Genomic DNA, 144179 nt, shown 5'->3' with positions numbered 1-144179 from the left:
AAGACCCTCTTGTCAAGTCCAAAACCATTATTTCCTTATTGATCTTCTGCTTAGATGATCTGTCTATTACTGTGAGTGGGGTATTAAAGTCTCCTACTATTATTGTATTATTATCAATGAGTTTCTTTATGTTTGTTATTAATTGATTTATGTATTTGGGTGTTCCCAAGTTAAGGGCATAAATATTTATAATTGTTAGATCTTCTTGTTGGATAGACCATTTTATTATGATACAGTGCCCGTCTTCATTTCTAATTACAGTCTTTAGTTTAAAATCTAGCTTGTCTGATACAAGTACGACTACTCCAGCTTCCTTTTGATGTCCATTAGCATGATATATGGTTCTCCACCTCATCAATTCCAATCTTCAGATGTCTTTAGGTCTAAAATGAGTCTCTTGTATGCAGCATATTGATGGGTGTTTTTTTTTTTTTTTGATCCATTCTGATATCCTATGTCTTTTGATTGGAACATTTAACCCATTTACATTCAGAGTAATTATTGATAGATATAAATTTAGTGCCCTTGTATTACCTCTAAAGTCACTGTTCTTATATATTGTCTCTGTTCCTTTCTAGCTTTTTCTTTTTCAGTCTCTGTTTCCTGCTCAAAGGACCCCCTTTAATATTTCTTGTAGAGCTGGGTTAGTGTTCACAAACTCCTTTAGTTTTTCCTTGTGTTGGAAACTCTTTATCTCTTCTTCTATTCTGAATGACAGCCCTGCCGGATATAGTATTCTTGGTTACATATCTTTCTCATTCAATGTGTTGAATATCAATATGTCACTCCCTTCTGGCCTGCCAGGTTTCCATGGACAGGTCTGCTGCTAACCTTATGTTTCTCTTTGTAAGTTAACAACCTTTTGTCCTTAGCTGCTTTTAGAATTATCTCTTTATCTTTATATTTTGCAAATTTCACTATGATATGTCCTGATGGTGACCTGTTTTTATTGATTTTCATGGGAATTCTCTGTGCCTCTTGGATTTGAATGCCTGTTTCTTTCCCCAGATTAGGGAAATTCTCAACTATAATTGTTCAAATAAACCTTCTACCCCTTTTTCTCACTCTTTTTTTTTTCTGGGACTCCTAAGATATGGATATTATTTTGCCTTGTAGAATCACTGGGTCTCTTAAGCCTATATTCATGATCTAATAGTTTTCTTTCCCTCTTCTTTTCACATTCATTATTTTCCATAATTTTATCTTCTATAACACCTATTTGTTCCTCTGCTTCTCCCATCCTCATTGTGATTACATCGAGTCAATTTTACATCTCAGTTATAACATTTTTTATTTTGGCCCAACTAGATTTAGGTCGTTCATCTCTTCAGCCAGGGTTTCTCTGGTGTCTCCTATACTTCTTTAAAGCCTAGTATTCTTGTGACTGTTGTTCTAAATTTTTGTTCAGATATATTGCTTACAACTGTTGAACAAATGCCTTGCTGTGATTTCTTGAGCTTTCCTTAGGGAAGAATTCCTTCATCTTGTCATTATGTTTAAGTTTCTGTCTTTTATATGTTATGAAAGCTTGTTATGTTTCCTGCTCTTGAGAATAATACTATATTAAGAAGGGATCATTCACTGTCCAGAGCATGGTCCTTCAGGAAGTGTTTCTGATGTATGCTGTGTGCACTCTGCTGGTGTGTATTGGTTGTTCTTTCCCACAGGTCAGTCCTCTGCAGAGTTCCTGCTTGCTTGTGGTGGGGAGTGTTTGGACCTCTAACTAGGTGTGCTTTGATTTGCTTGTTAAGACAAGCCTGATTTTTAAAAAAATCCTGATCCAAGAAAAGAGAAAGGGAAAAGGAACAAACAAACAACCAAAGAAAAAACTATAAGCCTTAGTGAAATAAGTTAATCAGAGAAAGACAATTATTATATGATCTCCCTGATATGAGGAAGTTGAGAGGCAACGTGGGGGGGGTTGGGGGGTAGGAAAGGAATAAATGAAACAAGATGGGATCAGGAGGGAGACAAACCATAAGAGACTCTTAATCTCACAAAACAAACTGAAGGTTGCCAGGGGGAGGGGGATAGGGAGAGGGTGGTTGGGTTATGGATACTGGGGAGGGTATGTGCTATGGTGAGTGCTGTAAAGTGTAAACCTGGCGATTCACAGACCTGTACCCCTGGGGCTAATAATACATTATATGTTAATTTAAAAAAACTATAAACCTGATTCCAAAGGAAAAGAAAGAATGAGAAAAGAAAAGGAAAAAATAAAAAAGAAAGAAACTGACAAATGAACAAAAAACTGCAAGCCTGATTCCAAAGAAAAAAGAAAAAAATAAATATACATATAACATTGATTGATTGATTGATTGATTAAATAAATAAATAAATAGAAGGTTTGGTCCTTATTCCACTAGAGCTGAAGCTGATGCTTTGGAGCACTCTGTGATCAGTAGACTTGGTACATGTGGGGGCTTGTGTTAGTCTTCTGAGGGAGAGGCCTGCTGTGCCAGCTCACAGTCAGACTCGCCCTGGTGAAGATGCCCCTGCTGGGCACAGAGGGTTGGGGTTTGGTTTAAGTGACTCTAGCTTCCACTCGAGGTTCTGTATTTCTCCTTGATGTCCCACCATGCTGGAGGGAATGGTAGTAAAGGATGGCATCACCCCACCCTCTTGTCCCCAAGGAAAGGAACCCATGGCTGCTGCTGTTCAGGAGGCCCTCACAGAAAAGCAATCTCCTCTCCTGTATCCCAGGGTTTTGCCAGATCTCTGCCCTCAATCTGTCTGTGTCCAGCTGTGGCCATGTCCTGTGCCACAGTTCCCCTGTGTTTTATCTCTGGCCGATGGCTGGGATTCAATACTCCAAATCTTAAAGGACCCAGCAAGGCACAGAACCCCATGCCCCCACTCCTTCCTTGGAGGAGAGCACTGCAGGGTTGTGTCCAGCATCATTCTATCCCAGAAAAGTAGTTGCACATCTGCATAGGTGCCTGGAATCTCTGCTGAAGCACAGCAAAAAGCTTCGACCAGGTTACGAGCCCTCTGTGCACACCTCTGTCCCTTGCTATTGAATGGCTGGTTTTTTTTTTAGATTTTTATTTATTTATTTGACAGAGAGAGATCACAAGTAGACAGAGAGGCAGGTAGAGAGAGAGAGAGGAAGCAGGCTCGCTGCTGAGCAGAGAGCCTGATGCGGGACTCGATCCCAGGACCCCGAGATCATGACCTGAGCCGAAGGCAGCGGCTTAACCCACTGAGCCACCCAGGCGCCCCTTGAATGGCTGTTTAATGGTGCCTTGTGGGTCCTTTATTCTTGAACAGACAAAATACCCTCTTCCAAATGTACTCCAGGAAGGGGAACAATCCAGGGGATCCCCACACCATGGCATCTTGCTTGAACCGTTTTTGCTGCTCTCTCTCTGGCTTTCTTTCTCTCTCCCTGACTTTGCTCCACAAAAAGTGATCCCTCCCCTTTGCAGCATGGCAGCTTTTCTCTCCCCAAATTCATGGCTCCAAACCTCCCATCTGCCACATTCTCTCCCTCCAACTGTGCAGATTGTTTTCTTAAACCTCAGATCAATTTCCTAGTTGTTCAAAATGATTTGATGTTGATCTGGTTACATTTGAGGGACAAGACAATTTCATGGTCCTCCTACAACTCCACCATCTTAACTCTTCCCCAAAAGTTAACAACTTTCAAGTATACAATACAGTTTTGTTAACTGTAGTCACCATGCTTGCAGTACATTGCCAGAACTTACCCCTCTTATAACTAGAAGTTTGTACCCTTTGATCAACATCTCTTCATTTCCCCCATTCTGTCTCCTCACAGTTCCTGGCAAACACTCTTTGACTCTCTGGTTCTCTGAGTTTGGCTTTGTTAGATTCCACATGTAAGTGAGATCTTACAGTATTTGTCCTCTGTCTGACTTACTTCACTTACCATAATGCCCTCACAGTTCACTCATGCTGTTGAAAATGATGGGATTTTTTATGGCATAATAATATTCCATTAAATATATATTTTTGTATGTGTAATATGCTTACTTTTTATCCATTCATCCATCAATGGACACTTAGGTTATTTTCATATCTTGGCTATTGTGAATAATGCTGCAATGAACATAGGAGTGCAGATACTTCTCTGAGATACTGATTTAATTTTCTTTGGATATATACTCAGAAAGGGAATTTCTGTGTTATTTGGTAGTTCTATGATTATTATTTTTTTTAGGAAACTCCATACTGTTTTACTCAATGGCTGTACAGATTTACATTTCCACAAACAGTGTAGAAGGCTTCCCTGTTTTCCACACCCTTGTCAATGTTCATTATATCATGTTGTTTTTATATAGTCATCCTAACAGGTATAAAGTGATATCTCATTGTGACTTTGATTTGCATTTCCCTGTTGATTAGTAATGTTGAACAACCTTTCATATATCTTTTGGGTATTTGTATGACTACTTTGGAAAAATGTCTACTTAGGTCCTTTGTCCACTTTTAAATTGAATTATCTGTTATTGTTTGTTTTTATTCTTGACTTTTATGAATTCCTTATACATTTTGGATATGAGCTCCTTTCAGGTATATAGTTTCCAAATATTTTCTCCTATTCTGTTGGCCGCCTTTTCACTGTTGATTATTTCTTTTTGTGTGCAGAAGTTTTTTAGTTTGGTATCTTCCCACTGGTTTGTTTTTGTTTTTGTTGCTTGTGCTTTTGATGTAATGCCTGAAGATCTTTGTCAAAACCAATGTCAAGGGGCCTTTTCCATATGTTTTCTGACTGAGTTTTATAGTTTCAGGTCTTATGTTTAAAGCTTCAATCCATTTCAGGTGGATTTTATGTTTGGTGTAAAATAAAGATACAATCTCATTCTTTTGTGTGTAGATATCTTGTTTTCCCAACACCATTTATTGAATAGACTGTTCCTTCCTCATCGTGTAGTTAGTACCCTTGTCAAAGATTCATTGACTGTATATGTACTGGTTTATTTCTGGGCTCTTTCCATTCTATTGGTCTATGTGCCTGTTTTTATACCAGCATACTGTTTTGATTACTCTAGCTTTGTAATATAGTTTGAAATAAGAAAGTGTGATGCCTCTAGCTTGGTTCTTTTATCTCAAGACTGATTTGGCTATTTGAGGTCTTTTGTGATTCCATATGAATTTTAAGATAATTTTTCTATTTCTGTGGAAAATGCCACTGGAATTTTGATAGAGATTGCATTGAATCTGTAGATCAGTTTGGGTATTATGGATATTTTAACAATATTAATTTTTCCAATCATTGTTCATGAGACATTTTTCCATTTGTGTCTTCTATTTCTTTCATTGAAGTCTTATAGATTTCAGTACAAAGATCTTTCACTTCTTTGATTAAATTTATTTCTAAGTATTTTATTCTTTTCAATGCAATTTTAAATGGGATTGCTTTTTTAATCTCTTTTCAAATAACTTATTGTTAGTGTATAGAAACACAACTGATTTTTGTATGTAATTTTGTATCTTGCAACTTTACTAAACTCTTTTATTAGTTCTAACATTTTTTGGTATGGTTTTTAGTGTTTTCTATATATAAGATCATGTCATCTACTAACAGAGACAGTTTAACTTCTTCATTTCAGGTTTTGATGCCTTTTATTTCTTTTTCTTGCATAATTGCTCTGGCTAAGACTTCTGGTACTATGTTGAATAGACGTGGTGAAAGTGAGAAACCTTGTCTTATTTCTGATTTTAGAGGGAAAGCTTTCAGTTTTTTATTATTGAGTATAATGGTAACTGTGGGCTTGTCATACATGGCCTTTATTTGGTTGAAGCTACTTGCTCTGGTAATGAGGATTAATTCAAATTTAGAGGTCCAGGGGCACCTGGGTGGCTCAGTGGGTTAAAGCTTCTGCCTTTAGCTCAGGTCATGATCCCAGGGTCCTGGGATGGAGCCCCACATCAGGCTCTCTGCTCATCAGGGAGCCTGCTACCTCCTTTCTCTCTCTCTGCCTGCCTCTCTGCCTACTTGTGATCTCTATCTGTCAAATAAATAAATAAAATCTTTAAAAAAATTTAGAGGTCCAGTGTCCCCAGTTTCATCAGGTCTTCCCATACATACCCATTCCAATTTTCAGGATCTCATTCCCTTTCAATCAATGTCCTCATTTTAATGGTAGACACCCTGGGAGGTTGTGAATTCATGTTGTAATTTTGCAACTCACAGAGAAAGCTAGCAGGCTGGAGACCCAGGGAGGTTGCAGTTGGAGTTCAAAGGCAGTCTGATGGTAGAATTCCTTGTTGCTCAGGAGAGTCTTGGTTCTTATGGTTTTTTTTAAAAGAATTTATTTATTTATATGTCAGAGAGAGAGAGAGAGAGAGAGTGAGCACAGGCAGACAGAGTGGCAGGCAGAGACAGAGAGAGAAGCAGGCTCCCCGCCGAGCACGGAGCCCGATGCGGGACTCGATCCCAGGACGCTGGGATCATGACCTGAGCCGAAGGCAGCCGTTTAACCAACTGAGCCACCCAGGTGTCCCAGGAGAGTCTTTGTTCTAATAAGGTCTTCAAATGATTGGATGAGGTCCACCCACCTATGGAGAGTAATCTGTTACTCAAAGTCCATCAATTTAAATGTTAAGATCATTCAAAAAACACTTTTTTTTAATTTTTTTTATTTTTTTTTATTTTTATTTATTTATTTATTTTTTTTCAGCGTAACAGTATTCATTCTTTTTGCACAACACCCAGTGCTCCATGCAAAACGTGCCCTCCCCATCACCCACCACCTGTTCCCCCAACCTCCCACCCCTGACCCTTCAAAACCCTCAGGTTGTTTTTCAGAGTCCATAGTCTCTTATGGTTCGCCTCCCCTCCCCAATGTCCATAGCCCCCTCCCCCTCTCCCAATCCCACCTCCCCCCAGCAACCCCCAGTTTGTTTTGTGAGATTAAGAGTCATTTATGGTTTGTCTCCCTCCCAATCCCATCTTGTTTCATTTATTCTTCTCCTATCCCCCTACCCCCCCATGTTGCTTCTCCATGTCCTCATATCAGGGAGATCATATGATAGTTGTCTTTCTCCGATTGACTTATTTCACTAAGCATGATACGCTCTAGTTCCATCCACGTCGTCGCAAATGGCAAGATTTCATTTCTTTTGATGGCTGCATAGTATTCCATTGTGTATATATACCACATCTTCTTGATCCATTCATCTGTTGATGGACATCTAGGTTCTTTCCATAGTCTGGCTATTGTAGACATTGCTGCTATAAACATTCGGGTACACGTGCCCCTTCGGATCACTATGTTTGTATCTTTAGGGTAAATACCCAGTAGTGCAGTTGCTGAGTCATAGGGTAGTTCTATTTTCAACATTTTGAGGAACCTCCATGCTGTTTTCCAGAGTGGTTGCACCAGCTTGCATTCCCACCAACAGTGGAGGAGGGTTCCCCTTTCTCCACATCCTCGCCAGCATCTGTCATTTCCTGACTTGTTAATTTTAGCCATTCTGACTGGTGTGAGGTGATATCTCATTGTGGTTTTGATTTGTATTTCCCTGATGCCGAGTGATACTATATGTGGAAAACCCAAAAGACTCCACTCCAAAACTGCTAGAACTTGTACAGGAATTCAGTAAAGTGTCAGGATATAAAATCAATGCACAGAAATCAGTTGCATTTCTGTACACCAACAACAAGACTGAAGAAAGAGAAATTAAGGAGTCAATCCCATTTACAATTGTACCCAAAACTATAAGATACCTAGGAATAAACCTAACCAAAGAGACGAAGAATCTATACACAGAAAATTATAAAGTACTCATGAAAGAAATTGAGGAAGACACAAAAAAATGGAAAAATGTTCCATGCTCCTGTATTGGAAGAATAAATATTGTGAAAATGTCTATGCTACCTAAAGCAATCTACACATTTAATGCAATCCCTATCAAAATACCATCCATTTTTTTCAAAGAAATGGAACAAATAATCCTAAAATTTATATGGAACCAGAAAAGACCTCGAATAGCCAAAGGAATATTGAAGAACAAAGTCAAAGTTGGTGGCATCACAATTCCGGACTTCAAGCTCTATTACAAAGCTGTCATCATCAAGACAGCATGGTACTGGCACAAAAACAGACACATAGACCAGTGGAACAGAATAGAGAGCCCAGAAATCGACCCTCAACTCTATGGTCAACTCATCTTTGACAAAGCAGGAAAGAATGTCCAATGGAAAAAAGACAGCCTCTTCAATAAATGGTGCTGGGAAAATTGGACAGCCACATGCAGAAAAATGAAATTGGACCACTTCCTTACACCACACACGAAAATAGACTCCAAATGGATGAAGGACCTCAATGTGAGAAAGGAATCCATCAAAATCCTTGAGGAAAATGCAGGCAGCAACCTCTTCGACCTCAGCCGCAGCAACATCTTCCTAGGAACAACGGCAAAGGCAAGGGAAGCAAGGGCGAAAATGAACTATTGGGATTTCATCAAGATCAAAAGCTTTTGCACAGCAAAGGAAACAGTTAACAAAACCAAAAGACAGCTGACAGAATGGGAGAAGATATTTGCAAACGACATATCAGATAAAGGGCTAGTATCCAAAATCTATAAGGAACTTAGCAAACTCAACACCCAAAGAACAAACAATCCAATCAAGAAATGGGCAGAGGACATGAACAGACATTTCTGCAAAGAAGACATCCAGATGGCCAACAGACACATGAAAAAGTGCTCCACGTCACTCAAAAAACACTTTTACAGAAACATGCAGATTAACATTTGACTAAATATCTGGGGATGATGGCTCAGCCATTAGTTATATGGCTGAACAATTAGCTAATCATATAGTTAGCCATATAACTAACCATCACATTGCCTTTTTTAGTTTGCAATAGACTTGAGTTATTTTTTATTTATCTGTGTTCTCTTTTAGTTCTCTGAGCATCTTTAGATCAATTATTTTGAATTCTTTATGGGGCAATTCCTGGATCTCCATTTCTTTGTGATCAGTTACTGGAAGTTTACTATGATCCTATGGTGGTGTCATGTTTTCCTAATTCTTCGTGATCCTTATAGTTTTACACAGATATTTACACATTTGGAGAAGCAGTCACGTTCTCCAGATTTTATGGATTGACTTCATTAAGGGGAGACTTTAACATGTGGGTGAAGCATGCAGAAGTATTCTGTGACTCTGGCTCTGATGGTATAGGGCACCAAGTGTAGGATCATGTGGCAGCATCAGATCTGGGGGAATGTGGTAGCTTATCAGCTCAGACCACTGACAACAACATGGTCCTTGGCAAACCCTGCAGGGAATCCACAGAGGTTTCAAGAGTTGTTGGGGTCTTCAGCAACAGCTCCAGGTCCAGTAGCTAGGGACTGGGGCAAGCAGTGGTAGTAGAGTTGGTGGTATGCACATATTTGGCTGCAGGTGCCTGTAAGTGTCAGGGTCCAGTGGCAAACACATGTGTTGTGAGGGGTGCCAGGGGAGGCAGCAAGGCATAGGGCCAACTAGAGATACACTGATCCTGCAAAGGCATTGGTTGTTCTCCCATTGCTGCAGATCTCCCTCTGAGTGTGCTCACAGCAGTGGAGGCTGGTCATGATGTCAGCCCAGCAGCATGGAGATATACCACTGAAGGGTCTAGACTTGAGCACACATATAGCAATGTGGGTCAGCCACAAGAGTCTAGGCTGGTGCCTTGCTCTTAAGCAGCTGCAGAAATTTGAACTGCCTACTAGTGTAGTTCCTGCACTCTGGCAGGTTCAGGAGATGGGTGGGATGGAGTGAGGTGGGACTCAGGAAGCTGGCAGCAGGGAATGCAAATACTAGTGAGGCAAAAGCCAGTGTAATCTGCAGGGTGTTCTGTGGCAGCAGAATTGTGTCTTCTATTTTCTGGAAAAGATTGTGTATAATTGGTGTTAACTCTTTGAAGTTTTTATTCAAATTCCAGTTGGTTAACATACAGTGTAATATTTCCTTCAGGTGTACAATATAGTGATTCAACACTTCCATACAACACCCAGTGCTCATCACAAGTGCACTCCTTAATCCCCATTCCCCCGTGCACCTTCTCCCTGGTATTAATTCTTTAAATGTTTGGTAGAATTCTTCAGTGAGAACATTTGAGCCAAGATACTTCTCTGGGGCGGAGGGGTTAAAATTAAAAATTCAATTTTTTAGAATTATTACAGGACCGTTCAGATGATCTATTTTGTATTGGTTGAGTTTAGATAATTTGTGGCTTTTGAGAAATTGGTCCATTTCATCTAAATTTTTGAATTTATGTGCATAAAGTTGTAATACAGGCATACCTTGTTTTATCGTGTTTCAAATTTTATTGTGCTTCACAGATACTGTGTTCTTACAAATTGAAGGCTTGTGGCAATCCTGTGTTGAGCAAGTTTATTGGCAGCATTTGCTCAGTTCATGTTTCTGTGTCACATTTTGATAATTCTTACAATATTTCAAACTTTTTCATTATTATTATACTTGCTATGGTGATCTATGATCAATGATCTGTGATGTTACTGTTGTAATTGTTCTGGGATGCCATGAATCACACACGTATAATATGACAAATTTAATAAATAAATGTGTGTGTTCTGACTGCTCCACCAACCAGCCATTCCCCATATCTTTCTCTCTCCTCAGGCATCCCTATTCTTTGAAACACAATGATAATGAAATCAAGCCAGTTAATAACACTATAATGGCTTCTAGATGTTCAAGTGAAAGGGTGAGTTACATGTCTCCTTCAAATGGAAAGTTAGAAATAATTCAGCTTAGTGAGGAAGGCATGTTGAAACCTGAGGTAAACCAAAAGCTGATCTCTTGTGCCAAATAGCCAAGTTGTGAATGCAAAGGAAATGTTCTTGAAGGAAATTAAAAGTGCTCCTCCAGTGAACACACAAATGATAAGAAAGTGAAACAGGCTTCCTGCTGATCTGGAGAAAGTATTAGTGATTTGGATAGAAGATCAAATTAGCCATGACATTCTGTCAAGCCAACACCTAATTCAGAGCAAGGCCTTAGCTCTCTTCAATTCCATGAAAGCTAAGAGAGGTGAGGAAGCTGCAGAAGAAGAGTTTGAAGCTAGCAGAGGTTGGTTCATGAGATTTAAGGAAAGAAGCCATCTCCATAATATAAAATACAAGGTGAAGCAGCAGGTGCTGATGTAGAAGCTACAGTAAGGAGTACAGAATATCTATCTAAGATAGTGAAAGTGGCTACACTAAACAACAGGTTTTCAATGTCAATGAAATAGCCTTACATTGGAAGAAGGTGTCATCTAGGACTATCAAAGTTACAGAAGAGGAATCAATGCTTGGCTTCAGAGCTTCAAAGGGCAGGCTGACTCTCTTATTAGGAGCTAATGGCAGTTGGTGACTTTAAGTTGAAGCCAGTGTTCATTAATCATTCCAAAAATCTTATGGCCCTTAAGAATGATGCTAAATCTACTGTGCATGTGTTCTATAAATGGAACAACAAAGCCTGGATGACAGCACATCTGTTTACAGCATGGTTTCCTGAATATTTTAAGCTCACTTTAGGGACCTACTCAGAAAAAAAGATTCCTTTTTTTTTCTTTTTTTTGTTTTAAGTTTTTTTTTTTTTCCCTTTACAGGCCGGGGGAAGTTCTACGCCTTGTTTTTCTTCCCCCCCCCTTCACACATCATGGAATAGTTAGTTCATCATCAATATTTACCTCTTCTCGAGGGGGGGAGTCACCATTTCAACCTGTACCCTAAAGTGAGCTGATTACCTACCAAAGAACTCCGACCACCCATGAAATCAGCCTGAGATCAGAATTATACAAGTCTGGATCTCTACAGGAGCAGAAGACGCCAGTGGCAGGTAAAGCAGACTGGGAGCATCGGACTGATATCGGAAGATAAACAAAAGGGGGAGGGAGCCACCAGAGGTGACTGGTTGGAAAGTAATATCCCAACACGAGAGTGCTCTGCGTCTGGGGACCAGCATTAACTTGGAGTCTGGTTGAAAGCACTCAAAAAACAAAGCAAAGGATCGCGGGGGGGTAATAGTGGGAACCTGGGCTGTTAGGGTCAGGGACCTAAGTCCCTGGACCCAGGACAGCCTCCCCTGGCGCTGAGCCAGAGAGAGTGCGGTGGAGAAATCGGCTCTCCGTCCCTGAGCCGCCAGTGTGCATGAACGCCAGCGCGCCCGGGAATGAGTGGGGTCTGTCTCCCGTGAGGGGCTGGGAGCCTGGCCAAACGGCAATCCTGAAACGCGCGCGTTCCACACCCTCCCTTGAGATAGGTGCTCATAGGCGCTAGCCTGGAGCTCTGGCATCCGGAAAAACCAGACATTCCCAGCCTGGGACAGCGGGAAAATCTCAGTGTGCGATCTCTGCTCAGAACCTCTCTGGCGGTCTGGAGCTGCCTAGACAGCCGCCGCTGCCCTGGTTTTGGGTACAACGAGGAGCTCCTGCATCCCCAGGGACAGTGACTCAGAACCGACTCTGCCAGCAGCTTTTGCAAAACATTCTGAGGCTTCTCTCTGAGAGGGAGGTCGGGGTGCAGTTTGCTCTCCTCTAAACCTCCAAAAACCATCAAAAGCTGTCAAGGCGAGAGAAAGCAGATGAAAGAACATAAAAACTCCCGGAGAACAAAAGGCTGAAAAAAACAGTTTCCTCAGAGCTCACCCCCTTGAGGGGAGTGGGAGGACCTAACTCAGGGAACATCATTGTCTGAAAACCCATGTGGCAGGCCCCTCCCCCAGAAAACCAACCAGGAAGGAAGAAAAAAAAAAAAAAAGACTACAAGAGAACAACCACCACTACTTCATAAATACAACTTTTATTTTTAACTCTTTACCAATATTCTGGTTCTTTTTTTTATACATACAGATAATTTTTTAACCTATTTACCACCACACTGAGATGTCCAGTACATCAAATTCTTTAATAACCTTCTAACCTGAAATTTTGATACATACACCCGTGTTTTTCTTTTGCTTTTCTATTTTTTAATTCTTTTTTAATTTTAACTTAGTTTAGTCTAGTTTATTCTTTTTTAATTTTTATTTTCTACTATACATATAGAGTTAAACTTCAAGGTAATCCCCTTTCCCCAATCAATGCTTCCCCTATAGGCAAACCAGTTTCTAATCCCCCTGTAACTTAGGAAAGTTGAGTCCCTTAACAAAAACATCAAGATATCTTCAGGAAGAATCAAAATAAACTTCCTCACCCACACTGAGAATTTATAACCACTCTCCCAATTTTTCCTTCTGTTTGTCCTGATAATATATAAATCTTATACTTGGGGTTCTTTCTGATGAGGTTCTTCCCTTTTTTTTGCTTATATATACATATTTTTTTCTCTTGTCATATACTTTTATCACTCTTTTTGTTTGTCTGTTTTTGTTTGTATACTTCACAAATCTTACCTTGTGGCCCATTTGGGCTGAGCCTTCTCTTTTATCTTCCCTTTTTTTCCTATCTCTCTCTCTCTCCCTTTTTTTCCCCTTTTTTCTTTCCCCTTTTTTTCTTTCTTCTTCTCTATTTCTTTTTCTTTTCTTTTTTCTCTCATTTGGGTGGTGAATCCTGATTGCACAGAAGCGTTCCAGGGTGCACATTGACAGCACCACAATTGATAAGTCCAGCTGCATCTGTTCAGTCATCTCTTACCAAAATGACTAGGAGGAGGAATACCCAACAGAAGAAAAATACAGAGGATGGGCCTTCTGCAACAGAGCTAATGGCTATCGACATAGACAATATGTCAGAAAAGGAATTCAGACTAACAATTATCCAGGCAATACCTAGGTTGGAGAAAGCCATGGATGACCAAACAGAATTGATTAGGGCAGAACTGAAAGCCACCAGGGATGATGTTCACAATGTTAGGGCAGAACTGAAAGCCACCAGGGATGATGTTCAAAATGCTCTCAATGAGTTCCAATCTAATCTAAATTCTCTAAAAGCTAGGGTAACTGAGACAGAAAATAGAATTAGTGATCTGGAGGACAAACAGATAGAGAGAAAGGATCAGGAGGAAGCCTGGAACAAACAGCTCAGAAGCCATGAAAACAGAATCAGGGAAATAAACGATGCCATGAAACGTTCCAACGTCAGAATTATTGGAATCTCTGGAGGGGAGGAAAAAGAAAGAAGTCTAGAAGATATAGTGGAAGAAGTTGTCTATGAAAATTTTCCCAATCTCACGAATGGAAACAACGTTCATGCACTAGAGGCAGAAAGATCTCCTCCCAAGATTTTAGATTCTCGAAAGTCCTCATGACACCTTATAGTTAGAATGAGGAATTATGTTTCAAGAAAGACCCTCTTAAAAGTAGCGAGGACAAAGAAGCTCCTTACATACAGAGGAAAACCCATTAGAGTAACATCAGACCTTTCCACAGAGACCTGGCAAGCCAGGAAGGGCTGGCAAAATATATTCAGAGTACTAAATGAGAAGAACATGCAACCAAGAATACTCTATCCAGCAAGACTGACATTTAAAATGGATGGAGAGATAGTTTCCAAGACCGTCAAGGCTTAAAAGACTATGCAACCACCAAGCTGACACTGCAGGAAATATTAAGGGGGGGGGTCCTATAAAAGAGAAAAAATCCTAAGAATATCATTGAACAGAAATATAGAAACAATCTACAGACAGAAAGACTTCAAAGGCAACACGATGTCAATAAAAACCTATCTCTCAATAATCACTCTCAATGTGAATGGCCTAAATGCGCCCATAAAACGACACAGGGTTGCAGATTGGATAAAACGACAGGACCCATCCATATGTTGTCTACAAGAGACCCATTTTGAACCTAAGGATACACCCAGACTGAAAGTGAAGGGATGGAGAAACACCTTTCATGCCAATGGGCCTCAAAAGAAGGTCAGGGTAGCGATTCTCATATCAGATAAATTAGATTTTAAACTAAAGACTGTAGTCAGAGATACAGAAGGACACTACATAATTCTTAAAGGGACTATCCGCCAAGATGATCTAACAATTGTGAATATCTATGCCCCCAATATGGGAGCACCCAATTACATAAGAAAACTATTAATCAAGATAAAGAGTCATATTGATATGAATACAATAATAGTAGGAGATCTTAATATGCCTCTCTCAGAAATAGACAGATCATCGAAGCAGAAAATTAATAAAGAAATAAGAGCATTGAATGAAACATTGGGCCAGATGGACCTCATAGACATATACAGAACATTCCACCCTAAAACAAAAGAATACTCATTCTTCTCAAGTGCACATGGAACCTTCTCCAGAATAGACCACATCTTGGGTCACAAAGCAGGACTCAACCAATACCAAAAGACTGACATTATTCCCTGCATATTCTCCGATCACAATGCTTTGAAACTGGAACTCAATCACAAGGAAAAGTTCAGAAGGAACTCAAACACCTGGAAGCTAAAGACCACCTTGCTTAAGAATGCTTGGATCAACCAGGAGATCAAAGATGAACTTAAGCAATTCATGGAAACCAATGAGAATGAAGACACTTCGGTCCAAAACCTATGGGATACAGCAAAGGCGGTTCTAAGGGGAAATACATAGCCATCCAAGCCTCCCTCAAAAACATTGAAAAATCCAGAATACACCAGCTGTCTCTACACCTTAAAGAACTGGAGAATCAACAACAAATCAAACCAACTCCACATGCAAGAAGGGAAATAATCAAGATTAGAGCAGAGATCAATGAGGTAGAAACAAGAGATACAATAGAACGTATCAATGAAACTAGAAGCTGGTTTTTTGAAAGAATCAATAAGATCGATAAACCATTGGCCACACTAATCCAAAAGAAAAGAGAGAAAGCCCAAATTAATAAAAGTATGTATGAAAAGGGAGAGATCACAACTAACACCAAGGAAATAGAAACAATCATCAGAAATTATTACCAACAGTTATATGCCAATAAGCTAAGCAACCTAGATGAAATGGATGCATTCCTGGAAAGCTACAAACTCCCAAAATTGAACCAGGAAGAAATTGACAACCTGAATAGACCGATATCTAGTAACGAGATTGAAGCAGTGATCAAAAACCTCCCAAAAAACAAGAGCCCAAGACCTGACGGATTCCCTGGGGAATTCTACCAAACTTTCAAAGAAGAAATAACACCAATTCTCCTGAAGCTGTTCCAAAAAATTGAAGCAGAAGGAAAACTTCCAGACTCTTTTTATGAAGCCAGCATTACCCTGATCCCCAAACCAGGCAAAGACCCTACCAAAAAGGAGAATTTCAGACCAATATCACTGATGAATATGGATGCAAAGATTCTCAACAAGATACTAGCAAACAGGATCCAGCAGCACATTAAAAAGATTATCCACCATGACCAGGTGGGATTCATCCCTGGGTTGCAAGGTTGGTTCAACATTCGCAAATCAATCAGTGTGATAGAACACATCAATAAGAGAAGAGAGAAGAACCACATGGTCCTCTCAATTGATGCAGAAAAAGCATTTGACAAAATCCAGCATCTGTTCCTGATGAAAACGCTTCAAAGTATAGGGATAGAGGGAACATTCCTGAACTTCATAAAATCTATCTATGAAAGACCCACAGCAAATATCATCCTCAATGGGAAAAAGCTTGCAGCCTTTCTGTTGAGATCAGGAACACGACAAGGATGCCCACTCTCACCACTCTTGTTCAACATAGTATTAGAAGTTCTAGCAACAGCAATCAGACAACAAAGAGAAATAAAATGTATCCAAATTGGCAAGGAAGAAGTCAAACTCTCTCTCTTCGCAGATGACATGATTCTTTATATGGAAAACCCCAAAGACTCCACCCCCAAACTACTAGAACTCATACAGCAATTCAGTAACGTGGCAGGATACAAAGTCGATGTACAGAAATCAGTGGCTTTCTTATACACTAACAATGAAAATACAGAAATGGAAATTAGAGAATCGATTCCATTTACTATAGCACCAAGAACCATAAGATACCTGGGAATAAACCTAACCAAAGAGGTAAAGGACCTATACTCGATGAACTACAGAACACTCATGAAAGAAATTGAAGAAGACACAAAAAGATGGAAGACTGTTCCATGCTCTTGGATTGGAAGAATAAACATTGTTAAAATGTCTCTACTGCCTAGAGCAATCTATACTTTTAATGCCATCCCGATCAAAATTCCACCAGTATTTTTCAAAGAGCTGGAGCAAATAATCCTAAAATTTGTATGGAGCCAGAAGAGACCCCGAATTGCTAAGGAAATGTTGAAAAACAAAAACAAAACTGGCAGCATCACGTTACCCGATTTCAAGCTTTTCTACAAAGCTGTGATCACCAAGACAGCATGGTACTGGCATAAAAACAGACACATAGACCAGTGGAACAGAGTGGAGAGCCCAGATATGGACCCTCAACTCTATGGTCAAATAATCTTCGACAAAACAGGAAAAAATATCCAATGGAAAAAAGACAGTCTCTTCAATAAATGGTGCTGGGAAAACTGGACAGCGATATGTAGAAGAATGAAACTCGACCATTCTCTTACACCGTTCACAAAGATAAACTCGAAATGGATAAAAGACCTCAACGTGAGACAGGAATCTATCAGAATCCTAGAGGAGAACATAGGCAGTAACCTCTTCGATATCAGCCACAGCAACTTCTTTCAAGATATGTCTCCAAAGGCCAAGGAAACAAAAGCAAAAATGAACTTTTGGGACTTTATCAAGATCAAAAGCTTCTGCACAGCAAAGGAAACAGTCAACAAAACAAAAAGGCAACCCACGGAATGGGAGAAGATATTTGCAAATGACAGTACAGACAAAAGGTTGATATCCAGGATCTATAAAGAACTTCTCAAACTCAACACACACAAAACAGATAATCATATCAAAAAATGGGCAGAAGATATGAACAGCCACTTCTCCAACGAAGACATATAAATGGCTATCAGACACATGAAAAAATGTTCATCATCACTAGCCATCAGGGAGATTCAAATTAAAACCACATTGAGATACCACCTGACACCAGTTAGAATGGCCAAAATTAGCAAGACAGGAAACAACGCGTGTTGGAGAGGATGTGGAGAAAGGGGAACCCTCTTACACTGTTGGTGGGAATGCAAGTTAGTGCAGCCACTTTGGAGAACAGTGTGGAGATTCCTCAAGAAATTAAGAATAGAGCTTCCCTATGACCCTGCAATTGCACTGCTGGGTATTTACCCCAAAGATACAGATGTAGTGAAAAGAAGGGCCATCTGTACCCCAATGTTTATTGCAGCAATGTCTACGGTCGCCAAACTGTGGAAAGAACCAAGATGCCCTTCAACGGACACATGGATAAGGAAGATGTGGTCCATATACACAATGGAGTATTATGCCTTCATCAGAAAGGATGAATACCCAACTTTTGTAGCAACATGGACAGGACTGGAAGAAATTATGCTGAGCGAAATAAGTCAAGCAGAGAGAGTCAAGTATCATATGGTCTCACTTATTTGTGGAGCATAACACATAATATGGAGGACATGGGGAGATGGAGAGGAGAGGGAGTTGAGGGAAACTGGAAGGGGAGATGAACCATGAGAGACTATAGACTCTGAAAAAAGATTCCTTTAAAAATATTATTGTTTATTGACAATGCACCTGGTTACCCAAGAGCTCTGATGGAGATATACAATAAGATTAATGTTGCTTTCATGAATGCTAACACAAAATCCATTCTGCAGGCCATGAATCAAAGAGTAATTTTGACTTTCAAACCTTATTATTTAAGAAATACATTGCATAAGGCTATAGCTGCCATGAATAGTGATTCCTCTGGGCAAAGTATATTGAAAAACTTCTGGAAAGGATTCACCATTCTAGATGTCATTAAGATCATTTGTGATTCATGGGGAGTGGTCAAAATATCAACAAGAACACGAGTTTGGAAGATGTTGATTCCAGACCTCATGGATGAGTTGAAGGGGCTCAAGACCTCAGCAGAGCAAGTAACTGCAGATGTGGTGAAAACAGCAAGAGAACCAGAATTAAAAGTGGAGCCTAAAGATGTGACTGAAATGTTGCAATGCCATGGATGACATTTAATGGATGAGGAATTGCTTCTGATGGATGAACAAAGGAAGTGGTTTCTTGAGATAGAAACTACTCCTAGTGAAGATGCTGTGACACTTGTTAAACTGATAACAAAGGATTTAGAATACCATGTAAACTTAGTGTCAGGGTTTGAGAAGATTGACTCCAATTTTGAAAGGAGTTCTACTAATGGGTGAAATACTATCAAACACCATTGCACACCTCAGAGAAATAATTTGTGAAAGGAAGAGTCAATTGATGTGGCAATCTTTATTATTGTCTTATTTTAAGAAATTGCCACAGCCATCTCAACCTTCAGCAACCACCACTCTGATGAGTCAGCAACCATCAACATTGAGGCAAGACCCTCCACCAAGCAAAAAAGATCATGACTCACTGAAAACTCAGGTGTTGGCATTTTTAGCAGTAAAGTATTTCTAAGTTAAGGTATGTACATTTTTTTAAAGACATAATGCTATTTTTAAAAGATCTTATTTATTTATTTGTCAGAGAGAGAGAGCGAGCAAGCACAAGCAGAGGGAGGTGCAGGCAGAAGGAGGAGTAGGCTCCCTGCTGAGCAAGGAGCCTGATGCTGGACTCTATCCCAGGACCGTGGGATCATGACCAGAGCTGAAGGCAGATGCTTAACTGACTGAGCCACCCAGGAGTCTCCAGACATAATGCTATTACCCACTTAGTAGACTATAGCATAGTGTAAACATGACTTTTATATACACTGGAAAACCAAAAATTTATTTGATTTGCTTTATTGTCATATTTGCCTTAATGTGGTAGTCTGGAATCCACAGTATCTCTGAGGTGTGCCTGTATTACCTTATTATCCTTATTAATGGCTGCTAGTGATATCCAGTTTTATTCCTGTTTTTGGTAATTGGGTCTTCTCTCTTTATATTTGTAACTCCTGCTAGAGATTTGCCAACCTTATTGATCTTTCAAATAAACAGCTTTTTGTTCATTGATTTTTTGCTCTTTTGTTTTGTTTTCAATTTCATTGAGTTCTGCTATCTGCATTACTATTTTCTTCCTTCTACTTATTTTGCTTTACTTTGCTCTTCTTTTTTCTAGTTTTTTGAGGTAGGAACTTTCATTATCAATTTGAGACCTTACCTCCTTTCTAAGGTAAGCACCTATAAGTTTCCCTTTCAACACTGCTTTAGTTGCATTGTACATATTTTGATATGTTGTATTTTCATTTAATTCTATGTATTTTTAAATTTCCCTTGAGATTTCCTTGTTTACCCATGGAGTATTAGAAAGTGTTCTGTTTAATATTCAAGTGTTTAGAGATCTTCTTGTTATCTTTTGGTTATGGCTTTTTAGTGTGATTCCATTAAGGTCAAAGAACATACACTACATGATTACAATTTTAAAAAATTTAAGGTTTGTTTGGTGTCTCAGAATGTGGTTTATCTTAATAAGTATTTTATAGGCACTTGAAATGAATGTGTGTTCAACTGTTGTGGGGTGGAATATTCTATGAATTGGATCCTATTGGTTGGTCATAGTACTGAATTCTATATTGTTTATTTTCATTTAGCTGTTTTATCAGTTGTTAAGAAACAGGTTTTGATGTCTCTAGCTACAATTGCAGATTTTTGTACTTACCCATTCAGTGCTACCAATGTTTATCTTATATGTTGTAGTGAATAGTCATTGTTTATTTCTAGTATTGATTATTTTTTTCTTTAATTTCTGCACAGTCTCATCAGAAGTCTATAAATTTTGTCTTTTTAAAGGACCATCTTTTGGTTTTCTTGATCTCTGTATTTTTTCTATTTCATTATTTTTCTTTTCTCCTTTTGTAAAATTTATTTTTTTCATCTTACTTAGATCAAGTTTCAGGCTTCTATTTTAATATATGAGTTTACAAGTCTACATTTTACTCCACATGTTGTTTCACTTTGTTTATTGTTTGTTTTTGTGTTGTTCAGGGTTTTGGGTAACAGCTTTGTTGAGATCTAAGTCATATAACATATTATACACATATTCTAAAGTGTACAAGTCAATGATTTTTATTATAGTCACAGACATGTGTAACCATCACTACAGTCAACTTTAGAACATGTTTATGATCTCAAAAAGAAATTCTATACTCTTTAACTATCTCCTCTATCTCTATAGCCTCCAGCCCTAGGCAACCACTAATCTGCTTTCTGTCTCATTAGATATGCCTGTTTGGGAGGTTTCATATAAATGAAGTATATATGGTCATTTATGACTGCTTTCTTTTATTTAGCATGTTTTCAAGGTTCATCGATGGTGTAGCATGTATCAGTACATTTTTATGGTCTAATAATATTCTATTGTATAGGTATACTACATTATGTTTATCTATTATTCATCTATGTGTGTTGTTTCTATTTTTTGACTCTTACAAACAATGCTACTATGAATATTCATATATGTTTTGTGAGGAAATATATTTTCATTTCTCTTGAGTACATACCTAGGAATAAAATTGCCAAGTAAAATAGCAACTTTGTGTTAACTTTTTTTTTAATTTATTTATTTTTTCAGCCTAACAGTATTCATTGTTTTTGCACAACACCCAGTGCTCCATGCAAAACGTGCCCTCCCTATTACCCACCACCTGTTCCCCCAACCTCCCACCCCTGCCCCTTCAAAACCCTCATGTTGTTTTTCAGAGTCCATAGTCTCTTATGGTTCGCCTCCCCTTCCAATTTTTTTTTTGTGTTTAACTTTTTGAGGAACTGCCAGGCTGTTTTCCAAAGTCGCTGTACCATTTTACATTCTCACCAGCAGTGTATGAGAGGTCCAATTTTTCCACCTCCTCACTAATAATTGTTATTTTCCATATAAAAAAATTATACTTTTCCTAATGAGTGTGAAGTTGTACCTCATTGTGGTTTAGATTTGGATTACCCTGAGGACTAGTGATGTTGAGCATGTGTTTGTCAGTCATTCGTGTATCTTCTTTGGAGGATTATCTACTCAGATCTTTTGCCCATTTTTAAATTCAATTGTTTTGCTTTTCATTGTTCAATTGTAAATCTTCCATGTATTCTAGATACAATTTCCGTATGAGATATATTATTAGCAAATATTTTGTGGTTTGTCTTTTCACTTGCTTGATGGTGTTCTTTGAAGCAAAAAAGAAGCCTTTTTTAAATTTTGATGAAGTCCATTTATCTATTTTTTCCTTTGGTTTCTGGTGCTTTTGATGTCAGATCTAAGAAGGATTTGTAAATCCAAGTCATGAAGATTTACCCCCACCTTTTTTTCTAGGAAGTTTATGGCTTTAGGTCTCAAATTTACAACATGATCCATTTTGAGTTAATATTTAAATATGGTATAAAAAGAGATCTAAATTCACTCTTTTGCATGTGGATATTCATTTGTCCCAACACTGTCTATTAAAAAGATTATTCTTTCCTGAATAGTCTTGGCACCCTTGTCAAAATAAGTTGATTATAGATATGGATATAGATAAGTCCAGATTATTTCTGGACTTTAAATTCGATTCCATTGTTCTTTATGTCTATCCTTATGTCAACACCACTGTCTTGATTACTGTAGCTTTCTGGTAGCTTTTGAAATTAGGAAATGTGATTTTTGTTCTTCTTTGTTCCAATTTTGTTCTTTGTCAAGAGTGCTTTGGCAATTTTTGGTCCCTTGATTTTCCATATGAATTTTCAGATGAGTTTCTCAATTTGCACGAAGAAGCCTGTTGACATTCAACAGAAATTGAATTTAATTTGTATATCAGTTTGTAGAGGATTGACATCTTGAAAATAATAGGCATTTTAATCCATGAAGATAGAATGTCTTTCTATTATTTAGAACTTTAAAAAATTTCTTTCAATCGTATTTTATAGTTTTGGGGTATAACTTTTTAAAAAAAATTTATTATGTTCAATTAGCTCAATCAAATTTTATATTTCTTTTGTTAAAGTAATTTTTGATGCTACTATAAAGGACATTGTATTTTAATTTTATTTTTGGATTTACCACTACAAATATATAGAAACACAATTAATTTTTTATATTGATCTTGTATCCTGCAACATGTTGAACTTGTTATTCGCTTTAATAATTTTTTAGTGAATTAATTTTCCATTTATAAAATCATGTCATCTGTGAATAAAGAGAGTTTTACTTCCTCCTTTCCAATCTGGATGTCTATTGTCATTTTACTGATGAAATGTCCTGACTAGAATCTTCAGTACAATGTTTGTTTGTAGATGCCCTTTATCACATTAAGGAAGCTCCCTTCTATTCCTGGGTTGCTGAGTGTTTTTATCATGAAAGATTATTGTAATTTATTAATTTCTTCTTTCTCAGTCTATTCAGTTAATCATATGATTTTGGCTTTTATTCTATTGATATGGTATTATATTAATTGATTTTAAGATAGTAAACCAACTATGTATTCCTGGGATAAGTCCCAGTTGGTCATGGTGTATAGTTCTTTCATATATTGATAGATTCTGTCAGTTAATATTGCCGAGGATTTTTACATTCATATTCATAATAAGCATTGGTCTATGGTTTTCTATTTTTTAAATATTATCTCAGTCTAGTTTTGGTATTAGGGTAAATACTGGCCTAATACAATGATTTAGGAAGAGTTTATAAAAAATTGTCATTAACTGATTTAAGTTACTATGCATTAGGGTTTTCTGTCACTCAGCTAAACTGAATCCTAATGTGTGTTTATTTACCTTCTTGAGTATCTGTAACTTCATTCTAAAATGGCCAATGTTAGAAACAAGACCCAGGAAACTTTTTTAGGTCTTCATCCTCCTTCAATAGAACCCTTGGTGGCAAGACTTTGGAGCACTCTCATTCATGATTTTCATTGAATTGTGGATTGGTTAAGAGCAGAAAATATGTATAACCAAAAATCTGAAATAATGTCTCCAAAGACATATGAACAATGCTAGGTTATCTTGCTATCCTCCCTTTCCCCTGAGTTTTCACTTCTTTTTTCTTGACTAGATCCTGGTTTAACTCAGGCCAGTCCTGGGGTATATCCAGAATGCTGACAATTTAGGACCAAGGTTTTATCAAGCCCATTTGAAGCATAAAGTGATGCGTTCAGGATTTAAGGTTCCACATCTGGCTCTGTCACTTATAAGCCAGATAATCCTGAGCAAGTTCCCTAAACTCCCTAAACCTGTTTTCTCATTTGTTAAGAGAATAATGCCTAAGTCATACAGTTGTTGTGAGAATTAAATTGTAAGTAAACATAAGTTAGATGTCTGTCACATAGTAGGTGCTCAATAAATTATAGTCAATAATAGTAATTGAAATAATAGCACTTGGATCTGCCCCAGTTTTGACTAATTTCCAGCTAGATACATGTCACAGCATTCATCAGAGGGCAGTCTTCTTTCTTCCAAATGTAGTCTCTTTGACAATAATGACAATAAAGACAATAATTCTACCTCCAGGGATACTGAGTCATGTTATTTTTTTTAAAGATTTTTTAATTTTTTATTCATTTATTTGACAGAGAGAGAGAGATCACAAGTAGATAGAGAGGCAGGCAGAGAGAGAGAGAGGGAAGCAGGCTCCATGCTGAGCAGAGAGCCCGATGCGGGACTCGATCCCAGGACCCTGAGATCATGACCTGAGCCGAAGGCAGAGGTTTAACCCACTGAGCCACCCAGGCGCCCCCTGAGTCATGTTATTTACCTGGCTTTGCAGCACTTAGTATTTGAAGTAAAGCAGACTTATTTTAGGTGAACATTAATTGCCATATCAGTCAACTTCCAAAACTGAGCTTGCAAAAGGAAAAGGTAACTTATAAAGCAAGTGGGAGGTAAAGAACTGCTTGAACATCAAATACTTTTTACAACACCATATTTTTATTAATTAAGTGCAAATGGATCAAAAAATAGCACATGGATTGATTTCCTTTTAATACACAGAGGTTTAATAATTAAAGGAGAGTCTTTGTAAAATCTGTTTGTTGTTCTGCCAAAACCAAAACATTTGCAAAGTGGCATGCAGTATCTAGATTCTCTAAAACACATAATTTTCATCCAATATTAACCTAGCCCTTTAGAAAATGCTATAACTTTGTGACTGTTCTCTCAAATGTGTAAAGAAAAGGTTTCCAAAACACAAATGGAAATAAGTCTATTTGATAGTGCTTTGAAATTCCAATTCAAAAAATAAATTTCTTAATAATATCTCACGCTAGGACTATTAAGACTTTCCAAGTGGCAGCTCTCATGTTAAGCAATTTAAATGCGTATTTCAATTAATCCTCACAACATCCTTGAGAAACAAGTACTATCATTATCTCTACTTTCAAGATGTGGAAATGGAGGCTTAGAGAGATTAGGTAAATTGTAAGAGCCAGGTCTTGAATGGAGGTCAGCAAAGCCTCAGCTCTTAATCACTAGAGCCTCTACTAAATGTGATTGTTTCATTTTGATGGAAAAGTTATTTTGCACAGCTTTCATGTAGAAAGGCCAAATGAGACTAGTCCTGTCTATATTATCTGTCTATGAAAATTCCCTTGACTGCAAGCTGGTGTTCTCCATTAAGCCATGCAGTTGGGGAGGTCTGCCTTGTGTCTTCCACGTGTCCCCAAGTTCTCTAACCCCTTTATCTTATCCCCTTCCCCATTATTTAGGTCAAGTCAATGAATGAGAGATTTGCCAAATTTACCAAATTATCTGAAAACCTGATTGACTTAACCATTTACATTTATAAGAATTCAAATTGGCTGGGTCATTGTAGAAGTTTTTGGAGATTTTTGTGCAGTTTAGATTACTGGCACAAACATTTAATTGAGTCTAGTTTTAGTTTTTCTGCGGCTATTTTACCATTGCCTATTTCATGGATAAAGTTTAATGTATTCTAGAATTTACAATACTATGGATATATATGACCTTTCAAATTGAGGATTATTTGTATATTTCAAATTACAAGTGTTGTATATATCTCAAATATCAAGCATTTCAGAAGCAAAGTAGAGGGATTTGCTTATCTGACATATTTAAAATTCATCTCCTACTATTTTCTGATTACTCTAATTTATAGATTTTTAAAAACTGACTCCATAAAGTGAATATTTTCTTGAGAAATGGAGTTTCTCAGTTCATATTAAGAACTGAGAAGTGTCTGGGATTTCACTTTCCTTGTAATCTAACAATTTAGCCTGCTACAGTTTCATGGATGCCAGTAGAAGACACAAGACTCTTAGGTCAGAAGTGAAGGACAATTTATTACTCAAAGAAACAGCAGTAGCTAGGATATCAGCATTTTTATGCAGGTTTCCCACAAGGTGATGGGTAGAGGGTCAGGTGATACCCCCATACACAGTGGGTTGCTTTACAGAAGAATTCTGAGCTTAGAGAACCCGAATCTTCTTAAATGTAAAATAAACATTCCTGCCCTTTGTTAGGAGACACTGTCCACTATGCAAATAACCTTGAAAAGATAGTCCAGAACAAAAGACAGTCTCATCTTGCTTACAACATGCTTATCTTGCTTACAGGATGTGCAGAGACATGAGAGACCCATGGAAAATTGTCTCCTAAAAGGCAGTTGAAAAGTGCTCATTTTCTGAATTGTGAATCGCATAAGAAAATGAGGTTCAGGGATGCCTGGGTAGCTCAGTTGGTTAAGCGACTGCCTTCAGCTCAGGTCATGATCCTGGGGTCCTGGGATGGAGTTCCGCATCAGGTTCCTTGCTCAGCAGGGAGCCTGTTTCTCCCTCTCCTTCTTGCTCCCCCTGTTTGGGCTCTCTCTCTCATTCTCTCTCTGACAAATTTTAAAAATCTTAAAAAAAAAAGAAAATGAGGTTCAACTGAGTCAGACTGGCAAGTCTACTACAAAATTGCTGTGGTAAAATGGCTATAGCAAATTCAAAGTGAAACCTAAGCTAAACTATATTAACCAAAATAAAACTTTAAAAAAATCTTCAGTGGCTGGTGAACTGTCTTATTCAACATAGATTTCTGCAAATTTTGTACTAGTAGAAAGAAACAATTTTTTGGTGAATCAATAATGCTGCAATTGGCAATTTGTCATGTTGGCCACTGTGTAAATTGCATTCATTTTTGGCAAATAAATACTAGTTTGAATTGGCCTGATTCCTAGGTCCACATTCAAAGTCCTATTCCCTATTAGATCTAATCACAACTAGTTATAAGCTAAGGTGCTAACAAAAAAGAACATAGTTTATTCCTTTTCCAACAATGTCTGCATTTTAACAGAAAACTTGACAAATTGGCAAGTTTGACAATTTGACAAAATGACTCTTGCAATTTCTGGGAGTAACTAACCTATATTTTTAAATATTCTAGCTTTTGATGTATGCAGAATCATAATACATGGGATACAGTTTTTCAACCCGATTGGAGTCTCTAGTCTATTGACTTTTCCATCTCAGACCAAAGGCCCCATTCTGCTACTTTGTCACTCCTTGTCTGGTTTAGCTCCTTCCATTCATTATTATATACATTCTCATGTACTTTGCCTCTCTACTTGTTACTCCAAATGGTGAGCATTAAAAATCCCAAAGATTTGCCTGCTTTGTGCTGTGTTCATGCAGCTGAGCTTTGCTAGAGAATTACACCACCAGACAAATTGGTATGCCTATAAATTGATGAATACCAACCCCAAATGGGCACTTAATATCATTTGGCATTCTTACCAAAAATCATACATTTCTTTCCTAAAATGGCTTTTCCACTGCCCACGAGGATATTTCACATTTTATTCACTCTTCAAATTTCCTCTGCCTCCTGTTCCTTAAAAGGACTGTATTATGATTTTTGTGGACCCTAGACACTTTTGTTTTCATGGCTTTCACTTCTGCTTTTTTGTAAAAAAAAAAAAAAAAACCTAAAATAATGTTTTACCACTCAGCTGGTATAAAGACAAATATAATCCAAGCTTGATTCATTATAATATATTCATTATTATTATATTCATGTTTTCTTCCAATTTCAAGAGAAATTAAAATTAAAAATTTTAATGGGCCCTTAAAGGTATGGTGGGTCCTAGGGAGGCACTGTGACTAATTACCATGTCTAATGGATATGTCAACTTCGTTCCCCAGTATTTCTTCTTCTGATGACCTTGCTTTTTACTTTATTTAGAAAATAGGTCAAAGGTTCCTCATCTTGCCATCCAAACCTTTGAAAGAAACCTGGGCAGGAGATGTGTAATGGGAGCTGTCTCTGAGTAGCAGAGTTTCTCAAACTTGGCACTAGTGAGAATTTGGGGCAGATGATTCTTTGTGGTGGGGGACTGTCCGGTACATTGTAGGATGTAAAATAGCATCACTGGTCTCTGTCCTCCACATACCAGTAGCATCTCCTCAGTCATGTCAAGCAAAAATGTCTTCTGATATTGCCAAATGTCCCCTGAGAAGCAAAATCGCCCCTGGTTGAGACGCACTGCTGTATAGGTTTAGGTTAAAACCATGGCAGCAGATGAATTATCCTTGGGAATGTGTTTAGAATAATAAAAGAAAATAATAGTGAATTCCAACATGGAAGAGACTAGCAAAAGAAAAGAAACCACTGGAGAGTACTATCCTGGTTATAAACTGGGATGGACCTAGAGGGTTTAGTTAGAAAGATTCAAATGCTACAACCTCTTAGTGACATAGCTGAGCAAGGGATTCATAGAACCACCTACTGGGGCTATCTCAAAGATGGCAAACTCCTCACCAACAGGATGATTTGATGCATCCCTTTCTAAAAACGAAGAGTTGATGTGGACAGCCTCAGAATTTGCATAAGTCTCTGAGGTTTTGAGATAGTTCTCATCATTATAAACAGGGATACTACAAAGATAGTACAAAGCCTTAGGACTGGTTCAGTTTTTTTAAACTGAAGATCAGATCTATGACCTCGTGGGCCACATGGAGTTCTGTCAGACTCAACCTTCCTTGACAATTCTGTTTCCTCACAGGTGTTACTCCACAGTAATGCTCCGACACACACACACACACACACACACACACACACAACTTCATTTCGGCATCTGCTTAGAGAATCCAACTAATACAAGAGTATAGCTTAATTCTTCCTTCCACAATGTGGAAAATATATAAAATTTATATTATCCTCAGTTCCCACATCAGTTTGTGTCTATAATCTCATTTACATACATGAACACATGCTAAAGAGAATGTATACAGAATACAGAATTTTTTTTTGATTTTTTTTCCATTTTATTTATTTTTTCAGCGTAACAGTATTCATTGTTTTTGCACAACACCCAGTGCTCCATGCAATACGTGCCCTCCCTATTACCCACCACCTGTTCCCCCAACCTCCCACCCCTGACCCTTCAAAACCCTCAGGTTGTTTTTCAGAGTCCATAGACTTTTATGGTTTGCCTCCCCTTCCAAATTTTTTTTTTAATAAACATATAATGTATTTTTATCCCCAGGGGTACAGGTCTGTGAATCGCCAGGTTTACACACTTCACAGCACTCACGATAGCACATACCCTCCCCAATGTCCATAGCCCCCTCCCCCTCTCCCAATCCCACCTCCCCCCAGCAACCCCCGGTTTGTTTTGTGAGATTAAGAGTCATTTATGGTTTGTCTCCCTCCCAATCCCATCTTGTTTCATTTATTCTTCTCCTATCCCCCTACCCCCCCATGTTGCTTCTCCATGTCCTCATATCAGGGAGATCATATGATAGTTGTCTTTCTCCGATTGACTTATTTCACTAAGCATGATACGCTCTAGTTCCATCCACGTCGTCGCAAATGGCAAGATTTCATTTCTTTTGATGGCTGCATAGTATTCCATTGTGTATATATCTTCTTTATCCAGTCATCTGTTGATGGACATCTAGGTTCTTTCCATAGTTTGGCTATTGTCGACATTGCTGCTATAAACATTTGGGTACCCGTGCCCCTTCGGATCACTATGTTTGTATCTTTAGGGTAAATACCCAGTAGTGCAGTTGCTGAGTCATAGGGTAGTTCTATTTTCAACATTTTGAGGAACCTCCATGCTGTTTTCCAGAGTGGTTGCACCAGCTTGCATTCCCACCAACAGTGGAGGAGGGTTCCCCTTTCTCCACATCCTTGCCAGCATCTGTCATTTCCTGACTTGTTAATTTTAGCCATTCTGACTGGTGTGAGGTGATATCTCATTATGGTTTTGATTTGTATTTCCCTGATGCCGAGTGACGTGGAGCACTTTTTCATGTGTCTGTTGGCCATCTGGATGTCTTCTTTGCAGAAATGTCTGTTCATGTCCTCTGCCCATTTCTTGATTGGATTGTTTGTTCTTTGGGTGTTGAGTTTGCTAAGTTCCTTATAGATTTTGGATACTAGCCCTTTATCTGATATGTCGTTTGCAAATATCTTCTCCCATTCTGTCAGTTGTCTTTTGGTTTTGTTAACTGTTTCCTTTGCTGTGCAAAAGCTTTTGATCTTGATGAAATCCCAATAGTTTATTTTTGCCCTTGCTTCCCTTGCCTTTGCCGTTGTTCCTAGGAAGATGTTGCTACGGCTGAGGTCGAAGAGGTTGCTGCCTGCATTCTCCTCAAGGATTTTGGTGGATTCCTTTCTCACATTGAGGTCCTTCATCCATTTGGAGTCTATTTTCATGTGTGGTGTAAGGAAGTGGTCCAATTTCATTTTTCTGCATGTGGCTGTCCAATTTTCCCAGCACCATTTATTGAAGAGGCTGTCTTTTTTCCATTGGACATTCTTTCCTGCTTTGTCGAAGATTAGTTGACCATAGAGTTGAGGGTCGATTTCTGGGCTCTCTATTCTGTTCCACTGATCTATGTGTCTGTTTTTGTGCCAGTACCATGCTGTCTTGAAGATGACAGCTTTGTAATAGAGCTTGAAGTCCGGAATTGTGATGCCACCAACTTTGGCTTTCTTTTTCAATATTCCTTTGGCTATTCGAGGTCTTTTCTGGTTCCATATAAATTTTAGGATTATTTGTTCCATTTATTTGAAAAAAATGGATGGTATTTTGATAGGGATTGCATTAAATATGTAGATTGCTTTAGGTAGCATGGACATTTTCACAATATTTATTCTTCCAATCCAGGAGCATGGAACATTTTTCCATTTTTTTGTGTCTTCCTCAATTTCTTTCATGAGTACTTTATAATTTTCTGTGTATAGATTCTTAGTCTCTTTGGTTAGGTTTATTCCTAGGTATCTTATAGTTTTGGGTACAATTGTAAATGGGATTGACTCCTTAATTTCTCTTTCTTCTGTCTTGTTGTTGGTGTACAGAAATGCAACTGATTTCTGTGCATTGATTTTATATCCTGACACTTTACTGAATTCCTGTACAAGTTCTAGCAGTTTTGGAGTGGAGTCTTTTGGGTTTTCCACATATAGTATCATATCATCTGCGAAGAGTGATAGTTTGACTTCTTCTTTACCAATTTGGATGCCTTTAATTTCTTTTTGTTGTCTGATTGCTGAGGCTAGGACTTCTAGTACTATGTTGAATAGCAGTGGTGATAATGGACATCCCTGCCGTGTTCCTGACCTTAGCGGAAAAGCTTTCAGTTTTTCTCCATTGAGAATGATATTTGCGGTGGGTTTTTCATAGATGGCTTTGATAATATTGAGGTATGTGCCCTCTATCCCCACACTTTGAAGAGTTTTGATCAGGAAGGGATGCTGTACTTTGTCAGATGCTTTTTCAGCATCTATTGAGAGTATCATATGGTTCTTGTTCTTTCTTTTATTAATGTGTTCTATCACATTGATTGATTTGCAGATGTTGAACCAACCCTGCATCCCTGGAATAAATCCCACTTGATCGTGGTGAATAATCCTTTTAATGTACTGTTGAATCCTATTGGCTAGTATTTTGGTGAGAATTTTTGCGTCTGTGTTCATCAAAGATATTGGTCTGTAGTTCTCTTTTTTGGTGGGATCCTTGTCTGGTTTTGGGATCAAGGTGATGCTGGCCTCATAAAATGAGTTTGGAAGTTTTCTTTCCATTTCTATTTTTTGGAACAGTTTCAGGAGAACAGAATACAGAATTTTTAAGACCTATAGCACAAGTATGTATTCAAAAGGAGGAACTGTAGCCTTTCATTTCCATATTTTACTTTTTACCATGTTATTCTTTTCCCACATGAAGAATGTTTATTTAACCTCACTTTTGTTTAATTCTCCTATTGAGATAACTAAACCCACGGCTGATATTCAAAGAAGACTGTGCTTGCAGTGGCTGAACCAGATTCTATGGTCCTTCTAGGGTCATAATGCCCTTTCCCTTGAGAAGGGGTAATTTATCAGTGGTACCACAAACAGGATGATCTGTGCTTGTGGTCCTCAGGTATACCCCTATACATTGTGGAAAGGGTGGATTCATGAAGCCCATCTATGGCCAGAACTGAAAACTGGCCAGGGCCACAGCAGTACAATGTACTCTGCTATGTTTTGCATAGCCAAGAGAATCTTTCAACACGTTCCCTGTAAATCCTTGAAATACTTGGGAATCCTGTGGTTATTAATCTTATAGCTGTAAATACCAACAAGCATGTTACTCAAAGGGTGCTCTGTCTGCCTTGAATTTCATTGACAATTGTGAAAATGCTGTTTCAGTTGTGCAGTAGACAGAATTCTAAGATGGTCTCCATGTTCGCCCTGTATAATCCCCTCCTTTTGAGTGCAAGTAGAACTGGTGACTTGCTTCTAACCAACAAAATATGGCAAAAATGATGAGATCTCTCTTCTGTAATTACCTTGCAATTTATATATAAGCCTCTGAGCAGACTTGCTTTCCATTTCCCTGATGACCTTGAGGAAGAAAGCTGCCATGAGTCCTATAGCCACAAGGAAATGAACCCTTCCAACAACTGAAGGGAACTTGGAAGCATAACCTTCCCCAGTCAAGTCTTTGATGAGAACACAGTTGGGCTGACACCTTGATTGTAGCCTTGTTAGATCCTGAACAGAAGACCCAGTGACCAGATTCCTGACTTATGGGAGCTGTAAGATAATAAATGCATATTGTTTTAAGCTTCTAAATTTGTGGTCATTTGTTCCACAACAATTGAAAACTAGTACAAACTGTTTATTTTAAATTTGTCTATCTTTTTTCTTTCTTACCTCTATCAGTGTTTATTGGAGATTGAAAACCTTGTTTTTTGTCTGTTTCAGAATAAACCTTTAATATTTTTGTGGAAAGGCATACAATTTTAATACATCTTTTCTTTAAGCTGCAACAAAGACTGCAAAATATTCAAGCCCTTAACTATTATGAAACTGTTTTTAGTCAAGTCCAGAAGCTGATTAATCAGAATAAATTTGGCTTTATTCATATTTCACACTGATATTCAGTTTGGCCTTCACCTCCTAAATGTTTCATTTGCATTCAATGATGAAAAACAAAATGAAAAAGAACAAAAAAAATCTAAGCAATATAAAGTAGACTTTGGCAAGTGGCTGATTTTCATCCAAACCATCAAACATTTGAGTAGTGTATTTTCACTGAATTGACTATTAAATGATACTTCTTTTTTTTTAAAGTCTAAATTAGCAATTCCATATTTAATGAGTAGTGATTTTTTTTCATAATTTTTTTTATTCGTTTATAAATGATACTTCTTAAAGGAAGAAAGGACAATTGAAATGTTTCAAACATTTAAAATGATTGTACCAGTGATTATTTTGTAAGTAACTGAATTTGGTATTTCAGTACTACAGAGAAGAAAATCAATTGCAAGGGAAATGTGTTTGTGCTGGTTTCATTGTTTGTATCCCTCAAGGGAAGGTTAGCATAACTTATTTTAAACACAGAAATATTTTCTAGAGTGACCTTTTGACACGTTTATTTTATTATTCTAGATAATGTGTAATGAACACATTTTACTATTTCTTTACATAATATAAAGCACTCTTTTTTTCTATTGTTTGAAAGGAAAATTATCCAAATTTCATTTGAAAGAGTAAGTATGATCTTTCAGTAAACAGGAGAAAGGAACATGATAGAATGTGTAGGTCACACTAAAGAGGTTTAATATGAATTATGAATGTCCTGCAACATCTTTATAAGTCTACATGAGTGAATGACTTATCTCCTTAGTCTGCCTTTTTTCTTTCCTTTTTTTCTTTAATAGAAAGTAGATGGCTCACTATATTCACTTATAAAAAGCATCTCAACATGTCTATAATTGTAAGATTCTTGGGAAGTGAGTGTGTATCAGTTTACATCATCTTTTTATAGTACTTGAGATGTATCCTTCCTTATCAAGAAAAGCACATATGCTTTAGAAAACTTTCTCAAAGTAAAAGAAAACTGCAGAGCAAGGAAACTATTGCACCCAAGAATGGCTAAAAATACAAACTATTTTAGAAATACTCTAAGGTGGTAGGGTTGGGAAACCAAGAAAAGGAGGAAATGCTGTTACATAGTGAAGACCTCTAAAATGATAGAGAAGTTTGAAGATTCTGAAGATAATCCAGAAGAGAGAAGATGGTAAAGCAGAAGAAAGTAATATAAATGATTTTTTTAAAAACTAAAAGAAGTTGTGTTTTTGTTTTAAACTGGAGAAGAAATTAACAAATTATTTATATCAGCTATATCCTCCTTCAAAGACCAATTTAGATTTAGAGATACTTTAATTAACACGTGCCCCAATTTGTGGCCATCCAGAACTTTTGAACAACTAAATTTGGGGAATGGCCCCCTTCCGAGTCCAGTTTTTCCAAATTAGAAGGAAGAAATTCACCCTCCTAGCCTTTCCTGAAGCTAAGCTGTAAACACCTGTCTTGGACAGCCAATGAAGTGCACCATATGAAATTTCAGTTTAAAGGAGACAAACATGAGGGCAGAAATGGTGGAAACAATTCTCTGAAAAAGATAATGGCAGAGTGCTCGCTTCGGCAGCACATATACTAAAAAAAAAGATAATGGCAGAGGTAATGGCTCTCAGGGACAATGACGGCAACAGTTCATCTTTCTTTGCAAAGGGACAATCTGTGGTATCTATGCCCAGTGGTAACAACAGTGGGGGCCTTTCTGGAGCCATCTTGAAGGGCCATTTTACTATTTTTCCTGCCCATATATCAAGCCTATGTCTCTGGTCCTCTCCGAGGGATATTGAAACATCTCATATTTGTTAAATATAAGTTTGCTGCTTAACAAGCTATGTTGAATTCTCATGTTTGGAACCAAGAAATCTGACTGGTCTGGATCCCTTTCCAAATAGAACAGCTATGAAACCCTTGGTACAGGTGACTGCATCCACAGAGAACATTTCTAAAATTTTTGTTCCAATTTTACCACATCCAGAATCAGAAGAAATAGTGCCCTGGAGAATTTCTTTGCAATTAAATAATTAACTAAAAAAATTGGAAATTAAAACACCTGCCCATGCGTATACTAGGACAAGATAAAAGGAACACTAAGTTTTGTTTTATTAGATGTAAGAAAATCTATTTTTTAAAATAATCATATATAATCTAGTAGAAATAAGAAATGCCAGAGGTATAAATGAAACCAGAACTGTAGAATGTTGATAATTGCTGATACTTTATGTATTTGAAATTTTTCTTGGGGCATCTGGGTGTCTCAGTCGGTTAAGCATCCAACTCTTGATTTCAGCTCAGGACATGATCTTAGGTTCGTAAGATTGAGCCCTGTTTCAGGCTCTGTGCTGGGCATGGAGCCTGCTTAAGATCCTCTCTTTCCTTCTCTATTTCCCCTCCCTCTCTAAAAAAAATTTTTTTTAAAAAGATTTTATTTATTTATTTGACAGAGAGAGATCACAAGTAGGCAGAGAGGCAAGCAGAGAGAGTGAGAGGGAAGCAGGCTCCCTGCCGAGCAGAGAGCCCGATGCGGGACTCGAGATGATAAATTTGTGAGTTAACATCAGTTGGGAAAATATATGCTTCCTTTTTATCTTTAAAATGAAGAAGAGAGGCAAGACTACCCACTGTTTAGAGATTTGGATATCAGTGCTTGCCCAGCAATAGAAATTAGAAATTTTTGTAAAAGTAAGGGTTAAGGATAGACTTATATTTGATGCATCTACTTTTTAGGCCATTCTGACCTAGGTTTTTCAGGAATAACACATTCAGTCAGCCCACAAATGTTTTTTTCTGTTTCATTTGGAAATAATTGACACACATCATTGTATAAATTTAAGGGATACAGCATGATATATGATATATGATATATAGCATGATGGTTTGATGTATATATATTGTGAAATGATCACCACAATAGGTTCAGCTAACATACAGATTCTCATATAGATACTATAAAAGGAAAAGAAAGAAAAAATTGTCTTTGTGATAAGAACACTTAGGATTCACTCTTGTAACAACTGTCACATATATCACACATCAATGTTAGTTATAGTTACCATGTTGTACATTACATCCTCAGTACTTATCTTATAATTGGAAGTTTGTACCTTTTGACCCCCTTCCCCCAATTTCCCCACTCCCCACCTCCCACTTCTGATAACCACAACCACAAGTCTGATCTCTTTTTCTATGACTTTTCTTTTTAGATTCCACATTTTTTTTAATATTTGTCTTTGTCTCATACAGTATTTGTCTTTGTCTCTCTGACTTATTTCACTTAGCATAGTGCTTTTAAGTTCCATCCATGTTCTTGTGTAGGATTTCCTCATTTTTTTATGGCTGGATAATATTCTACTGTATATCACAAATGTTTCTATTAGTGCCTGCCGCATGTTGGCATTGTTCTAGATACATAGGGATACATCAAGAAATAAAACAAAAGAACCTTGCCCTTAACTGAAGTTTTCTATATTTTATTACACAAAATCTATGTCAAAGCTTTTTATACATATCTTCAGGCCATAAGCCTAATTACCTAATTTACACATTTTAAGATTGTCTCCTATTTCTATGGTTTAGAACTGTAAGATTTCATTGTTGAAAAGAAGCTTAGATTTCATAAAATACTACTCTTCATTTTATTATAACTGATCTAATATTTTAGCTTTGTAGAAACTTTTATAAGTTACAACATACCTTCCTGAGAACCAGAGAGGTTAAATGACTTGTCGAATTTATATTGCCTATTAGTAGCTGAACAAAGACCTCTACAGTTTGCATGTTGGTACTCTTTCTGCTATACCAAAATTTGCTTGCTTAAATGCAGCAGTTGTGTTTGACTGGAAGGACTTTAACCTAAAGATTCTATTATTTATACATCCTGAATCTCCTTTTCTTGAGTCCACTGCTCTCTGCCTCTTTTCTTCTCCCTCTATCATTGGCTCTAACCCTATCCTACAAATGACTAAGATATGCCTTTCTCTTTATCACTGACATCTTCATACGCTGCCATTCCTTAACTATTGTTTAGTTAGGCTCTCCTAATTCAGGGCCTTTAATCTTCTCTGATAAAATCCTCTCTTCATTATTGTAAATAATCTGTCAAGGCACTTCAGTCCATCTTTTCACTTACCTACACATTTCAGATGTCTAGGTACCCAATAACAAAGAATGGGGACCCCAGGGCTAACGTTTCTACTGTTGTACTGTTGTACTCCTACTTCTTAGCTCCATAGAATATGCCCCCATCTCATTCAGCCCTAAATGGCATTCTATTTCTGTCTTCACTGTGTTGTACATACTCGTGAGGATATGTTCATCTCATCACTTGGTGTCTTAGCTCCCTTAGAAAACATTGGAGTTTCAGACTATATCACAAGTGCTTCTAAGTGTTGGTTTTTAACAATCTACCTATTCAGCTACTGTTAATCCCCTGATATCTCTCTCTTTCTCTCTCCCCTCCCCTTTCTTCTCTCTCTTTCTTTTTCTCTCTCTCTTTCTCTCTCTCACACACACACTCTCTCAATATGAATTATTCAGGTTATCTATTGCTGTGCAAAAAAACCACACAAAAACATAGTAGCTTAAAGCAATTTCTTGTTCTCTCTCATTGTCCTGTGGGTTGACTGAGCTCAGCTAGGTAGTTTTGAATTCTCTCAGATTGTTGAAGTCAGATGGTGCCTGGAGTCATCAGAAAGCACACCTGGGCTGGATGTCCAAGATGGCTTCTTTAATCACATGTCTAGTTCATCAGCTGGGATGCCTGAAATAGCTAGGGGCTTGCCAGTCATTTCTCCTTCCAGACAGCCTCTTCATGTGGACACCTGAGCTACCTCAAAGCATTGTGATATTGAGGTAAGAAGACTTCTTACATCACAGCTGGTATCTTTCACAGTGAGTGCTCCAAGGGACCCAAGTGGAAGCTGTGAGGCTTGCTTTGAATTCAAAAGGAAGGGACGATGCAAAGGTATCAATACCACGAGGTGCGTTTCATTGCAGTGGGGCATCTTTGCTGACTAGCTACCACAGGAAGGGAAGTGGAACCTACAGCTAAAAGGCAAGTTAACTGTTAGTCCACCTGGCTGGCAGGACTTTATTTTTTAAACAAATATAATTGCCTAAAATATAGCCCTCCTTTTTTGGGTAAGCATAGTAGACCCAAAGTTCCTTTTAATTAAACAAAAGAGAAAAAAAGGAAAACTTTGAACTTAGATGACTTGCATCTCTTTAAACTCTATTTAGTCTTCTATTTCTTGGGGCATGTGATAATAACGCCGACTTTGTTCTGTCAGTGGCTGGAGGCAGACTTGCCACCATTCTAGGACTGACAAGTCAAAACAGGTGAGCCCATCTTTCATGATTCACTTTGGTAGAAGTGATGACTGCAGAGCTCTGGGCTTGTGAACTCCCTGTTCCCTTCCACAGACACAGGCTCACTGGCAGCCTGAAGCATACCCCGCATCCTTTCAGAAATGGCGTATTGAACACGTGCAAAGAGACATCCAAACGCTTTGCTTTCCAATTGAGAGACATTTGGTGAAGTCTTTGGCAGCTTGCTGGCTGGCAAAGTCATCTGGCTGGCACGCTCCTGCATCGAGTCATGGCACTGCCACCTCTACTCTGTAGAGTTTCGAAATTTCAATTTGCACACCCTGTGAGATGTGAGTCATTCGGCTCGCAAAGGAGGAGGAGGAGGAGGTGGCCATCTGCTAGTCATGAGCAGATGACAAATACCCTGCACTGCGAATTTCCATCCTCATTTCACAATATTTAAGTAAACACATTTTGTAACCATTTTTTTCAGAGTTCCTTAGTGCTTAAAATGGAATTTTTTTTGGTAAACAATATATAAAAGCCACCTTCTCTCCTCTAAACAATTATATTACTAAAGTGACACTGAAGGCAACCACAGCAAAGTGCTGTCTGTCGAATGACCAGAGGAAAAAGAATACACATCTGAATTGAATGGTTAAGCCCCATGCTATTTCAGACATACTGGCTAAGTTTCCAGGGCTGTGAGCAGCCATTCCATTATGCACAGCTCCACGCTGACCTCTACTGTCTGCCTGCAAGAATCCTCAAAATATCTCCCATGAAAGACAAAGAGTTTCCAGATAGCATCTAAATAACCTTTCTGTATGCTGTTATGGAAAGGAAGGAAATTGAAGAAGAAGAGATAGATGTTTTACCCTTAAATGATGAGAGATGGATTACATCTATAAAATAACTGGGGACTAAGGCAAGATCTAGTTTGGTGTTAGTTTCAAGCTGTGCAATGCAGCTCAAAGTGGAATTTATTAATTTCTTCCCCAACTTTCTCTAAAGAAGCTAACCATATCAACAACAACAAGAGTAGTAAAATAGAAATTGACAATGAATCTTGGAACATTGAAAAAAAAAGAAAAAGAAAACTGAGATTAAGGAGAAAATGCATGCCAATGTGCTAAACCTAAAGGTCAGTGTTTAAAGGTATTTCAGATTTGGCCCTGGGCATCCTAAAAGCAAGAAGAAGAAGAAAAAGGAAGTAGGACAGATTGCCTAGACCTTGCTGTTTTGAAGAAGAGAGACTATCATTCCTCCAGTGGAATCATTACTCTTGGTGTTAAATTCTGAATGAAATTCCGATGGGGCTTTTGTGGCATATCCCGGGTGCAGGAAGGGCTAGCATGCTCCTTAGGATTTGTGTTGGTGCTGCAGGAGCAGAGGTAGTAGGGCTGCTTCAACTTTTATGAGAAAGAAAAGGGTATGCCATTGAGAAGATGAAAGACATCCTGCTGATAAGCAGAGAAAGTGAGAAACGGACCTCCTGGCAGCCAGACCATGATGTTCTCAACTAACATAAACAATGCTGGGACAAGTCCACTCCATGATCATATTTGTAACAAGATTAAGATAAAGTCACTCAGCAATCACAGAAATGACTAAACATCCTCCTTCTCTGACTAACACGAGTGACTGCTGTCTGTTCCTTTACCAATGACAACTGCCTTCTTTGCTTTGTATGAAAACTATCAACGTACCAAAACCCTCTGTTTCTTGAAAGCATCCGATCCAGAATGGACCCTGCTGCCCTAATCCCTCCCGAGAATTACTCAAAGTAAACCCAATCCAAATAAGACGCCCCTGCCCTGTCCCCCCTTCCAAGATGCTCCAGGATTCATCTGGTACGTGTTCTCTCTTGTTGCAATTAGCTCAAGTGAGTAGTATATTCCTGGAGGTTTGGTTGGTGGGCCTTAAGAGCACTGAGCACTACACAGTTAAGGTGAATTTAGGAAAGCCTAAACTTAGTATTTTTGTTAGGATTTTTTTTCTTTCTCCTGTTCAAGGACAGAATACACAGTGTCTAATGGAGGAGAAGAAGGCCTTTTCCTTTAGACAACCTCCTCTAAATGTTCCTCTCCTGGTCTAGGCTTTCAATGTGAGGTCACTTGCAGATAGTTGAAGATTATACTCTCTTTGAAAGACTGGGAGAATGAGCTGGCATTGGGTTCCTGGTTGAGAGCAAATAAATGTGCTTTGGATAATCCCTGATGAATCGCTGACCTCTGTGACTATTTTTTTGATCATAGCAGACATTGTCATTTTTCTGCCCAAGAACATCTCTTTTTTTCTACTTTTTCTATGAATTCTTCTCCTAGCTTCAGTGTCCTTTGGCTCCTAAAAGCCCATACCAAACCTGGACACAGAGAAGTGGAAATGCCTGGGAGTTTATGTTAGCCACCACCCTTTACCCCAAGGCCCTTAGCCAATGGCTAGAATGGGAAAGCTCAGCTTTCTTCAAGTTATGTCACCTCTCAGGTTTAATTTACTCTCCAGATTTCCTTGAAGGATCAACTTGAGGCTGGGACCTTGGCTTGCTTAGCTTCTTTCCTATCCCTGACTTGTTTCTCCACTGTCTCCCCTGGGGACTCTTCCTTAATAAATTAGTTGCACAGAATCTTCATCGCAAGCTTTGCTTCTGCAGAACTCAACCTATGACATTCATCTAGTCCTCACTATATCCCTACCAAGTAGGAATTATATTCTGATTTTTCAGATGAAGAAAGAAATGCTCAGAGATGTTATAAGACCAGCTCAAGGTCACACAGCTAGTTAGCTGTGGTCTAGACCTAAAATCTTCATCTCTATCATCTACAAAGTTAAGGTGTCCCCTTTTTACCATGCCTCATTGCCTCTCCTTTGAGGCCCCTATTGGACCTTACCTCCCATCTGTGGGCATACAGAGAGAAGGTTTTAATGCATTGGCAGAAAGCAAAGACCCCAACGTCCTCTGCCAAGTATCTGATGTTTATTAGAATGTTAATACTGCCATCTGGGGCATTGTTTGTTTGTTTGTTTGTTTGTTTGTTTGTTTTGGTCCAAAGTATGTGGACATTCCTCCTCTGACCTCTAGACAGATCATCCCATGCAGTTTATGGTAGATAATCATTCCTCCCCCATATCCCCCATAATCTATCAACCCTCCTAGCCTTCAAAGTCACAGCCCCAGGAGAATGCATGGCTACCATTCTCTTCATCATACAGAAGGGTCACTACTGATTCCTGGGCGGCCTTTCCTACCTGTCATGTCAGAAAAACAGCAGTCACCCTTAAGAACATCCCTTATACCAGTGACTTCCATTGTAAGGATGCCTTTTCAAATTAGGGTTTACTTGTGGAAGGAATACTACTCACTACATCAAAACCTCTCACTGCTGAAGTTGCTCTTGGTCTTGGACTTGCTCTCACCTCTCACAGACACTACTGAAGGAAAAGGGTGAGGGATGGCAGCATCTGCCTCCCACATTCCATTGCCAGCATCACCCAGGAGGGGTAGATGTTGGCAAAAGCTAGGAGGTGGGAAAGTTCACAGAATCTCAGAGCTAGAGGGAGTTTTAATTCCGACTAATTCAGGAGCAGGCACTCCCTCAACAGTAGACTAGCCATGGGGCTGTGTGGCTATAACCAAATATGTTCACTGGCAATGAAGCCTGCCAGTGGGCTTCACAGAGAGATTTTCCTCTCCCTATGCCAAGAAGTGCCCCTCACTGACCGCTAGGTAAAGTCTAAATAAACAGGAAAGTTACAGAACACAACAAATGTGTGGGTATGCACACACATACACACTCACACACACTAAGATAGAATGGGTTGGAAAACATAAATAAGGGTGTGATGCATTTCCACTTCCCTGAGCCTTACTCTTAACCACCACACTATTTTAATACCTCTCTAGGATTTTCATCAAAAGAGCCCATTTCTCTTGAAAAGATTCAAGGTCGGTCCTACTGAGGAGCAGAAGACTGAGCATAGTGTAACTTGAGAGGCATCAGGGTCTGCACCAGTGCCTGAAACTTCATCCTTAGCTCCGATCTTTCAGGTAAAAGTTCTGCTTCCAGAAAGCTCTGATTAACATGAGGAGGGCAATATACAAACCCATAGTCATCGACACTCAGAGCCCTATGAGAATTCATTTATCAGGTTAGCAAACATAAAGCCAGATCCAGAGAAACAATAGTGATTCATGGCTGGGGACAGAAGAAGGTTTATATTTTGGGGAGGACCCTGGTCAGAAAGTGGGGGAGGGCAACATGAGAGTTCAAGGACTAGATGGAGGGCAGATGGCACCACCATCGGACTTCTTACATGGTAGGGCCCTTACAGTACCTCCTCTCCAGTCAGCATTTGTAGAGCCATGAAAAGTTTAAGAGAATGTCCTGTGGCCAAAACTGTGCAACTTGACCTGGAATCATATGTGAAGGAACACAAACTGTTCCCCCCCCCCCCCGCCCCGGAAGCAGCAGAAACATCTCTCCTCTCAGACCTCTCAAGTTTCTCTTCACTCTGGGAGTCCTTGGTTGGATCTCAAGGCCAAACCACAGGTAGCCCTTTCTGTGCAGCACAAGGCTGCTAGTCACTCTTCAACAGCCTTCTCCAAATTCCTTAGCCCTCATGCCTCTGTTTAGCTCCAAAAGCAAAAGACCAGCCCAAATTATTTTTTTAGCCCAAATTTATTGCACAGAAAATTTTATGTGAAGTCTATGGTTTAGGCTTAGCCTTGGCAAACAAAGATTCATGGATAACACTGTCTCTAGTCCTATTTGTTACATTTATCACTCTCTGAAAATACAAAATAGATGATCTGGCTCTCACCCCTGGGAAGCAAGACTAGTGAGTCCCCAAAGCATTAAACCATGAAATCTGGGTGGGGCAGGGGAGAAGGAGAGAGCAGTCTGCAGAAACTTACTTCTTCATCTTCCTAAGAAACATGTACAGAAGATGAGTCTTTACGAATGTAGACAGCAAAGGACTTAAGAATTTGGGTTAAGTGGCACAGAATTAAGGAGCCCAAAAGAAAGTGTGTGTGTGTGTGTGTGTGTGTGTGTGTGTGTGTGTGAACGCGCGCACGCATGTGTGCGTGAACGCGCGCACGCATGTGTGCGTGCACTACACTCTTAGAGCAATGAAATCAATATTAGTCAGAAAATCTACCACAGCTGTGCCTGTAGACTTGATTTGCTCATTTCTTCTCTCTGGCCTCAGTTTCCACATTCTTAACAAGGAGATAATACCTGCCCCATCAACCTCAAAATTAAATGGAATAACCCCCCTAACCCTTGAAACATACCAGTGCTTCTGTAAATAAATGTAAGGCAACATTACTAGGAAATTTCCGGGAATAAGTGATTAATTGGCTGAAGGAAAAGAAACTCCAAAGAATTAAAAGCAATTTCAGGGGGCGCCTGGGTGGCTCAGTGGGTTAAAGCCTCTGCCTTCGGCTCAGGTCATGATCCCAGGGTTCTGGGATCAAGCCCCGCATCGGGCTGTCTGCTCAGCGGGGAGCCTGCTTCCACCTCTCTCTCTGCCTGCCTCTCTGCTCACTTGTGATCTCTGTCTGTCAAATAGATAAATAAAATCTTTAAAAAAAAAGCAATTTCAGTTCCATTGCAACAGGTACTAATGTGAACAACAAATATTTATTGAGTACTTACTTTGTACCAGGCATTTCACTGAGTGCTCTATAAACATTACCTTACTTAATATTCATGAATCACTGAGGTAAAAACTATTACCATCTCCAGTTTACATATTTAGAAACTGAAGCAGAGAGAGATTAAGTGACATGTCCAATATCGCATAGCTAAAGAGTGTTAGAACCAGGATTTGAACTGATGCTTCCAGATCACAAACTGTTTCTTCCCAGATCCTTAAGTCATCTACAAGTATCTATAGGAGTAAGAAAGCTAGTTAATAAGAATAATAAAAACAATTATTATCCTTATATGATATTATATAGTGCTACATGCTTCATTGATTATCTCATTAACATGCTAAGCATAAACTATAAGCACAGCGAGGTACATAATTCTAGGGGAGGGTTGTATCTGGCTCTGCCACTTACTAAGAATGTGGCCTTGGGCAAGCGAATTAACCTGTGCCTCTGTTTCCTATTCTGCAAAATGAAGAAAAAAATGGTACCTACTTTCTATGGTTATAATGAATTAAATGAGTTAATATTTGCAAAGCCCTTAGAAGAGTGCCTGGAATGTAGTCAATGCTATGTGTGTTTGTTAAATAACTAAACTAATAAATAAATAAATAAATAAATAAATAAATAAATGATAAATAAATAAATAATACTCAATTCCTATATAAGAATTATATGGGTGGTTAGTTTATATCATGTGTCACTTGTAGAAAGGATGTAGAATTCTCTAGGAAGAAAGAGTATGTGTGGAGCTGATTACAGATAGCTCGGTATGTCATGTGTTGAAGTCCAGCCTCATAGTCTCCTCCTCTTCCTTTCCTGCAGACCCAGCAATGGCCTCTGCTCATCGGTTCCCTCCAGGGCCATGTACCAGAGAAGGCTGCTCTCCTCTCTCCTGTTCTCCAAACTATACAACACCAGCCACTGTTGGGTCAACCTTCATTACAGTTGCTGTCTATTCCCTGCCAAAGTCCACCTCTGTTCTGAATAGAGAGCTAGAACAAGCCCTGTGTATAGGGCCCCTCAGAGAAGAGCCTGAGCAGGCTGAAGAGACAGCAAAGTGGGTATGTTGGAAATGACTGAGGAGGTATCTTCAATCAGTTAGGGTTCAGGAAAAAGCAAAAGAAAATAAACCACAAAGGTTGCTACCACTAGACAGGGACAACTGAGGGACAATCAGGGAAATGAGAAACCAATGGAGACAAGGAGGTACCACCAAAGGGATAATGGACCAAGAAAACCACAGAAAAACCACTCACAATTGTTTCTCAAATCCCTTTCTGCATGTACATACACAACCCTCTTTCTTATAGGGGTCCCTGTTAAGTCACCAAATCCCCCCAAAGAGGGGGAACATCCAGATTACCTGGAGACTCATTAGTTGAAGGCCATGTCCACACTCAGAAGTTGCCAAGAACATTCCTGCAAAGTGCACCTCTCAAAATTTTCTTCCAGTACAAGTTCCCCAACATACCTACTGTAATGGAAGGGAAAGTAAACACTCTGACAAAATATTATTTAAAAGAAAATTTTACCTACACACACACACACACACACACACACTCTATCACCACCAAAAGTCAACAAAAGCCAGATGGGAGCCTTTAAAAAGGAGCTTCCCCAACTTCTCAGACTCTCTGCTGCCCCCCTTAAGATGAGTTCTGGTGAATTTCACTTCCATCTCCCTATCCAGAGCTCTCTCCTTGAGCTTCATGCCCCAGCACTCAGAAGGAGCCTGCTTGCTGCCCAGGGATTGACCTCCACCTTGGAACTACTTTCTCTGAACTGTTCCTACCCCAGAACTTTCCATCATATTCAGCCTTGGTGAGGAGCCCCGGCCTATCACACAGTCCGCCATTCTTTCTCCGCCAGGCTCTTCCTGCTCCAAAAGATGATGGCTATTTACTAAATGAAACAAGTTAGGGAAAATTTGACATGACCTGTGGGATTTCCCTTACAGAGGCCTTGCATTGAAAGCTGGGACCACTGGAAATGCCATCAACTTTATCTTAAGGGATATGTCAAGGGATAACTGGGATTGATTGCTGCTATCCTTCCTTAGCTTGTAGCTACTGTCCAAGCTTCAGACCCTGTTTATTCTCTGAGGACAGGGAGGAGGTCTCGCTTTGGTTTCTTTTGTGATTTGATTTGTTTTCTTTTCGTTTCGCCTGGGGCTAGGCTCACAGAAAGCATCTTCTTCCCTGATAATCTAAGACATAACAAATAGCATAAATTGGATTGTTTGATGTTTGTCTTTCATGTAAAGATAGAAGCTATATTACATATAGCAGGAGAATGAACTGCATACTCTTGACATTCCAGCTATTTAGCTGATGCTAATAGAAAGGGTTCTTTCCATCCTTCTCAGCTTTGAATTTTGTCTTGAACACTTGAATACCTAAGTGGCTTCACATCCATAAACTTCAGTTTCCTCATCTATTAAATGGGAGTTTAAAATATCCACATTATTGGATAAGTGAAGATTAAATAAGTACTTGCTACATAGTAGGTGTTCAATAAATAATTGTCATATCCTCAGCCTTTAATGTCATGCCTGGACTCTTGTTGGCATTCCGTAATGCTTGACACAGAAGGAACCTAGAGATGCCTATGAAGGTTTGTCAGACCCTTACCAGAGTCATGCCACATGGGCAGTATGCCAGCCTGTTTCTAATAGAGAATGTGTCTACATTGCCCTCAATGACGTGACTACTTTTCTGTTCCCCACGGAAGCCACTGTCCAGAGCCAGAGGCAGGAGCTAGAGTATTTCTCCATTCTGATTTCCAGGAAAGGTGAACAACATCAGGAGTAATTAGCAGAAGCCAGGGAAGAGGTCTTTGGGATCCACTTGCAGAAGATTCATCTTGAAAAAGAACGACCTCTTTCCATAATAGCTTCTGCCTTATAAGTGCCTTTTCAAATGACTTCCATTTGACTGAGGAAAACGTTACAGCTTTCAGTTTTTTTCTTCAGGCTTCTGACCTCTCACCTACTTTGAATGATTCACTCAGGCTATTCATTGCCCCGGAATGTTGGCTTTGGCAAAGGACCGCAAGTCTCTTAAAATAAACACAACTGGGCTTTCATCTCACAGTGATCGCTGCTGGCTGCATATTTCACACACTGTATGGCAGGATATGTTAAATTAAAATCATAGTCTCCCAAGTGAAATCCAGGGCCTGGTTAAGCCACACGAGAATTACTCATGCATTTACTTCCAATGAAGTGTATGAGTAAGATCTTCAGCCATTAAGTCTTCCAGATAATAGTCTCATCTCCTCCCAATTATCCTAATCCACAGTAAATTAAACCCATCCAGAAGAATGTCATTTGGAAAGGAAGGCGTCAAGGCCATCACCCTGTCAAATATGTAGGTCCTGAAGAGGTGAGTTTGTATTACTCACTCAGTTCTTTCAAATTTTATCTTAAATCTTGCTAAGTCAGTATACCCAACCCATATGGATTAACAATATATTTAGCATATGTTAAATGTTCTAAGTAGTTCAAAGAAATATATGACACCAAGCCTTCAGGAGCTTAAAGTCTTGTGGGTGAGATTAACATGCAAAAAAATAGTAACAAAGGCCAGGTGCAAGGCAGTAGTGAAGTGGAAGAAGTGAAGGCCTTTCTCCAAGTGGACTCTGGGGCCTGACTTCCCCCAGGTGTGTGATTGCAGAATAAACCTTTGATTTATAGTATCTTGGTTTCCTCACCTACACAATGAAGGGTATTACACTAACTTCACAGAGTGGTGATCATGAGTAAATAAGATAAAGAAGATAAAATGTATAACATCACCTATTATGGCCTCTGAGAAAACAAGCAGAACAACTTAAGAACTAAGTCCGGGGGTCCCTGGGTGTCTCAGTTGGTTAAGTGGTGGACTCTTGATTTCAGCTCAGGTAATGATCTCAGGGTCATGAGATGAAGGCCTGCGATGGCTCCATGCTAGGCATAAAGCCTGCTTCTATCTCTCTTCCTTTCCCTTGGTGCCTCCCCCTCACTCTCTCTCTCTCTCTTTCTCTCTCTCTCTAAAAAGAAAGAAAGAAGTCCAATGAAGGTTACTTGTTGGGGCTCCTGGGTGGCTCATTCAGTTAAGCATCTGTCTTTGGTTCAGGTGTTGATCCCAGGGTCCTGAAATTGAGCCCCACGTCAGGCTCATTCCTCAGTGAGGAGTATGCTTCTCCCTCTCCCTCTGACCCTCTACCCGCTTGTGCCCTCAATCTCTCTCTCTGTCTCGGATAAATAGATAAAATCTTTTTATAAAAAAAGTTTGTTATCTGGGGTTGCCTTTATTTTTATTTATTAATTTATTACCTAGGGTTGACTTTATTTTTTATTTTATTTTATTTTTTTGGAGAGAGACCTCACATGAGTGGGGCGGGGGGAGTGTCAGGGGAGAGGGAGAGAGAGAATCTTAAGCAGGCTCCATACCCAGTGCAGAGCCCAGTGCAGGGCTCTATCTCATGACTGTAAGATCTGAGCCAGAATAAGGAGTTGGTTGCTTAACCAACTGAGCCACCTAGGCACCCTATCTGGGGTTGCCTTTAAATGGTAGTGAACAGATAAACTCTCAGGCTCTAAACTTCTTGAGGACCAAGACCATTCCTTTTTTACTTGAAATATAGTTCAGACCTTGCTTAGTGTCTGGTACATAGTAAGTGCTTCATATACTATTTTAAGTCAATGAATTAATTCTGAAGTATAGTTAGATTACATTTGTTTCAATATAGTAGCAAGAGAGGCCCTACCTTTCAGGCCTCCCACAGTTTCCTTCTCATTTATATTCTTTAGAGAACTTAAAAGGTAAAACTCTGATGCCTTTAAGAGCTTTTGCCCTGTCCGCTCCCTGGAGTTATTGCTAATAGCATATCCCTGGGCACCATTAAAAGGTTTTCTCTGGGCCTAGCCAGAACAAAGTCACAGAAAAGAGTTTCCCTTAACCTGAAAAACCCCATATAGAAGAGATTATGAAAGGCCCTTTGTGCTTCAGTTTAGCATAGTGGCTGAAACAAGACTGAAAATGCATCTGGCTTCACATGGCTGAAGATATTCATCTCACAGTATACAGACTAGATGAATAGGAGTCCCAGTCTACAAGGGTGCTCATTGCACTCAGCTCATGGGCACATGCCCAGGCAAGCTATAGAGAAAGGGACATTTGCCCATCATGCATGAGAGTCACTATCTTGCTTAAGAAAACAACAACATCAAAATATTTATAGGGTTAAAACTGCTATTTTTCCTTCTCCTAAATGGAATGTGCTTCTATTTCCTCTGGGCCATTATAAAGGGAAACAGATACACACTGTTTAGGAAATGACAGGCTTTAGAGAAACAGGAAAACATAAAATCCCTTAGAACAGAATGATTTTCCCATAAGGAAGCATTACCTTCACCAAGCGAAACACAAAGCAGCGAGATCTTTCCCCAGAGACTGGCAAGCAAAAATGAAGGTCCCTCTGGGGTGACATCATGTTATGACCATCTTGGAGATGAGAGAGCTCACAGTACAAACAGACATTTGTGAGGCACACTATGGAAGGAACAGAGATTTAGAGAAGCATGTTTATCTCCCCCACTTTCCTACTTATGTGCATCTTACACCTGTCTCTGTACATATGGGGTTGATATTGCTCTTGTTTATTGGGTTTGGGGACTTATGTCCCTGTGTGTGTATTTGTTTGTCCCATTTCTACAATGAGGCTGTAAGATCATACATTTTTTCTTCTTCCTTTAAATTTCCACAGTATTTTCCTATGCCTAGTACTGTTCACAAAAGTACTGTAAGAATGACCTAGGGGAACCATCATAGCAGTCAGGATCCCAACAGGAAACAGAATCCAACTCATAATATTCAAATAAAGAAACTTTAATGAAGGAACCACCTACTGCCCTATGAGAAAAAATAAGGGATATCGAGGCACCCAGAGATTAGCACAGCAGGAAGTCCTTACCATCTGTAGGCCTGAAGGGAATATGGGAAAGAAATAGAAACCTGTTGGGGCTGACACATGGAGAAGGGAGGGGCCATTTAGTGGGAGCTGTGGTCATAGAGGACCTCAGCTCCTGTCACATACCTCTGTGTGTTCTCATTCTGTCCTCCTATCTCAAACTGTGCCTCCCATTCACCAAACCGAACCAGAGCTTAGGGTTAGAGAGTTTAGTGATGCAGTGCACGGGGATCCTCCTCTCAGATCAAAGAGCATTACAGAGAAGGGTGAGAATAGAATGGGTGCTGGAACAGAGGAGTGATAACAGAGAATAACTCCACACCAGAGACTTCGGGGTTTCCTCTGTCCAGACACACTCACCGTAGTGTTCTGTCGTAGGGCTCAAAACCTATTCTAGAGCAGTCATCAAAGATAAGCAAGAGACGAGAGAAAGAGTCCACAGAATACTGGTGTCTGTGTAGCTGTTTGTTGTTTCTTTTAATCTTCTCTGCCAGCCTTTGTTTTTCTAACTCTTCCTTCCTCGACTAGAACTGTTTTTGGATATTTGTACTGATCCTCAGCCCTCACCCACTCTGAGAATGACCCCAGACTATGGACAGATTGGTCAAACTTCTGGACTTCACCTTTGTCTCTAACAATATGAAACATGGACCGGATGTCCTCAGATTTTTTCCAAGTGTAAAATAAAGCAAAAAATAAAGATCTATCAGTCCTTGCTTACTAAGACTGTTAAAGGAAGGAAAAGGGGAAAACAGGGAGGGAGAGATAAAAATAAATGATGTTGAAAGGGATGAAAGAATAAACAGGGATAGCTGAAGTAATTGTTTGGAAATTGTGTATTTTTATGGTGCTTTTAAATCTCTGGTAACAGTGAAACTCTTCAGGGCGTGTATGTGGGAGTGGGGAGGGGGAGGGAGTACTCATTAAGCAAATTGAAGCCATTACATTTCAAGTCTACTTTTCCCAGCAATCCAGAATTACTTTTAAAGCAGTTAAACCTTCAAAATTGCATGAGATCAGTTATGGTTTAGTGAAGATTTTGTATTCATTACTGATCATACCATCCACTGGCCAAAGAAGTAAGGCAGCCTTTACATTTCTGAGAGCCTGGATTTCTATTTATTTTACAAGCAATAAAATGAAAGGGAGTCAGTCAAGCAATTACTCTCTAGTAGTCAAAAATAGAGTAATTGGGCAAGGGGGGATTTAAGCATAATTATCTAAAGTTCCTTTAAATCACTTCACTATTTGCAGAACAGCTTGAAGACATATCCGAGCTCGTTTGTATGATGCTGCTAGACTATTACTGTTCTCTCCTATGAATCCCTGAATTCCTTCAACATCCCATTGCCAGGGAAACTCTGGGCATTTATAAGGAGTCATCTTGTATAATTACCATACTCATCTTCCTTCACTGCTGCTAGATTACGTTAGAAGACACTTGTTAAGAGCCTCCAGAGTATCTGATACATTCACAGTAACATTCCTCTCACTGTACGACAATTACTTGCTCAACCTGCTGACATCTCCATCACACTGTGGGCCCCCTAAGGGCAGGGCTATATCAGTCGTGCTCACCATTGTACCATAATGTCTGGTACATAGCACAATAAGTGCTCAAAATATTTTGTGAATAAATGGAATGAATGAATATTTTTGCCTTCTCTCCTAGGGCTTAAGTCTCTTGAGGTCAAGAATCCAGGTACTCTAACCAAGTTTCCTTTATTCATTGCCGGTCACTAGCTCAAGTCTGTCAATAAAGAAACAAGTATTTTTGTATAGCTAATACAGAGGTGCTCCCATATCCATCTATTTGTTTCACAAATATTTATGGAACAACTACTATGAGTCAGTTTGTGCTCAATGCTAGAGTAGAATAGTGAGCAAAACTAGAGAAGGTCACTGTCTTCATGCAGTATGCATAGAGTTTTATGTGACAGATATTAAGAAGATAATCATACAAATAAAAAATGATAAATGCGAAGTAAACTATTAAACTGGCAAGATTTGGAAAGTTATGTAATGCCAAGTGATATGTGGATATAAAGATCTAGGAATCCTTATGTTCTAATGGTGGAACAGCAGACTGGTATGTTCTGGAGAGACCTAGAAGTATATGATCAGAGTAACTGTACTTATGCCAGGTGGGCCAGCAATTCCCAAATAAATTGTTGTATGGGGACAAAGGATATGGGTAAATAGACATACATATATTCATTCCAATATTACTTGTGGTAGTGAAGAGTTAGTTGCAAACTAGCCTCTAACTAGAAGGAAGGATAGGAAAAATGTAATAGATATAGTCCATAGAGATGCCAAGTAGTTGGAAACAAACGACTAGATCAGGGGTCAACAAACTATGGCTCATGTTCTCACCTCCTGTTTGTTTGGGGGTTTTTTGTAAATAAAATTTTATCTGAACATGTGCATTTGTTTATGCATTGTCCATGGTTGTTTTCACACTGGAGCAGCAAAGTTGGGGTGCAACGGAGAATATATGGCCTGCAAAGTTGAAAATATGTAATATCTGACCCTTTACAGAAAATGTTTCCTGATCTCTGGACTGGATACACATGTAGCATTATAGACAGATCTTAAAAATATACTGCTGAGTTTAAAACCAAAAAGCAGAATGATATACGTCACTGGTTTTCAAACTTGACTATATACTGGGATCATCTGGGGTAATTTTTTTAAGTAGGCTCCATCTCCAGTGTAGAGCCCAACATGGGGCTTGAATTCACAACTCTGAGATCAAGATCTGAGCTACTATCAAGAGTCAGACACTCAACTAAGTTAGCCACTCAGGTATCCCTCATCTGGGGTAATTTAAAACTTACAATACCTGGTTCTTACCCCCAACAAATTCTGATTTTTCTATATGGGATACAAATTGGGTGTCGGATTAAAGTAACACTGGTGATTGCAAAATACAGCCAAGTTTGAGAACCTATCAAGGGTGTGTATGTGTGTGTGTGTATGTGTGTGTATGACACAATATTTTTTGATTGTGCACAAAACATGAACACAAAAAAATAATACACATGGGGAGAACACTTGAGTAACTAAAAGTACATATTAAACACATCAAAATATTTCCCTATGGAGGGAGAGGAAGAATGGAAATTACATATATATAGGTACACATATGTAGACATATACATACATGCATACGTACATACAGAGATGGACTTGGCATGAACCAGTGATGTTGACATGCAATGGACAAAGAAATAAAAGTCAACCCCCTTCAAGAGAAGTCCAAAAATAAGTGCTAACAATTGCATTTGTTAAATAGTGCATATATTTAACTATTTACTGAATATCTCCTCAAAGGCAAATTTGATTCAATTAGCCCAAAGTTGACCTCATTGCCTGTCCCTTCAAATCTGTGCCTAAAGAAGCTCTTCTGAAATGATGGAATAAAGACCTTCAGAAATCTATTCCTCCATAAAAGCAATGACAATATTGGAAACAATGCCAAAATTAATTCCTTCAGAACTCTGGAAATTAATTCAAAACTTGCAACAATTCAAAGACAATTTATTTCAGAGAAAATGGCTGAATATCAGAAAGAACAATGAGTTTTACGGCATTTTAATTTGACTTATACCCATCCTTATTTCCCCAGCTTTTCAGAAGTCTTTGAAAACTAACAGCCTCAAAATCACAGTAGCTGTGAAAACCGTCAACCTAGCAGCAACTGGAAGGGGCAGAACAGATTTGGAGCTCCCTTAAAAGATCCACCCCCAGGGAGTTATCACTATTTGACTTGGCTGGCAACTCTCTAAAAAAACTTACATCCACTGAGTTTGTTTTCATTTAACCTGACTCAACTCTGTCAGCAAGGAAAACTGTAACCCCAGAAAGTTTGTCAAAAACAATCAGTGGCAACTATTTAACAGCATGGTTGCTGAAGGCTGTGTTACCAATTAGGGCTATCATCAAGGGGATAGCCAAAAAGTTAAAAGGAAGATCTGGCAAATGAGATGTCTACAGGGGGCCTTGAAAACCTCTGACATATTTCCAGGGATCCAGAAACCTCATGCATATGCAGGGTTGCACACATGCTCAGGAAAGCCTTGAAAAGACCCTAATCTCTTATCTCTTTGTCTGAACTTGAAGCTGTATAAATGCAGGAAGTAAAGGCTCGGGCAGAGTTTTAAATTGATAGAACATTGAAGTTGTGCCTCAACACCCAAACACAGCACTTTGGCAAAGGGTGGAAGACTTACTGATTCAATTATTTACGGAAATCTCTGTCCAAACATGGGCTGACTACTAAGCTAACTGAACAAAGATTTCAGTCATAGTACACAACAAATAATACAGACTTTTACAATTGATTCAGGAGTCATTAAACAAAAAAACAACAAAAATAATAATACACTTTGGGGAAGGAAGGATCTGATTTCCAGAGTTTCCATTATAGTTATTTAAAATATCTAATTTTGGCAAAAAATTTATGACACACAAATAAACAGGAAAGCAAAGTTCATGTACAGAGGAAGAAAGCAATCAATAAAAACTGTCATTGAGGAAATCCATATATTGGACCTATGCATGAAGAATTTAAATCTGTTTATATATCTACATAAGCATATATATATACACACACACACACACATATATACATATATGTATATACACACAGAAGCTTATATATACATATATACATGTATATATGTATATGTATAATGTATATGTGTATGTATATTTTATATATATGTGTATATATATATATATATATATTCAGAGGCTAAAGGAAGCCATATCTAAACAGCAAAATGAAAGTATGAGAATAATGTCTTACCAAATAGAGAATATGAATATGAATAATAGGGACAGAGAGAATATGAATAATAGTGACAGAGGTTACAACAAAAAAAATGTATGCTGTATTTTTGTTTTCCATTCATTTCAAAGTATTGTCTAATTTCCCTCATGATTTCTTCTTTGACCTGTTGGTTATTTAGGCATGTGGTGTTTAAATTTCACATATTTTTGCATTTCCCAAATTTCCTTCTGTTATTCATCTCTAATTTCATTCCATTGTGGTTGAAGAACACACTTTGCATTATTTTAATCATATTACATTTATTTAAAATAAAGACCTTATTTTGTGGTCTAACAGGGGTCTATCCTAGAGATTAGTCCATGAAAATTTGAAAAGAATATGTATTTTGCTATTGTTGGTCAGGATGTTCAATAGGTATCTGTTAGGTCTAGCTGGTTTTTAGAGCATAGTTCAAGTCTTTGATCTTCTTATTGATCTTCTATCTAGTTATTCTGTTATTAAAATGGAGTATTGGAGTCTCCAACTATTACTGTTGAATCATCTATTTCTCTCTCTGCTCCTCCCCCTCTGCTCCCACTCTCACACACGCTCTCTCTCTCCCAAATAAATATTTTTTTAGAAAAAGAATTTAGAGTGAATACTATGAGCAACTGTATGCCAACAAATTAAATAGGAAAGATGAAATGAACACATTCCTAGAAAGATACAAACTACTGATACTGAGTCAAGAAATATAAAATATGAATAGACCTATAATAAGGAAAAGATTAAATTAGTAACTTTAAAACTTCCCACAAAGAAAAGCCCAAGCCCAGATGGCTTCACTGCTGAATTCTACCAAACGTTTAAAGAATACAAACCATATACAAAGTCTACCAAAAAGTAGAAGAGGAAGGAATGCTTTCTAATTCATTTAATGAGGCCAGTATTACTCTGAAAACAAAGTGAAACAAAGACAGCACAAGAATAGAAAGCTACAGACCAATATATCTAATGATCATGGATGGAAATATCTTCAAAAAAGTACTAGCAAATTGAAACCAACAATATATAAAAAACTTTTACATACAATGACCCAGTGTCATTTATCATAGCAATGCAAGATTGGTTCTGGGACAACTGGATATCTACATGCAAAAGAATAAATTTGGACTTCTTCCTCATACTGTAAACAAAAATTAACCCAAAATGAATCATAGGCCTAAATGAAGATTTAATGCTATAAAATGCTTAGTTAAAAATATAGGAGCCTTCTTACAGAGGACACCAAAAACACAAGCAGCCAAATTAAAAATAGGTAAATTGAACTTCATCAAAATTAAAAGCTTCTGTGCTTCAAAGGACATTACCAGCAAAGTAAAAAGATATACAAGTCTGATTAGGGACTTATATTCTGGATAAATAAAGAACTCTTACAACTCAGCAATAAAAAGACAACCCAACCCAACTTCAAATAATAAGCAAAGAATTTGGATAGACATTTCTCCAAAGAATATGTACAAATGGCCAATAAACACATGATAAGATCCTTGATATTTTTCGTCACTAGGAAAATGCAAATCAAAACTACAATGAGATACCACTTCATACCCACTATGATGGTTACAATATTTTATGTTTTTAGACAGACCATGCAAGTGTTGACAAGGATGTGGAGAAACTGGAATCCTCAGTTGCTGCTTGTGGAACTATACAATGGTGCAGCACCTTTGGAAACAGTTGTATAGTTCTTCAAAATATTAAACATAGAATTACCATTTGACCCAGCAGTTCCATTCCTAGGTTTATACCCTAAGGAATGAAAACATATTTCCACACAAATGTTGTACACTAACATCTGTAGCATCATCATCCGTAGTAGCCAAAAGTTGAAGATAACTCAAACGTCCATCAACTGTTGGGTAAATAAATTATAGTATATCTAGTTCATGGAATGTTACTCAGCCACAAAACGAATAGGATATTGACACATAGTATAACATGGATGAATGTTGAAAACATTAGGCTAAGTCACAAAAATATCACATATTGTATGATTCCATTTATATGATGTGTCACGAAAAGGCAAATACATAGAAACAGAAAGTAGATTAGTGGATGCCAGGACTGGAGGATGGAACAATGAAGAGTGATATAGAGTCTCTTTTTCAGATGATGGAAAGGTTCTCAAATTTGATAGTGGCAATGGTTGAACATGTCTATAGATATACTACAAATAACTGAAAGGGTGAATTCTTTTTAAAAGATTTTATTTATTTATTTGACAGACAGAGATCACAGGTAGGCAGAGAGGCAGGCAGAGAGAGGGGAAGGGAATCAGGCTCCCTGCTGAGCAGAGAGCCCGATGCGGGGATCCCAGGACCTTGAGATCATGACCTGAGCCGAAGGCAGAGGCTTTAACCCACTGAGCCACCCAGGCGCCCCTGAAAGGGTGAATTTTATGGTATGAAGATTATAATCCTCCATTATCTCTTGCCTGAAATATTTACTAGCCAATTAATTGGCCATCATGCATCCATTCTTATCTGTTCCCTAATCTACTCATCACCAAACAGCTGGAGTAATCCTTCCAAAAGGAAAACAATTTTAATTTAATAAACTGTTTTATTAAAACAAAACTTACATAAAACTTACAAATTCTAAGTGCCTGGGTTTGTGAATAATCCCAAAGTGAATACATCCATGGAAACCACCAGATCAGAAAATAAAATATTACCAGCAACCCAAAAGTTCCTCCATCACATATCCCCTTTCATTCATCATTACTCATCCTCTTACTCATCCTAACTTCTACTACTATATATTGGTTTTACCTGTTTTTGAAATATATGTAAAAGAAACCAGCTTCATCATTCTTATAGTAGAAAAGAACAGTCAGAAGATAGCCAAATAAATTGCCTACTTCCACAATTATCAGGAAATATCAATACTGACAGTTTCAAGAAGAGTCAGAAAACAAATTTAAGCATAAACATTGATAGGATTTTATGCATTGGACTGGGTAAAAACAAAAATAATCAAGTTTGCTTATGACAAATAGATGCAAATGTTGATTCTTGACAATTTTATTTTCAGAACTTCTGAAAGAAGAAAAATTGATTGAATTTCTTTGAATTGTAGTGACTTTACACAATGTCCTATGTTATTATCAAGTAAATTTTGTCACTTGTTAAAAAAAGATTCCTTTTTTGTGTTTTTGAAAATGGTTCCTCAATTTCCTAGACTTATTGGGTAAAATGCTATATGCAGTTACTCTGTCACAGCAAGTGTTTTTTTTTTTCACATTGTTGTTTGATGAATGTCTTCCCCAGCAGACAGAGAGTCATGAGGATAAGGATTATCCGTGTTGCATATCATCCTGTCTCTGTGTTTCAAGTATAGTAGGGAGAGACTTAATAAATACTTATTACATGGAGTTTACTAAGAAAATTATAATCAGTTTTATTGCATTGACTCATTGCTTATCTTTTAAAATATAAATAAAGGGTATATACATTAAAAAAAGAAATCATACAAAATACTCTTATGCATCTGAATTCTTTCGCGTGATATTATCTTTGAAAGATTCACCCAATTATTGTGTGTAGCAGTAGTGTATCCATTTTCATTGCTTCATAATATTCCATCTTAATCCATTGTAATTAATTTATCCATTTTGCAATTGATAGACTGCTAGTATAATAGTCTGTTTCTAGGTTATTAAAAATAAAGCTGCTATTAAAATGTATGCATCTCTGTTAAGTATATACATTGGATCAGAATTGCTGGGCCATATGATATATGGCTATTGAGCCTTAGTAGATACTTCCAAATAGCTTTCCAAAGTGGTTTTACAATCCCACCATCAGTGTATGAGAATTCCAATTGCTCCACATTCTCACCAATGCTGTTTATTGTCAGTTTTTAAAAATCTGGTCATTCTAGTGGGTATGTGATGATATGTTATTATGATATTAATTAGCATTTCCCCAAATACGAATGAGTTTAATATCATTTCATATGCTAATGACCATTTCATTATCCACTTTTGTGAAATTCCTAGTCAAATATTTTGCTTATTTTTCCATTGCTATATCTGTCCTTTCCTTAAACTTTGTATCTGTATTCCTGTGGCTTGCCATTCACTCTTATTGATGTCTTTTCATGAAAAGAAGTTATTAAAATAATCTAACTCATTGATCAATATGGTCCAGTTTATCAGTCTTCTCTTTTACTGGTACTACTAAAATTGGTACTTTCTGTGTCCTATTTCAAAATCTTTTCCCAGAAAATGAAGCTCTTCTATGCTATCTTCTAGAAGCTTTACTATTCTGTCTTTCATATTGAGGTCCACAACTTATCTGAAATTAATTCTTGGTCATTGTATAACGTAGAGGTTAAGATGTAGCTTTTTTCCATAGGTTTTTTTTCCCAATTGACCTCACACAATATATTGATATGAATACCCCCCCCTTTTTAAAAATCAAAATGAAAATTGAATGTTGCTGGAATGGAGGGGAGGATAAAATCTCAGCTTGGGATTCAAAATTATTTCTGATGGGAAGATTTTAACCTGAAACTAAAGGGTTATAGCTTAAGGCCAGCAGGAAAGCCCTTGTTACCTAGGACTGGTAATGAGCCCTCCTATCTGGAAGGAGAATGGAGAAGCAACTGTAAAAATGTAACCTTACCAAGATGAATCCCATAAACTACCTGAATGGTTATGAATAAACTTCTGGTGATTATTACACCCCCAGTCCGCCCCAAGCTGAAGAAAATTATGTCTACCCTTAGACAACTGAGTATTTGCTATGCAGATGACCCTTAGGAGAAGGGTGCTGGCAAACATTTGGGAAGAGAGTGATCTAATTTCCTTGAGTTATAGGGATGTGTGCAACTGAATTATTTTTTTCTCATTTCAGGATTGCAAAGCCAAATTGAATTGGCTTTTGTTTTATCTATGGCTTTGGATTTCTGCAGTGCCAATCAGAATTTTGGCCAGGGGTTCCTTAATGTATGATCTGAAAATTGTATGAATCACATGGGTCAGTTGTTCCTGATGTCTTATCCCTATTTCTTTTGGGAGTCTAGAAGACCAAAGCATCACATAGCTGGCCTTCTACTCACTCTCCCTACACTACTGCCCTCCAGTGTTTTCCCCTCCCAGACTTAATCCCTTCTATATTTGCTTAAAGCTAAGTTGGACAACTTCAGATACTGTCCAAACATTTTTAAAAAATTTTTATATTTTTATTATATTCAGTTAGCGACTGTATAGTACATAATTAGTCCTTGATGCAGTGTTCAGTGATTCATTAGTTAGGTATAACACCCAGTGCTCACCACAGCACATGCCCTCCTCAATACCTATCACCCTGCCACCCTCTCACCCCATCCTCCTCCCCTCCTAAACCCCCCAGATTGTTTCTCGGGGTCCATAGCTGCTCATAGTTCATCTCCCTCTCTGATTTATCCCCCTCTTGATTTCCCTCCCCTTTCCTATGGTCCTCTGTGCTATTGCTTATGTTCCACATATGAGTGTGGACTGTCCAAACTCTTGAGCAAGTTTACCCCACCTCAACATCAGCTTTCCTGCAGACTTCCTTCAAGCCCAATTCCTTACCACTCCTTTTTTTGCTATTTATGCTTGGTATAGTTTCCAGCACTCACCATGCTGACTCATGCCTGTACCTTTAGTCGCGATGTCCTCCCAGCCTGGACCACTCTTTCTATTTTCATCTCCCCACTGGATGTGAGATCCAGAAACCTGAAAAAATCTATTAGTCACCAGAAAGCTCTTCTATGACTCAGGTGAACTGAATACCTCATTTCTATGTCTATAACCATACATACTACATGATATTGGAAGAGTCTGCTTATGTGCCCATTTTTCTCATGTTGCTTCCACATCTTATTTATCTTTGATCCTCCAGTATCATGCTCAGTGCCTGGCACATTGTGGTGGTTCAATCCATCCATGTTGAGCACACACAACTGCAGTAGTACAAGAAATAACTTGCTTAGAAGGTCTTGCAGCTGGGACTAAGAACCAAGTGGTTTGAAGTATTGTACTTAAGGCTGAGGCTGCCAGCCTTGGTTGAGGAATCCATGTCAGCCCAAACAACTACCCACTCCAGAGTCATGGAGAAGACTTGAAGCTCAAAAGTGTGGGACTTGAGCACAGGCTCTCAGCTTATGAAATCAAAGCTCCCTTTGTCAAGGACTTATTTCTAAAATTGAATACGGAAGTTTGAAAAGGCAACTGAATGTCCTCCATCTCATGTTTTCTTAAGCTAGCAGCAGACGTATGACACATCCTTCAAATACTGTGGTATTCTGAGGAAGTGTTTTTAAAAACACAGCCCTGCCAACAAGAGCACTCAGGGATCTTGTTTGTTTCTGAACATTAAAAGTAGTTAAAATTGGAGTGGTCAGTGAGTGTAGGTTCATACCACACCAGTTCGATGGCCCTTTTAAAATAGAGATCTGCATCTTACAGACTACATTCGAAAATGTTTTATCTTAGAAGTGATTACAACTTTCAAAAATCCAATATAATTTTAAAAACATCATTCTAAATAATTTAGTTGGTGTCTAAACTTTTATAAAAGTGCTGTGGATAATAACAAAAAGCAGCAAATGACAGCTTAGCTCAATTATTAGTCTTACTATAGTTGTAACCTACAATAGTTAAAGAACTACCTAATATAGCAGCTTGGATCCAGAAAGGGCAAAGGTTTTTGGCTGGGTTTTCTTTATTTACACCCGCGTCATGTATATTCTATGCCCCTTTCTGCTCTGCTATGTGTCCCAGGGGATCACGTAGACTGTATTACCCAAGCCTCCTTGCCAACTGACTTCTGTTAAGGCTATTTCTATGGAAGCATTCACAGGGGATTGAAAAGTTCCATGAAAGAGAAGTTGGGGTATTTCTTCCCCTGATTTCTGAATTCATCAGTGCCACGTTTCTGGCCTGGCCGTGTCCCTCTGAGACTATATTGTTCCTGCTAGGAATCTTCCGCTTCTGCCTTGTTCCATGGCTCCAGTAACATAGTTTTTTGTTGTCATTGCCCCTTCAGGCCTAGGGGTGACAGTGGTTTTCCAATGACACTAGTCTCTGAATGCCTTCACATCCTTTGTTGAATTTCTTAACGAAGTTCATACCTCCGTAATTAGTCCCTTCATTAGTGTCAGTTATGTGATCCATCTTATTGAATACAATTACCTTTCAGGATCCTAGATGACATAGGCTAAATTTAGTGTATATGTAGAGTCCAATACATATCACAATTGAGGTAAGTCCCCCCATTCCCCATGGCAAGCACTGACCTAAAGGAGAAATCAACAAAACCATTGTGATTCATTAACAGAGACTTATAATTCATCAAGTAGGTATCAATGAAGCTCAAGGATAGAAAATACCTTTTTAAAGGAATTTTAAGACCTCATCTGCTATAAGAGATCCATGGATATAAAGAGGTGAAATAGTGTGGAAGTTTTTTTTTTTTTTAAGATTTATTTTTTTGACAGATAGAGATTACAAGTAGGCAGAGAGGCAGGCAGAGAGAGAGAGAGAGGAGGAAGCAGGCTCCCAGCCAAGCAGAGAGCCCGATGCGGGGCTTGATCCCAGGACCCTGGGATCATGACCTGAGCCGAATGCAGAGGCTTTAACCCGCTGAGCCACCCAGGCGCCCCAAGTGTGGAAGTTTTAAGTCAAGGGATACACTCACAAGAAGAAAATTCTCACATTAGCAAAAGCCAAATAAATGACATCCGTTGTTTACATAAAATATGGAGACCTGATGCTATCACTTGGTTAGGCTTCAATAACTATTCATCCCCTTCAACTCTTATTATTGATCCAACAAAATTCAAATTATGGTTCCTTTGAAGAGCCATAAACATGCTACAAGACTGAGCATGGGAATTAGGCTTATTCTATTAGTGCCTACAGTGAGTGGATGTAAACAAGAGTCAGGAAGTGAACTTAGGAGAGCTGAAAAAAGATTGGAAACTGAAAATGAAGAACATTTATATTCTTGGTAGAGTCAAGTAAATATAAAGCTAGGTAGAAATGTACTAGAAAGTTCCTTATAGATTTTGGATACTAGCCCTTTATCTGATATGTCGTTTGCAAATATCTTCTCCCATTCTCTGAGTTGTCTTTTGGTTTTGTTAACTGTTTCCTTTGCTGTGCAAAAGCTTTTGATCTTGATGAAGTCCCAATAGTTCATTTTTGCCCTTGCTTCCCTTGCCTTTGCCGTTGTTCCTAGGAAGATGTTGCTGCGGCTGAGGTCGAAGAGGTTGCTGCCTGAATTCTCCTCAAGGATTTTGATGGATTCCTTTCTCACATTGAGGTCCTTCATCCATTTGGAGTCTATTTTCGTGTGTGCTGTAAGGAAGTGGTCCAATTTCATTTTTCTGCATGTGGCTGTCCAATTTTCCCAGCACCATTTATTGAAGAGGCTGTCTTTTTTCCATTGGACATTCTTTCCTGCTTTGTCGAAGATTAGTTGACCATAGAGTTGAGGGTCGATTTCTGGGCTCTCTATTCTGTTCCACTGATCTATGTGTCTGTTTTAATGGTAAGCGTTTAGAATAAGTCCAGACTGGAAAGAGGGTCTGAGTAATGGGTACCACTATCCAAGCAAGATATCCAGAAGGTAACTTTAAGAAGGACTGGAAAATGAAACAAGATGGGATTGGGAGGGAGACAAACCATAAGTGACTCTTAATCTCACAAAACAAACTGAGGGTTGCTGGGGGGAGGGGGGTTGGGAGAGGGGGAGTGGGGTTATGAACGTTGGGGAGGGTATGTGATATGGTGAGTGCTGTGAAGTGTGTAAACCTGGCGATTCACAGACCTGTACCCCTGGCGATAAAAATAAATTACATGTTTATAAAAAAATAAATAAATAAATAAAAAATTAAAAAAAAGAAGGGACTGGATACCAAACCCTTGCGTCATTCCACCAGGTTTTATATGCTTCCCTCGTAATGATTAAAAACAAACCCCACTGAAACTGATCCAAAGACCCTAGCTGTGGTAGGATTAAAAAATGTTAAGAGAAAGGCAGTTTCTGTTAAGGGAAGAAGAGATCATTTGCAACCCAAAAAGAGTATTGTTGATTGACTCATTTAAAGAACAACTGAGTTATGTTTTTAAATTTTTAAAATTTATTTTTCAACACAATGCTGTATTGGATCAAGATTTAGAGCTTCTGGGATAGACATAAACTCAATGTGTTTCTTTTAAAAAGGTACATAAAAAATTCTTTGGAATTACAGGAAAAAATATTTTAATAAAACCACTTCTCTACTCTTCTGCTTCCAACTAAAATTAAGTAAAAGGGCTAGAGTAATTTCTCACAAAATAACCAGGTAGTGGACAAAATATATGAATCAATAATTTTTATGACAATGATATCAGGCAACATGAGACAGTGAGGTTTGAAAGAAGGGAAACAAATGAGGTAAGCACTGTGATGGCCCCTACTTAGTGCCTTAAGAGATTTCAGGACCCAGGGACAGGGAGCTTAGGTAGAGCCTAGCAAACTATCTGAGTTCAGGAGACAGAGCTGAGAGTTTAGGGAGACCAAAACAGTTATAGTTAACAGAATCAAGTACCAGAAACAAGAGGACTGCGCACAGAACAAAACCTGGAGATTTGCCTACAAGGACCCTTTCAAGTATTCAGCTAGGTATTGATCAGTGGAAGCATGTAAAGAAACTGCCTGCAGCTGGCAAGCAATCATCTAAAAGGAACAATACCTGGTGTTCATGCTGGGCTAGGAATTTTTCCTGTTGCTACCAGCCAGACTGGAAAACCTCATGATTTACAAGGCATTGGGTAATGTACACGGAAGTGTCTTGCATCAGTAGTGGGGAATAATTAGCCTTAAACTGAATACAGATTTGCTCTGTCTAAAATGTCTTAAAAGCAAGACCTAAAAAAAACCATACTATTTTCAATTAATTTTACTGAATCTTAGGGGGAAAATCAATCATATTTATAGGAATAAAAAAAATACAATACCCAGAAAGATAAAAATTTACCATGTCTGACATTTAAATAAAAAATTATCAATTTAAAATCATTGTTGATGTATATCCTTTAAATGGATGAATTGACTAGTATGTTAATTATATCTCAATCAAGCTGTGAAAGTATTACAAAGCAGTAAAATAAGACCAATGATGAAGAGAGAAATCAATCATTAAAACCAAGCCAGAACTGACACAGACGTTAGAATTACGAGACAAGGACATTTAAAAATTATAACAATATTTCATATGTTCAAGAAGTTAAGTGAAAACATGGAATATGCAAGCTTTTACATATGACAACTATAATGTCTGAGATGAAAAATATACTGAATAAGAATAATAGCAAATTAGATCTCACAGGAAAAGATTGGTGAAATGAATTTGACATAGCAATGGAAAGTAATCCAAAGTGAGACAATCAAAGAAGGGGAGAAAAATGAACTCAGAATCAATCATATGTGGAACAATGTAAAGTAAATAAATATATGTTCAATTAGAGTCTTTTAAAGAGAGAAGAGTGCAGGAAAATAATGTTTGAAGAAATAATAGCCAAAATTTTTACAAATTTGATAAAAATCATAAACTCATATCCAAGAATTGTAATAATTTCAACACCATCAGTGTGAAGAAAACAATACCAAGGCACGTTAGAAAAGACTTTCTCAAAACTAGCAATAAAGAGAAAATTTGAAAAGCTGCAAGAGAAAAAAGACCCACTACATACAAAGGAACAAAAGTAAAGATGACAACAGATAAGCAGATTTCTTGTAAACAATGTAAACAAGGACAATGGAGCAACATTTTTAAAGTACTAAAAGAAAAAAATGAAACTATGAGCCTATAATTCTATAACTATTAAAAATATCTTTGAAAAACTTTTTGAAATAAAGACAGTTTTAGAGATACAAATGCTGAAAGAATTCATTACCAGGAGACCTACTCTACAAGAAATGCTACAGGAAGTCCTTAAGGCAAAATACATACATACAGACATACATGCATACATATATACATACACCCATACTAGGTGAAAATATGGATCTGCACAGTGGAACAAAGAACACAGAAAATGACAACAGAGAAAATACTTGAAATTTTTAAAAATTTCCTTAGAAGATAATTGAGTATTTAAGCTAAAATAATAAAAGGGTGTAGAGCTTATATGTATAAGTATGAAGACAATATCACAAAGACCAGGAAGGGAGAAATGAAAATATATTATTGTAAGGTTTTTGTAATATGTTTGAAGTGGATAATATTATTTGAAAGCAGAATATAATAAGTTAAACAATTCCTAAAGAAACTATTAAAATAAGTAATAATTTGACAATGGAAATAAAATGGAATCATTAAAAAAGTCAAAGAACGTAATAATCCAAAAGAACATAAAGAAAAGGGAAGAAAAGAACAGAGCTCAGATGGGACATTAGAAAACAAATATCAAGATAGCAGATTCAAAGAGAGTCAAGTATCATACGGTTTCACTTATTTGTGGAGCATAACAAATAACATGGAGGACATTGGGAGATGGAGAGGAGAAGGAAGTTGAGGGAAATTGGAAGGGGAGGTGAACCACGAGAGACTATGGACTCTGAAAAAGAACCTGAGGGTTTTGAAGGGGCAGGGGATGGGAGGTTGGGGGAACCAGGTGGTGGGTAATAGGGAGGGCATGTATTGCATGGAGCACTGGGTGTCGTGCAAAAACAATAAATAAAAAAATTATGAAAAAAAATTTTAAAAAAAGATAGTAGATTCAAATCTAACCATATTAAAGATTTTATTTATTTATTTGTCAGAGAGAGACCGAAGAGAGAGCACAAGCAGGGGGAAGCAGCAGGCAGAAGGAGAAGCAGGCTCTCTGCTGAGTAGGGATACCAATGTGGGACTCCATCCCAGGACTTTGGGATCATGATCTGAGCCAAATGTGGATGCTTAACGGACTGAGCCACCCAGGTGTCCAGTAAATATAACCATATTAATTATTAGACGAACCATAAAAGATACTAATTCCTCAATAGAAAGACAGAGGTTGTCAGACTGAATAAAACAGTAATATCCAACTATATTCTTCCTATAAAGATGAAGTAAGTTACAGGTAAAAGACAGAAAAAGATATACTATGCTGACACTAATCACAAGAAAGCTGGAGTGGCTATATTGGTCTAGATAAAGTAGATTTCCAAACAGAGCATATTACCAGCGATAAAGAAGGCCATTTCATCATGATTAAGAAATCAATTCATCAGGAGGACTTTACCATCTTAAAAATTTATGCATCTAATGACAAGCTTCAAAATACATGAAGTAAGACTAATAGAATTGCAAAAAGGAAAAGGTAAATCCACAATCATAGTTAGAGATTTAAATCTTCCCTCTCCAAATAACTGATGGAATAAGCAGCTAGAAAATCATCAAGGATATAGATTTAAACAACATTTTCAGTCATCTTGACCTACTTGACATTTATAGAGTACTCCACCCAACAATAGCAAAATACACATTGCTTTCAAGTGCACACAGAATATTTACCAAGATAGACCATATTCTGGGCCATAAAACAAGCTTTAACAAATTTTAAAGGATCTAAGTCATAAAAAATATGTCCTCTGACCACAGTGGAATTTCCTTTAGAATCAATAATGAAAAGATCTCTGGAAAATCCCTAAAATTTTAGAAACTGAATAACACACATCTGGATAACCCATGGGTCAAAGAAGAAATTAAAAGAGAAAGTAGAAAGTATTTTGTACTGAATAAAAATAAAAGCACAACATAATAAAATTTGTGAGATGTCAATTCAGTAGTAATTAGGGGGAAAGTTTATAGTGCTAAACACCAACATTAGGAAAGAAGAAAGGCCTAAAATCAATGACCTTATCTTCCACTTTAAACAACTAGAAAAAAGAGCAAATTACACCAAAATTAAGCAGGAGAAAGTAAATAATAGATATCAAAGAGGAAATCAATGAGACAGAAAAAAGGAATTAATAAAAAAAATCAATGAAACCAAAAGTTAATTCTTTGAATAGATCAATAAAATTGATTAAACTCTAGCCATACTGATCAGGAAAAAAAGAAAAGACACAATTACCAATATTCCATCACCAGAATGGAATAGTAGACATCACTAGAAATTCTACAGATTCTAAAAGGATAATAAGGGAATTTATAAACAATTTTATTTCATGATATTCAACAACTTAGATATGACTGAAAATTGCTTGAAAGCTCATTCAAGAAGAAATAGATAACATGGATTTCCTTGTATCTCTTAAGGAAATTGAATTTATAGTTAAAAACATTCTCACACAAGAAACTTTGGGCCAGGATAGCTTCACTGGTGAATTCTACCAAATATTTAATGAAGAAATAATTCTGATTCCACACCACTTTCCTAAAATTGAAAACAGTGAAATATGTCTCAGCTCATTCTGTGAGGCCACAATTGCCCTTATACCAAAACCAGACAGACATTACAATAAAAGAGAAAACCACAAAACAATATTCTTCATGCACACAGATGCAAAAACTCAAAACAAAATTAAAAAAATATCAAATCTAACAAAATGTACTATATATAACGACCAAATGGGACTTGTCAAAGTCATGCAAAATTGGCTTAACATTTTAAAAAGCATGAACTCAGCTCATCAAATTACCAAACTTAAAAAGAAAAAATATATGATCAACTGAATTGTCTTAGAAAAACATTTGACAAAATCCAACACACGTTCTTAACTTTAAAATAGTCCAACAAAATCAGGAATATAAGAATAGAAGGAAACTTATTCAACCTGAGGAGAAGAATCTACAAAAACCCTACAGCTGAAATCAGTAGTAAATAGTAAAAAATTGTATTTTAAGATTAGGAACAAGACAGGGATGTTCATTTATGCCACATATATTCCCTTGTGTAATAGAAGTTCTAGCCACAGCAATAAAGCAAGATAAATAAAAGCATCCAGATCAGAAAGGAAGAGGTAAAACTGTTTTTATCTGAAACATGATCATATATGTAGGAAACCTGATGGGATCTACAAAATAAACCTATTAGAACTAATAGGTGAATTTTACAAGGTTGTATATTAAAAGGTCAACCTACAAAAGTCAAAGTATTTTTGGTATACAGTACTAGAAACAATCAAAAATTGAAATTAAAAAATGATGCCACTTATAATAGCCTGAAAAATATTAAATACTTACGGAAAAATCTAACCAAAAAAAGATGTGAAAAGTCTACATATAAAAAACTACAAAATATTGTTTTTTTTTTCATTTTATTTATTTTTTCAGTGTAACAGTATTCATTCTTTTTGCACAACACCCAGTGCTCCATGCAAAACGTGCCCTCCCCATTACCCACCACCTGTTCCCCCAACCTCCCACCCCTGACCCTTCAAAACCCTCAGGTTGCCCCAACCTCCCACCCCTGACCCTTCAAAACCCTCAGGTTGTTTTTCAGAGTACATAGTCTCTTATGGTTCGCCTCCCCTCCCCAATGTCCATAGCCCGCTCCCCCTCTCCCAATCCCACCTCCCCCCAGCAACCCCCAGTTTGTTTTGTGAGATTAAGAGTCATTTATGGTTTGTCTCCCTCCCAATCTCATCTTGTTTCATTTACTCTTCTCCTATCCCCCTACCCCCCCATGTAAGAGAAATTGATGAAGCGCTAAATAAATGGAACAATCTACTGTGTTTATGGATTGGAAGACTAAATATCATTAAGATATCAATTCTCTCCTAATTGGACCATAGATTTAATAAAATCCCATTGCAAATTTCTGCAGGCTTTTTGTAAAAATTGACAATTTGATTCTGAAATTCATATGTATATGCAAAGAACTTCAAATAGCCAAAACAAGTTTAAAAGTGAACAAAAAGCATGGGAGATTTACACTATTTTACTTCAAGAGTTATTATAAAGCTAGAGTAATCAGTACAGTATGGCATTTGTGTAAAGACATACAAATAGGAACAGAATAGAGAGACTAAAATATCACACATAGGAGAAAGGGGAACCCTCCTACACTGTTGGTGGGAATGCAAGCTGGTGCAACCACTCTGGAAAACAGCATGGAGGTTCCTCAAAAAGTTGAAAATAGAGCTACCTTATGACACAGCAATTGCACTACTGGGTATTTACCCTAAAGATACAAATGTAGTGATCCGAAGGGGCATGTGCACCCGAATGTTTATAGCAGCAATGTCCACAATAGCCAAACTATAGAAAGAACGTAGATGTCCATCAACAGATGAATGGATAAAGAAGAGGTGGTATATATTTACAATGGAATGCTATGCAGCCATCAAAAGAAATGAAATCCTGCCATTTGTGATGACGTGGATGGAACTAGAGGGTATTATGCTTAGCAAAATAAATCAATCATAGAAAGACAACTATCATATGATCTCCCTGATATGAGAAAGTGCAGATGCAACGTGGGGGGGTTTTGGGGGTAGGAAGGGAGGGAGACAAACCATAAGAGACTCTTAATCTCACAAAACAAATTGAGGGTTGCCAGGAGGAGGGGGGTAGGGAGAGGGTGGTGGGAATATGGACATTGGGGAGGGTATGGGCTATGGTGAGTGCTGTGAAGTGTGTAAACTTGGCGATTCACAGACCTGTACCCCTGGGCCTAATAATACACTATATGTTTATAAAAAAAATTAAAAAATTAAAAAAAATAAAATATCACACATGTAAGGTCAATTTTTTTAAGTGCTAAAGCAATTCAGCGGAGAAAGGATCATCTTTTCAACAAATAACAGCGGAATAATTGGATATCAATTTTGGTTATTTATATGCAAAAAAACCTTCAACCCAGATCTCATATCACATACAAAAATTAATTCAAAATAAATCATAGACTTAAATGTAAAACTTAAAACTATAAGATTTTTAGAAAACAAATTTAGGAGACAGACTCCATGACCTTGAATTGGGCAAAGATGTCTTAGATGTGACTTAAATTAATGATCCATAAAAGAAAAAAATCGATATCTGGAACATCATCAATGTTAAAATTTCTGCTCTTATGAAGGCACTGTTAAAGAGCATGAAAAGACAAGAGGCATACTGAGAAAAAAATCATATGTGATGTCATATGTATGTTATGTATGTACACACACACACACACACACACACACGTGTGCATTTGTATCCAGAATGTGTAAAGAGCTCTCAATGCTCTTTATATGTTTTGGATACTAACCTTTTATCAGATATGTCATTCGCAAATATCTTCTCCCCTTGAATAGGTTGCCTTCTAGTTTTAGTGATTGTTTCCTTCACTGTGCAGAAGCTTTTTATTTTGGTGCAGTCCCAATAGTTTATGTTTGCTTTTGTTTCCCTTGCCTCATGAGACATATCAAGAAATGTTACAGCCAATGTCAGAAAAATTACTGCTTGTGCTCTCTTATGGGATTTTTATGGTTTCAGGCCTCACATTTAAGTTCTTAATCCATTTTGAGTTTGTTTTTCTGTATGATGTAAGAAAGTGATCCAGTCTCATTCCTTTTTTTAATTGTCTTTAATTTGTGTGTGTGTGTGTGATGTCAACTTTATTAACATCAAAATCAGAAGTGGGTATTATGTGTATTGAAAGCAATTCTAACTTTATCTATATCAGCCATATTGTTCATATTTTTCTAATAGTGTCTCTAGACAATTTACTTACTACTTTTCTCATTTTATTTTATTTTATTTTATTTCTTTTCAGTGTTCTAAAATTCATTGTTTATGCACCATACCCAGTGCTCCATGCAATACATGCCCTCCATAATACCCACCATCAGGCTCATTCTTTGCATTGTAGCTGTTGAGTTTTCCCAACACCATTTGTTGAAGTAGTCACTGTGCAAGACAGTGTGGAGGCTCTTCAAAAAGTTAAAAATAGAACTACCTGTGATCACACTATTGGGTATTTACCCAAAGAATATGAAAACAATAATTTAAAAAGATATATGTACTCATATGCTTATTGCAGCATTATTGACAATAGCCAAACTATGGAAACAGCCCAAGCGTCCATCAATAGATGAATGGATAAAGAAGATGTGGTATATAGAGACAATGGAACATTATTTTGCCACAAAAAAGAATGAAATTTTGCTATTTGCAACAACATGGATGGATGTAGAGAGTATTATGCTAAGTGAAATAAGCCAGAAAGAAATATACTATATGATTTCACTAATATATAGAATTTAAGAAACAAAACAAATAAACAAAGGGAAAAAAAGACAAACCAAAAAACAGACTCTTAACTATAGCAAACAAACAGGTGGCTACCAGAGGGGATGTGGGTGGGGGAATGGGTGAAATAGGTGATGGGGATTGAGTACACTTATCTTAGTGAGCACTGGGTAATACACGGAACTGTTAAATCACTATATTGTACACCTGAAATTAATATAACTACACTGGAATTCGAATTTTAAAAATAAAATAACTTAAAAAAGAAATTAAAAAAAAAGAACTCTAAATGCTCAATCACTTTTTAGAAAGGCCCAGTTAAAAAATTAGGCAAAAGATTGAACACACACTTCAGGAAGATATACAGATAGCAAATAAGCTCATAAAAAGATGCTCAACATTTTTCACAATTAGGGAAATACAAATGAGAAACACAATGAGATACCACTGTACATCTTTTCAAATGAATAGTATTAAAAAGACACACCATAGCATGTTTACAGCAGCTTTATTTTTAAGGGTCAAGAACTGGAAACAGCTCTAATGTCTATCAACAGGTAAATGAATAAACTGTAATATATCCATAAAATGGAATATTAATCAGAAATAAAGAAGAATGAACTATTGATACACACTACAACATGAATTTCAAAATCATCATGCTAAGTGAAAAAAGCCAGATAAAGAATGAGTACATGCTTATTTATGATTATATATATATATATATATAAAATCCTAGAAAAGGAAAACTAACCTATATTAACAAAATACAGATCCATGGTAGCATGAGGATAAGTTTTTGTGAGCGGAGGGTTTGGCAGGAAGGAAAGATTACAAAGTGATGGGGAAAAATTGTTGGCGGTGATAGATATGTTTGTTATCTTGATGTGGTTAGATGTTAATGGTGTCATGGGTATATACATATGTCAGAACTTATCAAATTATGTACTTTAAATATGTACACTCCATTTGCATATCAATAATACCCCAATAAAGCTGTTTAAAAATAAAAAAGAAAAGGAGAAATAAAACTCACCGCTCTATAGCATCTCTCTTCTGACACAGTGGATGCCATGTGTGCTAATATGTATTTATCCTATGGTAACTTTACAGCATGAGGTTGTAAGCTCCCTAAAGGTAGGGATAGTGTTTTATACACTATTATTATTATTATTATTTTAATTTCCAGAGTATATTGGTTTGAGACCTGGCAAAAATTGGTGAAATACTCAGATTGGGTAATTTAAAGAGATTTTAATAAAGGGACTTTTTACCAAGATGAGGTCAAGATTTAGGGATCTCACACATGACCTCATGAGGGGCAGGTGAGAGTGAAGTGTTGTTACCACCCTTAGTCCTGAGAGGGTGAGCAGAAGATGTGATTACCAGAACCTGGACTCAGAGAGAGCTATGTGGAAAGGACTGTGACCTTCAGTAGGGGGATAGAGTCAGTCTCAACAAACCTACAGTAGAAAAGCTGGGGGAGTAGCTAACTGAAGTCTTCAATCTCCAGCCGATGCTTTCCGTTGAACAAACCCAGCTGGAAATAGAGCACAAGGAAGACCATATCGTCTATACAGGTCAGTTTCCTGAGACAGCAGGGCACAGAAGAGTGGAGGTGCAAATGGAGATATGTAGCACACAGGGTATCCAGAACCATGTTGAATATGTGCTCACTTTGCAAATTCTTCTTATCTGATTGATGAACTGTTGATTTAAAAAGAACTTGACAAAACCATCATATTCTTCTTTAGAAAAATGACTATGCCTTGGCATTTGAAAGCACTTCTTTTTTCGGACCGTCTGCAAATTCAGTTGGCAGTTCTTTTCTCACTCTTGCCTCCTCTGCCCTTCGAATTTCATTAAAATTATGCCAAATAAAAATTTTCCAAAATTATTCCTTCATTTTTCTTCTACACTCTTCTTTCAGAACAGAGATGTTTAGGTAAAATGTAATCTTTGGTTAGAACTCTAATTTTTTAGAGTGTTCTTCTAAAGATGTTTTCATATGCAAAAAAATTGGGAGGCTCTTAATTAAACAAAACTAAGTCAAATTATGCTGAAATTTCTTTGTGTTCTTTTTTTAAAAATTATGTTTATTAACATATAATGTATTATTTGCCCTGGGGTACAGGCCTGTGAATCATCAGACTTACACATTTCACAGCACTCACCATAGCACATACCCTCCCCAAATGTCCATAACCCAAACACCCTATCCCTACACCCCACCCCCCAGCAACCCTGTTTAAAATTTCTTAGTGTTCTTAAGACAAAACTGCTTGATGACTCTCCTAGAATAGGCAAAAGACATAGAATTAACCAAGCTTATTGGAACAGAATTTTCTTTTTAATTTTGAGAAATTAATGTTCCATGGAGCTCACGGTGGGAAACACAAGAAACACATGAACAAAAAGGTCAACAGTGATCCCAGGACTGGTCCATTCCTGGATAAACAAAAGAGGGTAGCAATTGCCAGGGTTCTTGTAATGTCAAATATGGATGAAGACGTAGGGCAGGGTCGTGAGTGGGTAAAGGCAGGTCCCTGGATAGGTACTAGGTCAGCAGTCAGTAAAATAAATTCACAACTGCAACATGGCACTTCATATTCCAGGCTTAATCAAGAGTGAAGCGAGTTTTATTTCTTTGGTTCATCCTTGGAAAAAGACACAAGAGGGAGATGCACATTTGACAATAGTGGTAAGAAGACAGCAAAAGTATGGAGATAATTATTTTATTTCCTATGAAAGGTGGGTCCCAAATTACCAAAATCTAGGATATTTCCTTGGCAGTCCCTCTATCCATTCTACCAGACAATCATAAATACATGAAATAATTGTTAGACAACATTTAGTATTCCATTAGTTGATAAGAATGAACTGAAGTGTTTTTAAGCAGTCTATTCTATAGCAACTATGGAGACAAAGAAAACACCATCCCATGCCCCACCCCCCCCAACAAAATCTCTACCAGTAGGATACTCCAGGTATATATATAGATATATATATTTTTAAAGATTTTATTTATTTATTTGACAGAGAGAGAGAGAAAGAGATCACAAGCGGGCAGAGAGGCAGGCAGAGAGAGAAGGTGAAGCAGGCTCCCTGCTGGGCAGAGAGCCCGATGCAGGGCTTGATCCCTGGACCCTGAGATCATGACCTGAGCCGAAGGCAGAGGCTTTAACCCACTGAGCCACCCAGGTGCCCCTACTCTAGGTATATTTTGAAAGATAAGATTTAGTTAAATGGGACTGCATGTGAAAGAAGACAGTTTTAAATCAAATATTTTTATTGAGGTATAATTGACAAATAACATTATATTAGTTTCAGGTATACAACATAATGTTTTGATATTTGTACATATTGCAAAATGATCACTACAATAAGTATGGTTACATCTATCATTGTATGTGGTTACACATTCTTTTTCTTGTGATGAGAACTTTTCAGATTTACTCTCTCAGCAACTTTCAAATATGCAGTACAATATTATTAACTATAATTGCCATGATGTATGTTACATCTTCATGACTTATTTATTTTATAACTGGAAGTTTGTATCTTTTGACCCCCCAAATATATTAAATCAAATATACTAATGTTCTACACCAATACAATAAATTATGAATTACACATTATAGGCAATTGGTATGAAAGATATTTTGGAAAAGAGAAAACAACATGAACTACTGTCATCAAGGAAAGCTTCCTGCAGGAGATGTGTAAAAAGGAGGTTAACCACCTGACCACCCCCAGTACACACAAAGCTGTCTTCCGGTTGCCTGGCAATGAGGAGAATGGGCATGGTGCCTCCCCCTCCCATCATCTGATGGAGCTGCTTAAGGTCTCAGTTTACCAAAAAGTATCCAACTGGTATCAGTGAGGATATGCAACCCCCTGAAAAGCTGATGCCCAAGCTCATACTCTCTATAATCTCCCAAATTCTGAACGTTCGCTCTCATACTTGATCTACAGAGAGGTGAAGTGGGAGGAGCACATGAGTACTTTTCCTAAACCATAAATCCTAATGTGTCTCATTATGCCAGGTGCAAGTGCTCCTCTCTGTGGGATGTTGAGAGGGTTTGGGGACTGTTGTAATGGCCTGTGAGATCCAGCTTGCACCATGCTGATTCCTGCCTGTTTTCCTGAGACCTTCACTCAAGAAATTCTCTCGTTCATCTTTGTTCCCCATGTAAAAAAAAATGTATTTTTTATTTATCTACATAGTACAGACCATATTTTCTTTAAAAGGGCAGCAGTAATGGAATTTTAAGGGGAAAGAACTACTGTACTTCCCAGGACCTAAGTTAACATAACCCGGTGGTGTTAAAGACCAGTAAGTGTGGATTGGATGCCACTGGGTTACAATCATGTCCTGTGAGCATGATTTCTAAGTGGCACAGACTTTTAGTGACATACTGCTCCCTAGCCCAATTCCTTCTTAGTTCTGGCTCCTTTAGACTAACATTTTCTCCTCACAGTCATGAAATCATGGACCATTAGAGCTAGAAGAAATGTTAGAAAATATCCAGTCTAAGAACCCCATTTGGGAGACAGGAAACTCCAGTTTAGAGAAATTAAGCCACCTAAATAAGGCAAAATGGGTTCTCCTGACTCCTAGTCCAGTGTTCTCTCCAACTGGGCACCACAGTGACTTGAACTCAAAGAGAAACAGATGTAAGCAGAGAAGAACTCAATGCATGATCGTGAAATGGTAACTTGAAAATCACAGATGAAATCTAAAAAATAAAACAAATGAACAAGCAAAGAGAAAGAGACTCATAACAGAGAATAAATTGGTGGTTGCCAGACGGAAGGAAGGTGGGGGGTAGGCAAAATAGTGAAGCAGATTAAGAGGTACAAACTTCCAGTTATAAAATAAGTAAGTCACAGGGGTGAAAAGTACAACATAAGGAATAATACTGTAATAACAATGTATGGTGACAGATGGTGACCACGCTTACTGCGGTGAACACTGAGTAAAGTATATAATTATCAAATCACTATGTCGTACATTTGAAACTAATATAACATTGTATATCAACTATACTTGAATAAAAAAGTAAAATTATCCTACTCAGGATCACAAAATTAAAAAAAAAGAAAAAAGGAAAAGAAAATCATCTAGTTGGGGCGCCTGGGTGGCTCAGTGGGTTAGGGCCCCTGCCTTCGGCTCAGGTCATGATCCCAGGGTCCTGGGATCGAGCCCCACATCGGGCTCTCTGCTCCGCAGGGAGCCTGCTTCCTCCTCTCTCTCTGCCTGCCTCTCTGCCTAGTTGTGATTTCTCTCTGTCAAATAAATAAAATATTAAAAAAAAAAAAGAAAATCATCTAGTTGTATGTAGAGGTACACACTAGAGGTACATACAAGAGTTTTGCCAACTCTTTTATATTCCTCAGGGTTGCCCTTAAGAACATACTAATGAAGATATCTTAGAAACAGAAATGTTAAAAAAAAAAAAGGTGAAGGAAAAGTAAAAAAAAATTTACGGTTTTCTTGATTTAACGAATATGTGGATTTTCGGGATAGTAATTCCTATCTTCCAGACAATGCATTGTGCCATAATCCTAGAAAGACTTCCTATCAACCTCACCTTTAAGGGGAAAATATGGACAGATAACTGAATAAAGTACTGCCTTGTCCATTATATCAGGACACATTTGTCCAATCTGTGTATGTAATAGAGGGGACAGCAGTAGCCTTGGACCCTGTTGCTCTACTAAGAGGGAACAAAAATTTAGTTGCATATAGAAAGGAAAGAACTATAAGATGGACAGTAAATGGCTTTTTTCTCTGATCGTATATCCTATATCCTACTCCTCTGGAGTCAGTCTCCCTTTCTCAACCCCAATCTCTCTCTCTCTCCCTCCTTTCTCCCTCTCTCTCTCCCTCTCCTTTTCCGTCTCCCTCTCTCTACGTCCCTTTTCCGTCTCTCCATCTCTCTGTATTCACATGTGCATATACTGTATTCCTCTGTCCTCAACATAACCTTGGCTGTCTATAACCAATCACATCAGTCTAAAGAGGACACAGTGTCAAAGCCCCTAGTTTTTACATAGAGTGTTGTTGACAATAGTACTCTATCCTTTAGGATCTCCTAAGCACTCTCAGCTTGAACAGTGATCAGAGCAGTAAAACTATCCATAGTCTTTGCAGAAGTCTGAAAAGGCATGTAAATGGAGTTACTTTCTACCTCATCCATGTCTCTTAGCACCTATGCCTTTGGTTAACAAGGGCCTAAAAAGAAAGTACAGATTTCACAGGGTTACAGCACATTTATTCTGTCATGTGATTCTCCCAAGCACTGTGTAAGATAAGATTTGGGCAGGCAATAGCCCCATCTCACAACAGGGATAGCTAAAGCCTAGGGAGGAGAAAGTGACTAAACTAAGGTCATCTAGCTGGTTAGCAGCTAGTTAACTGAGCTGAATACAAGATCCCATAGTTCCTCGAGGTGCCTAATTGCAGGGTCTTCAAAATAAGGTATTGACCAAAGTCAAGACCTCAGAGTCTGTGAATTTGCTCCAAAGCCAGGCATGACTTATATGGCTGTTGGGATGGAAGTGAAGGAAGACCCCATGATCATTTTACCAATGCTATCCCTACCATTTCTACAACTGCAGAAGAACATCCTGGGAAACTCATTTTAAAACTACTCTACAAACTTGCTCTGGGCATTTCTAGAAAGAATTGTTCACCAAAGAAAACTTTTGCTATTCTCATTTATTTATAACTGAGGAAGACATAGAGAAACTGATCACCATCATGTGATCTGTTTACAGATTGTGGCGGGAGCTTAGGGAAAAACATACTTTTAAGCCTTGACAGAGGAATAAACAGAAAGCTCAAACTGTGTTCCACAAACTCTCTGTGGGATATGACCTGTAATCTTCATTAAAGAAAGAGCAAATGTTGGTTTTTTGCTGCCTTTCAATAGGTAATTTGCTCTGAGTCAAAGCGATTGTGGATAAAAATGTCCTATGCTTTTGAAATTCACAATCTGCCAGACAATAGTCTCATAGTCTCATAGTGCTATGAACGCCAGAGTGAGAACAAGAAGTCCTTGGACCTCCCTACCCTGTGCTCTCCTCCTTTTTCCTCCTCTCCCCAACACCCCCCTACTTCTTCCACCTGCCTTCCCTACTGCCTCCCAGCCCCAGAGGCTGCTTTTGCATTAACTCTCATTGCCTTCACAAAGTGTCCCACTGTCATTCCAACAATGACCATTGTCACATGTGAAATCTCAGCCACCTTGATCTGCTGAACTCCAACTTCAAAAACATAGCCATTAAAAGAATTCTCTTGTCTGCTAACTTTCTGTCAAGAGAATAAGATGTAAAATCATGTTCTTTTTCATGAAAATGTTACTAGGCTGTGGGTGTCAACAGAGGAAGTCTGCTGCATCCCACAGTGACTGGAAAGAAAACCTCCCTCTTCATCAGCAAAGAAAGCTGCCGGGAAACTCCTCACCCACCAGAACAGCAGTCACCTCCCATGTTCATTTGGTAGGCTTTTAAAATTAGGAGCATTTGTTCCAGAGTTGTGGATAAAAGGGAACGAGTTGGGTTTACTACCCTCTTTCACAACAAAGTAAACTTGACTCAAAGAAATTACAATGGCTAAAGTGATCTCAACCCTTCTAATACAAATGCCAGCCTTCCTTAGCATTCAGTATTTGGTACCAATAAACAGACCACTCCTTCCTCCTTCCTCTTGGAGAATAAACAGCACATGCTGCCAGACACTGGCTGTTCCCACCTCAACAAGGAACACCAAATGTCCCAGTGCTTCAGTTCTCTCAGGTTGGTTCAACAGTCATTGGAGGCACCTAACAAAGAGGGCATCTCAAAGAAAGAATTTCATTTGACTCTTGAAGAAATCAAGTATCTTCAAACCCAAACTCAAACTCTGTGATTGAGGAATTGTGGTTGTTCTCTTACTAAATTAGGTAGTGGTGGGCAAGACAAAAATCCATGAGACAAACTGCATCTCCCCCAGGCACCTAGGTAATCCCACCAGGTAAGGGCTGTGTTTGTACAAGGCACCACTTCTCAAAAGGTCTTCCGCCTGCTCAGAAACACCTGGAGCAACTATTGAAGTATGTAAAACATGGACCTTCCAAATGGTAACATCTGCATCTAAACAAGTATTCCAGGTAATCCTCATGCCCACTCAAGTTTGAGAACCACTGGTCTAGATTAGGGAGAGATAGGCACAGATCCAGGGATTCCATCTATGTCTGACTGAGTTATTTTTAGGCATGAATCACAGAGGAAAGAAGAATTTTGAAAGCATGCCAACTCTATGCTTTCTACATATTTTTTTTTAATTTAAAACATCGCATATTAAATCAACATTGCTAAAAATAAAAATTCAACTGGGTAAAATTTAAAGATCTTATTGGCTTTATTCAATGATTTATGAATTGGGCCCCATCCAATCTAGCAGATAAAAAGGAGCTCCAAGGAGCTGTACAAAATGACTTTTATAGGCAGAGGGGAATGGGAACAAGGAAGTTATACTAGACAAAAAAGCATGGTTTTTATTACAAGGTCACTTTCTTTTAGGGGTGGCAGGGGGTCTGTCAGGCAGATTACCTAACTAGTGCTGGTCAGGTGATTCCTGATTGACTGGCTTAAGATTCCATTTCTGGGAGACCTGAGACTATTAAATTAAGTCTCATGGGGGCGCCTGGGTGGCTCAGTGGGTTAACGCCTCTGCCTTTGGCTCCGGTCATGATCCCAGGGTTCTGGGATCAAGCCCCGTGTCGGGCTCTCTGCTCAGCAGGGAGCCTGCTTCCACCCCTCTCTGCCTGCCTCTCGGCCTACTTGTGATCTCTGTCTGTCAAATAAATAAATAAAAGCTTTAAAAAATTAAGTCTCAGTTTGGTGATATGGGGTTTAGCATAAATGACCCCATTTGGGGCCGGTTGTCTTTTTTTTTTTTTTTAATGAATGGCTACTTAAATGCAAAAGATATGTTAGACAAAGACAAATGCTCAAGTGTTACTTAGACATATTTGCTGTTAAACAGAATTACTTTAAACAGAATTACTTCTGCCTACATACGTGTACAATCTTATCTCACCCATAGGCAGTCTTTAGGCTTGTTCCCAGATCTGATTTCTGTGCTTTGGCTTTGACCTTATCCCAGCTGCCTGCTTTGGGGACTCAGATCCACTCTCTTCACTTCCCACCCTTCTTCCAAGAATTACTTCTCCCATCAGTGTTTATCTTATAGAGCAGCATTTCTCAAAGCGTTATCTGTGGAAACTTCAGGGTCCCTGAAACCTTTTCATGGGATCCATGAGGTCAAAATCATTTTGATAACAAAACTAATGTTATTTGCCTTTTTCTCTCTTACTCTCTCTTGAGTGTACAGTGGCATTTTCTGGAGGCTACATGACGAGTGATGATGGCATCACTCTGATGACTAATGGAATGTATTTAGGGTATTCTTCTGTTTTAAATTTTTCTTTTTAAATTTGTAGTGTGGTAAATGTCAGTAGATATAACACACATAAACAAAGGCTCCTTGGAGTTCCATTTTTATCAATGCAAATGAGTCCTACAACCAAATAATTTGAGAACTACTGCTATAGAAATTGGAGTCACATTTCCATCAAGATATGCCACACTTTGTATATTCAGAATTCTTGGTCTCTCCACTCAGCTGCCATCTTCCCAATGATCAGTCGGTAAGTAATTAGTTTCTGAGTGCCTACCATGTGCCAGGCACTATACATGCAGCAGTTTAAAGAAAGAGGGAAGGAAGGAAGAATGGAAAGAAAGGAAAAAAGACAAAGAAACAAAGATCAAAGAATCAGTTCCTTAATGAAATTTCTAGCCTTGGGTTGTTCTGTCTACAGGAAGTATCACAACCATCCATAAATAATTTAAAATTAAATATGGGTTGTGGCCAGTTATTTGTATTTCCAAAATCTCCCCAGGTGATTCTAATGTATAACTTTAGTTAAGAAAAACATCTAAAATAATTGCTTCCAAAAATTGCCTCTTCCTCATATAACTACACTTATGGGAGTTTATAGTCCCTATAAATACCCAGCAGGAGGCCATAGGAAGAAGCTTGGCCAAGTGAATAAAGTGAGCATTGGGATTCAGTCAGTAAATGGGAGAACAAGGCAGGCAAGAAACATTGGGTATTCAAAATCTTCCAATAAGATAAGATTGAGGGACCAGGATTCAAGGGAACCATGGAAAGCAAGGAAGGGCTTGAGTTCCCAAGGACCAAGAGAATCGAATAAGGCTTCAGTGCAAGAACCAAGACAGGGGCCTCAGCTCTGGAACTTGAGCAAAAAGAGATGTCAATTAGGCAGAAGGCCAGGTATTAAAGCCAGGCACACAAAGAAGGCAGAGTTCCACACTGAGCCTTTTAAATTTTCTCTAGATGCAAATTTGGTTCTAGAAGATGGGAAATGGAGTTGAGAGTGGGATAACTGTCATGAAGGTTTTCAGGGACCCTACAGATGAGTGTGGAAGACATAAAAAGAGGAAGCAGGCAAATCACCAAGAAGTAAGTGTTGATCATTCAAAAACACTTGAAAAAAGAAAAGAAGCATGTGGTAAGAAACCAAAGGAGTATACCTTCAGTTCAGGGAGAATGAGTAAGAATCCTGATTACCTAGGACTCACATCTTTTATACCTTTGTCGCCTTGATTCTAAATACTACAAAGCATTTTCTGATCTAATCTGGGCTTTATATACAAAATCAGTTTTTTCATAAAAGTTATTTATTTTCTTAAGTTGATCCCCTGGTCCTAGCTTTTTTTATTTGACTTTTTGACCTAAGTTTAATTTGTTGTTATAATCAGGATCCATCTCCCCTTCCAATTTCCCCCAACTCCCATGAGAGACTTGGAAATTGGAAGGGGAGATGAACCATGAGAGACTATGGACTCTGAAAAACAATCTGAGGGTTTTGAAGGGGCAGGGGTTGGGAGGTTGGGGGAGCCAGGTGGTGGGTATTATGGAGGGTACGTATTGCATGGAGCACTGGGTGTTGTGCAAAAACAATAAATACTGTTATGCTGAAAAAAAATAAATTAATAAAAAGAAAAATAATAATCAGGATCCATTTTATTAATATTTTATTATGTTTACATTTATTCTCAGTTGAATTTCATATACCAGGCTCTTAAAGTTTCATTCAAGGGGCACCCCAGGTGGCTCAGTTGGTTAGGTGTCCGACTCTTGATTTTGGCTCAGGTCATGATCTCAAGATCCTGAGACTGAGCTCAGTATTTGGCTACATGTGGGCTAGCTGTGGAGCCTGATTAAGATTATCTATCTCTCTCTCTTGGGGCGCCTGGGTGGCTTAGTGGGTTAAAGCCTCTGCCTTCGGCTCAGGTCATGATCCCAGGGTCTTGGGATCGAGCCCCGCGTCGGGCTCCCTGCTCAGCGGGGAGCCTGTTTCCTCCTCCCTCTCTGCCTGCCTCTCTGCCTACTTGTGATCTCTGTCTGTCAAATAAATAAATAAAATCTTTAAAAAAAAAAGATTATCTATCTCTCCCTTTGCCCCTCCTCCCAGCTCACATGCATACACACTCTCTTTCTCTCTCTCTTTCTCTCAAAAGAGAAAAAAAAAGGTTATATTCAGAATGCTGCAAAATGGGGCACCTTGGTGGTTGGATCATTAAGATTTTGCGTTCAGCTCAGGTCATGATCCCAGGGTCCTGGAATGGAGCCCTGAGCCCCACACATGGCATCGGGTTCATTGCTCCACAGGGAGTCTGCTTCTCCTTCTCCCACTCTCCCTGCTTGTGTTCCCTCTCTTGCTGTCTTTCTCTGTCAAATAAATAAATAAATAAATAAATAAATAAATAAATAAAATCTCTTTTTTTTTTAAAGAATGCTGCATAATGTTTTCTCTTTAAAATAGTATACATTCAAATAATTAGTTGGTAGAAAGGTTTTCAGAATTTTATGACTTTGGACAGAGTGTAGGGATATTTTACATTTATTTCACAGAGCACCTGGCCCTACCAGAGGCATTTTCTTTCTCTCTTTTTTTTAAAGATCTTATTTATTTATTTGACAGACAGAGATCACAGGTAGGCAGAGAGGTAGGCAGAGAGAGAGAGGAAGGGAAGTAGGCTCCCTGCTGAGCAGAGAGCCCGATGTGGGGCTCGATCCCAGAACCCTGGGATCATGACCTGAGCCAAAGGCAGAGGCTTTAACCCACTGAGCCACCCAGGCACCCCCAGAGTCATTATCTAATTAACTGGCCAATTGATGTAATCAAACCAAGATGGTATCGTCTGAGTAATTCTGTGGATACAGTGCTTACACTCTAAGTATATCCTTAACAGGAATTCTTGCCTCAGGAAAGAATCACTTAATTTTTTAAATTCTGTGTCCAAATGTATCATGAAAAATATTGCTGATCCTGAATAAAGAGCAGCCATCTGTATGGGTTGGAGACACATGACATTGTTGGTACAGAAATAGATATCCAACTTATAACATTGTCATTGAAGGAATGAAACTCTTCTTCCTAACTCAATGCCTCATACATAGCTATTTATTAAACTCAAGTTTCTTACTAGGTAAAGTTAGATGGATCCTCCAATACATCAGATCATGCCAATGAGTCCACTTTGGGAAGTATATATTTAAAATCCAAAGTTTTCCCTCTAACCACTGAATATATTCTTTTACCGCTTTCCCCCCTCATTTTTGGGGCCACATTTTTCATTTTATTTCAAATCCTTCCTCCTCTTTCTTTAATTTCTCTCCTAATGCTAATAATCTAGAATTCTTTTTATTTTCCACCACCCAAAGTAGCTTTCTCTATTGAACCCACAGCCAAACATTTACTCTCTTATTCCTCCATTCATTCAATCAATCAACAAATATTTATAGCATACTTTGTATGCACCAGTTTTAGTTACTATCTATGTCTTCTCTTTTAGGCCTCCTCTTCCCTTTTCCTACCATTTTCCCACACCCCATTCCCACCCCCTCCCAACAAATACATACTCACATATGCATGGTGAGGGTTTTATAATTAAAATTGAATACATCTCACTGAGGTCAGCTACATTTTTCTATTATACATAATTGATGTCTTCCTTCTGGTCCTGCATGTCACCATTCCTTTGGGACCCTTTATCCCATGGCTAAAGGATTTCAATCCTTTTCTCTATTTGAGCAGAATACTGGGTCCTTAACACCATGACCAAATATTCTGAGGCCAGTTCTTCAATTAAACAATTAAGAAAAAAAGATGGGAAAGACTTTAGAAATCCTATTCAGAGCACAACAGCGCAAGAATTTGTATAGCATTTTTTTTTTATATTTCAACAATCCAAACAAATGAAGTTTACATTTCAGGCCCCTTAGGTAGGTTTACTTTATTTTTTTTTTTAATATTTTTATTTATTTATTTGACAGAGATCACAAGTAGAGGCAGACAGAGAGAGAGGAGGAAGCAGGCTCCCTGCTGAGCAGAGAGCCCGATGTGGGGCTTAATCCCAGGACCCCGGGATCATGACCTGAGCCGAAGGCAGAGGCTTTAACCCACTGAGCCACCCAAGCGCCCCTAGGTAGGTTTACTTTAATTTGAGGGGTGCACATAAGACGATTTTTAAAAATTTAATAAATATTTCTTGAACACCTTTTATGGACCAAACCCTGTGCAAGCCACTGCAAAAACAGAACAAGTTAGACCTGAGTTCTGTTCTCAAAAACACAAACTGGTGAGCCAGACATATAAACCATTGACGTGATATTTCAGAATGAATATTAAGTTAGAGGAACTATGAGCAAGCCATTATTTTTTTTCCATTTTATTTATTTTTTCAGCGTAACAGTATTCATTGTTTTTGCACAACACCCAGTGCTCCATGCAAAACGTGCCCTCCCCATTACCCACCACCTGTTCCCCCAACCTCCCACCCCTGACCCTTCAAAACCCTCAGGTTGCCCCAACCTCCCACCCCTGACCCTTCAAAACCCTCAGGTTGTTTTTCAGAGTACATAGTCTCTTATGGTTCGCCTCCCCTTCCAAATTTTTTTTTTTAATAAACATATAATGTATTTTTATCCCCAGGGGTACAGGTCTGTGAATCGCCAGGTTTACACACTTCACAGCACTCACGATAGCACATACCCTCCCCAATGTCCATAGCCCCCTCCCCCTCTCCCAATCCCACCATAAATGACTCTTAATCTGAGCAAGCCATTATTAATGGCTGTGATAAGAGTAGAGGATAAAGGCAAAGAGTCAAAGATAGAACAGAGAGAAAGTGATGTTTGTATTGGTGCTTGACAGATAAGCAGGAATTTTTCAGGAGTAAAAAGAGTAAGGGAAGAGGAAACAGATTTTTTTTCCATTTTATTTATTTTTTCAGCGTAACAGTATTCGTTCTTTTTGCACAACACCCAGTGCTCCATGCAAAACGTGCCCTCCCCACTACCCACCACCTGTTCCCCCAACCTCCCACCCCTGACCCTTCAAAACCCTCAGGTTGTTTTTCAGAGTCCATAGTCTCTTATGGTTCGCCTCCCCTTCCAAATTTTTTTTTAATAAACATATAATGTATTTTTATCCCCAGGGGTACAGGTCTGTGAATCGCCAGGTTTACACACTTCACAGCACTCACGATAGCACTTACCCTCCCCAATGTCCATAGCCCCCCCCAATCCCACCTCCCCCCAGCAACCCCCAGTTTGTTTTGTGAGATTAAGAGTCATTTATGGTTTGTCTCCCTCCCAATCCCATCTTGTTTCATTTATTCTTCTCCTATTCCCCTACCCCCCCATGTTGCTTCTCCATGTCCTCATATCAGGGAGATCATATGATAGTTGTCTTTCTCCGATTGACTTATTTCACTAAGCATGATACGCTCTAGTTCCATCCACGTCGTCGCAAATGGCATGATTTCATTTCTTTTGATGGCTGCATAGTATTCCATTGTGTATATATACCACATCTTCTTTATCCATTCATCTGTTGATGGACATCTAGGTTCTTTCCATAGTCTGGCTATTGTAGACATTGCTGCTATAAACATTCAGGTACACGTGCCCCTTCGGATCACTATGTTTGTATCTTTAGGGTAAATACTCAGTAGTGCAATTGCTGGGTCATAGGGTAGTTCTATTTTCAACATTTTGAGGAACCTCCATGCTGTTTTCCAGAGTGGTTGCACCAGCTTGCATTCCCACCAACAGTGGAGGAGGGTTCCCCTTTCTCCACATCCTCTCCAGCATCTGTCATTTCCTGACTTGTTAATTTTAGCCATTCTGACTGGTGTGAGGTGATATCTCATTGTGGTTTTGATTTGTATTTCCCTGATGCCGAGTGACGTGGAGCACTTTTTCATGTGTCTGTTGGCCATCTGGATGTCTTCTTTGCAGAAATGTCTGTTCATGTCCTCTTCCCATTTCTTGATTGGATTGTTTGTTCTTTGGGTGTTGAGTTTGCTAAGTTCCTTATAGATTTTGGATACTAGCCCTTTATCTGATATGTCGTTTGCAAATATCTTCTCCCATTCTGTCAGTTGTCTTTTGGTTTTGTTAACTGTTTCCTTTGCTGTGCAAAAGCTTTTGATCTTAATTTGAATCTCCCTGATGGCTAGTGATGATGAACATTTTTTCATGTGTCTGATAGCCATTTGTATGTCTTCGTTGGAGAAGTGTCTGTTCATATCTTCTGCCCATTTTTTGATATGATTATCTGTTTTGTGTGTGTTGAGTTTGAGAAGTTCTTTATAGATCCTGGATATCAACCTTTTGTCTGTACTGTCATTTGCAAATATCTTCTCCCATTCCGTGGGTTGCCTCTTTGTTTTGTTGACTGTTTCCTTTGCTGTGCAGAAGCTTTTGATCTTGATGAAGTCCCAAAAGTTCATTTTTGCTTTTGTTTCCTTGGCCTTTGGAGACATATCTTGAAAGAAGTTGCTGTGGCTGATATCGAAGAGGTTACTGCCTATGTTCTCCTCTAGGATTCTGATAGATTCCTGTCTCATGTTGAGGTCTTTTATCCATTTCAAGTTTATCTTTGTGTACGGTGTAAGAGAATGGTCGAGTTTCATTCTTCTACCTATCGCTGTCCAGTTTTCCCAGCACCATTTATTGAAGAGACTGTCTTTTTTCCATTGAATATTTTTTCCTGTGTTGTCGAAGATTATTTGACCATAGAGTTGAGGGTCCATATCTGGGCTCTCCACTCTGTTCCACTGGTCTATGTGTCTGTTTTTATGCCAGTACCATGCTGTCTTGGTGATCACAGCTTTGTAGTAAAGCTTGAATTCGGGTAACGTGATGCCGCCAGTTTTGTTTTTGTTTTTCAACATTTCCTTAGCAATTTGGGGTCTCTTCTGGCTCCATACAAATTTTAGGATTATTTGCTCCAGCTCTTTGAAAAATATCGGTGGAATTTTGATCGGAATGGCATTAAAAGTATAGATTGCTCTAGGCAGTAGAGACATTTTAACAATGTTTATTCTTCCAATCCAAGAGCATGGAACAGTCTTCCATCTTTTTGTGTCTTCTTCAATTTCTTTCATGAGTGTTTTGTAGTTCCTCGAGTATAGGTCCTTTACTTCTTTGGTTAGGTTTATGCCCAGGTATCTTATGGTTCTTGGTGCTATAGTAAATGGAATTGATTCTCTAATTTCCCTTTCTGTATTTTCATTGTTACTGTATAAGAAAGCCACTGATTTCTGTACATTGACTTTGTATCCTGCCACGTTACTGAATTGCTGTATGAGTTCTAGTAGTTTGGGGGTGGAGTCTTTGGGGTTTTCCATATAAAGAATAATGTCATCTGCGAAGAGAGAGAGTTTGACTTCTTCCTTGCCAATTTGGATACCTTTTATTTCTCTTTATTGTCTGATTGCTGTTGCTAGGACTTCTAATACTATGTTGAACAAGAGTGGTGAGAGTGGGCATCCTTGTCGTGTTCCTGATCTCAACGGGAAGGCTGCAAGCTTTTTCCCATTGAGGATGATATTTGCTGTGGATCTTTCATAGATAGATTTTATGAAGTTCAGGAATGTTCCCTCTATCCCTATACTTTGAAGCGTTTTCATCAGGAACAGATGCTGGATTTTGTCAAATGCTTTTTCTGCATCAATTGAGAGGACCATGTGGTTCTTCTCTCTTCTCTTATTGATGTGTTCTATCACACTGATTGATTTGCGAATGTTGAACCAACCTTGCAACCCAGGGATGAATCCCACCTGGTCATGGTGGATCATCTTTTTAATGTGCTGCTGGATCCTGTTTGCTAGGATCTTGTTGAGAATCTTTGCATCCATATTCATCAGTGATATTGGTCTGAAATTCTCCTTTTTGGTAGGGTCTTTGCCTGGTTTGGGGATCAGGGTAATGCTGGCTTCATAAAAAGAGTCTGGAAGTTTTCCTTCTGCTTCAATTTTTTGGAACAGCTTCAGGAGAATTGGTGTTATTTCTTCTTTGAAAGTTTTGTAGAATTCCCCAGGGAATCCGTCAGGTCCTGGGCTCTTGTTTTTTGGGAGGTTTTTGATCACTGCTTCAATCTCATTACTAGATATCGGTCTATTCAGGTTGTCAATCTCTTCCTGGTTCAATTTTGGGAGTTTGTAGCTTTCCAGGAATGCATCCATTTCATCTAGGTTGCTTAGCTTATTGGCATATAACTGTTGGTAATAATTTCTGATGATTGTTTCTATTTCCTTGGTGTTAGTTGTGATCTCTCCCTTTTCATTCATAATTTTATTAATTTGGGCTTTCTCTCTTTTCTTTTGGATTAGTGTGGCCAATGGTTTATCGATCTTATTGATTCTTTCAAAAAACCAGCTTCTAGTTTCATTGATACGTTCTACTGTATCTCTCATTTCTACCTCATTGATCTCTGCTCTAATCTTGATTATTTCCCTTCTTGCATGTGGAGTTGGTTTGATTTGTTGTTGATTCTTCAGTTCTTTAAGGTGTAGGGATAGCTGGTGTATTCTGGATTTTTCAATGTTTTTGAGGGAGGCTTGGATGGCTATGTATTTCCCCCTTAGAACCGCCTTTGCTGTATCCCATAGGTTTTGGACCGAGGTGTCTTCATTCTCATTGGTTTCCATGAATTGTTTAAGTTCGTCTTTGATCTCCTGGTTGATCCAAGCATTCTTAAGCAAGGTGGTCTTTAGCTTCCAGGTGTTTGAGTTCCTTCTGAACTTTTCCTTGTGATTGAGCTCCAGTTTCAAATTAAAACAACATTGAGATACCACCTAACACCAGTTAGAATGGCCAAAATTAGCAAGACAGGAAACAACGTGTGCTGGAGAGGATGTGGAGAAAGAGGAACCCTCTTACACTGTTGGTGGGAATGCAAGTTAGTGCAGCCACTTTGGAGAACAGTGTGGAGATTCCTAAAGAAATTAAAAATAGAGCTTCCCTATGACCCTGCAATTGCACTGCTGGGTATTTACCCCAAAGATACAGATGTAGTGAAAAGAAGGGCCATTTGTACCCCAATGTTTATTGCAGCAATGGCTACGGTCGCCAAACTGTGGAAAGAACCAAGATGCCCTTCAACGGATGAATGGATAAGGAAGATGTGGTCCATATACACAATGGAGTATTATGCCTCCATCAGAAAGGACGAATACCCAACTTTTGTAGCAACATGGACGGGACTGGAAGAGATTATGCTGAGCGAAATAAGTCAAGCAGAGAGAGTCAAGTATCATATGGTCTCACTTATTTGTGGAGCATAACAAATAACATGGAGGACATGGGGAGATGGAGAGGCGAGGGAGTTGAGGGAAACTGGATGGGGAGATGAACCATGAGAGACTATGGACTCTGAAAAACAACCAGAGGGTTATGAAGGGGCGGCAGGGGGGTGGGGGGGGTGGGAGGTTGAGGAACCAGGTGGTGGGTAATAGGGAGGGCACGTACTGCATGGAGCACTGGGTGTGATGCCAAAACAATGAACACTGTTATGCTGTAAATAAACAAATAAAAATAAATAAATTAAAAAAAAAAGCTTTTGATCTTGATGAAGTCCCAATAGTTCATTTTTGCCCTTGCTTCCCTTGCCTTTGCCGTTGTTCCTAGGAAGATGTTGCTATGGCTGAGGTCGAAGAGGTTGCTGCCTGCATTCTCCTCAAGGATTTTGATGGATTCCTTTCTCACATTGAGGTCCTTCATCCATTTGGAGTCTATTTTCGTGTGTGGCGTAAGGAAGTGGTCCAATTTCATTTTTCTGCATGTGGCTGTCCAATTTTCCCAGCACCATTTATTGAAGAGGCTGTCTTTTTTCCATTGGACATTCTTTCCTGCTTTGTCGAAGATTAGTTGACCATAGAGTTGAGGGTCGATTTCTGGGCTCTCTATTCTGTTCCACTGATCTATGTGTCTGTTTTTGTGCCAGTACCATGCTGTCTTGATGATGACAGCTTTGTAATAGAGCTTGAAGTCCGGAATTGTGATGCCACCAACTTTGGCTTTCTTTTTCAATATTCCTTTGGCTATTCGAGTTCTTTTCTGGTTCCATATAAATTTTAGGATTATTTGTTCCATTTCTTTAAAAAAATTGGATGGTATTTTGATAGGGATTGCATTAAATGTGTAGATTGCTTTAGGTAGCATAGACATTTTCACAATATTTATTCTTCCAATCCAGGAGCATGGAACATTTTTCCATTTTTTTGTGTCTTCCTCAATTTCTTTCATGAGTACTTTATAATTTTCTGTGTATAGATTCTTAGTCTCTTTGGTTAGGTTTATTCCTAGGTATCTTATAGTTTTGGGTACAATTGTAAATGGGATTGACTCCTTAATTTCTCTTTCTTCAGTCTTGTTGTTGGTGTACAGAAATGCAACTGATTTCTGTGCATTGATTTTATATCCTGACACTTTACTGAATTCCTGGACAAGTTCTAGCAGTTTTGGAGTGGAGTCTTTTGGGTTTTCCACATATAGTATCATATCATCTGCGAAGAGTGATAGTTTGACTTCTTCTTTACCACTTTGGATGCCTTTAATTTCTTTTTGTTGTCTGATTGCTGAGGCTAGGACTTCTAGTACTATGTTGAATAGCAGTGGTGATAATGGACATCCCTGCCGTGTTCCTGACCTTAACGGAAAAGCTTTCAGTTTTTCTCCATTGAGAATGATATTTGCGGTGGGTTTTTCATAGATGGCTTTGATAATATTGAGGTATGTGCCCTCTATCCCCACACTTTGAAGAGTTTTGATCAGGAAGGGATGCTGTACTTTGTCAAATGCTTTTTCAGCATCTATTGAGAGTATCATATGGTTCTTGTTCTTTCTTTTATTAATGTGTTCTATCACATTGATTGATTTGCGGATGTTGAACCAACCCTGCAGCCCTGGAATAAATCCCACTTGATCGTGGTGAATAATCCTTTTAATGTACTGTTGAATCCTATTGGCTAGTATTTTGGCGAGAATTTTTGCGTCTGTGTTCATCAAGGATATTGGTCTGTAGTTCTCTTTTTTGGTGGGATCCTTGTCTGGTTTGGGGATCAAGGTGATGCTGGCCTCATAAAATGAGTTTGGAAGTTTTCCTTCCGTTTCTATTTTTTGGAACAGTTTCAGGAGAATAGGAATTAGTTCCTTAAATGTTTGGTAGAATTCCCCTGGGAAGCCGTCTGGCCCAGGGCTTTTGTTTGTTTGGAGATTTTTGATGACTGTTTCAATCTCCTTACTGGTTATGGGCCTGTTCAGGTTTTCTATTTCTTCCTGGTTCAGTTGTGGTAGTTTATATGTCTCTAGGAATGCATCCATTTCTTCCAGATTGTCCAATTTGTTGGCGTAGAGTTGCTCATAGTATGTTCTTATAATTGTCTGTATTTCTTTGGTGTTAGTTGTGATCTCTCCTCTTTCATTCATGATTTTATTTATTTGGGTCCTTTCTCTTTTCTTTTTGATGAGTCTGGTCAGGGGTTTATCAATCTTATTGATTCTTTCAAAGAACCAGCTCCTAGTTTCATTGATTTTTTCTATTGTTTTTTTGGTTTCTATTTCATTGATTTCTGCTCTGATCTTTATGATTTCTCTTCTCCTGCTGGGTTTAGGGTTTCCTTCTTGTTCTTTCTCCAACTCCTTTACGTGTAGGGTTAGGTTGTGTACTTGAGACCTTTCTTGTTTCTTGAGAAAGGCTTGTACCGCTATATATTTTCCTCTCAGGACTGCCTTTGCTGTGTCCCACAGATTTTGAACTGTTGTGTTTTCATTATCATTTGTTTCCATGAATTTTTTCAATTCTTCTTTAATTTCCTGGTTAACCCATTCATTCTTTAGAAGGATGCTGTCTAGTCTCCATGTATTTGGGTTCTTTCCAGCTTTCCTCTTGTGGTTGAGTTCTAGCTTCAGAGCATTGTGGTCTGAAAATATGCAGGGAATAATCCTAATCTTTTGATACTGGTTGAGACCTGATTTGTGACCCAGGATGTGATCTATTCTGGAGAAGGTTCCATGTGCACTAGAGAAGAATGTGTATTCTGTTGCTTTGGGATGAAATGTTCTGAATATATCTGTGATGTCCATCTGGTCCAGTGTGTCATTTAAGGCCTTTATTTCCTTGTTGATCTTTTGCTTGGATGATCTGTCCATTTCAGTGAGGGGAGTGTTAAAGTCCCCTACTATTATTGTATTATTATTGATATGTTTCTTTGATTTTGTTATTAATTGGTTGATATAGTTGGCTGCTCCCACGTTAGGGGCATAGATATTTAAAATTGTTAGATCTTCTTGTTGGACAGACCCTTTGAGTAGGATATAGTGTCCTTCCTCATCTCTTATTATAGTCTTTGGCTTAAAATCTAATTGATCTGATATAAGGATTGCCACCCCAGGTTTCTTCTGATGCCCATTAGCGTGGTAAATTGTTTTCCATCCCCTCACTTTAAATCTGGAGGTGTCTTCACGTCTAAAATGAGTTTCTTGTAGGCAACATACTGATGGGTTTTGTTTTTTTATCCATTCTGATACCCTGTGTCTTTTGATTGGGGCATTTAGCCCATTAACATTCAGGGTAACTATTGAGAGATATGAATTTAGTGCCATTATTAGCCTGTAAGGTGACTGTTACTGTATATTGTCTCTGTACCTTTCTGATCTACTACTTTTAGGCTCTCTCTTTGCTTAGAGGACCCCTTTCAATATTTCCTGTAGAGCTGGTTTGGTGTTTGCAAATTCTTTCAGTTTTTGTTTGTCCTGGAAGCTTTTGATCTCTCCTTCTATTTTCAATGATAGCCTAGCTGGATAGAGTATTCTTGGCTGCATGTTTTTCTCGTTGAGTGCTCTGAATATATCATGCCAGCTCTTTCTGGCCTGCCAGGTCTCTGTGGATAAGTCTGCCGCCAATCTAATATTTTTACCATTGTATGTTACAGACTTCTTTTCTCGGGCTGCTTTCAGGATTTTCTCTTTGTCACTAAGACTTGTACATTTTACTATTAGGTGACGGGGTGTGGACCTATTCTTGTTGACTTTGAGGGGGGTTCTCTGCATCTCCTGGATTTTGATGCTTGTTCCCTTTGCCATATTAGGGAAATTCTCTCCAATGATTCTCTCCAATAGACCTTCTGCTCCCCTCTCTGTTTCTTCTTCTTCTGGAATCCCAATTATTCTAATGTTGTTTCGTCTTATGGGGTCACTTATCTCTCGAATTCTCCCCTCATGGTCCAGTAGCTGTTTGTCCCTCTTTTGCTCGGCTTCCTTATTCTCTGTCATTTGGTCTTCTATATCACTAATTCTTTCTTCTGCCTCATTTATCCTAGCAGTGAGAGCCTCCATTTTTGATTGCACCTCATTAATAGCTTTTTTGATTTCAACTTGGTTAGATTTTAGTTCTTTAATTTCTCCAGAAAGGGCTTTAATATCTCCAGAGAGGGTTTCTCTAATATCTTCCATGCCTTTTTCGAGCCCGGCTAGAATGTTCAGAATCGTCATTCTGAACTCTTGATCTGACATATTACCCATGTCTGTGTTGATTAGGTCCCTAGCCTTCGGTACTGTCTCTTGTTCTTTTGTTTGTGGTGATTTTTTCCGCCTTGTCATTTTGTCCAGATAAGAGGATATGAAGGAGCAAATAAACTACTAAAAGGGTGGCAAAGACCCCGGAAAAATGCGCTGTAACCAAATCAGAAGAGACCCCAAATTGTGGGGGGGGAGAAAGGGGATAAAAACAGGTTCTGAAAAAAAAAGAAAAAAAAAAGAAAAAAATTTTAAAAATAAAACAAAAAAATATAAAAAAGAAAGAAAAAAATATATATTTAGATGAACTAGTCAAAAAACGTTAAAAAAGAAAAGGGTAAAAGTTTTAAAAAATTTAGCAGAAGAAGAAAAAAGAAAAAAGAAAAAAAAATTGAAAAAAGAAAAAAAAATTGAAAAAAGAAAAGAAAATTGAAGTAGCCGCAAGACTAAAGAATCATGGGGAGAAAGCCATAAGTTCCGTGCTTTGCTTTCTCCTCCTCTGGAATTGCTCTGCTGTCTTAGGAATTGAATTTGCTTTCTCCTTGATAGATGAACTTTGTCCTGGCTGGATATTTTGTTGATCTTCTGGGGGAGGGGCCTGTTGTAGTGACTCTCAAGTGTCTTTGCCCGAGGCGGGGTTGCACCGCCCTTACCGGCGGCCGGACTAAGTAATCGGCTCGGGTTCGCTTTTGGGAGCTTCTGTTCCCTGAACGCTTTCCGTAGAGTTCCGGAGGACGGGAATGAAAATGGCGGCCTCCCAGTCTCCGGCCTGGAGGAGCCGAGAGCCTGGGGCCCCACTCCTCAGTGTGCCCCCAGAGGACAGCACCCAATCACTCCCGTATCCCCAGCCTCTAGCCGCGCTCCGAGCTCACCCAGCCCGCGACCAGTTCAAGGTAACCCCGAGCTGAGAGTTCAGTCCTCGGCTCTGTCTCTGCAGCCGGCTTCTCCGTTCTAATACCTGCGAGCTCTCCGACACTCCAACACCCCCGATCCTTCTGTGACCCTGCGGGGCCTGGGGCCACGCTGGCCCCACGTGGGCTTCACCCCAGTTTAGCCCCTGGAGCAATGTCCCTCAGTGGAACAGACTTTTAAAAGTCCTGATTTTGTGCTCCGTTCCTCCGCCGCTTGCCGGGAGCCGGCCCCTCCCCCCGCGGTCTATCTTCCCGTCGTTTTAGATTCACTTCTCCGCCAGTCCTACCTTTCAGAAAGTGGTTGATTTTCTGTTTCTAGAGTTGCTGTTCTTCTTCTCTTCGCTCTCCCGTTGGATTTGTAGGTGTTTGCAATGTTTAGATAAGCTATCGAGCTGATCTCCTGCTACCTGATGTAGTCTCAGGCTGCTACTTCTCCGCCATCTTGACTCCTCCCCCGAGGAAACAGATTTTAAAACTACCTTGGAAATGGCTTGTTTTCAGAAGCTAAGAGAAAAGAGGGGGTAGATTATTTGATGAGGTCAACAGTGGTCTCAATGACATTTCCACACATCAAAACATTAGCTGCCTCTCCCCCCCCACCCCAATTTTCTTTGTTTTGCTCACTATTGCATTTCAGTGCATCACCTCTAAGCAAACTGTGACATACAAAGACTTCTATCTATAATGGACTTTTAAGGACTTTCTTTAGCTGACCCTTTTCAGTGTACAACTCTCATTGTCAGAGAATCTACATGTTGTAACATTTTGAGCCTATCCTATTCCATATGTTTATCAAATTCATGCTTATCAAATTTGAAGACTACAGTAGGTGGGGTTAGCAGATGTATCAGGATGACAGATTTGGGGTCCAACATGAATTCAGGCTAGAATTATGAGACAGATCCAATGAGAAGAAAGATAATAAAAAGTATCTAAATTTCCTGAATTTGGCTTCATAAGACCAACTTATAGGATGAAAGTAGAGGATGAACAGACAGACTCCTCTCTGTCAACCACCAGTTGGTTCTCTGTATTTATGAGTCTGTTTCTGTTTACTTTTGTTGGTTCATTTGTTTTGTTTTTTAGATTCCACATATGAGTGGAATCATACAGTATTTGTCTTTCTGTGTCTGACTTATTTTACTTAGCGTAATACCCTTTAGGTCCATCCATGTTTCAAAAAAAAGAAAAAAAAAAGAAGTCATTCATGGGGCACCGGGGCACCTGGGTGGCTCAGTCAGTTAAGCATCTGCTTTCTGCTCAGGTCCTGATCCTGGGGTCTCAGAATTGAGTCCCCCATCGGGCTCCCTACTCAGGAGGGAGTCTGCTTCACCCTCTCCCTCTGCCTCTGCCTTTCCCCTACCCCCGCCACTCATGCTCTCTGGTGCAGTTTCTCTCTCTCTCTCAAATAAATAAATAAATAAATAAATAAAATCTTTAAAAAAAAAGAAGTCATTCATAATTCTTACTATTGTTCTGAAAGTAATAAATCTTTCATTTCTTTGAACAACTTTTAGAATTTTCTCTACATTTTTGGTTTTCAACGGTTTGACTATTATGTGCCTACATATGGCTTTATTATTATTATTTATCTTTCTTCTTGGACATATGGGTTTGTATCTTCCTGTAGATTTTGAAACTTCTCATCATTTATGTCCTCAAATACTGTTTCTGTTACATTATCTTTCTTCTCTCATTCTAGCACTTCACTTACATATATGTTAGATTTTTTTTATCATGTCCCAATTGCTCTTAACTTTTTTTCTGGTTGATTTTTAAATAATTTTTCATTATTTTTCTTTTTGTGCTTCAGTTGGAATATTTCCTGTGGGCCTGTCTTTGAGTTCATCCATCCTGTTTTCTGTTGTATCCAGCTTATTATTAAAGTCAGGTGATGATATCTTAATTTTAGATTCTATATTTTGTAATTCTAGGATGTCCACCTGATTTTTTAGATTTAAACTCTTCATTTAAATAGTCCAACTTTTCATTCATCTTGTCCATTTTTCTTCTGTTTTCTTTAACATATAAATTGTAGTTACTTTCCAGTCCTTATCTGTTGACTCCAATATCTTAGACATCTTTGAGTCTAATTCTTTGGCTATTTGTCTCTTAATCATTAGTCAATTCTCCTGCTTTTTTGAAATTCTAATAATTTTTTATGTACAATAGACATTGTGACTGGTATGTTAGAAAGATTCCAGCTTATGTCATTATCACACTGCTTTAATTGCGTTAGCAAATAATGGCAATTGTGTGTCTTCCTCTTTAGTCTTTATGACCTTTATTTTTTTCTTATATATATGCACTTGATAATGCTTTAAAGAATAAAGACAATGATAGTAAACATCTTTGCATTATTTCTTATCTGAAATGAAATGATTCTAACATTTTACTGTTATGTACAGTTTTTGCTATAGATTTTTGTTAGATAATCTTTATTAGGTAAGAAAATCCCCTTATAACAGTAGTTTGGAAAGAATTTTTTATAATCATATGTTTCTGATTTTTAAGTGCCTTTTTGTATCTAGAGAGATGTTTATAGTGTGTATCTCTTTTAACCTGTTAATGTAATGAATACTATTTCAAGATTTTCTAATTTTGAACTATCCTTACATTTTAGATTATGGTTTCCTATTTGTAAGGAATACTACTTGAATAGATTTGGTAATATTTTATGTAGGATTTTTCTACCTATATTTGTGAGTGATATTGGCTTATTAACCTCTATATTAGTATGGATTCTCCAGAGAAACTAAACCAATAGGAGATATAGATATATAGATTAAATCTAGATCACAGCTTTGTTATTTTAGAACATTTTATTTATTTGTTTGTTTATTTATTTATTTATTTATTTAAGAGAGAGAGAGCGCACATGTAGGGAAGAAAGAGAGCATGAGCAAGGGGAGGGGGAGGGTCAGAGGGAGAAGCATACTCACCCTGAGCAGGGAGTCTGATGTAGGGCTCCATTCCAAGACCCTGAAATCACATCCTGAGCTGAAGGCAGATGCTTAACTGACTGAGTCACCCAGGTGCCCCTAGATCACAACTTTTTATCCATTCATCCATTAGTGGACACTTAGGTTTTTTCCATATCTTGGGCATTATAAATAATGCTGTAATAAACATTGTTGCGGGTATATTTTTATTTTTTAAATTTTAATTCCAGTATAGTTAATCTAGTGTTATATTAGTTCCAGGTGTACCACATAGTTATTCAACAATTTCGTAGGACACCCAGTGCTCATCACAAGTGCACTCCTTAATCCCCATCATCTATTTCACCCATCCCCCACCTCCTTCCTTCTGGCAACCATCAGTGATTTCTCTATAACTGAGACTCTGTTTATTGGTTTGTCTCTCTTTTTTTTCCCTTCACTTATTTGTTTTGTTTCTTAAATCCCACATATGAATAAAATATGGTGTTTGTCTTTCTCTGACTGACTAATTTTGTATAGCATTATACTCTCTAGCTCCATCCATGTCATTACAAATGAAAGGATTTCATTCATTTTTATGGCCTAGCAATATATATATATTTTATATATATCATATATTCTTCACCCATTTTTCTATTGATGGGCACTTGTGTTGCTTCCATAATTTGGCTATTGTAATAATTTGGCCATTGTAAATAATGCTACATTAAACATAGGGGTGCATATATCTTTTCAAATTAGTGTTTTCATATTCTTTGGGCAAATACCCAGTAGTGAAATTACTGGCTCATATGATAGTTCTAGTTTTAATTTTTCGAGGGACCTCCATACTGTTTTCTACAGGGGCTGCACCAACTTGCATTCCCACCAACAGTGTGTGAGCGTTCCCCTTTCTCCACATCCCTACCAACCATTGTTTCTTGGGTTTTTTATCTTAGCCATTTTGACAGGTGTGAGATGATATCTCAGTGTGTTTCTGATATGCATTTCCCTGATGATGAGTGATGTTGAATACCTTTTCTTGTGTCTGTTGGCTGTCTGACATGTTGTCTTTGCAGAAATGTCTGTTCATGTCTTCTGCCCATTTTTAAGTGGATTATTTGGCTTTTTGTTTTGAGTTTTATAGGTTCTTTTTATATTTTGGATATAAACCCTTTATCAGATATTTCATTTGCAAATATATTCTCTCATTTAGTAAATAGCCTTTTAGTTTTGTTGATTGTTTCCTTTGCTGTGCAGAAGCTTTTTATTTTGATACAGTCCCAATTTTTTATGTGTGTGTGCTTTTGTTTCTCTTGCTTCAGGAGACATATCTAGAAAAATATTGCTATAGTCAATGTCAGAGAACTTACTTTTTGCATTCTCTTTTAGAATTTTTATGGTTTCAGGTCTCACATTTAGGTCTTAAATCCATTTTGAGTTTATTTTTGTGTATGGTGTAGGAAAGTGGTCCAATTTCATTCTTTTGCATGTAGCTATCTATTTTCCCAAAACCCCATTTGTTGAAGAGATTATCTTTTTCCAATTGGACATTTTGCCTCATTTGTCAAAGATTAGCTGACCATTTAGCCATGGGTTTATTCCTGAGTTTTCTATTCTGTTCTATTGATCTATGTGTTTATTTTTGTGCCCGTACCACACTATATTGATGACTACAACTTTATAATACATCTTGAAATCTGGGATTGTGATACCTACAGTTTTGTTCTTTTTCAAGATTGCTTTAGGGTTTTCTATATATAGCATGTCATCTGAAAATAGTGACAATTTTACTTCTTCTGTTCCAGTATGGATGCCTTTTATTTCTTTTTGATATCAGATTGCTGTGGCTAGGACTTCCAGTACTATTATAAATAAAATAATAAAAATGGTGAGAGTGGACATCCTTGTCTTGTTCCTGATCTTAGGAGGAAAGCTCTCCATTTTCACCACTGAGTAAAATGTTAACTATGGGGTATTCATATATGCCCTCTATTATGTTGAGGTATGCTCCCTCTAAACCTGCCTTGTTGAAGTTTTTTTTTTTTTTATCATGAATGGATGTTGTACTTTGTTAAATGTTTTTTCTGCATCTATTGAGATGCTCATAAGGTTTTTTTTTTCTCATTTTATTTATTTTTTCAGCGTAACAGTATTCATTCTTTTTGCACAACACCCAGTGCTCCATGCAAAACGTGCCCTCTCCATTACCCACCACCTGTTCCCCCAACCTCCCACCCCTGACCCTTCAAAACCCTCAGGTTGCCCCAACCTCCCACCCCTGACCCTTCAAAACCCTCAGGTTGTTTTTCAGAGTCCATAGTCTCTTATGGTTCGCTTCCCCTCCCCAATGTCCATAGCCCGCTCCCCCTCCCCCAATCCCACCTCCCCGCAGCAACCCCCAGTTTGTTTTGTGAGATTAAGAGTCATTTATGGTTTGTCTCCCTCCCAATCCCATCTTGTTTCATTGGGAGGGGTGGCGGCCATTTACTGTCTAACCCTAACTGAAACGGGCGTAGGTGCTGCGCTTTTGTTCCCCGCACGCTGTTTTTCTCGCTCATAAGGTTTTTTTAAAAAAAAAAATCCTTTCTCTTGTTGATGTGATGTACCACAGTGATTGATTTACAAATATTGGACCAACCTTGCATCCTGAGAATAAATCCCACTTGATCATGGTGGAAGATTTTGTTTAGTGTATTGTTGGATTCTCTGTCAATATTTTATGGAGGATTTTTTACATCTATGTTCATCAGAGATATAGCCCTGTAGTTCTCTCTCTCTCTCTCTCACTCTCTTTTTGGTAGTGTCTTTATCTGGTTTTTGTATTGGGGTAATGCTGACCTCATAGAATGAATTTGGAAGTTTTCCTCCCTCTTCTATTTTTTGGAATAATTTGAGAAGAATTGGTATCAACTCTTCTTTAAATGTTTGATAGAATTCACCTGTGAAGCCATCTGATCCTGGACTTTTGTTTTTTGGGAGTTTCTTGGTTACTGATTCAATTTCATTGCTGGTAGTTGGTCTGTTCAAATTTTCTATTTTTTCTTGTTTGAGTTTTGGGAGGTTAAATGTTCCTAGGAATTTATCTAGTTCTTCTAGTTTGTCAGGTTTGTTTGCATATAATTTTTCATAATATTCTCTTATAATCTTTTGTATTTCTGTAGCGTTTTTTAAAATTTCTCCTCTTTCATTTCTGATTCTGTTTGAGTCCTCTCTCTCTCTTTTTGGTGAGTCTGGCTAAAGGTTTATCAATTTTGTTGATCTTTTCAAAGAACCAGCTCCTGGTTTCATTGATCTGCTGTATTGCATATTTTCAGTTTCTATTTCATTTATTTCTGCTCAAAACTTTACTCTTTCCTTCCTTCTGTGGGATTTGGGTTTTGTTTTTTCTTCTTCTTCTAGCTACTTTAGATATAAAGTTAGTTTGTTTGAGATTTTTCTTGCTTCTTGAGGTAGACCTGTATTGCTTTACACTTCCTTCTTAGAACAGATTTGCAGCATCCCAAAGATTTTGGAGGATTGTGTTTTCCTTTCCATTTGTCTCCATGTGTTTTTTTTTTTTTAATTTCCTTTTTGATTTTTTGGTTGACCCATTTATTGTTTAGTAGCATGCTATTTGACCTCCCTGTATTTGTTTTCTTCCCAGATTTTTCTGGTGGCTTATTTCTAGTTTCACAGTGTCATGGTTGGAAAAGATGCATAATAGGACTTCAGTCTCTTTTAATTTAATCACCGAACTCTACCTCTGAAACTAATAATACACTATATGATAATTAATTGATTTAAATTAAATAAAGTTCTAGGTGTGAAGCCCTACTGACTGAAAGAACTTACAAAGTTAGGTCTCTCTGGCTTTCAAAGCCAAATGTTATGGGAATTTTTCTCAGTGTGAGTCCCCTGTGCCTGGGGTGTCTGGTGTGGGGGTCTTCTCCTTTCTCTTCTCCATCCCTACCACATCTCTCTCTCCTGCACACAGTCCCACAGGTCAGTTTTCCTTCTGAATGCATCAGTGCATCTCTTCTTATCCTCTTTGTTATGTCCTCTTCTCTGCATTTAGCCTTGGAGAATTTGTTCTTCCAGTCTTTGGGTGTTTTCTGGGTTATTTACACTGATGTGGGTCTTATCTAATTGTATCTGTGAGATCAGGTGAGCCTAGGGTCCTCCTACTCCACTATCTTCTTGTATGTATATTTTCAATACTTTGTCCTTTAATATTTATAGTAGAGGTAAGTAATTAACATACCACCATATTATTATATTAGCATATTCTGAAATTTTTCTATACTTATTGTACCAGTACATTGTATATTTTCATATGTTTTCATGTTATTAATTAGTATTCATTCATTTCAGCATGAAGAATTCCTTTCAGTGTTCCTTGTAAGGCAGGTGTAGTGGTGATAGTCTCTCATCTTTTGTTTGTCTGGTAAAGTCTTTATCTCCCCTTTTCCAAACAGCTTTACTGGAAAGAATATTTTTGGTTGGCAATTCTCTTCCAGCACTTTGAATGGGTCAGCTTGCCCTCTCCTGGCCTGTAATATTTCTGCTGAGAAATCTACCAATGGCCTAATGGGGGAATCCCTGGTAATTTATAAGCTTCTTTCTTTTGATACTTTTAGGATTCCTTCTTTGTTTTTGTGTTTCGACACTTTTATTATAATGTCTCTTGAAGAGAATCTCTTTAAGGAGTTTGTTTGGTGACACATGAGGTTCATGAACTTGGATATCCATATATCTCCCCAGATTTTAGATATACTCAGCCATTTTTTAAAATAAGCTTCCTTTCTCCTTCTCCCTCTCTTCTTCTGGAACTCCAGTAATTCATGGGTTGGTGCTTTTGATAGTATTCCACAGATCATGAAATAATTTCTTCACTCCTTTTCATTTTTTTTCTTCTTTCTCCTCTGACTGGATAATTTCAAAGTTCTTATTCTCCAATTCAGATTCTTTCTCCTGCTTCATTAATTCTGTAATTGTTAATGTTCTCTATTGCATTTTTTTTTCATTTCATTCATTATATTCATCCATTCCAGCATTTGTATTTGGTTCTTTTTTTATGATTCCACACAGTTGGGAGAGACCCAGGCACTTACTCACATGCTCTCACTTTCTCCCATGGGAAAAATCATGGGTCAGGAAAGTTTTGCCTGACACTGGAATGTGCCACCTTGGAGAAAGGGTGAATTATTTTTCACTCTCTCCAAGGCATCAAAACCCATATTTTCTTTTTGTTCCAACAGTGTGCTACAACTTCTCTGCCAGAAACCTGGACTTCTACAAAAGCTTCTTGTCCGTGGGTGATTGTCTAAGACAGTGTTCTCCTGGTATTCCCTGACCATGACCAAGAGGTGCTGGAACCACTTCATGAGCCACTTTCGTGTCCACAGCTGAGACTGAGGTCAGTATACCTATTTTCCAATGCATGGATGAGCATCACTACTCCCAGTCTCTTGGGCATATGATGCTGGATCCCACAGCTCTCACTAAGGCACTTTTGTCCATGGATGGATGCCAAATTGTTATGAGGAGAGCATACAACGATGCATGTCTCATTCAGCTGCGTGACTGATACCACTCCTATCTTGGAGATTTAAATGTAGATAGATTCCACTCTTAGCAAATGTTCTGAAATGGAAGAAATCGCAACTGAATTCCTACACTTCACAGATTTTCTACAGGAGCATAAACTCATCTGAAGAATGATGGGTCAATAACTGAAAAATTCAACCTCAAATAGAAATTCTTATGAATAACTTTTGTTTTCCTTTCCCAGTGTAATCTTACACTTACACTTAAGTAACAATTAATCTTTGTTCATTGCTCTTTACAAGTGAGTTGACTGGATTCGACACCTAAATTAATTTGCTTGAAATAAAGGAAATAGGAGTCTATAATACATAAGAAAGATAGAACCAGAGAAACTTAAGAAAATGTCTGTGATGTAGTAGAAAAGCCTGTTGCTCATGGTAGCATCAAATTTGGGCTCCCACTCTCTCAATCCCCCATTCATCAAGCTGTATATCTATGAGGCTCAGCTGCCTCATCTGGAAGAGGGAGAAAATAGGCAGTATAGTGTGATTAAGCACTTGGACTCTGTAATCAAAATGCTTGAGTTTTATTCCTGGCTCTACCTCATGCCACTGTGACTTTGAGCAAATTACTTAACCATTCCAGGCCTTATCTATAAAAAGGGGATAGTAATTTCATTTACCTCATTGGCTTATTATAAGGATTAAATTAGGTAGTATATATTAAGTGATGAGTACTCAATAAATGTTGGCTCTTATAGATGTTATATTGCCATTACAATTACTACTAACTACTACTGCTACTACATATAATTCAATATGTTTCAAGTATCTATATACCAAAGAGCTTTGTATTTGGGGTGAGGGCAGGGCTCACCAAAAATTTTAATATGATTCTCCTTCTCTGAGTAAACCTATAAATATCACAATTTTTTCTGAGCTGAAAAGAGCAATTGTTCAGGGAACCCAAACTTGCTACCATGTGTCTGGGAGGAGATTGGCAATAAGCCTTCTCTCTGGTTCCCACACTTCTCATAGTGATGACATTTCCAGAGGTATATCTCATCTGCTTGTCTGATTTTCCACCTGGCCAGAATTGTGCTCTCATAGCAGGAAAGGAATATATAACTTGGGCATTGTGGGGTTCCCTGAGGAGTTCTCACTGGTGAGGAAAGAACCTCAGGATTTTGAAAGACATTTTATAAATAAGCAAATACAGAAGTACTGTGCCTTCCCACCAAGGACTACAGATTTGTAAGTTTCAAGGAGGCTGGTGAAAATGCGCTAAGTGCCTTATTTTAAAAAACAATATTATAGGGGCGCCTGGGTGGCTCAGTGGGTTAAGCCTCTGCCTTCGGCCCAGGTCATGATCTCAGGGTCCTGGGATTGAACCCCGCATCGGGCTCTCTGCTCGGCAGGGAGCCTGCTTCCCCCTATCTCTCTGCCTGCCTCTCTGCCTACTTATGATCTCTCTCTCTCAAATAAATTAAAAAAAAACAATATTATATTTCTAGTACCCAAAAAAACCCCAGATCCATTGAAAACCTTAAGGAATATATTAGGCAAAAATTTGGGATCACTTGGATGTTAGTGATTTGATTTAAAATTAACCCATACTCACAGTTGGACTCAAGTAAATTCAGTTACAACACAGGGACTTTCCCCCATAACTTGTCACTCTGCAGGGGCTCAGGATCCTTGTACATAGAGCTTAGGGTTAATCCTGTGGGCAAAAATAACATAGATGCTAGTAGATTTAAAGAAAAAAGATGAACATGTTGTAAGGAGGCAAAAGCTAACTTCAAGTCTTTGCGCAAGAGGTACATAACCATGCTTTAGACAGGATTGGAGCCAGGAACTAAATCCTACAGGAGTTGCTTTCTTTTTCTTTGCATCTGACTAATTTTCTCTTCATCTCTGGATGAAGCCAAATTTGTTTGCCCCAGTCATGACTTTATAGCATTTCCCTTTTGAGCATACAACAAAGACGACATTCAATCTCTAGGTTCTAAGTATAAATCCTCAGAAAGAGAAACCTGATTTTCCCAGCTTAGTTCGGGCACCGACCTCTGGCCTAATCACCAGTGACCAGAGGGAGGACTCATATGGCCCATTACCCACTCTGCATGAACTGGGAGAGACCTCAGAGAAGAAGCATGGGCCACCAGAAAAATGGATTGGCATGCCATGATTGTGGCTTCTCCTTGCTTCCTAGCTCCAAGTTATCAGCCTCTAAGGGACAAGTGGATTAAATCAACTCAGAATGAAACATGATGAATGTTACTGAAAGTGTAAACTTCAGAAATAATACTAGATCGAAGGATGAAACGGGGCAGGAAAGGACACTTGAGAAGAAGAGAGAAAAGATGTCACCCACAGGTTTTCTGGGTCTGGCAGGTGGTGTGAAAAAGAGGAATAAAAAGCACTATTGACCGGTTTCAGCCACAAAATCATCACTACTGCCACTGCTGCTTTGTTAAAGGAAAAGGAAAAGACAGTTCATCAGCAGTATTCGGGGCTTCTGGTCAATTTGAGTACAAGTTAAAGCTTCCTCCTTATCATTGCCTCACCCATCAATTGTTCCTGGAGTCTCTGTGTATTTCTAGCTTTTGATTTCCATTTGAAGCACAGAGCTCCTCAACGGATGGCTGCTGGAGCTAGCATTCAAGAATTTGAACGTGACAGTGCTTCACCCAGGGGTACACTTGCTGGGCCCCACCACCCCTTGGCAGAAAGCAACCCTTCTTCTTTTCCCCTGAAATTCTATACAGTCACTCTTAACTTCCCAACCATGAGCTTAAGGATTTTATTACCTCTGGGCAGAAGGAGCATGGAGCTGCAGACCCCCAGTGCCTTGCCTCATGGGAGTTTTCAGCCAACTGAAACTGAACTGGCCCAATGTTTAAACAACGGGCTGGGCCTGACCCTGGCCCAAATTGTGAAGTAGTATAGTATTCATCTTCTGGGACTTTGTCGCTCTAGGTCCCCCTCCAGCTCATTTAATCTTCACTCAAGGAAGAAGTTCTGCCAGACAAGTCACATCTAAATTTGCATAGGTGCGTTCTATGTAGGTATGAACAAAGTCAAGGATAACATTAGCTAAGTGGCCCTCAAAGTGCAGTCTCAGACCAGCAGCATCAGCATCACCTGGGAACTACTTAGCAATGCAAAGTCTTGGGGGCCCTGGGTGGCTCAGTGTGTTCAGCATCTGCTTTCGGCTCAGGTCATGATCCCAGGGTCCTAGGATTGAGTCCCACATCGGGCTCCCTGCTCCTTGGGGAGCCTGCTTCTCCCTCTCCCTCTGCCTGTTGCTCACCCTGCTTGTACCCTCTGTGTGTGTGTGTGTGTGTGTGTGTGTGTGTGAAATAAATAAATAAATAATTTTTTTAAAAAGATAAAGAAATGCAAAATCTTGAGCCCAAACTTAAACCTACCAAATAAGAAACACTGGGGGAGGGATCAGTCATCTGCCTTTTATTAAGCCCTCTAGGTGATCTCTTATGGACACAAAAGTGTGAGAAACTTTGCTTCAGAATGGATTAACAGCCATCCTAGACTATAGATGAAGTCAGATTTTAACATCTCCCCACCCAAGTACCACTTATTACAGGTTTATTTATACCCTCCAGCTACCAGGGCTGCCCACATAATTTCCAGGCCCAGTGCCAAATGAAAATGTGGGACTCTTGTCCAAAAAGCAGGAAAATAGTGTCCATAAAGGTACAAGTAGGCTTTTTTTCTTTCTTCCCCATCTCTTGACTAGTTGTGATATTCTTTATTTGTAATTAAATATCATTCTAATTAAAGAAAAATTAAAATGTTATTAGCGTAAATTGTCTTTTTATTGTGCATAAATTGTACACATTTTATTACACAATAATTTATGCAAATTACTAGCATAAGTTGTCTTTTTATTGTGTAAATAAAAGAATAAAATATATAATAATACATAATAACAAATACATGCAAATATTAGAGCATTTCTCCTCTATATATAGAATCACGTACATTTCACAATTTGTATTTTGTGGCTTGTCCCTGATAGGTGCCTCAAGCTGGCCAAAAGGGATGGACACGAGCCAGGTTCAAGAAGGTTGGAAGGAGGTAAAGAGGCACAGAAATCGCTGAGGGAGCCCTTCTGTGTTATTGACCAGGCAAAGGCATACCCACCCAGGCACCCAAGCACCCAAGCCTCTGCCCTTAGCGGGGCAGACTCACAGGCTTGACCTTCAACAGGTTTCCCTGCCCACCAGCTGCTGGACCATGCCCCTGCCCCACCTCCATCCCACGAGAGGGCAGGGTCTAGGAAAGTTCAGCCAGCATTTTCCTTTCCTAGGGCCTACCACCCTAACCTATGGCAGACAGATGACCCTAGAGGATCTTTAAAACTCTGTAGCAGGATGCATCAGTACCTGGATCAGGACAGGCCAGAGGCGTGCCTGTCCCCACAGAGACACAGCTGCCACCAGATGTGCTATTGTACTGCCAGCCTGGGGCAGGGACAGGGCCACTCTGCCTGCTCAGGGATGCTGCAGAGGGCACATGCCCAACCCTGTTCTCCGCATGCTCATACCCAGTTCCCTTGCCAGGGACAGAGGGTATCTGCTGTCCCGGCTGAGGTGGGGAGGGGAGACACAGTGGGGCCTGGGGTGTCAGGAGTAGGAAAGCAAGGAGCTGAGAATTCACCCTAGGAAAGGGGTGGAGGTGGGACATTCCCTGGGCTAAGGCTCCAAGCTCCTTGCACATGTCCCATTGTCCCCGCAGATGTCCTTTACAAAACACAAACTCAAAAATGAAACCATTAAAAATTTGAAGACAATGACTACATAGCATTAAGCCCTAAGCATGGGGCCCTTCTGATCCTGGGGCCCTTTCGAACAAGGCCATTGCACTGGTCACATGCCCATGAAGACAGCCCTGCCAGCTACTCCTGAAAAAAGCAGGGTAAAGACTAACTCAGTGACATACCTATCCAGCCTCCACACTCTCTTACAAATGGAATGGGTCTCCTCGACTAGTCTCACGAGAACCTTCCGAATCTGAACCTTGACCATTTCTCCAATTTCAACTCAACCCAGTATTCCTTCCACAGCTAGAGGTTCTAGCCAGACTGAACTAGGACCAGCTGCTCTCTTGCAAGTGCCCGTTGCCTCTGCCTTTGCCTGAAATGTTCCCCACTTCTCCCCAGGTCCTCCCCATCACTAATTCCATTGTTCAGGTGGATATTCTGAGTGCATCGGGCATCCTACGCAGTCCCATACAATACTGTGTCTTTCTCACTGGTAGGAATTGAAAGTGCCTGTTTCCTTGCCTGTCCCCACAATAGTTAGAAACCCCAGAAAGGCAGAGACGGCATCTTGATCCCCACTCTATCTTCGGCGTTTGGCAAACTAATAACAAGAGTGGGAATCAGTGATGCTGATGAAATGGGTCCAAGGGTAAGACTCACAGTGCGCTGTCTCTGAGAAAAAACCGCCTGTCCAAGTATCTTATGACTAAATGCTATAATCTTTTATTCTCTGAGTCAGACACAACACCACTTCCTTTTCTGAGTCTGTTTTTGCATCTGTCAGATAAATTTAAGTAGTTGAAGTTTAGAGAACCATATTCGGAGGAGATGAGTGTTTTGCTCTCGCCCCTTCAGTTGAATGTCTTCCGTTGAATTTACATCTTTAAGTTGCAGAATAAAATTATCTTTCCCATCCTTCATTGGCTTCCAAGGTATTTAGGATAACTTCAAGTGGTAGCTACCCCAGGATTATGATCCTGAAATGCCGTTGGACCAGCCGTACAGGAGTTTGTGAGCAAGGGTGGGCACACGTCCGGTTTCTTCAGGCAGGTCAGCACAGTTAAAGGCTTTTTTTTTTTTTGGCTTAGAACCCTTTGAATATAAAAATAAATAAAATGAGCATCAGTTATATCTGCTCCCGCTGAGTGCTCAGACATGAAATCCTTTCATTTTCTGAGAACCCTAAAGAGACAACTTGGGATTCACCTGAATCATTTATCATTGGCTCCAAAGATATAAAAATGAGGCATCGCGCAGCACGTGGAGGCAAGGGGATTCAGATGTCGTTTGCTTCAGGTCTGAGAGGAGGGGGGCCCCTGCTTTGTGTTCTGAGGTCAGAACCAGAGCCTCAGCCAGAGCAGAGACCGGCAGCAGCCCTCTGAGCTTTCTGCCATCCAGCATTCACATTGACTTGCCTTTGAGGCTAACAATGGAAGGCTACAGTTAGATCTTTCAAACTGTGCCTTGGATAAATTTGCTTGGTGTCTAAAGGCAGTTTTGGAAGTATATTTAGTCTTCTGATACTCTCGTGAAATAATAGCGTTAAAACTATTTAGCTTGTTTGGTGAGTGTAACTTCTAAAAAGTTAGTAACACTAATTTTTACCCAGTAGCAATGTGTTTGTTCTAAAGTTTACACTGTCTATAAGGGAAAGTAAACCATGATCTTGTAGTTCTCTGGAGGCAGAAAACTCATTATAATTGTTTGTCTTGACCCAAATGAACATAACCGCAAGGACAGGGAAATATCCTTTAACTTCTATAGCTTACTAATTTGTTTCTGCAACATGTTTATTATTCATATTTTTCAATATCTCTTTCTACCTACATTTTAAAAAAGATTTTATATATTTATTTGAGAGAGAGAAAGTGAGAGGGAGAGAGAGAGAGAGAAGGAGCATGGGGAGGGGCAGAGGGAGAAGAGAAGCAGACTCCCCGCTGAGCAGGGAGTCTGACTTAGGATTCCATCCCGGGATTCAGGGAATCATCACCTAAGCTGAAGGCAGACGCTTACCTGACTGAGTCACCCAGGTGCCCCTACCTACAACATTAATTATGAACCACAAATTGCATGCATGTGTGTTCTATAGCATTAGAGCACAGAGGTTAAAGGCACACTGAGCTTCTGGAGCCAGATTGCCCGGATTCAAATCTGGACTCCAACTGGCTCACTAACTATGAATCCTTGGGCCTCTCTGAGCCAGTTTCCCCCCACCTGTAAAAAGGGGATAATAATAGTACCTACCTCGCAGGGTTTCTGTGTGGACTGTGACATGAGTTAATATGTTTGCAAAGCACATAGAGCAGTACCTCCTATATATTTAGCACTATAGGTATTAGATATCAAAATTACTATTTCTTTAATTTTTAAAAAGACTTATTAATTTAGAGAGAGAGAGCACACAAACAGGGGAGGGGCAAAGGGAGAGGAATAGAATCCTAAGCAGACTCCATGCTGAGCAGGGAGCCCCACATGGAGCTGGATCCCCGGACCCTGAGATCATGGCCTGAGCCCAAACCAAGTGTTAGATGCTTAACTGACTGAGCCCCCCAGGTGCGCCAAAGTCATTCTCTCTTAATGTGTTGGTGGAATGATAACATTTGATCAAGATTCTATAATTTAAAATATATATGCATGTGAGGAAGGAATATATATGCAAATACCTCCTCCACGGGGATCTAGCTCTGCACGTGTGGCAAGCATCTGTTTGCTTCTGTCACTAAAGAAGAAAAATATCTAAGCTCCAGTAGGATACATTCTAGTAGAAATAATAACTTTTCTCAAATTTAAGTAAAAGTAACATTTCAGAAAGATCATCTTTCTCCTCACTGGCACATAATTGCCACCCTACCCTCAGCATAGTCATTTCTGTTTGATGGGGTCTTAGACTCACTAAAGGAGGGTCCTACATTCATATCAGTATTTTATATAAATTCCTCCTAGTCATTTGGGCAAATAAAAAGTGTTGGGACTTTCAGTGTATTTTTCTGTCTTTTATTTATGCCACTCCTTCAGACCTGAGACGTCTCCCAAATGCCAGGTGACCCCAAAAGATTTAAAGTTGCTTTACCACTATCATCATATCACACAACAGACCCTTTCAGAATAGCTTTCGATCACTGAGAACATTTTTACCTCTGACACCAGATGTGCCGTTTGCACACGATTTTCCAGAGCCAGTCTCCAGCCTAACTCCAATCATTCCAGCACAGGGTGGCTAGGACTTCAAAGATTGCCTCTCTGCTGGGCCTTCCCTAGAGTCAAGTGTTTTTTCTATCAGTGACCAGACCACAAGGCAAGTTGCACAGCTTGTTCAGTCATGGCACAGGGTTCTGCTCCCCCACTAGGCTATACTCATGGGGATTCTTGCCATGTGAAGAGTTTCTCTGTTCAGGAAACATTTTGTTCCTCAAAATTCTGAAAAAAGGAGGATTCTGAGGGTCGGATGCCTGGGTGGCTCAGTCGGTTAAGCATCTGCCTTCAGCTCAGGCCATGATCCTGGGATCTCAGAATGGAGTCCCACATTGGCTTACCCACTGGGTAGAAAGTCTGCTTCTCCCTCTCCTTCCGCCTGCCACTCCCCCTGCTTGCTCTCTCTCTCTTTCTATCAAATCAATCAATCAATAAATAAAGCCTTCTTTAAAAAAGAAGGATACTAAGGCACAAGCTCATATTTTCTAAGATATGATTACATTAATAAGGTTTCATGTACCCATGTTTACCCAATTTAACCGAGATTCATTAGAATACTTTTTTCAGCAAGATTTAAGCAATGAGCTAGTATTCAAGAGACAGTTCTTTGGCTAATCTTTCAGAAAAGAATGGATTGCTAATTCTCTGACGTCTAACCACTGAACCATTTGCTCAAGGTTGTCAGCTGAAGAAATGTGGAAAATGTTCCATTTGGTGAGGTCAAGGTTAAAACAGAATTTAGTGTCAGATTTACTTGGTTCTAGTATAGAATTATCTCCCATTTATCCTAACTCCGACTGGAAGAAGAAAAAAACATGATATTATTTCATCTTAGTTATATTCAGAAGATGGGAAAATGAAGAGTTTATCTAATGCAATCCTAGAGGAGAACATAGGCAGTAACCTCTTCGATATCAGCCACAGCAACTTCTTTCAAGATATGTCTCCAAAGGCAAAGGAAATAAAAGCGAAAATGAACTTTTGGGACTTCATCAAGATCAAAAGCTTCTGCACAGCAAAGGAAACAGTCAACAAAACAAAAAGGCAACCCACAGAATGGGAGAAGATATTTGCAAATGACAGTACACACAAAAGGTTGATATCCAGGATCTATAAAGAACTCCTCATAAAATGGAAAAAAAAAAAAAAAGAACTCCTCAAACTCAACACACACAAAACAGATAATCATATCAAAAAATGGGCAGAAGATATGAACAGACACTTCTCCAACGAAGACATACAAATGGCTATCAGACACATGAAAAAATGTTCATCATCACTAGCCATCAGGGAGATTCAAATTAAAACAACATTGAGATACCACCTGACACCAGTTAGAATGGCCAAAATTAGCAAGACAGGAAACAACGTGTGTTGGAGAGGATGTGGAGAAAGAGGAACCCTCTTACACTGTTGGTGGGAATGCAAGTTGGTGCAGCCACTTTGGAGAACAGTGTGGAGATTCCTCAAGAAATTAAGAATAGAGCTTCCCTATGACCCTGCAATTGCACTGCTGGGTATTTACCCCCAAAGATACAGATGGAGTGAAAAGAAGAGGCAACTGTACCCCAATGTTTATTGCAGCAATGGCCACGGTCGCCAAACTGTGGAAAGAACCAAGATGCCCTTCAATGGATGAATGGATAAGGAAGATGTGGTCCATATACACAATGGAGTATTATGCCTCCATCAGAAAGGATGAATACCCAACTTTTGTAGCAACATGGACGGGAGTGGAAGAGATTATGCTGAGCAAAATAAGTCAAGCAGAGAAGAGTCAAATATCATATGGTCTCACTTACTTGTGGAGCATAACAAAGAACACGGAGGACATGGGGAGATGGAGAGGAGAGGGAGTTGAGGGAAACTGGAAGGGGAGATGAACCATGAGAGACTATGGACTCTGAAAAACAGCCAGAGGGTTTTGAAGGGGCAGGAGGGTGGGGTGGGAGGTTGAGGGACCAGGTGGTGGGTAATAGGGAGGGCACGTACTGCATGGAGCACTGGGTGTGGTGCAAAAACAATGAACACTGTTACGCTGAAAATAAACAAATAATTTAAAAAAAAATTTATCTAATGCAGCTAACACCAAGCAGAGAATCAGCCAGAACAATACCTAGCACACAGTAGGTGTTCAGTAAGTATTTGATATTGAAATGACTTGCTCAGAGGACACCAAATTTGGTGGCAGACATGGCATTGAGACCCCACCCCAGAGTATGCCGTCTGCTACTTAGGCACACTGTTCTCACACATTGGTTTATTTTTACATGAACACATTTTTAAAAAATGTTTTCATCTATAATTTTAATATCTGGCCAACTGTGCATAATGTTTAATGACATCTTATTAACAAAGAAACACTTAGAAGAACCATGGAGAAGTAAATAAGTAAATACTGCTGCTTTTCTCCCAGCACCTGATACAAGGTTTCTTGGCAAGGGGCAAATTTGATGACACAGGCTCCCTTCCAGTGCCTGAAGACTGAGTTTCAGGAGGAAAATATCTTTTGTTATAGCCTGATCCTCAAAACAATAGTTGGGCTGGCTTTAAGTGTGGTGGAAGCAAGGTATCAGCATGGGTGACATGAACTGACATGACAGACCTTGCTCTGCCTAAAACCATCTCTATGTCTGATTGGTGGCTCATGGCCCAAACACTCCCTATCAGAAGTTCTTCCATTATGTTAAGCAATGCTCTCTCTCCTAGAACTAGTTAAACTTTTCCTGAGACGGAAGAACTCATGGTCAGTAAAACCCAACCATGAGGTGCCAACTCTAATTAATCATCTCTAGTAGCAACATGGGGCAGGAACAGCTTAAGAGCCATGAAGTCTTGGAGTAAGAAGACACCTCCAAAGAAAGAGTAGGCTTTGTAAAGGCCATGGTGCTGTTTTTCACTTGTGATCAATGAAATTTTAGAAGGTTATGCTTGAAAAATACAAGCTTTGCTATAGATAGCCTTGGGCTTAATTCCAAGCTCCTCTACTTAAAGAGTTGTGTGACCATATGCAAGTCATTTAACATTTCCAGCCCTGTTTCCTCATCTGTAAAATGGTGGCAAATAATCATGCCATCTGTATTAGTTCCCTGGGGCTGCTGTAACAAATGATCACAAATTTAGTGACTTAAAACAACGGAAATGTATTATCTCACAGTTCTGGAGGCCAGAAGATTGAAAGCAAGGTGTTGGCAGGATTGGTTCCTTCTGGAGACTCTGAGACAGAATCCATTCCAGGCCTCTCTCCCAGCTTCTGATGACTGCCAGCAGTCCTTGGTATTCCTTGGCTTATGGCTGCATTATTCCAATCTCTGTCTCTGCCTTCACTGGGGCCTCCTTCTCTGCATCTCAAATCTCCATCTCCTTCCCCTTTAGAAGGATACTAGTCATTGGATTTAGGGCCCACCACAATCCATGATGTCTTGAAATCCTCCACTTAATTTTTTTTAAGATTTTATTTATTTATTTATTTATTTGAGTGTGAGAAAGATAGAGAGAGAGAATGCACAAGTGGTGGAGGGACAGAGGGAAAGGGAGAAGCAAACTCCCCACTGAGCAAGGAGCCCCATGCAAGGCTCATCCCAGGACACTGGGGTCATGACCTAAGTTCAAGGCAGATGCTTAACTGACTGTGTCATCCAAGCGCCCCCTTCCACTTTATTAGATCTGAAAATCATATATCTTTTTCCAATAAGGTCATATGCACCAGCACTGGAGGTTAAGAGTTAAACCAACATCTCGTGGGGGATGGAGGGACACTATTCAACCCACCACATTATCATATATAGTTATTATCAAGAGTCAGTGAGATAGTATACTGTCTGGGGACAGTTAGAGTTCAATAAATGGTCAGTATGATTACAAATATGTAAGTTCTCTTTACTTAAAAGCTTACAAAGAAACAAAGAAAGTCCTGTTCTATAACAAAAGCATGATTATTTTTAGTGCTTACATGTGAATGCTTTGGTCTCTATTTTCACAGTATTTGCTAGACAAGTACATATTTGCTGACCTTGCATTTGGTGCTAATGTTTTACAAATATTATTAACTTTAATATCTGACAAGTGCAAAAGCAGTGATAAAGGTAAAGTGATAATAAAGATAGATACTTGTAAGATTACCAGGAATGTGAAAATAGAGATTGTATAGAGATAAGAAAAATGAGACCTCTGGTCTGGACAAGGTAGTGTAAACTCATCTCTCTCTGCTCCTTTCTGCTACATAAAACTATGAACACTGAAAATAATTCATGAGATTACCAAAGAAAAACTCTGAAAGGTGAAGATTTTCCAGGGCTCCAGCACTTCCAGTTCCAGTACTATAGGAACACCATAGTGTCAAGACATCTTATGAACCACCACCCAATAGAAGGACACCCAGACCTGGTATTTTCCAAACCCACAAGCTATTAAGAAAAAAGGCAGCCCCAATAGGCTCATTCCTTCCCCAAATAAAATGGGAGTCCCAACAATATTATATGTGCCTGGCAGAACCAGCAAAGGGAATCAATTGGATGCCCCACTGACAATAAGGGATCAGGGTAGATACTCTATATCCTTACTCTGTTTGAGACTCCCCTTCCCCATCTAGAGACACCACACAGCTAAGGGATACTGGCAAAGGGGATCCCAATGCAAGTGCCAGCTGGGGGAGCATTGTGCTTCCCTATTGGGCCTGGGGCCCTCCTCCTCCACTCAGAGACACCATGTATGCAGTGGGAGGGCAGGGGATTGCTAAGTGGGATCGTGACACAAATATGTAGCCTGGGATGTACTCTCCAACCCCTCTCCCCAAGCAACGGGGAGACTGCCAGGAAGGTCATTTTTCCCTCTAGGCCTAAGACTTTCCCTGCCCCACTCAGAGACATTCTAAGGGCCCTTCACAAGCACTCAGCTAGGGCGGCACTCTCCATTCCCCACAGATGGGAGGAGCCTGCTATAACAAACACCAGGAAGCACCATTCATCCCTGAAGCAGGTAAGCTCCCTTTCCCCACCTAGAGGCTCTAGGTAGCCCAGCCTGAATAACCTTCTTCAGCTCCCTACAACAGCATTAACAAGGATCAAGGAAGCTCAGGTCTTGAGATAAGTCAAGTAGGAAAATAGCACCACAAATGCTCTAAAAATTACACTGGAACCACAGTCCAAAAATTAGGCCAGGACCTGCGTGGTAAATCTAGACAAAGTGCCTTCCCATTAAAATTAAAAAGTTAATGGGACCCATAGTCACCTAATGTAAAAACCAAAATGTCCAGGATATAATTGAAAATCACTCTACATCATAAACTAGGGAAACCACAACTTGAAGGAAAAAGGGAATTTATCCGCTGCCATCACAGAGATGAACTGGATGTTGGAATTACCTGATAAAGGTTTTAAAGCAACCATCATACAAATGATTCAACAAGCAATTGCAGATTATATTGAAACAAATGAAAGATAATTTGAAATCTCAGCAAAGAAGCAGATGTTAAAAAATAGTAAATGGAAATTAAAAACTGGTTAAGTTTCAAGGAGGCTGGTGAAAATGCTCTAAGTGCCTTATTTTAAAAAACAATATTATAGGGGCGCCTGGGTGGCTCAGTGGGTTAAGCCTCTGCCTTCGGCCCAGGTCATGATCTCAGGGTCCTGGGATCGAGCCCCATGTCGAGCTCTCTGCTCGGTGGGGAGCCTCCTTCCCCCTCCCCCTCTGCCTGTCTCTCTTCCTGCTTGTGATCTCTCTCTGTGTCAAATAAATAAATAAATAAATAATCTATAAAAAAATAGCAGTAACACCAAATGCTGATAAGGATGTGGAGAAACTGGATCTTCCATGCCTTGCTGGTAAGGATGTAAAATAGTAGAGCCATTCTGGAAAAGTGTTTGATAGTCTCTTAAATAAATATAAAATTGTCATATGACCCAGCAATTGCACACATATCATTGAAAGCTTAAATTCACAAAAAAACCTGTGCAGAAATGTAATTGTCCCAAACTGGAAAATCACCCAAATGTCCTGCAATGGTTTAATGGTTATACAAATGGAGGTACATTCATATTATTGAATACTGCTTAGCAGTAATAAGAAGTGACCTATTGATACATGTAACAATTTTGATGAACCCCTAGGGAAATTTTGCTAAATTTAAAAAATAAGCCAATTCCAAATGGTTATGTACTATGCGATTCTAGGTATATGTTATTTTGAAAAGATAGAATTTTAGAAATGGAGAACAAATTGGTGGTTTCTGTGGGTCAGGGGAAGGGAGATAGAGTGGTGGATGTAACCATAAAAGGGCAGCAAGAGGGATCACTGTAGTGATGGAATGGTTCTTTTTCTGGAATATTTCAATATCAATACCCTGGTTGTGATACTGTACTACAGTTTTGCAAGAAACTACCTTTGGGGGAAACTGGGTAAATGGTAGATCTCTCTGCACTTTTTCTTACAACTGCATGTAAATCTACAAGTATCTCAAAACAAAAAGTTTAAATAGAAAAACAGTGCAAGATGGTGACCATTACACATGCAAATGGAATGGATTATAGGAACATTTTTGCAAGGCAAAGAGCAAATCTCATGACAGTATGAAAAGGGCTTTACTTCTATTGTCAACAGTAAACTACAAGAGGGGAGGGAACAGGATTGACCAAATATAGGAAGGCTTGCTGACAGAGGGTTGGCCTTCATTACCGAGGGCATGTGATAGTTATCATCGGCGTTAGGGAGAAAGCCAGTGTTCAGCCTTGGAGCTGACAGGCTCACCAGGGGAAACATTTGCCTCCAGCCTAAGGTAGTTCCATAGAGTCAGGATCTGTTCCAGTCTACACAGTATCAAAGGGACTGGTGGGAGTTGTGTGAGTATGGACATGTGGATGCCAAGAATCTCCATTCATCTCTATTCTTCCTTGGTCCACCAAGAGTGAGGTTATCGAGTTCAGTGAGTGTTCCATATCCAAGGAATATGGGAACAGCTGCCTGAGAGAATACATTCCAGTAGGTAGAAAAAAGGTGGTCAAATGTATAGGTTCAAAGAACGACCTCACAATCCCGTTGGTGGGAATACTTCCAGGAACTTCAAACATAAACCTATGAGGTTTCCTCACTTTGGATGAACACACAACTGACCCTAGGAACAGTCTTCCAGGTCCTTGCTCACCCATAAAGAAAGCAGTTTCTCTACTTCATAGCTTTAGAGACCTGATCTCCTATAAGGTTTGTTTCTAAATTGAAGGAAACCACAGACTATCAATCTTTACAATCTTTAAATTCTCCGACTTTAGTTTAGTACTCAAGGGAGTCAGTTGGCTGTGGAGAGAGAAAGTGAGAGCCTTTCTGGGGGGAGAAAAGGCCCCAAATGACAACAGAGTTTTCCAGAATGAGAAGCCATCATTGGAACATTGGTTTGGGCTCAGTCCAGGCGTCTCCTGATGTGGGGCTACAGAAAGAGAACCTAGAATTCCTGACATGGCACAGACATTTTGCTCCTAGCACTAGTGAGTGCTCTCCAGTTTTGTGGGAGAGTTATCCCAGACACACTGAAAAATGAGAAATCTGCAAGCATTTTGCTGCACTGAAAAGAAAGATTTTTGGCATTGGGAGATTTGGCTCTAGCAAGAAAAACTGCATTGGACATTTCTCTGTCATTTCACAGGAACTCTCATGGGAATTTGGAGTCTCACTTGGTGTGAGAAGATAAAAAGGAGACAAACTTTCCTCCACCCTGCATCTGGTGATGGAGGTCTTCTCAATGCCAAATGACACAGAAGCTTTCTTCCTTGTCTTTAAAAATAAGCTGCTCCCATAGAGATGAGATTCAATGTGTGCAGTTAGGTAACTTTTATTTCTTTTAGAGATGGTGGGAATGGCTGTGATGTCACTGGTAATAACTATGTATGGCAGTATTTTCTGGAGATACTTTGAATAAAAAGTGCCCAGTGTCAAATAAGTTGGTAAAATGCTGTACCATCTACTTTTTAAATAGCAAATTAAAGGCTGGGAGAGGTGCACTGTTAAGAATCCTGCATAAATTTCTTTAACTTGACTTGTCAAAACTTATTTGATCACACGGCCCTGTCAGGGTATAATTTCAAGAAGTTAAAAATCATGACTATCATACTAACATAGTGAGCATATGTCAGACATTTATTTAACGCAAAGGTTTATTTAACTTGTTAATGAGAGCGTGTATCAGTGGGATGCTAAAGCTGGTTCAAAGAAGGATCTGAGAAACCAATATACACACTCAACGGAGAGAGAGAAAATGCTGAAATAAGATTGCAAAATGGTTGAAACCTAAAACAGGTAACAGTCTTACAGGGCAATAAAACTAACTATCGGGGTTGTCTTTTTCGTTGGACCAAGATGATTTGCATTTCTACTGGACAAAAAACCTTGGCAACTTCTACAAATTAACCTGTAACTTGACAGAATCTTTGCCTTGATCAACAGTAGTAAATAGTAAGTCAAACAATTATACGTTCCTCTAGAACAAGAGTTCTCAAAGTGTACTCCCCAGACCAGCATCACCTGGAATCTTGTTAGAAACGCCATTTATTGAGCCCCACCCAAGACCTACCCAATCAGAAACTCTGGGATAGGACCCAGCCCTCTGTGTTTTAACCCTCCAGGGGATTCCGAGGCATATGAAAGTTTGAGAAGGACTGATCAAAAGAATTAATCCTCAGGCAGAATGAATATGTTGCCAATACTCTGGTATGACTTTGCAAAGATACGTAGGTTTCCTTTTGCCTATTTCTAAGTTTTAAACACATTTTCTTAGCCTATTTTTCAGTATCACACTTTAGAAATGTCAATGTACAATGAATAAAAACCATCTAGAATTTTAGAGAAAAGACTTTATTTCTATTTCATCCTACATCAAGTAACAGTTCAAGTCACATCTTCTCCAAGAAAATATTCTAACCCTCTCAGTCTCCCACAATCCTTCCTCCTTGGCCTCCTAGAGAATCTCTTTTTTTTTAAGATTTTATTTATTTATTTGACAGGCAGAGATTACAAGTAGGCAGAGAGGCAGACAGAGAGAGGAGGGGGTAGCAGGCTCCCCGCTGAGCAGAGAGCCAGATGCCGGGCTTGATCCCAGGACCCTGGGATCATGACCTGAGCCAAAGGCAGAGGCTTTAACCCACTGAGCCACCCAGGCGCCCCGAGACTCTTAAATTACAGTTCAAACATCCATTTCACACAGTGCTAACAGTTTTATTTATGTTAACCACATTGAAAATTGCATGTAGGCAGCAATTGTGACTTAAGCCTGTATTCTCAATTTAAACTTCAATACAGGTACAGAATCATGGGTTCTCAAGATTAGAATGTATTTTGAATATTGATCTGTTCAGCTGAGTAAGCTATTAGCATTCTCTTATGGATGGTAGGTAGAATTCTAACATGGCCTCCAAGATCTACCCCCAACCACTACCACATATTTTATTCCCATCATTTGGTTATGTTATATGGCACTATTGATCTTAAGACAGGGAGACTATACAGGTGGCTTGGCCTAACCACATGAACCTTTTGAAAGCAGTTTCTTCAAACTGGTCACAGAGAGGAAGTCAGACACTCAACACACAAGGATTCAGCACGTCATTGCTGACTTGAAGATGGAAGAAGACACATGACAAGGGACGTGAGCAGCCTCTAGGAGCTGAAAGGAGTCCCTGGCTCACAGCCAACAAGGAAATGTGGACCTTAGTCTGTTAAAGAACAAAATTCAACTGACTACATTTGAGGATCTAGTTGACTTTATTAACTGATTCATGACTTGGACAACACTCCATCTAGCAAGCAAAGAGATGCTCCAAGGAGTTTTACAAAATGAAAGGTTTTTATAGGCAGGAGGGTGGGGCAAAGAAGTTATTAGCAAAATAAAAGGAAAGATTATTTCAGGCCAGGGCAGATTCTTTTTTTGAGCGGAAGAGACCAGTGGAGTTTCATCATGCATTACCTCCCTAATGCTGATCACGAAATTTCAGATTGGCTGTTGTAAGATCACATTCCTGGGAGAGGCTGAAATAGTAATTGAGTCTCTGGTTGCTCTCCTGGGAAGCAAATAACTCCATTTGAGACTTCTTTCTTTCTAACAAGTCCTACAACCACAAGGAACTGAATTCTGACACAAGAATGAGCTCGGAAGTGGACTTGTCCCTAGAATCTCCTGGTGAGAATTTGGCCTGACCAAGAGGCCAGGTGATTTCAGCCTTGTGATACGCTGAGCTGAGAACTGGCCATACTGTGTTGGACTTCAGGCCTATAAAACCATAAGCAAATAAATATATGTGGTTTGAAGCCTCCACATATATAGCAATCTGTTATGCAGCTTAAAAAAACTAATGTTATTTTCACAAGAGGTAAGTGACCTTCTTCTCGAATACTTGAGGCAACAGGGAACTCATTCTCCATACCCCAGGGATAGCTGCACTCTTTGCTCCTGCAAGACAGCCCAGTCCTCCTTTGGACACCTCTGATATTTAGAGATTGCTTTATCATATTGAGCATCCATCAATACTCCCTTTATTCCTGTCGAAATCTGTTCTGGCTGCTGTAACAGAATGCCACAGACTGGGTGGTTTATAAATAACAGACATTTATTCCTCATAGTTCTGGAGGCTGGGAAGTCCAAGATCAAGGAGCTGGCAGATTTTGTGTCTGGTGAGAGCTCACTTCCTGGTTTGAAGCTGGTACCTTCTCCCTGTGTCTCCTCACATGATGGAAGGGATGAGGGAGCTCTTTCATGAAAGCATTAATTCCATTCACCTGCCAAAGTTTCCCTCTCTTAATTCCAGCATCACATGGTGGGGGGTAGGATTTCTACATAAGAATTGGGGGGGGGCATCTGGGTGGCTCAGTGGGTTAAGCCTCTGCCTTCGGTTCAGGTCATGATCTCAGAGTCCTGGGATGGAGCCCCCCATCAGGCTCTCTGCTTGGCGGGGAGCCTGCTTCCCCCCATCACACTCTCTGCCTGCCTCTCTGCCTACTTGTGATCTCTCTCTCTGTCAAGTAGATAAATAAAATCTTAAAAAAAAAAGAATTTGGGGGGCAGGTCACATTCAGTCTCTAGAAATCCCTGCGCTTGATCCTATTGGCCTCTATCATCATGATAAGGTAGATTGTATTAGAGAACGTGTCAGCAGACTTTTTCTGTATAGTAAGTGATTTTAGGTTTTGAAAGCCATATAATCTTTGTCACAGCTACTCTGCCATTAGAGCACAAAAGCAGCCCTGGACAATATGTAAAGTAATGGGCACATTTGTGTTCCAATAAAACTTTATTTATAAAGTAGTCTATAGGGGCGCCTGGGGGGCTCAGTCAGTTTAGCGTCTGCCTTCAGCCCAGGTCATGATCTTAGTGTCCTGGGATGGAGCCCCACATGGGGCTCTCTGCTCAACAGGGAGCCTGCTTCTCCCACTCCCTCCACCCCCCACTTGTGCTGCTCTCTCCATCTAGTGCTCACTCCTTCTCTCTCTCAAATAAATAAAATCCTTTTAAAGAAATTAAAAAATAAGAAAAATAAAATAGGCTATAGGCAGGATTTGGCCCACGGGCCATAGTTAATCACTCCTACTCTAGTTTGGTTCTATAGGGTCTCACACCAGCAATTAAATTTCAATGTGTAGCTTAGAAGAAGCCTATATCCCTTTGACTCACAAATTCAGTGGCCAGAATGAAGCAGATGGCCCTACCCAAGCTACAGAAGCAAGGAAGTATAATTCTACTATGTTTTCAGAAGGAGAAGAGCTGGAAATATCTGGTGAATAATATGAATGACTACCACAGAGTACAGGTATTAAAGTCACATGTTTGCATGCTTGTCCTGTCCACTACGAAGTAAACCCCTCAGGGGCAAGAACCTTGCCTTAGATACAGACCTAAACAGGTATAGTAGATGTGTTGTCAAAAACTGATCACTGGGGGCACCTGGGTGGCTCAGTGGGTTAAAGCCTCTGCCTTCAGCTCAGGTCATGGTCCCAGGGTCCTGGGATCGAGCCCCGCATCGGGCTCTCTGCTTGGCAGGGAGCCTGCTTCCTCCTCTCTCTCTGCCTGCCTCTCTGCCTAGTTGTGATTTCTCTCTGTCAAAGAAATAAAAAATTAAAAAAACAAAAAAACAAAAAAACTGATCACTGTGCTTTGGAGCCAAAATACGACGCGAAGACAGAGTTTGGGATAAAGAGGAATATCAGCTTTCTTGCTTTGCTGGGAAAGGAGGCTGGAGCAGGCTATGGCCTTCAAAATGGCAAGCCCACTGGGAGGAAAGGGCTTGGAGGTGGGCCTTATAGAGAAATACAGGATCTAGATGGACTTTTCTCTTAGTCGTCTTCAGGGTGGTACCAGGTTCCTGAAACAAAAGGCTAAGGAAGGGGGAAGGGGAGTTTTGCAGAAGAGAGAAAAAAAACGTTACTTTAAATTCAAGGGGCACCTGGGTGGCTCAATCAGTTAAGTGTATGCCTTGGGCTCAGGTCTTGATCCCAGGGTCCTGCGATGGAGCCCCGAGTCAGGCTCTCTGCTCAGTGAGGAGTCTGCTTCTCCCTCCACCCTGCCCCTCTTCCGTCTCCCTGGTTCTCCCTCCCCCTCCCAATCCCCCTCCCTTTTCCTCCCTTTCCCCTCTTCCTGCTCATACTCTTGCTCCTTCTCTCTCAAATAAATAAATAAAATCTTTTTTTAAAGGTGAAATCGAGTCTTGCTGAAGCATTAGTTCAGCCATTTTGATTTTTGTTCAACTTTATGCTTTTAAGCACTTTCAGATGTGCATATAACTATGTCTGATTGGTTGAGAAGGGAAAGGAAAGAAGCAGAGAGAAGGCAAAAGGCATTACAAAAAGACCAGTGGAGTGGGTGGTGATAGTAGTAGTAATGGGGGAAAGGGTTATCACTATTGGTAGTGGCGATATCTATCATGATTATCATGTTAATGCTAGTAGTGGTGTTCTTAAAAGAGTGATCTAGGGGCGCCTGGGTGGCTCAGTGGATTGGGCCGCTGTCTTCGGCTCAGGTCATGGTCTCGGGGTCCGCCTGCTTCCTCCTCTCTCTCTGCCTGCCTCTCTGCCTGCTTGTGATCTCTCTCTCTGTCAAATAAATAAATAAATAAAATCTTAAAAAAAAAAGAGTGATCTAAACTCCTGCATTCTTGTTCCATTCATTCCTCAGTTCATTTCAACTTGGCTTTTTCTGCCAAACCCCAATTCTCTGAGACCACTCTTGCTAAGGTCACAAGTAACCTCCTATTTGCAGAACTTAAATGACGTTTCTTTCTTTCTTTTTTTTTTAATTTGAGAGAGAGAGGGGGAGGGAGAAAGAGCAAGAGCATTAGTGAGGGGAGAGGGAGAAGCAGGCTCCCTGCTGAGCTGGGAGCCTGACGTGGGGCTCAATCCCAGGACCTTGAGATCATGACCTCATCCGAAGCTGGACGCTGAACGAACTGAGCAACCCAAGTGACCCTTAATCCTTAATCCTTATTTTACTGAACTCCTCTGCTGTACGTAAAATCACCAAATACACCTCCTTTAAATTCCCAGCTCCATATGCCACTGTGACATAACACTTTCATGGTTCTCCTCTGGGTCTCTCCAACTGTTCTCTGGATGTCCCCTACTCTTCCAATCCCTTAAATATTAACGTTTCTTAGGACTTTGTCCTCTTCCCTCTGCTACTCTTCTCACTCTGCTACCATCACCTGGATGGTCTCACTTAACCACATGTTTCTTACTCCTGTCTATAGTGCTACCGATTTCCATACTCATGCCCCATTCATACTCCTTTCCAAGTTCAGAACCATGTCTCCAACTTTCACTCTCATGCTTTCACCAGGAGGTCCTCTGTATATTTCAAATAAACATGGCAGAAAATATGCTCCTGTCCTATCTCAGTGGTTAAGTGCATAGCCATCTAAGCTAGACACCCGTGTGATATTGTGCATGCTTCCTCCCTACTCCCATTTCCCTGTCTAGCCTAAATATTTCTTTCTGTCCTGGACTATACTACTACTGTCCTGGACTATATTTTTATCAGCTTTCACCTGGATTACCAAGGAGCTTTCTAATCTTTTTCTTTAATTATTTTGGCTTTATCATGAAATATTTCATACAGAAAACAATAATAATAAATCTAAAGTATACTCAGTTTTATCAAATCTTAACTTATTATAATATTTGCATCTAATTTTTAAGGGGAAATAATAATAGAAAAAGGAGAAGCCCCATGTGTTACCACCCCAGCTCATTTCCTTCCTCTCTCCCCAGAGGTAATCAGCTTGTGAATTTAGAATTTATTATCAGCACAAAATCTTTAGTTGAATTGTTACATTTGTATATATCCCTAGAACAGATAGAGTATTATTTTGGGGGGTTTTGAACTTTATATAAATGAGATCAAACCACATGAGTCTTTGTGGAATTTGCTCTTGTCACTCAGTATTATGTTATAAAGCACAATGTGAAGACACCCTGAGGACTTCAATTGGGTTTATATGTTGATATTTTATCCAGCAAACTTGATAAATCCTCATTTGTTTTGAAAATTTATCTGTAGCTACTCTTGAATTTTCTATGTACACTATCACACAATCTTCAAATAAAGACAGGTTGTCTCTTTCTAATTCCATTTAGATAGACTTTGTTCTTCTTCACTTTTTGCATTGGATAGTACCTCCAGCATAATGTTGGACAGAAGCACTTATTAGTACTTATTGAAATTCTGACTTTATGAGAGTGTGTCAAAAGTGTCACCATTAAATATATGTTTTGGATGGATATATTTGATGAAAATTTATCAAATCCTTTGCTCCAGGGATATGATCATATGACTATGTTCCTTATTAGTGTGGTATATCACAATAGTAGATTTTTTTTTTTGGATTTTTTTTCCATTTTATTTATTTTTTCAGCGTAACAGTATTCATTGTTTTTTGCACAACACCCAGTGCTCCATGCAAAACGTGCCCTCCCCATTACCCACCACCTGTTCCCCCAACCTCCCACCCCTGACCCTTCAAAACCCTCAGGTTGTTTTTCAGAGTCCATAGTCTCTTATGGTTCGCCTCCCCTTCCAATTTTTTTTTTTAATAAACATATAATGTATTTTTATCCCCAGGGGTACAGGTCTGTGAATCTCCAGGTTTACACACTTCACAGCACTCACGATAGCACATACCCTCCCCAATGTCCATAGCCACCTCCCCCTCTCCCAATCCCACCTCCCCCCAGCAACCCCCAGTTTGTTTTGTGAGATTAAGAGTCATTTATGGTTTGTCTCCCTCCCAATCCCATCTTGTTTCATTTATTCTTCTCCTATTCCCCTAACCCCCCATGTTGCATCTCCATGTCCTCATATCAGGGAGATCATATGATAGTTGTCTTTCTCTGATTGACTTATTTCACTAAGCATGATACCCTCTAGTTCCATCAACGACATATCAGATAAAGGGCTAGTATCCAAAATCTATAAGGAACTTAGCAAACTCAACACCCAAAGAACAAACAATCCAGTCAAGAAATGGGCAGAGGACATGAACAGACATTTCTGCAAAGAAGACATCCAGATGGCCAACAGACACATGAAAAAGTGCTCCACGTCACTCGGCATCAGGGAAATACAAATCAAAACCACAATGAGCTATCACCTCACAATAGTAGATTTTCTGATAATCAATTATTTCATTTTCAGGATAAATTCTACTTGGTGGATGTCTTGAAATGTTCTTGAGATTTGTTTTAATCAGGTTTGGTAAGGCTGTCACCTACATGAGACAACAGCTTTTGAAATAACAGTTTATTATTCACAGTTGTTCCCAAGAGGAAAGGGCATGTCACACCATGTGGGGCCACAGAGAGAAGGACCAGGGTCAATCAGGAGGCAGAAGGAGTGAGGGGGAAATATGGATGCCAGCCTTTATTCTGGTTTTCATAAGAAGGAATGGGCAAGGCAAGGTGAGCATGTTAGGACTGTTGAGTTTGAATAATTTTAGTAGGCTCTACGCTAAGAAGATGGTCCCCTGTTGTCCTGTCCCTGACCCTGGGGTGATTTGGGGCAGGGTGAATACTGACTTGATGTGTAAGAGAGTAAAACGTGTGGTTAAAGACATGGCCTATGGATTATTTGCTTTGCATATGAAAGACATGCTGGCAGGCAAGTTACTTACTCTTTCTAGAAATTGGCCAGCCCTGGAAAGGGAAGTATCTCTAAGATTAGCAAGGCTCCAAGTCATCAAAACATAGAAATATGGAAAATTTTTAAACATGATTAATATGGTTGAGATGTTTTTATTTTTCATTTTGTTTCATTTTCAGTACTGTTGAGTTTGATAGGATAACATTTGCTTCATGATATAGGTCTAGGATTTTCTTCTTTTATATTTTCCTTCATAAATTGTGTGTGTGCATGTATATTGAGGCTTTCCTGGGGATTAGGCAGGGCTGGGGCAAGGACCACGCTGGGGGACTAGAGCCAGCATTCCAGGGCAATACTGGTCTTCAGGGCAATGTTGGGTAGCTCAGACCTGAGCTCTATAGATGAGGGGTCCAGTTGGGTACCTCAAAGCAGAGACAACCACAAAAGGAAGGATAGTCTCGTTAGTCTGGTTGACATTAGTGCAAGAAGGATAATGTCAGTGGGGGGCAGACTTTGCTGAAGAAAAGTGTTGTAAAGCTTTAAAGGACCTACATGAACAGAGATTTGGGGGAGTAAAAGGGGCCTAATAAGCCCTGAGGTGAGAAAGAAGGGAAAGAAAAGTAGGAGAGAGGAACAAGAAGGGTGATTCTGGAATGCAGGGAGGTCCATCTTTTCTCCAGGGACCCAGCATACCAGTACTGGTGCAGTGCTAGCTCCTCACTCCTCTCTCCTGGTTTAACAGGTCCCTGATTGTTGCTGTACATGGCAATCGTTCTGAACATAGGGTCTGGGAGGAGCCAGCTGGGCCTTATACAGACAGAGATCTTCTTCAGGCCAGAGGGTGATGAAATCTTTCATGTTTCATGCATCCTGGCAGTTGGGCTCAAATATATGGTGCGTGTCAAGGATGCCGTAAGCAAGGAAATCTGCAAAGGTGATTTTGTCCCCTGAAAATTGTGGCCTCTTCCCTAGAAGCTGTGGGAAGAGCTTCATCTTTTTAGGGAGCCCCTCCAAGTACTCATGCTTCCATTTCTCTAAGTCAAGTTTGATTGGAGGTGTCTGTAACCTAGTTCTTCAAAATGTCCACACAAATCTTCTCTTTTGTTTTCCCTCATAGGTTGTGTTTGTGAACAATGCAGTGAAGGAAGACATGGCTCTGGGTGATCTCGTGAGTTTTAGCAATTAAGTAGGGCAGTTTGAGAAAGTCCAGGCTCAACTTGAATGTTTCAGTCAGCCACTGACTTCAGTCAGAGTTGGGGCATCCTCCATCACATATTTCTTTTCCTCACAGTTTTGAGTCTGTGTGTTCCAGAAGCAGGTGGATTGAATAAGCCAGCCCATGGATGTCCCAGTAAGCCAAAGTCAGGGCCATAGTTCAGCTTTCTGTGGACTCAGGGAATAGCCTTAGGGGAGCTGGGCTGGAGTTTCATCCTTACACCTTTTCTTTAGCCTAGAAATTATATCAAAATAAAAAGATTTAGTAAAGAAGGAATCCCCAAGAGTCAAAAATTAAAAGAAGACCTACTAAATATATAGACACTAGTGCTTTGGCTGCTGTAAGGGCATTAGCTACATCAGTAAATAAAAGACTTGCATATTTTAACCACTTGGAAAAGCACCAAGATTTTGGCCCCTTGTGAGGCCAATGGATGGAATTAAGATCCCTGAATAAAACATAGGCTGCCAAAACTGTGTACTATGTTTAGAGGTATAGACATTCTATAAATCCTCCAGCAAAGGCCAATGTCTGGATCTGGGATTTGGGTGAAAAAAAAAAGTCTCCCTTAAGAATTTAAAACTACAGGCTACCCTCATAGGGTACAAATTTACACTACCTGTATGGCAGACATTACTTATGCTTTCCAATACTTAGTTTTCCTTTCCTTCCTAAGCACCTAAAAGACTGTACTTCCCCATCCCCTTGCAGCTGTGTGGGACCATGTGATTAGCTTTTGTCCATGGTCACTTCAGGGCCGAGGAAGTCAAAAGTTCCTTCCATCTTTGAGGTCTTTCATCTCCTGCTGTAGAGACCTAGAAGCCATAACAACAGCATAAAATGGAAAAGAGCCTGGATCCGCCTAAATCACTGCTTAGGGAGAGCTGCTCTGAGGAGATGCCCAGCTTGAAGCAGATTTTGTATGAGCCAGAAACAAACGTTTGTTGTCTTGAGCCACAGAAATTTCCGGACTGAATTAATTGCTTGCCTGCTCTCTCCCTAAATACACACACACACACACACACACATTTATGAAGGAAAATATAAGAAAAGGAAATCCTAGACATCTCATGAAATAAAATCCAGCAGTATACTGAAGACAAAACAAAAGAAAAATTAAAACACCTAGGATTTATCCAAGAAATGCAACCCAGTAGGTTTTATCATAGAAATGCAATGATAATTCATTATCAGAAAATATACTAATGGGATGCTAGATTTATAATAAGAAATATCTATTTGGTCTTCATCCTGGACTCTGGCACAGAGCTCCTAAAATGCTTGGAATTTACTGTGACCAGAGCAATAAAGATATCTTTTATTATGTTAATGAGGTAACTTTTGGAAGGCACTAATGGTGGAGCTGGTCACCAGTAGAACCAGCCATGTGATTAGAGGACTGAAAGTTTCAATCCCTTCTTCTTGATTTCTGAAGTGGGGAGAGAGCCTAAAGATTGAGTTCAATCACTAATGGCCAATGATTTAATCAACTGTACCTATGTAACTAGGCCTCCATAAAAACCCCAAAAGACAGGATTTGGAAAACAGATCGGTGATCACATGGAGATGTGAGAAGAGTGGTGGGTCCAGAGAGGGCATGGAAGCTTTGCATCCTTTCCCCATACCTTGCCCTATGCATCTCCTCTGCCTGCCTGTTCCTGAGTTATGTTCTTTTATAATAAAACAGTAATCTAGGAATAAATGGGTTTCCAGAGTCCTGTGAACCACTGAAGCAAATTTGTCAAACCCAAGGAGGGAGTTGTGGGAACTTCTGACTCATAACCAGTTGGTCAGAAGTGCAGGTGATAATCTGCACTTGTAACTGGTACCCGAAGTGTGGGTGTGGTGAGGGGAGGGACAGTCTTGAGGGACTAAACATTTAATCTGTGAGATCTGGTATTATCTCCAGGTAGATAGTGTCATAGCTACATTTTAGGACACCCAGCTCGTGTCTAGAGAATTGCTTGGTGCTGTAGAGAAACCCATACACCCACATATTGGAAATCTGATGATCAGATCCCATTTAGTGATATACCACACTAATAAATAAGATACTCCATCTTATCCTGACTAATGCACTAACTGATCCAAGAAACTCCTGAGAAATCAGTATAAAAGTGGAAAAATGACCTGAAATTGATTATACTTCAAGAGGCCTAGAAGAGAAAATGCAAGATCCCACCGAAAGGACCCACCCTCAAATTGGGCCACATAGGATTTCCACACATAAATATTCCCTCCCCTTCCACTAAGCAAGATCTTACAATAAAAAAATGTATATACAATCAATACATAAAACCAACCACCATGAATGAAAATTAACATTAAAAAACATGAAGACTATTATTCTCTTGAACTTCATATAATGGAATTATATTAAACTAAGAATATTAAATTGGCTTAAGACATAAAATAAGAAATTGAAAATCATGAGGAAGAAAACACTGTTATCAAGAAACCAAAGATTTCAAAATCAGTAGAATAAAATTTTCAGAAATAATAAGATACAGTTTTTGAAATTACCAATTAAATGAACATGTTAAAAAACACACTATACATAATTGAACTTGAAGGGTGATATAGAAAAATTACCCAAAATGGAGTACAAATGAAAAGAAAAGAAAATACACAAAAGCACAATTAAGAGACCTCGATACTAGAACAAACACATTTACTACATGTCTAATAGAAGTTCCAGAAGAGAACTGCAAAGCATGGAAGAGAATGATATTTGAAAAAAAATGACATTGAGAATCATACTGAATCTCAAACTGGATAAATAAAAACAAATAAAAAAACACATCCAGACACATCATAGTGAAACTGCTGTGTATCAAAAACTAAAAGAATATTTTAACATCATATGTCGGAGGAAACTGGCAGATTAGAGACAGACTGACATCATACTCCTAATCCAAAAGATAAGGGAAGGTAATGGGGACTTGAGAGAAAATCACTCTATCCAGCTAAGCTACCATAAAGATCAAAGTCAAAATGAAGAGGCATCTGGGTGGTTCAGATGGTTAAGTGTCTGCCTTCGGCTCAGGTCATGATCCCAGGGGTCCTGAGATTGAGCCCCACATCCAGCTCCCTGCTCAGCAGGGAGTCTGCTTCTCCCTCTCCCTCTGTTCCTCCCCTGCTTATGGTCAGTCTCTCTCTCTCTCAAATAAATAAACAAAATCTTAAAAAAAACAAAGTCAAAAAAAGAGATTTGTGGACAACACTGAACTTACTACCAACTTACTTAATCATACGGGAAGAAATTTATGCCTCACAGACACTAAAATCCTGGATGCCTTTTTCTACTTCTCAACATGAAGCTCAACAAGTCCAGTACCTACTACATTGTATGTTCTCTTATTTTCAGAGATGACAGTATTTCTCGGTTTTCTATTTTTACATTTTTATTTCTCTCTCTTTTATGTGTTTGGACCAGAGGAGAATATCAAATATGAAGTCACTATGTCATTTTGTCCAGAAATCTCCCTATGTCTTTCTTTATACCTTCATTTCAATTTCCACATAATCACCAGAATAATCTAGCTCTGTGCTTCTCAAACTACCTATGGTGAAAGATCAGTGTGATTTTTTTTCCTAATAGATGGCATACCAATATTTTATCAAAGTCAACTGATCACTCATTTGGATGTGGCAGCACTGTCCAATTGCTATAAATTACTTAATCTCAATTTATGAATTTACCAGAGGCTGATAACAGGTAGTTCTTGGACCAGGAATGACATGTGGATCACAATTTGAATAGTACTGATCTAGTTAAAATTCAATTCTGGAAATTTCACTTAAAATTATGTAATGATCTCAATTACCTACAAGAAAACTTCCAAATTCCAAGTAATATTGCATACAAGGTCCTTTTTTTTATTGTGTTATGTTAGTCACCATAGTGTTCCATGTAGTGTAGTGTTCCATGTAGTGTTCCATGACTCATTGTTTGTGTATAATACCCAGTGCTGCATGCAGTCCATGACCTCCTTAATACCCACTACAATGTTCACCCATCCCCCCATCCCCTCCCTTCTAAAACCCTCAGTTTGTTTCCTGGAGTCCTTTGTGATCTGTCTCTCCAATTTCATCTCCTACATTTGTCTGCCTCAGATTTTACACCCAGAAACAATTCAGTGCTTGCAGTTTCTTAATCACTATGAATCACTGAAAAAGGTGAAGAAACAAACTATAAGTTGAGATTCCTAGAGCAGATCCCAAAGCCAGGCTTCAGAAAGGAAACCCACGAAGTAAGCTACAATTTCCTCTACATCAGGAAGTTTCTAGCTCCAGAACCATATAGCTACTGCAATAATAATAATTGAAAAAGGGTGCTACAGTCAGAACAATCATCATTACCAGTGCCACTGCAGAACCATACCATACCTGCTATTATCTACATCAGGAAAATTGACATCCCACACACTGCCTCTCAACACCCAGGAAGCTAGTTACTTGACATTGGGACCTCTGTTAATGCTGCCTTAGAAAAATTCTGTTTTCTATATCTTACATGAGTGCACCTGATTTGCTTAACCCTGTATAACATGTAGAACCAGTTGCAAGTGAGTCTATGGAATGTACATTTTAATTTTCCAACCCCCATAGCAGAAAAGGGGATACTAGATCAGTGTTTTTCATAATCCATTAATGGTTTATAAAATTAATTTAGGGAAACAGGATTCATATTTCTTAATGAAATGGAATGGGATACAATAGACTAGAAAATATCAAAGTGCACATTCAGGGTAACTAACATTTCATGAAAATTTCGTTTTAGTTATATAAAGAGAATGTAATACAGAAATGTACTGGGATACTACATAAATGCATTTATTACTATAGGTTCTAATCCAAAAAGTTTTATTTTTTGTTTTATTTTATTTGAGAGAGAGAGAGAGAGAGAGGAATAGGGGGAGGGAGGTAAAGAGAGAATCCTCAAGCCGACTCCCCACTGAGTGAAGAGCCTGATGCAAACCTCAATCTCATGACCCTGAGATCATGACCTGAGCAAAAATCAAGAGTTGGATGCTCAACCAACTGAGTCACCCAGGCACCCCCAAAAAGTTTTAAATGCATTATACTAGTGCAGTAATTCTCAAATTTTAGCCTGCAACAGAATTCCCTGGAGATGGGGGTATTAAAGCACAGATGCTGGGCCCCATACCAAGTTTCTGATTCATGCCTGGTGTGAGGCCTGGGAATTTACATTTCTAACAAGTTCCCAGGTGATGTTGATGGTGTTGATCCAAAAAACACTCTGAGAACAACTGCTCTACAACAGTGGCTCTTAATATTGGCTGCACGTTAGAATCATCTGTGGAGCTTTTGAAAATCTGATGCCAGGCTGCACACCAGATCAATTACATGAGGCTCTCTAGGGTGAGACTGGACCATCAGTTTTTTAAAGCCCCATCCACGTGAAGCCAGGAATGAGAATCAACTTTCTAGAAGAATGATGGTTTAGCTGTTGAGCATCTATCTCTAACATTTTTTACCATATTTATCTAAATCTATCATCCTTTAAGTTATCACTTTCAGGAATTGTTTTAGAACCTCTTGATCTCCAGATCATGCCCCATCCCCTGGCGAGTAGCTTCATTCACTGAAACAAATGTTGGATTTGAAATCAAGCAGAGAGAGTCAATTATCATATAGTTTCACTTCCTTGTGGAGCATAAGGAATAACACAGAGGACATTGGGAGATGGAGAGGAGAAGTGATTTCGGTGAAATAGGAGGGGAAGAAAAACCATGAGAGACTGTAGACTCTGAGAAACAAACTGAGGGTTTGGGGGGGGTTGGGTAAGCCTGGTGGTGGGTACTAAGGAGGGCACGTATTGCATGGAGCACTGGGTGTGGTGCATAAACAGTGAATTTTGGAACACTGAAAAAAAATTAAAAAGAAAGAAATCACAAAACTACCCTTTGAGTACTGACTCTCTTTCTTACCAGGCATGTGACCTTGGGCAGGTCATGAGGCTCTGGGAGCACCTGGATGGCTCAGTCTGTTAAGTGCCTGCCTTTGGCTCAGGTCATGATCCCCAAGTACTGGCATTTAGCCCTGGATCAGGCTCCTTGCTCAGTAGGAAGCCTGCTTCTTCCTCTGCCTGCTTCTCCCTCTGCTTGTGTGCACTCTCTCTCTCTGTCAAATAAATAAATACAATTAAAAAAAAAGAGGAGGCTCTGTTTCTTCCTCCACATAATACAGAAGATAGCAAAATGCCTTATCAACCTCACAGGATGGACATGATAATACAATACAGGCAAAAACCCAACTTTATAAATGATGAGGTTTGTGTGCCTGAAGTTCACGGTGCATGCAGGGTGGAGTGTCCAGATATGAAGGAAGATGTTTTGATTGGTGTTAGATGTTTAAGACTCTTATGTGCTTGAATATTCTCTTGGAGTTTGGACAATATGTTGCACAGTGGAAATTTTTAAACAAGGAATTGATATGAATCATTTGTACTATTTTTCAAACAAGAACTCTGGTGACCAAGTTTCTCTAATGGGAAACAGAAAGAAAGGCAGTTATGAGGCAGTCATACAAGAACAAGTAAGAGAGGATGACAGTCTGAAAAGCAGACGTGGAAGACAGGACAGAGATTGTGCTGCTACTTCAAGATATCTCTTGGGAGAATAAACGGACTTAGGTGAAGCAATTAATAAGAAAATTCACTTGGGCTATGTTCACATGTGATATTAAAATATTCAGAGTTTTAAAATAGAATTTCACCCATTATCTATATAGTGATCTCGTTACTTGGTTGAATATTCAAATAAAGGGCTGAATATTTTGGTACTATTTTATTTTTTTAAGTTATCATCTATTTATTTATTTATTTTTATTATGTTATGTTAGTCACCACACAGTACATCTAAGTTATTATTTAAATTCCAGTTAGTTAACATACAGTGTCATATTAGTTTCAGGTGTACAATATAGTGAGTCAACACTTCCATACAACATCGGGTGCCAATCAGGAAAAGCACACTTCTTAATCCCCATCATATTTTGGTATTCTTTTAGATTTATTATAGATCCATTCAAGGAAATTAATTAATACTTGCAATCTGGTCAGAATTTGCTTCATGGCCCAATACAGTTACACTTCTTTCACAAAAATAAAGTAATGCTGCTCTTTACTTATGATGAAGAAAGACATACTGGTAACTTGATGTTAGCAAGACATTACAAACAGAAAAGGAGCCAAATCTGGTATTTTTACCACAAGTCTGACTACTATGAGGCACACAAACTGATCACAAAATGAGACTAACAAAGTTCTTCCAAGAACCAGAGCCTGGGGAATACTGCATACTGCTCCCCTCTTGAAGAGTCATCATACATATTAGCATCTTAAAGACTCCAAAAAGTCATGAGCAAAGAAACATGTTCTGTTCCGCTTAACGCAACATTTCCTATCCTTATAAGACTATGAAACGCTTTATTTTTTAAATTTATTCATAACATCTATTTGCATTCTGTAAAAACAGTGAAAGTTAGAGTACACTTCAGGTTATGTAAATTTAGAAAAATGGTCTCCCAACTAAATAATACTCCTGCGAGCACAATTGTACTTATATATTAATTCTATTTTGCATGTTATACAATCACTATTTTACTTGGGTATTACATATGTTGTAATACAAAACAGAAATTTAAAATGATTTAATACAAAATAATCTTTTAAAATTTCTTATTTATTTGTGACATAGAAACTCTATGTTAATACTAAACAAAGTATCAGGGAGATCATATGATAGTTGTCTTTCTCCGATTGACTTATTTCACTAAGCATGATACGCTCTAGTTCCATCCACGTCGTCGCAAATGGCATGATTTCATTTCTTTTGATGGCTGCATAGTATTCCATTGTGTATATATACCACATCTTCTTTATCCATTCATCTGTTGATGGACATCTAGGTTCTTTCCATAGTTTGGCTATTGTAGACATTGCTGCTATAAACATTCGGGTACACGTGCCCCTTCGGATCACTATGTTTGTATCTTTAGGGTAAATACCCAGTAGTGCAATTGCTGGGTCATAGGGTAGTTCTATTTTCAACATTTTGAGGAACCTCCATGCTGTTTTCCAGAGTGGTTGCACCAGCTTGCATTCCCACCAACAGTGGAGGAGGGTTCCCCTTTCTCCACATCCTCGCCAGCATCTGTCATTTCCTGACTTGTTAATTTTAGCCATTCTGACTGGTGTGAGGTGATATCTCATTGTGGTTTTGATTTGTATTTCCCTGATGCCGAGTGACGTGGAGCACTTTTTCATGTGTCTGTTGGCCATCTGGATGTCTTCTTTGCAGAAATGTCTGTTCATGTCCTCTGCCCATTTCTTGATTGGATTGTTTGTTCTTTGGGTGTTGAGTTTGCTAAGTTCCTTATAGATTTTGGATACTAGCCCTTTATCTGATATGTCGTTTGCAAATATCTTCTCCCATTCTGTCAGTTGTCTTTTGGTTTTGTTAACTGTTTCCTTTGCTGTGCAAAAGCTTTTGATCTTGATGAAATCCCAACAGTTCATTTTTGCCCTTGCTTCCCTTGCCTTTGCAAACTGGGGGTTGCTGGGGGGAGGTGGGATTGGGAGAGGGGGAGCGGGCTATGGACATTGGGGAGGGGAGGCGAACCATAAGAGACTATGGACTCTGAAAAACAACCTGAGGGTTTTGAAGGGTCAGGGGTGGGAGGTTGGGGCAACCTGAGGGTTTTGAAGGGTCAGGGGTGGGAGGTTGGGGGAACAGGTGGTGGGTAATGGGGAGGGCACGTTTTGCATGGAGCACTGGGTGTTGTGCAAAAAGAATGAATACTGTTACACTGAAAAAATAAATAAAATGCAAAAATACACCTTAAAAAAAATACTAGACAAAGTATATTTAAAAGCAAGAAAAAATTTACCAGGGATTAAAAAGTGACATTACATGATGTAAAAGGGTCAATTCACTAATGAGACATAAGTGTTCTATATGTGTATGCACCAAAAAAGAGAGCTTCCAAATACATGAAGCAAAATCTGATAGAAGTGAAAGAAGAAATGGGTAAATATATAATTACAGATGGAAATTTTTCAATACTCTTCTTTTAATATTTGGTAGAACAAGTATACAGGAATTCAGCAAGAATATAAAAGAACTGAACGAAATTATCAATCACATGGACCTGATGGACACTTATTTATAGAAAATTTCACTTAACAGCAAAATTTTCATTTTCTCAAGTGCATATAGAATGTTCACTAATATACAGTACATCCTGGGTAATAAGACAAACCTTATCAAATTTAAAAGAATTGAAGTGATGCAAAGTATATTCTCTGAATATACTCTGAATAATGGAATTAACGGAATTAAACTAAAAATTAGTATCAGAAAGACATCTTGAAAATTCCCAAACTCTTAGAAATTAAACAAAATACTTCTGAATAATACATGGGTCAAAAAGTAAGAGAGATGAGAAAATATTTTGAACTGAGAGAAAAGGGAAAATACGACAACAAAATTTGTGGGATACACAATCAACACACCAATTAAAACACAATGTCAGATTGGATTTAAAAAAAAAGACCTGCCCATATGTTATCTACAATTATTTATAATTACAGAGAAATGTATAGCATGCAATGCCTCAAATCAGTAATCTAAGCTTCAATATTAAGAAACTGGGGAAAGAGGCATCTGGGTGGCTCAGTGGGTTAAAGCCTCTGACTTCGGCTCAGGTCAAGTTCCCAGGGTCCTGGGATTGTGCCCCGCATCAGATCTCTGCTCAGTGGGGAGCCTGCTTCCTCCTCTCTCTCTCCGCCTGCCTCTTCCCCAACTTGAGATCTCTGTCTGTCAAATAAATAAGTAAGATCTATAGAAAAAAATCTGGGGAAAGAAAAACAAAATAAGTTCAACAGCTCTTTTTCACATTTGGCCTTGGGATAGTCAGTGAACTTGTGTGTGGTAGAAAAGATTTTTAAGGTCACTCATTTTATTTCAACATATAGTTTCAATGTATAGTTTCTACTTTAGGGGAAAATATAACCTTCCAGTCAAATCCATTTAGCCAGTCTCACATAAACTTCGATATCCTGAAAGAGAACCAACAAATAGTGAGGGGACCTCTGTCAACCTGTCTATATTTTATGGGTTACCAGTTTTTTCTCAGGAAACCATGAACACTGGGCATATGACACACAAGAGCCTAGGCAGATGGACGGAGTGAGGCCATCAGTGTTAGTCTGAATGTTAATTGCTGAAAAAGTTTAATTTTTTTCTTGTTTTTTTAAAGGAAAGATCCTACTATTTTTTTCCCATACCCAAAGGGATCATTCACCTACCCCAAAGCAGAAACTTCTAGACTAGAGAATAAAGAGGTGAAAGGACCTAGTTCTGAAGCAATTTCATCTCTGAAATGATCCCATGGAATTTACTCACAGCAGACAGAATATACCGACCCTAAAGTAAAACTATAGAAAAGGTAGCTATTTCTAAGGCTGAAATAATCCTTTGGAGAACACACTGCATTTTGTTAAGTTGTCAACCCGTGGGTTTCTATTTCTCCTTATATGTTGTGCTGTGACTATCTTCTAAATACCACATTCCACCGTCGGCTTGATATTTAAAACCAGTTGGCCACACTCCACTGCCATCCATTATGTTGTATTGTTTTACAAGAAATATGACTTCTTTCACAGCAGACATGTTGATCCCAAGGAAACTGTTTTTCACATTTTACTGTGTGGATTTTTAAAATATATTTATCCTAGACACAAAAGATATAAACGTGACACAACTGAACTTACTTAAATAGTTAATAGATTTATACATGCTGCTCCTTTCTCTCAAGATGAATGTTTTTTAATATCTTAAATAAAGTTTAAAACCCAATCTTTGCTGGCTCAGATTCTTGCAGAGGAGTTGGCTCGTGATGCCTTCTCATTTGGGATCGTCTTCTGTTGCTAAGAGATTTGCATATGCTTAAGATGACTTAAGGTCATTGGTACAAAATATACTCAGAAATTAATCCATAGTGGCATTTTTATACAAAGAATCTTGGTCAGGTAGACTTACTTTTCTTTTTTATTATATTCAGTTAGCTACCATACAGTACATCATTAGTTTTTGATGTTGTGTTCAATGATTCATTGGTTGCATATGACACCCAGTGCTCATCACAACGCATGCCCTCCTTAATGCCCATCACCCGGCTACTCCATCCCCCCATCCCCCCACCTCTCTGAAACCCTCAGTTTTTTTCTCAGAATCCATGGTCTCTGATGGTTCATCTCCCCATCTGATTTTTTTCCCATTCAGTTTTCCCTCCCTTCCCCTATGGTTCTTTGCACTATTCCTTATGTTCCACGTATAAGCAAAACCATATGATAATTTTCTGTCTCTGCTTGACTTATTTCACTTAGCATAACCCCCTCCAGTTCCATCCATGTTGATGCGAAAGTTGGGTATTCATCCTTTCTAATGGCTGAGTAATATTCCGTTGTATATGTGGAACATATCTTCTTTACCCATGCATCCTTTGAAGACCATCTTTGCTCTTTCCACAGTTTGACTATTGTGGACATTGCTGCTATGAACATTAAGGTGCATGTGCTCCTTCTTTTCACTACATCTGTATCTTTGGGGTAAATACCTAGTAGGACAATTGCTGGGTCACAGGGTAGCTCTATTTTTAACTTTTTGAGGAACCTCTGTACTGTTTTCCAGAGTGGCTGTGCCAGCTTGCATTCCTACCAAAAGTGTAAGAGGGTTCCCCTTTCTCCACATCCTCGCCAACATTTGTTGTTTCCTGCCTTGTAAATTTTTGCCATTATAATTGGTATAAGTGGTATCTCAATGTGGTTTTGACTTGAATTTCCCTGATCGCTAATGATGTTGAACAATTTTTCATGTGTCTGTTAACAATTTGTATGCAGACTTTCAAAGAAGCTATCTTTCTTTTCCTTTGACAACAGTGGTAGTGTGAGCCTGAAATTTAAGTATAAGTCATCACTACTGTGGTCAATTTGATCCAGTGTTCAAGGTGATATGAACCCTGTTAGAACCTGAATTTTCCTACTAAATCCCCAATATTTGACCTATTATAGAATGAAAAAGAAAATGCAAATACTTAACAATTGCACATATTTACACATGCTTAGTATATTACTTATCTATTTGCTGCATAATAAAATACCACATAAATTTGTAACATAAAAAAACCCCACATTTATTATCTCACAGTTTCTGTGGATTAGGAATTTGAGCACAGTTTAACAGGCTTCTTTGCCTCAGGGTGTCCTATGAGGCTGTAATCAAGGTATCAGCCAGGGCTGGACTCTCATCTGAAAGCTCACTGAGGGGAGAATCTACTTTTAAGCCCACTGCATAATTTTGGATAGGATTCAGCTCCTTTTTAAATTGCTGGACTGAGAATTCCAGTTCTTTCATGGCTGTTAGACAGAAGACACCCTAAGTTCCTTACCATATGGACCATCTAAACAAGGTAGCTTTCTTGATCATTACAAGCAAAGGAGAGAGTCCGAATAGCAAGATGGCATGGGAATGACCTCTTATAACTTAATCAAAGAAGTGACATCTCCTCATAGTGGAGATAGGCCATTGAAACCAATTACTCAAGGGAAGAGGATTACACAAGGCTGTGAATGTCAAGAAAGAAATATTTAGGGGCGCCTGGGTGGCTCAGTGGGTTAAATCCTCTGCCTTCGACTCAGGTCATGATCCCAGGGTGCTGGGATCGAGCCCCACATTGGGCTCTCCGCTCAGCGGGGGGCCTGCTTCCTCCTCTCTCCCTCTGCCTGCCTCTCTGCCTACCTCAAATACATAAATAAAGTCTCTTAAAAAATTTTAAAAAAAAGAAAGAAATATTTAGGGGCTATCTTAGAAGCTACACACCACATTGAGATACAAGATCCCACCTCCTTCCACTATGGCCACTTTCAGTCTTCTCATTTCTTAATAACACATGCAGGACTTGCAAACAATAAAAAAAAACCAACTTAAAAAAAACTTTTTTGCTTACCAATAATAATGTACCAGTGAATTCAGCCAGATTCAAGTCAAAAGAAGATTGACATGCAATACGTGCCCTCCATAATACCCTGCACGTATTGCATGGAGCACTGGGTATGGTGCATAAACAATGAATTCTGGAACACTGAAAAGAAATAAATTTAAATAAAAAGAAATTAAAAATAGAGCTACCGTATGACCCTGCAATTGCACTACTGGGTATTTACTCCAAAGATACAGATGAAGTGAAAAGAAGGGCCATCTGTACCCCAATGTTCATAGCAGCAATGGCCACAATCACCCAACTGTGGAAAGAGTCAAGATGCCCTTCAACAGATGAATGGATAAGGAAGATGTGGTCCATATAAATACAATGGAATATTATGCAGCCATTAGAAAGGATGAATACCCAACTTTTGTATCAACATGGATGGGACTGGAGGAGATTACACTGAGTGAAATAATTCAAGCAGAGGGAGTCAATTATATGGTTTCGTTTACTTGTGGAGCATAAGGAATAACATGGAGGACATTAGGAGAAGGAAAGGAAAAGAGAATTGGGGGAAATCAGAGTGGGAGACGAACCAGGAGAGACTGTGGACCTAGACTGTGGACTGAGAAACAAACTGAGGGTTTTGGAAGGGAGGGAGTTGGGGGAATGTGTGAGCCTGGTGGTGGGTGTTAAGGAGGGCATGTATTGCATGGAGCACTAGGTGTGATGCATAAACAATGAATCTTGGAACACTGAAAAAAATTAAATTAAATTAAGAAAAAAGAGGATTGACAGGTAAGGTTTTAGACCAAATGTTTTTATTTTTCAACTCCTGTTATCAGTACATATTTTTATTTCCTGATTTATAACCTCTACCACTAGTAAAGTCTGAATATATTTTCTCCCAAATTTAAAGTAACAAATTAAAAAGTTAGTATAACACTTTCCAAACAATTGGTGCCATATGATAGGCACAAGTCAGGAAAGTATTTCTAGCCTCCATTAGCAAATTTAAAGTCAAACTATATTAGAGTCACTGACTTGGTTTAGGCTTATCCAATAAGGAGACTTTAGATAAGTATTTAAGTGTGGGCATTTTGGGCGTGGGCAGGGAAGCAACATTAGGAAACACTAGTAGGGGAGTGGAGAAAAAAGAATAGAAGTAACTACACGTCGATAAAGTGTGTGTTTTCAAGCTTGTTACCATTGTGGTGACTGGAGGTCATTTACAGTGGGGAACTGTGGGAAATAGGGAAGAACATATCTCAGAGTTATCACAACTAAGAACAAAAAGGCTGGGGTATGTGTTCACTAGCTCCTTATTGTCACTGGTTGAAGTTTG

At 38.9% G+C, this 144179-nt stretch overlaps 2 pseudogenes; one reads left to right on the top strand and one right to left on the bottom strand.

Annotated features, from left to right (window-relative positions):
• The first annotated feature begins 10661 nt into the window (after nt 1-10661).
• On the top strand, nt 10662-19445 carry LOC123934611 (annotated as a pseudogene).
• A 19429-nt stretch (nt 19446-38874) lies between these two features.
• On the bottom strand, nt 38875-129976 carry LOC123934610 (annotated as a pseudogene).
• Between the last annotated feature and the right edge of the window lie 14203 nt (nt 129977-144179).

This window comes from Meles meles, chromosome X, assembly GCF_922984935.1.
Source record: "Meles meles chromosome X, mMelMel3.1 paternal haplotype, whole genome shotgun sequence".
Classification (NCBI taxonomy): domain Eukaryota; kingdom Metazoa; phylum Chordata; class Mammalia; order Carnivora; family Mustelidae; genus Meles; species Meles meles.
The sequence above is the reverse complement of the archived record's forward strand: the minus strand, read 5'-3'. Positions and strand labels throughout refer to the sequence as shown.